Source organism: Diadema antillarum, unplaced genomic scaffold, assembly GCF_040938485.1.
Source record: "Diadema antillarum isolate AM-2024a unplaced genomic scaffold, OU_Dant_1.0 scf00000141, whole genome shotgun sequence".
NCBI classification, from domain to species: domain Eukaryota; kingdom Metazoa; phylum Echinodermata; class Echinoidea; order Diadematoida; family Diadematidae; genus Diadema; species Diadema antillarum.
Window position 1 is genome coordinate 2,791,334 of NW_027271030.1, and position 134,386 is coordinate 2,925,719.

At 38.2% G+C, this 134,386-nt stretch overlaps 2 protein-coding genes across 2 annotated transcripts; one reads left to right on the forward strand and one right to left on the reverse strand.

The window, feature by feature from the left end:
* Positions 1 to 17,966: 17,966 nt before the first annotated feature.
* LOC139721363 (alpha-1D adrenergic receptor-like) lies at positions 17,967 to 73,521 on the reverse strand. Its single transcript, XM_071632680.1, has 2 exons — positions 72,694 to 73,521; positions 17,967 to 19,734 (listed from the first exon to the last, which is right to left on the reverse strand). The coding sequence occupies exons 1-2, from the start codon at positions 73,503 to 73,505 to the stop codon at positions 19,317 to 19,319; spliced, it is 1,230 nt and encodes a 409-aa protein (XP_071488781.1). The 5' UTR covers positions 73,506 to 73,521; the 3' UTR covers positions 17,967 to 19,316.
* Positions 73,522 to 118,781: 45,260 nt separating this feature from the next.
* Positions 118,782 to 126,197, forward strand: LOC139721342 (retinol dehydrogenase 7-like). Its single transcript, XM_071632659.1, has 6 exons — positions 118,782 to 119,006; positions 121,473 to 121,612; positions 121,902 to 122,128; positions 123,478 to 123,736; positions 124,434 to 124,603; positions 125,561 to 126,197. Exons 2-6 carry the CDS (start codon positions 121,494 to 121,496, stop codon positions 125,794 to 125,796), a joined length of 1,011 nt encoding a protein of 336 aa, XP_071488760.1. The 5' UTR covers positions 118,782 to 119,006; positions 121,473 to 121,493; the 3' UTR covers positions 125,797 to 126,197.
* The last annotated feature ends 8,189 nt before the right edge of the window (positions 126,198 to 134,386 follow it).

Here is a 134,386-nt window from a genome sequence, read left to right on the forward strand (position 1 = left end):
AGAGCAATAATTCTGTCGAACATGTATCACGACACTTTGAGCTAGTTCCTCATGTTCTCTTGGTATTAAATATTGCGACCTAAACTAAAACAGACGATGAAATGCTCAGAGTAGGCTTTTAAAAAAAGGAATGTAAGCATGTAAAACGAAGATAACAGCGTCAAATACTCAGTCGTGGAATGATTTTTTTTTCTATTATCATTTCTGAATGTTATCAAATTGCACTAAGGTGAGTTCGAAACACTCTAAGCATTTTATCTCGAGCAATGTTATAATTGACTGATTCATGTGCCGACGTATTCAGATTGAACGAACTGACAGACTTTCTGTTATGTACGCTTTTGAAAGGCGTACCTGGTTGTCTTTTTGTCCTTATTTAATTTTCATTGTCTATTGATAATATTTTTTTTTAATTCTGGCATCATGAACATCTGTGCTGTTTTTTTTTTTAATAAAGGTATTCTTTCCCACGTTTAAACAGTTAAATAAAAGAGGAGGAGAGCAGCTCTGTAATGGGACAATAGCGATGGTGAATCAAAGTATTTTTAAAGCAAAATCTACCGGAATGGCGTTGGGAAGTTCAACTGAAAACTGTTGAGTGTTAACTGTGCAGCGTGATTTTTTAAAGCTAGATATTCATGTTATACAGAGTTACATACTGACGCCTTTTAAGAGTAATCTTCTTGTATTCTATCCGTTTATAATTGTGTGAAGACCTGAAGCCATCTCTGTTAGAATTATGTCATGTCAATGAATCAATTATGAGGGGTGTGTCGCTGAAATCTGTGACTCGTTACTTAAGATCAATGACAGATAAGAATAGAACTTATAAGTAAGTGTCAATCATCACCCTCCGTTGGTAGTATAGACCAAGTGGGGGAAATTTACTTTGTGGTAACGGAAAAGGTAACGAATGACGTTGACTAGTTAATTGCTGACGTCACCAGCTCAAAATGATTTGGAAATGGACAGGAGACAACCATTTGCTGTTGTTGTTGTTGTTCTCGGGCTCCATGTTTCTCCTCCTTATGACTAAAACAAAGTTCTCTGGTTGGTTTTAATGCGCGATTTCTATGCGAGGCGCCGGATATGTCCTTCCGCCGGGCTGCGCTCCCCGGTTCATGAAATTCCTCTCGGTGCCTGACTCGTAAAGCACCGGTATTGATCAGGGTAAGGTGCTACAATTTCCGTATTAAACCAGGGGTCACCGATCTTTCCTGAGGCATCCCCGAAAAAAAAAGAGAGAGAAAAGAAACAAATTTCGCAGATGTGGCGGGAGATTTTCAAATGCCTCTCCCGCTCCCGTGCCCTCCCCTGAAGACGGACGCGACAGCGCCTAAATCTATTTGTGTGTATGAATTGTCGTCACCGGATGTTTCTGGCGTTTTAAAACCCCAATGTCAGGATACATCATCGAGAGCTGACAACATTATTACGTCCGATAGGTAATTTTATTTCACAGGGATGAACTTTATCCATCTATTCTGTGCTTTGACTGGGCGTGTCCACTTCTTTCCAGTTGATTGAGGGTAGAAGTTTGTTCTTGAATCGACTTCTCCCCACATCACTCTCCTAGCTGCCCTTCAACAATCATCAAGGGTAACTGTTGTTGCTATGGCATCTGCGGTTTCGTCATGAACAGGCGAGAATTTTGAAAGGCCGACTTTGAATTTGTAATCGACAGCTGCAGCTCTGGTACGAAAAATTCATGTGAAGTTTTTAGTTATATAATTTTTTTTTTTGTTTTTTTTTTTAATTTCAGTTGACGGCACTCCCGCTGAACACGAACAATTATCTGTTCATTTGCAATGTAGTATTGGGCAGGTATGGCACTTGAAACTAACCGTTTGCTGAGACTTGGAATATACTCCTACAAAATAACTTTTATTTTACGCAAATGTCACAGTGAAACCCAATGATTGGATAGTGCCTCGAAATTTTGACAAATCAATCTTTGACACATACGAACAATATGAGGTTTTATCTTGTTTCTTATAATCAAAGTCTCCTACAAAATAAATTCTTCACGAAATCACTGCGACTTCACAGGAAAAGTACTGATGGTCCTATTCAGTTGTGCCTGAACGAAGAAATCTTGGGGTCAGACTTTTATAGCTTGGTAGTGCACGAAGTGCAGGAACACTTGACCATGGGGACGACAAAAGGGCGGGAAATCGATTCTTATCGAGTGACGAGGAGGAGGAGGAAGACAAGAAATTGGGCGCAAAAGCCACACCTGCACCAATTGTTTGTTGAAAAGAGAAATCAAATGCATGAAGGGAGAAGGACTTCGCTTCTTGCGTGGGCTTCAGTTTGTCTCTCTTAAATGTTTGTTATTTTATTCCCGATTTGTTTGTTTGTATTTATCTTCTTCTTTTTTTGCCCTGGAAAGTTCAACTGAGAACTGCTAAATGTTAACTGTGCTATTTGAGTTAGCTTGCTAAAAAGTGCGCTACTTGCACCATGGACCTAATGCTTGCACTAAAAGTGCGCGCTGCACTGTCGGCACTTTTCCCCGTCACTGCACGGACGTAAATGCCGTCAGGCCTCGTGTGGTGGCGCAGGGCTCTTACTCTTGCCTTTCATCATCATTCTCTTTCGTGCCTCAACTCTGACTAATGAACTTGTTTGAGTAGCGTTAAACCAAGCCCCAAGAGCTGTAAGTAGTAAATTATGCACGCCGCGCACCTTCAAAACAAATCTATTAATCACGTCAACGAAGGGTGAAATTCACTTCTCCATAATACGAGCACGTGTCATGTATACTGTTGCCAGCGTAAATGTCAGCAATTATTATTTTGTTTGTTGGTTTGGATTTCCCTTCGTCACCTCAAAAACTACATCCACTCTCAACAGTGCTCAAGACTGGCATTCAAAATGCAAGTTTCCAGTCGTCAAACCACAATCATAGAGTATTATACAGAGACTTGGCTGAGTTGTTGTCAATCATTATAGGACTTGTGAGCATGTATTCCGAGAGTAACTGGCAAATACCTATCGTGACATTTTGAGTTTGATGATTTCTTCAACCGACACAAGGTGTTGGTGGTCCTTTGATTATCAACTTCATTTACAAGTACATGGATTTGGATATTATTGTGTATTATGGTACAAATACCAGTAGCAGTTGATAAGAAGAATATATCAATGGTTATTACATCTCTCCAAGTTTCTCCAACATTATAATTTGTCTGAAATTTTCTTGTTGTTCAAATGAAATATTCTATTGGGGTTTTACCCCCCCCCCCCCCAAAAAAAAAAAAAATACGACAAATAGGTTGACGATAACAATTACATTTGCCATTTTTTTCTAAAGTTAAATAATCATAACTATTGCCGGTTTAACTCCATAACAATAAGAAAAAAAAGAAGACATCGCCGTTCCAGCCCAACGGCACTCATCTCACATATGTATTTGGTGTTGCTTCGAATCTTAATCTTGTTATATTATAGAACGCATGTTCTCTAGAAAAGTATTATACGAAAATACTTAAAATTCTTATTTTGTCGTGGTTTTTGTGAATGTTAATGTGGGTTTTCTTTTTCAAATAGCAAATCTTGAGGTTTCACCAGATATTGTTCATCTAAAAGACAGAAGAGAACGAAATTTCTATTCATTAATTTACACTCATTCTTGCCTGTACTCTTTCCTCATATGATCCTTTCGTTTGGGTTTGTAGTGCAATTAATGGGATTCTTATTCCTACCGTCTAATTGTTCTTCTCCCTCTCTATATCTCACGTAATCCTGTGTACATCGCAACACCCCCCCCCCACCTCCCTCCATGAATTTGGACTTAGATGTTGCTGTCGTATAGTTTACATTTAAATCACATATACACTTGTATAAGAAAGAGTTAAACATACCTATTTGGGATCAAAATATCATTGGGACGGTCGGCCACACAGTTGGATATATCGCAAAAGCATAATTCAATTCAATTCAATTCAATTCAATTCAATTCAATTCAATTCAATTCAATTCATTTATGTTCATTCTTCTTTTTCCAACAAAACATAACACAGAATAAATCAGGAATTTTATCCAAAAAAAAAAAACATTCTACTTTGCAAAGGATAAATGATACAGATGAAATCTGAAGAACGCATACTGGCAAAAAAAAAGAAAAAAAAGAAGAAGATACCGTCTGACAAGACTTTGGTGATCAGTTCTCGTCAGGCTTCTTTCTGCATTAATTAATCTATTTTTTTTTTATTCATTTATTTATCTATTTATCTGTGTTTCTATTTATTTATTGATTTATTTTTATTTATTTATGTTTTTATGCATGTATTCATGTATTTACTTTTTGTTTATTCACTTATCTACTAGTATTTTATTATTGATTGATTGATTGATTTACTTAAAGTCTCAATCATTGGTAATTAAGGCGAGAGCCTGTGCAGACAATTGGGATCCGAACTGGCAATGTGAGTTTCAGTTGCTGCGTCTGTTATCGTACTGTAATAAACCACCAGCTGCAAAGCTGCGTATTTATAAAGAAAGTGATAATTATTATGAGTATTTTCCAGATATCAACCTATTATGACCGCTTGAGGGCGTGATATTATATCGAAGCAGGGTACTATGGTAACAAGACAAAGATGCATTTCGTCTTCTTCTTCTTCTTCTTCTCTTTGTTTTACTGTGGTGTAGTTTGATTTCTGTTTGAAAGCAGCTCTCTGACGGCGCCGTATAGCGTGGGGAAAATCTAGAGTAATATATTATTTATCTTAATTATGCATGTAATAATAATTTATGTACATTTTTTCAGACTCTAAAGTGACTGGTCATCTCACTGATGCCATACTGTAGATAAAGCCCTTATTGTCTGAGTGTGTATTATACTGCCTGTGAAATAATGATAAAAAAGAATGGCTCATTTTTGTTCCATTAGTTATTAAACGTTCTTACAAAACGACTGCAGTGTTTTAGAACTGGATTTTTTTTCGACGACGTATTCATCAGTCTACGTTTGTGGTCGATGATGATGATGATGATGATGACGATGATGATGTACGTATCGTTTGGTTGTATGCTGCTTTCTGTTCGTGACGACTCCATATTTGTCGTTGATGAGGTGAACATAGCAACAATGGCGAGGATGACGATGACGATTTGAATAGACAGTATGACGGGACGTGATGATGACGATATGATGACGATGACGATGATGACGATGACGACGATGATGATGACGACGATGATGATGACGACGATGATGATGATGACGATGATGATGATGATGATGATGACGATGATGATGATTTGAATGATAATGACCATGATGCAGAGCTCCTAATGCTGATTGGAAAGATGAAGGTGTCGATTCAAAATAATTTCAATTTAATTCAGTTTTTATTTTCCACTCATAGGGTGGAACACCCTTGTCAGCCAAAGGCTAATTTTCAGAGGGGTCCACACAGGTCAAAAATACAAGCATTATACATACAGTATCACAAACATAACATATGCCAAGAACATGAAAAAAAATATAAACACAGTGGTAAGTTTGTTTTTAGACAACGGGGGAAAAATGAAGAAAAAATAACAAGGCTCTGTTATACAACGTAACAAACAAGGGTTTGTGAGAATGAAATTCTAATACGGAAGAAAAATCGGTATTGCTGCTATATAGTATCTTGATGAGTGCAAATGAAAAGGTTTTGATAAACTCTATCGCTCTACCCATCATGCATTCAAAGTTATTTTATATATTTATGTACATCATGACATGTTTTAGGTCTTAATGTCTTATAGTTGCCTTGACAAAAAAAAAGTTACTTTGCGTCATTCTTTTCATGACGAACATTGTATCAAGATTCTTACAATCATGAATTGAATGTTTTAACAATGTTCTTAACGTCTAGTGTTCAGCATAGGGATGGCAGTTCAGAATGCGATGAATTCTTGAATATAGCCACGGTTGCATTGAATACAGTAAGCAGAAATGTGGAATGTTATAACACACGTGCTAATGCACTTCTTAATACCGATATCTAATGATAATTACAAAGATTGTAATATCAAGAATGATGACGATTACAAGGACAAAATAATGTTGGTAACGAGGATAAAGATAGTGCTTTTTGAAGTTGAAGTACGCAAAGAAGAAGAAACACATGAAGAAAGAGGAGAAGAAGAGAAGGAGGAGTTAAGAGTGATCTGATTAACAGAATCTAGGCATACGCAGGAAATGTTTTCTGGATTGACAAAGCTTTCGTCAACATAATATTATAGATTGCTTGTCATAAACATTGATTGGAATAGGATAAACTAGGAACAAATGCAAGGTATTGCAAGATACTGCAAACTGACGACTTAAAGGGCAAGTTCACCTTCATAGACATGTGGGTTGAGTGAATGCAGCAATATTAGTAGAACACATCAGTGAGAGTTTAAGGAAAATCGGACAATCCGTTCAAAAGAATTTTAGAAGTTTCTGCTCAGTCACGGCTGGATGAAAAGACTAAATAAGCTTGTGATGTCACATGAGTACAACGATATAAAGAAAGAATAAAGAAAATTCAACATATTTCCATTTTTCTTGCATAACAAAAGAACACTTGACTTCTCTCTTTCAGAAGGCAGGGGGAATAATATTACCCTTAACATACGTCAGTATCAAGTCGAAGAAATGTGCACTTTATTCAAAAAGTAAAGTTTTGTGAAATTCTCTTTTCATTTTCCTTATATAGTTGTACGCATGTGACATCATACACTGAAGTAGTCTTCTCATCCAGCAGTGACTACGCAGATACTCAAATCATTCATGACTTTTGAACGGATTGTCCGATTTTCCTCAAACTTTCACTGATGTGTTCTACTAATATTGCTGCATTCTCTCAATCCAAATGTATATGAAGGTGGACTTGTCCTTTAAGAGCAACGTGCATGCACACAAAGACACTTTTTACACACACACACACACACACACACGTGCAGATACATTTATGTATATCCGACAATGGAGTGGCAAATACAAATACAACTGTAAGTACATCAGTTTTTACACACTTAGTAGCATACTAGCACCATTGTTTTGTTATCCTATCATAACATGACATGGTGTTAAAATGCATTGCATTGAAAACTACACTAACATTGCACCAAGAATGCAGCTAATGTCATTAAATGACAAGAATCGAAGCAGTCATCGATTTCAAAAAGCTTCTTACTTTCCATACTTGACAGTTTAACGATTATATGATCTAAGCTCCTCTTACTAAAGTCTTATCAAGCTATCAACTAAATTCATACAGTCATGAATACACACACGCAAAAAAAAAAAAGATATTTCGGTGGAATAAGATACATAATAATAATAATGATGATAACAATGCTTAAAAAGTGCAGAAACTATGTACTCCTGCATTTCAAGAGTTCATAATTATAGAAATTTGTAAGACTACATAGATTCACGAATGAACAAATGCACAGTTAACGCACGAGAGGCAAATTAGTTTGTGTGTTTACTAGGCAGATGAAATGAAGTTCGGAATTACAAACCCCAAGAAAGAGTGAAACATACACATGGAAAAGGAGTGTTTAACGTGTAACAATCCAGAGACTAAGACATAATTGGAAAACAAGAGTGAGGAAAAGAATGAAAGATTAAAAGAAGAAAGAAAGAGAGAAATACGTTATGGAAAAAAAAGAGAAACGAAATAGAATGTCTCTGTTGAACTGTGTGATGGCGCTCTTTCTGTTTGTTGCGCTAGAAATCACAGAGAATGGGATTTATCGTGTCTAACCGTGGCGTGTTACTTTGGTGTCAGTTTGCTTTGTTTTGTTGTTTTCCGCTCTTATCTGGCAGTTGATTACGTAAATCTGCGAAATTGATATCAATATGATTAATAACTTGTGTTGGTGGTGGTGGTGGTGGTGGTGGTGGTGGGGGGGGGGGGGGGGGGGGGGGGGGCACAGTATTCTTTTTGACTAATTTCGTTTGTTTGGTGAGCCAGAAGACATTTTTATCAGATGTTCTAGTAGTGTGAACTAACATTCGGAGAGGACAGACCTCCGTGAAGCCGCTTATTTCCACTCATTTTGTAATATTTCCAACCTATTTTATCTTAGTCTTGCAATCATTATCATCTGTACATTAGATTCCTTGATCCCCGGCCTCACTGTCGACCGGCGACACGACATTATTTTGCTCCTGCTATAATAATTGCGCCAAGAACATAGGGTTACGGTCAGGGTTGTGATAGGGTTTTTTGTTTTATGGTTTGATGTGAGGATTAGGATTAGGGTTAGAGTTCTGTTTGTGGGTAGGTTTAATGTTTGTATTTACGTGCAGATATTTCATGGGATCAATCGCCGCAGGAGCAAATGTCATGGAACCCTGTCGATCAGCAGCCGTCGCTGCCTTCGCCGTACGTGCTGGCCAACGCAGAGTGCAACGGCTCTGAGCGTCGAAGAAGCAAGCGCGCCATCTAGCGTTCACGATGAACACGACCAACGATTTTGAAGAAAAAAAAAACCATACACACACACAACAACAACAACAACGACAACGACAACAACAACAAAACCTTCAGGAAACCGAACCTTTACATTTTATCATCTGTTCTTTGTGTCATCAACTTTTTTTTAAAGAGTCATCCAAATCCGTTACTAACTTTATTATCATTATTATCATAATTATGATGATGATGATGATGATGATTATCATTATTATTATTAATATTATTATTGTTATTATTATTTCATTATCATTACATTTCTTATAGTTATGATGGAAACAGACGGACAAATAAACAAACCAACGCCTGCAAAAACACGGGATTTCATGCAACCACGGACTGCATTGACTGAACAATGAATTTCTTTGAACAATATTAGTTCAAACAGATAAAAATAGTAATGCCTTTAAAGAGTGTGTACAGTTCTAGGTGAGGATTTAGCTTTTAACGTTTTGCGAGATATTCAGAAACCACTCTATGAGATGTCAAAGAGCATACAATTCTAAGGGGTATCAAAAGTTTATTTGATGAAAATCGGTTTTGAAATGGCTGAGATATCCCAAAACAAGGTGACACAAAGAGATCCTAATAAAAGGCGTGGCCTGTCACCTTTTGTTATTATCACTTTTTGGGATATCTCAGCCATTTAAAAACCAATTTTCATCAAATCAACGCTGAATCCTTCTTAAAATTACATGCTCTTTCATATTTCGTAAGAGGTTTCTCATTATCTCACCTAGGAATGTTCAAAACATGAATCCCCACCTCAACCAGTACTGTACAGTCCCTTTAAGCCAGGTAAAGGCCCCTCTGGTGTGCATATAACATTTTCTTTTTCACTGAAAGAAATCTTCAAGACGCGTTTTTGTTGTGAATAAATATAATGAATTACGTTGTTCGGGATCATTCGGGATCTGTTTACTGTGCCGGTGAGTTCCTCGCGGTGTAATGTACAAAAGTCAGTCAATGAGTGGAACGCTCCTTGATCAACAGCGCCCCCTTGTGTTTCCAATACACCAGGCACAGTGAGTCTGACACTGACTTACAGAGTTTGATCGTGAAACGAGTTACTGTATTTTTTTTAAATGTGAGACATTTGCTATCAATGCTGCTAAAAAAAAAATTATAATGAAATATCATGGGATATTTTTACTCATAACGTAAACAATGTTCCTTGCGATATAAAAAGTGAGATGGAGTGGAAAAGTTTTTTGTCTATGGATTATGATGATGGATATACTTTGGAATTTGAAATTTGAAAATGAAAATAAATAAATGAAATGTTTAAAAATGGTGCTGAACTCATTTTGCGATCGAACTGTTGTTATTTTTGCTTTTATTTGTTTGTTTTTCCTTTGTTCTTGATTTGTTTTGTTATCATCATTAGCATAATAATGATAATCTTAATATTATCATTACGAATATGGCTACTGTTATTGTCATGACTACTAGTTTTATTACCATTATTTCAATTTTCATCATTATATTCATCATTCAGTTGGCTATTTCTTGGCTGTTCTTTTACTTTTGTTTCTTCACATATTTTTTGTTAAAATTTGAAATTCATTTTCCCTCTTACTTTAAAGGGATCGTACAGTTTTGGTTGAGACCTAATTTCAGGTTTCTGACATTTTTTGTTGAGATAATGAGAAACCTCTTATGAAATATGGAAGAGCATGTAATTCCATGAGGAATTCAACGTTTATTTGGTGAAATATTGGTCTTGAAATGGCTGAGATATCTAAAACATAACGATTCTAATAAAGTGTGGGACCCCCACTTTTTTACGATCGCTTTGTTTTTACTCTTTTTTTTTGGATGTTTCAGCCATTCCAAACCCGATTTTCATCAAATAAACTTTGAATTCCTCTTAGAATGGTATAATTTGTACTATTTCATAAGTGTTTTCTTGGCATCTCGCAAAAAGTCAAAAGCCAAATCTCATCTCCACCAATACTGTACCATCCCTGTAACTTCATTTCAATCTTTTAACTTTGTATATCTGTCATAATGTTAGGCTCGAATCCGACGACATGACAAGCGTAGTAATTGTGATGTCAGTCAATTAGTGTCTGCAAGGATTCCGAGTGGAATTCCACATTCCAGTCGCAGATGTAGAAAAAAAAATGTAGTTTAATCAATATAATAAGTTGAGCTGCATAACGGTCCTCGATTCGATATGTATCTTCATGCTCCCCCTTCGTTCAATTCAGTTTAATTAAATTCAATTCAAATTTAATGAAATTAGGTTCGTATGTATAATGTATGTTTGTTTGAATATTATACGTATACATAGAATATATAGATACATATTACACACACACACACACACACACACACACATATATATATACAGGGGAAACTCGGTATAACGAACACTGCTATAACGAGATATCGGTTATAACGAGGAAATTTTCCCGGTCCCAAATTTCCTTCCACACAAGTCTATGTAAAATGCTACTCTTATAGCGAGATCGGCTATAACGAAATAACTGCTGTAACGAGATAAATTTTGTGACTTCCAAACAAAGAAAAACATAGTCAATCAAACCTGCTATAGCGAGGTAAAGCAAAATGCCTTCGGTAAAGCTTTACTTCGCCTTTGCTATCATCTTCCGAGATTGTAAAGCTTGATGCGCCAAAAACTGTCTTGTACACACATAATCATTTTCTTCAGTGCACTCCAGCTAGCACTGCATGTTGTACATGTATGTGTATGTGTGTGTGTGCGCGCACACTGATACATGCAGAAAATGTGGTGGGACGGCCATATGTATACATGACATCATCATGACGTTTAGTAGGTGTGAGGCAATCTGATGCTGTGATTGGCCTTCTACGTAGGGAATTCCCCATCCTCACACACACACACACACGCAGTCATAATGTACATACAGAATGTGTCACATACACACACAGCATTGTGCAGACCATATTCAAGCTTTCCACACAACACACACCCATACGATAACCACATACCAATCCACAGACGATCTTGATACAATCGCAAGCTATATAAATTTACAAATTCAAACATCTACAATTAATAAGAAACACATTCTTGATATTGGATTTCCTTGGCGAAAAAAAACATTTTCTTACCCATAAAGGTGAGTAATTCCCTCACACACAATATCAAGTTATCGGTATTGATTAAAATATGATGGGTAGTCCCACATGTGTAAATCAATGTCTTTATGTTATGCCTTCTTTTATGCCTACTGATATAACGAGATATCGGCTATAACGAGGGAAATGACTCGGTCCCGACCATCTCGTTATATCGAGTTTCCACTGTATATATATATATATATATATATATATATATTAGATGGCTTAGACAGTTTCTGGTATGTGATTGGTCGAGAGCTCATCACGTGATGCTGTTTGCGAGGATCTCAAATGTTATATTTTCCCAGCTCGTTATATTGACCAACTGGTCAACTGAATATATTTTTCCATGTGTGTCGCCCTCTTACGGTTGAAAAACAAACAATTACACCAATATAAGGGTGTGGGACCACGTCGGTAACTGGGAGGAGCAAACGATTACTATCGATAACTGCAGTCTGGATCGATATAATCTGTTCCCACTCAACCCCCCCCCCCCCCCCCCCCCACACACACACACACGATACGTGAGAGAGTAGACGGCACGGCGCGGCGTGGAGTAGCGTCATGCGCTAGGCCTGCCTTGTACGTGTGGATGGAATTCGGGAAGCTAAACGTTACGTACAGTGTATAAATACATGCTACATTAGGCTACACCACCCAATGTACACGTACCGTTTACGGATGCACGTATCATTCGGCCGGCCCGCGAAGTTTGGATTCACACTTCAAAATGGAGCCCCGTTTTGTCTGTAATAACCGACGACGAGCTCGATAAGATTTTGGAGGATAGTGAAAACATGGCCTAAACCAAGCGAGTTAATAGTCTAGAGACATTTTGTTCAGTTCAGTTCTTAGAACGAGGGCAATTCATGCATCTTTGTATTGACGTAACTTAACGACGAGTTAGACTAACGTTAGATCCAGGCCTAACGTTACATCGAACAAACCACGGTTGTGGAGGACTAACTGTACGACACCGAGAAGTGTTTCTACAATGTTCATCTCTGCAACAGAGGGGTAAAAGACTGATTTTGAAATTGCTGCAGATTCCTGATGACAGAAGGTAACGTTAGGCCTAGGTCCTACGTCTATTGCAGTAATAATAGAGTCTATCTAGTACCGTAGGCCCTATAACATTTAACAAACATGTAACTGTTAGAAGGTTCTATGTGTTTAATAGACTCAGAGCTAATTAGAATATAGACATAGAATCTAGATCTATACTTCTATAACGTTAGGGCCTACCTATAGGCCTAGAAACAAAATGTCAAATGATAAAAATTGCCCAGTGCAGTAGGCCATAATGTTTAAGGCCTAAAGTTAGATTTGTTTTGTGAGTTGACCCTAAAACATCTTTTGGACCTAAGCCTAATTTAACTGTAGGGCCCAAGCGTAGTTTACTTGATTTGAGCCTATTAAACGGTAACGTTAGTAGACCCTAGGGTCTCCTGTCGTTTATAGAGAACATGAGCCTAGCAACTACACAGTCCAGTCGCCGCTTTACAACTACAAAATCGCGACAGCGCGCACACAGCGTCTGGTCGGGCTAACATCAGCGTATAAACGGTTAGGCTATACGACGTTAGTGTAGGCTCTTCTGTAAAGCACAATCGAGGGCAAGGCCATCTAATATAACAGATATCGACTGGTAGGGGGTGGAATGTAACAATCTTTGGACCGCCAGGTAGTTATATTTTCCCTCGTGATCATATTTTCCCTCAGCGCTGCGCGCTTCGGGAAAATATAATCCCTTGGGAAAATATAACTCCCTGGCGGTCCAAAGAATGTTATATTCCACCCCGTACCAGTCAATATCTGTATAATATATATATATATATAACATATATATACCATTGTTATGTGATACAATTCGAACGGAGAGACCCACTTTTGTGAAACTTCACTGATGTGCTATTCTCATATTTCTGCAAAGTGGAACAAACATCATACAAAATATGCACGTTTTTTGTGTTTTTTTTTCAGGTAAATTCCCCTTCAGTTTTTGACTTTTATAGCGTTGTATACTGAACCACGTGACATCTGTCTGTGCAGTGTCTCTATCTCTCCCTCTCTCTCTCTCTCCCTTTTTGCTTTCTCTCCCTTTAGTTAAAGAAACTTACACTTTATACTGAGGAAAATGAAGATGAAAGGCAATAGGGATCATTCATGTGCATGTTATGGTGTTTATTTACACACTTTATTAGACGTGACTGCAAAACTGAACCATCATTACACAAATTTAATTGTTCTGCTGTTGATTATTCAGGCAGCAAGCAAAGCAACAGCGGAACGTTTACATCGAGATCAGAGTAAACAATGACTGTTTATAGTCAAGGTTTATTCCGGGTCTTTTTCTCTAAAACAGAAGACAGACCAGTCAGTCCGCAGGACGTATGCTAATGAGCCGATCCGGCAAGATTTATTCAGCACTCTCGTTGACGATCTTTACGTTCCGAAGGTGTCTCTTGAGTGCGAGATTTGCGAGAGTTTGACAGGGCTTTAGTTTTCACAGTGCAGCGACTTTTACATGCATTCATTATGGTTAGAAGTCACGATAAGTTGTTCCCCAGACTTTGATTTTTATTTTGATACCAAATTTGCGTATAATATCGGTTCTTGTCATGACGTTATAATCAGTTGAATTTACGTAAATTTCACTTGCTTTTCACGGAAGATTTTTTAATCTAAAGTTCGTTTTTGGTTCCTGACCGGATTAAGAAACCGTTACGCTATGATATTTTTCCATTTACAATAATTTGAGTAACATGTGACGATAGCTTACATATTTTCCTTGGATTTGATATTAAATTTGTGAATATAAGGTGTATTTTTGTTGCCGAAAGCCCAAGTACAAAATTCCCTTCCGCAGCTTATTACGTATGCAAGCCTAGAGCGGGCTTGCATACGAGTTGAATAAATACGAGCCAATTATCGGGTGCTGCGGTCTGACTGAGACGACGAATGACATACATTTACCACACGACACAATCAAGCTTTCAAATGAAATGACGCAACATGCAAGGATGGCGGGATTACGAACAAGAGATATTCAAACATCACATTATTTGTTTATAATTATTTTTTCCAAGACAATGACAAGCCTCAAATTGATATGAAGTGATACCGTGTGTACAAGGTATGAGGTAACTCTCGCTTCATTACTTTTAATTCACCTGAAATCAGAGAAAGCTCATGAGGAATGTAACCACAGTTATTAAAACGGATTGTCATTGAGTTGACAATCGTGCGACTATAGAGGGCGCCATTACTATCTCATCTCCGTTGTTCTAGGCATTAAAAAATAGAAAGCACTAAAACCTGAGGGGTTGGGACTAGGTGGCGCCCGTTGCATCCTCTTCGGAAGTTTCGATTCCCTGCTGACATTTAGTACATGACATTGACCAATCCATGCAACCTATGGAAACTGTTTGCTTCGATCTTTATCTGTGTAAGCCGGGCATAAATAGATAATCGTATTCATTGGAAGTGCTTCACCCTGTGTGACATCCATTTACGTTTTAGAAAGAGGCAGCGCATTGCAAGTCCACTGAAAGGATGTGGCCAAAGTTTTTTGTGGAAGGCGATCATTTCAAAAAAAGAAGAATCCACTTTCGAGAGGCAATAAAATACAAGTTCAAGGCGTTAAGCTGTGGCAGCTGCAGTCCGTTTGGACTTTTGTGCAACACTTGTGCCGCTTTGAGCATTTTCTTTTTTTTTTAAATCTTAATAATACTGCTTCTTCATGGATCATCACCACACAAACGCTAACATTACCTATACAGTACTGCAATCGAGAGAGGTCTAACGATGCTCTTACCAATTGCTTACAGCGTATAAACAGGCCAGTTGTTCGATGAGCACTGGAATACGATATACACTTTTCTCATTAAAAAAAAAAAAAAAAACTACCGTGGTCTGGCCTAAGACATCACTACAATAACAAACACACGCACAAATAAAAAGACACGATAAGCTGCATACATATCAAGAGCTCATTCGATCGTCACTATCAAAATGATGTTGCCGTGGCTAACACTCTGCTCATAGAAACAATTTCTGCAGCATCGTGACTTAATTACTAAGCAATCTTCGCATTCATGTTACTTATTAAACTGACAAGTCACATTTCTAATTCACTCCATGTATCTAGTCATTCATTAATTCATTCATATCTCTGTTTATCTACTTACGTATTTATTTGTTCATTTATTCATTCATTTTTGAGACTCGAGTGTTGTAGCTAGTGCCACCAAATCATGCTCAAGCGGCTTGTAAGCGCAAGTCTGGGCTGATGAGACCCAATGCAATGTCACGTTGAAGGCATGGGATGCTTTGTGACACTTTGTGCAAAAAACTATCACATATAAGTTTTGCCGTCCCCATTGTCAGTGGGTCACGTGACTCGGTTCAACGCTCGTTAATCTGGGGGGCATTTCATGAAGCATTTTGTCCGACAACTTGTCGGACAAAATTTGCTTTCAGCCAATCAGAAGCAAGGATTTCAGTAGCTTTTAACATTTTGTCAGACGAAATATCTGACAAAATGCTTCATGAAATGCCCCCCTGGAAGCCCTCGTACAATCAGCAAAGAACACCATAAGACACGTAAATTCGTGGCCGGGTATAATGGAAGTACTGCGTGGGCGCGTTTCCCGTTCCACCCAACATCGGATGTCAACAGTGAATATTATCGGGGGTATACTGTAGTTCAATATTCTACCGGAGTATTTGCATCACACGATTTGAACGCTTGATTACTGAATACAATATAAGTTGTTGTGGTTGTTGTTGTTTGTTCTGTCTATCACTGTAAATCGCATCTGCACTGACATAGGCCCTACCATTATAGTTCAGTCAATAACACCATGATTTCAAAACAAAGTAACACACAATTTACAATCACTTTCATTTTGCAGCGACGAATGACAAATATCCTACGCACAAAAAAGAATTTACTTCACATCAACTTACGTCACCTTAAGTATCGTTGTGCATGTCACTTTTTCAAATTTTGCATCACTTCTACGAATATTAAAAGAAAGGAATAAAAAGACAACAGTAATGCGAATATCAAAAAATTGTACAACGCTTTATACAGACACGCGGGAGAACGAGACACGAATGCTTTGGTCCTCAAATGGAAAATAAATATAATTACTGTACCAATGCTCACGAACAAAACAGAGTTGAGAAAACCACGAACTCACTCCCATACACACCACACATGCTCACGGCGAGATTTACATGACCGTTGGAAAAGACATACGACGAATTTAGACGTTTATACGCATGGAAATTTTGGAGATTTTCCTCATGAGGAGACAAGCAAACATTGGCCTGTTTGAACGCTTAACAAAGTTCACTTTTTGATGCACGTGTATCAATTTAGGCAAGTGTATTACGTGGGCTTGAATCAATTCAATTCACATCAACTCAATTCTAATATCACTATCATTTAACTACGAGATAAACTCAATCAACTAGTGTTTCTATGGCATGTCATATCGTATGGGACTATAAAACTAGGAAGTAGAACTATGTCAGTATGTTGTGTTAATCATTAACTAATCATAACCGTCATACTTATCAGAATGCAGTTGTCATGACGAAGTTCTATCTACCACAGACCATGGAAGATACGCCAAGGAAAGAACAACAGGTAATTAATTTCGCAGTGATGACGACTGGAAGACATTTAAAAACAAAACTTATCAAGGTATAACATTAATGACATATACTATTTCAACAATTTCGATGGCTTTACAACGAGGTAGGATGGGATCATTATTCGTAAGGAAGAATATTAGTCCCCTGATCGGGAGGAGCTCAGTGTCAATTCTTTAATGGCATTTCTAAACGAGACTTGATGACAGGTGTTCTGTGTTTGAAAAATCGAATTTGTGCATACGATGGGATTATTTGCAAAGTTGAGGTGGCAAAGTCGAAGCCGGGATAAACTAAGATGTCAAATTCTAATACATTGTTTTCTTTCTTTTTAAACAAGAATGTATCATTGCACGATTATTTTTCGGGATTCTCAAAAGTAGGACCCTTCCTGATCCTTTTTAGGGATATAAACTTTAAAAACCACCAAAGGGGCTCTTCACAACGTATTGCATTCGGGACCAGGGTATACCATGCATCACATTGGTGTGGAATCAATACATGTTGGAAACACCCGGGCTTTTTTTATGTGAAATGGATGGGAGAATAGAATTGAACTGTAAAACCTTGACTTCGAAATAGGTGTCAGCTGTCAAAATTGAAACACGTTCGGTAAACATCCGCTCCAGTCTAGATCGACATTACCTCACCCCCCCCCCCCATACATACGAGTATACTAAAAGAGTGAGGCGTTCGTCGCATCAAACAGTCACACACACGTACACATACCATCGTACCCAACTCACGCGGGCACACACATTTATACATTACAAAATCCAGACCTCAAGTCGGAATACGAAACAACCAAAAAAGAGATATTTCATTACGATTCTGAAGCATGTATAAATAAAGACAATATTAAAAACACTCGAGTACAAAAAGAGAGGCAAGTTTTGTGGAAGGGAAAGTGAAGATGAATAATGGCGCTCATTTTAAAAAATGACAAAGTTGCATTAAAATCTGGCACTTTTACTATTTAGCCTTTTTACTTTCTCGTCTTAATCTTATACTAGTAGGCCCTATATGAGGAAATATAATTCGTACTCAATTGTCCGTATGTCCGCATTTTCCCGTTATCAAAACATTATTCCGGCTTGTCTGTTGTTGTTCTTGTTGTTGGTGTGGTTTTTCAGAGGTCCCAGTGGTCATAAAGAAGACTCGGAGAGTGTTTTCAAAATACACTTGTACTCTGGTGTTTTTTCTGTGAACAACAGCTCACCACTCTGCCCTCACAAGAACGCGTGAATGTGGTGCCAACAATTTCCTGTAGAGTCAAGCTCTAGAGGACCTCGGCAACCGTTTCTGCGATTTAAGTACACATTGAAAAACGTAGCGAAATTCACATCAAAGTTCACACGAATGTCTGACTCTTTAGTCCATACATCGATCCATGGGCCAATCTTTCCCTGACTGATCGAAAGGCCGACAAATTAAGAGGGTCTTTTAGGAAAGACATCGAAGTTTTCGTTCTTACGTTCTGTTATAACTTGACATTGAGTGATGGTGTAAGTCACTTTGAACGAATTCATCCGGCTGGTGCCTATTCTGGTTTGGTTTAATTTGGTCGTGTAGCCGTTGTAGTCTCTGCATGGCCGAGTCTCGGGCTAGGTCGAGGACAAACATAGCGTTAAACGCCGACCTTCATTTTGTCGATTGCTTCAATCGATGTCGGATTAGAATGATTATGTCGCTGTTCAGATTATTTCGCGCATTGTTCTCATGTTTTTCGGCTCTTCCGTATTTCACTGCTTCTACAGGAGTTGATTATTCAGTACAGCGACTGCCGACTTTGCAGTGTGCTAGGTGCATATTATTGTGGGCTTACTGCAATGCTGACGTTTTAACACCTGCACATTTTCATTGTACGTTTAATACTCGCATTCCCAGCGTCAATCATTGGTCTTTCTGGCCAGCATCCTGTCAAAGAATATTGCTTCTTGCGAGAAAGAGTAGAACACTCGATTTTTAGGACGAGATCTGCTGCTCGCAGCAATTTGGATGATTGATTTTACTGTAACTCCATCCTTTTTTTCTTTAAAAAAAAATGAAGATCAAGGGATGAAGGTGATCTCACACTGCGTAGGACGTCGATCTGCAGGTGTTGCACGGTTTCACTACCTTCTGAGACGCGCGCTTGACGAACTCCGAGGCCTCCGGAATGTCCGCGCACCGGCACGACAGAATGCAGCGGAAGACGCGCTTGAAATATGGGTGCTTGGTGGCGTAGATGATGGGGTTGATACAGGAGTTGCAGAAGACGATGGCCGCCGCGTAGGGAACGAAAGGGTCGCTATCGTCGTAGAGCAAGCAGACACTGTACGGTGTGAGACAGAGCAAGAACGCGCAGACGACGTAGAAGAGATTCTTGGTGATCTCCACCTGCCGCCGGAGCTGGCGCCCTTTCAGTGTTGTCGCCCGACTCGAGCCCACACGCTGCGGATTGTTGTTGCTTCCGTTTCCCTTCGTCGACGGGCTTTTACAGGAGTTTCTGGAAGGGGAGAACCGGAAGAAAATAAAGCGATGTTTAATACTCAAGAGAAAAAATAAACGATGCAGGCATTATATGAGTGCATGGACTAAATTGCACTAATAAAATCACTTCGCTGACCTCCCAGCGACCCAACATACACATTCCTAGGCCAACTTTATAGACCGTGTAACAAAGATCAGTCAGTGTTCGTGGAGAAATTGATATTCGTTATGCGCTCTTTATGGTATACGTATCAGTCAACACGGTGATATTAAAAGAATCGGACAAGTCCCTCTGATTTCCAATAAATCTGCGTCGTGCTCAGCAGACGAGCCAGGGTATTTCTATCATTATTATTATCATCATTGGGAAAACTGAGCCGCTTTTTCTTTATTAGAAAAAAAAAACGAGATCGCAAAATGAAAACCATGAGAGGAACAATCATGTCAGGTCGAATAACTGGACGTGATGTCATCGTGATTCGTCCACTATCTGTGTCCTCGTCAAGTCGTAGCCCCCATCTGGGAGATTTTTCATTGCCTAAACGGCCCCCAAAGCTAAAGAGCATCATGGATCGTTGAGTACATACTGCCTTCCGCATTTCATCACCATTAAATATCAATGAACCCCGAGGCAAAATAATGCCGTACGTTGCAGAGGGAGGAAGGGGGATGCTGCTATTTTGGTGAGGCGCGAAAGAAATGCAGAGTTTGTTCGCAAAAGCGATAAGTCCATATTTGCCAAATGGAGATATTTGCGATTAAAGGTCAAGAAAAATAAAGAGAATGATAAGAAAATGTTTGCTTCTTTTGACCATAACTTCAAAAATATACCTTTTAGTGACCAATATATCATTTATAAGGTATTATTTTGTACTTTATGACAGAGACCGTACTTCAAAATCTTCAAAAATGGACTTATCGGTTTTTGCGAACAAATTCTCTTCAAATAGAAATGGGAAAGTATGGAACAAACACAAGCAAACAAGCAACCCAAATCGGCAAGGTGAAAATAAGCACTGAATGACCGGAAAGATAACCGAGAGCTTTATTACAGCATTTCGATATTTCTTCTTATATAATGCCTTAGCGTTAATATCCACTACACAGCAGGTAAGAAGGTTGCGAAGTTCAAGAAGGGCATTTGCTGAAATGAATTATCTCGGGGCTGAATGTTGACATATTATTATTGTCGCGCGAGGCTGTCTAATTGAATCAAAGATAAGTGAGCACAGAACGCACGCGACGTATTATGTCATCCTTCACAAAGCATCTAGCGCTAAAGCAGAAGGAATAGCGCAATTATCACTTCGAAGGAACACTTGAGATAAGTTGGAGGCGATAACGCGGCAGTGTGACCTATTTTGGGGGCTGCTTCCGGCAATGTTTGACCCTTGGTGTTTCAGCAAAGCTCTTCAGCTCGGAAGTCATTTTACTTTGGCGTCAAATAGTGATTTGAAAGCTCCTCATCCGCCCCTTCCTTTCCATATGGAAGTTGCAAGAGGATGCCTACAAAATGCAAAGAGAAATTAGTATTAAGTAACCTTGAACCAGCATTTGAGAATATTGTTTGTTTCCCCTTCCCCCCCCCCCCCTCCCCAATTGGCCTCCCGCTCCGTTGCATCAAAACTACGGTTATGGTACATTTACTGTTACCACAGAGCTACAACGCGTTATAGCTCCATGATACTACATTATATCTGTATCTACATAACACCGTTATCTACCGATGCCGGCCATATTTACGGTAGAATAGATGGCATCTTATGGCTTCTTGGCATCACACAACCAACGGCTGACTCTCTATCACGCACTATGAATGATTAACTTCAAACGCTCACCACTTGGCACGAGATATGAAAAAAAAAATTATGAAAAAAAAATGGTTTGATTACAGATGTACAAATCCTTAAGCAGGTTGCCAAGTTGTCACCTTCAGGAAAATCACAGACCTGTGTACAGACCCCTTTCCCTGTCTCTCAAAACAAGAGAAAAAAATGTGTCTTTCGGTGGCAGCATTACTGAAAAGAACTTCAAACTGGATTTCCTCCTTTCAAGGATAAAATAATCAGTACTCACATAATAATAATACGCTAAAATACTGTACATCGAAACTAGGGGCACAGCCAACTCGATTTCCAGAACGCTATTTGAGCTCTACGGTTATGAAAGACATTATTAATTGTCAACAAAATGTTTTGTTACTTGCCAAAAGTACAAGGACGGACACACATTGACGGCAAGATGTGGTAGCCTGGTCATTTTGGTACAATCACGACAACACGTACGTGATGTTTAAATTTCACTCAATGCATTACCAAACGCGGATGTAGACATCTGTGGAATATCACGATATCTTGGAAAAGTAGGGGGAACTCTCGAACCACGTCCCAAGTGAAATCGGGTTACGCCACTATATTATTAACACACCAATGTTTCATAATCACAAAAAGAGCGCATTCAATTTTAATACGCACATTTTCTTTCTTTTTTTATAGTGGCGTAGGCTTACAGCGAGAAGCCCCAAGGAGGGGAAAAATGTCGTCGAGTTTACTATAGAAATGGATCATCTCAAGCAAACAACCATTTACATTGGTAAACGACTGGAGGTAAGGCAATGACTAGCGCACGTCGGGGACAGTGAGATGAGCTTAAGCATTTATCTTGTCACATTGTATCGTCAGTCGCATTGTGACGTTGATAATGCGACAAGTCTCACTCAAAGTCGCTCCTGCGGTGTGCCTTCTGGATGTCAAGTTAGTCGCATTACAAGCTAAAGAACCAGAAGGGATCATGAACGAGACAGAGCACAGCCATACACAGACAGGGGAGCAAGACTAGCACCATATTCGCAACAAAGCCGGTGTTGTTCGAGGACTGTTAACACTTAGCCCCTGCGAGGGAAAAGGTTCGAGTTCAGCATAACTTTTTATTCTCCACAACCCCCCCCCCCCAAAAAAAAACAACAACAACAACAAACAAACAAACAAACAACAACAACAACAACAACAACACACACACACACACACACACACGCACGTACATCAGGAGCAATGCACATCATTTCATGTGCACGGTGTTCAATGCTGTTGGCAGACGGTAACTTCGGCATTATACTGGGCGCAATCAGCCATTTACCAATATCCCTGGCAATACACGCCTCCGTAATTTTCGCAATTATTCAGGAGACACACCTTAAAATCACTTCATAAAGGACAAAGAGTTTGGAGCTTGAATAATGAAGTAAAAACAACTGAGACACAGCGGAGAGAAACATTAATAAAGATGAAAGTGACAGGGGAACACAAATATGGAAGAGCGACAGATTGCATTTGAAAAAAAAAACAACAACAATGTGATGAAACTGGAACTAAAAAGCTAACGGCTGTGGGAGGAGCGTATCCATGATAAATCCTCTTTTCGTTGGTATAGTAACCGAAAAAAAAACCCAGACATCTGGAGGAGAGATGAGAAATAAGTGGACATTGTGGATGAAGCGAAAGACAGAGCAGGCGAAACACAAAAGTGATCTGTAAAATAGAACCATACAAAGGGCAGTGAAAGAGAAAGGGAGAGAGAGAGGGAGAGAAGGAGGAGTGAGAAATATATGAGCAAGGAGGTATACCTCCTTGGTATGAGACACTCATGTCCTTCTGACTATACAAGTATTATGACGTGTCTCATCGGATGTGCAAGTGTTGTATATCGTATTCAGGAAGGACTGACTGATAATCCCACGGTACAGTTTCAGCTATTTTCAGCAGTCAAGATTACGGCGATGTCAAGGGCTCCAATCAGGCATGTGGTCTAAATACATTGTGCAATCGCCTCTGAAGCTGAGGTGTTCAGGTTCACATCCTATATATGATAAATTACGCACTGAACATAACAATATAACGAAAATATAAAGAAAATTCCACAAAAAAAAACACTTTTCTAGCATAATGAAAGATCACTTGAATAACCGCTTTCAGAAAGCAGGGGGAATAATTGCCACCCTTAACATTTCTCTCAGTATCAAGTTGATGGAATGTGTAATTTTCATGAAAAATTTTTTTTGGAATTCCCTTTATATTTTCTTTATACACATACGTCATAATCTCTAGTAGTCTCCTCATCCAGTGGTTTCAACAAAAAAGCTTTAAAATTCATAACTTTGTCCGACTTTCCTCAAACTTTCACATATGTTCTCCTAGTCCTAATGTTACGGCTTTCCCTCAATCCACATTTCTCTTTGGGTTTGGGTTTCCTTTAATACTTCAAATCCGAATTCCCCATCTAAACCAAAACCAAATCATCCCTTTCACGTACTTTTACCTCAAGACATGTGCTGTATGTGCATGTTCCAGATGTCGGGTCTCCTATAGGGCTTTTTACACTTGTGTTTCTTTACCCCAGACTTTCTCTGACCCAGGACTATCTTTAGTCCCGTACCAATTTTTTCAGCTTTCTACACTCGCCAATTAGTCCCGTACTATCTCTTGTCCGGGGCTAAGGAGAAAACTGACCTTTTTACACTCGTATTTGTTAGCCCCGGACTTTCCAAACCACATGAATATTCATAATTACGCTGTGTACTGTACACGTACACCCACGCACCGGCAGCACTTGATGACCTCGTTTCTGATTGGTCAGTGAGGGTCGGACTTCGTCTCCGTCGCTTAGCCCAGGATTATTTTTTCGTTCTGTTTACACTCACTTCGTTGGCACCGTAATTGCGGTGCTAGCACCGCAATTGCGGTGCTAACCCCTGCTATTTTGCAGGGCCAGATAGTACCGTACTATCGGTGGGGCTAGCCCACTTTGGCAAAAACGAGTGTAAACAGAAAGTGGGCTAAGGATAGTCCCGTACCAACGGTGGGGCTAAGGCCCCCCCTTAGCCCCACCGTTGGTCCGGGGCTAAGCAAAATTTTACAAGTGTAAAAAGCCCTTATGTCATTCAAGAACAGACTGAGAACATTAACCAGGTGTACTTTTTTCTGGCAGTTTTCCAACACCTTCGATGACCTTTGGTCACTTTTACCTGGACACGAAAGAAACAGGATCTACCTATTCGCGTGACCTTCAATCTTATAATGATTAATTAAGTTATTCAGAACATGCAATACCGCACGTATATGGTACTTGGAACAGCGAATGATACTTGTTTCGACAACTTGGCACTGATTGACTCTCGAATAGTGAAATAGAATGATTGAGTACTTGGAAAGTGGCAACATTGATGGCTCCAACATGGGTTTGATCCTTGTGGTCATGCAACTGCAGGGGAACGATAATGCTGTCTGTTCTTTGCGTGTTCAGTTTTAGTTTCACGCCACTCGAGATGAAAATCAACACATGATAATAGCCTAACTCGGAAACAAACGATCAGCAACAAGTTACAGGTCATCCAAGCTATCTTTTTCTCAGTTCGCAGACACGTTCAGGCTGGACCTGCAGCAGTAATTGCACTACTGTAAACCAGGGAGGTGGGGCAACCAAGCTCCCTGACAGTACTTTTCAAACAGGAAGCCGTTACCCGTAGAAAAAATATCGCAGATATTAATCTCACCATGGAGTTACCGTAATTCTACTTCCAAGGTCCTCAAAGAAAGGTGCTACATAAGCGCTTGCCCGATTGCCCGAGGCAGGTGAAAATCAAGTCAAGCAAGTGTTTAGGGACAATAAGAAAAAAATGATTGCCTGAAGTGGGCAAGCTGAAGCAAAAGGTTATTTCACCCCTCCCCCCCCCCAGCCCACAATGTCAACCATACAAAAGCCAAAACATAACGATTGTTTAGTGATGCAATACACTTTCATTTCATTTTAGCAACTTTCCAACACTTACACGAAGAAGTTCCTAATGCAATGCAACACAAACACTTGATCGAAACAGGGCACCTCCCTGAATGAACCAAGTTTTTTACTTCGTTCAATGTGTTTAAGCGTGGGAATGAGCGTGTGCTGTTTACAAGTGATTTTCTAAATTAATTTCTTATATTTTTGCACTTTCTTTTCAGGCAAGCGTTAAAAGAAAGAAAATTTTATGTAGCACCCTGCAGTATCATAATATAAGCATGGCAAATGACAGAAAATATATCTGATAGTTTGCTGTGTCCAGGTCTGTGTTTCCGATTTTCCTCTCTACGCTGAAAGTCAAGGGCATATAATCCATGGGAAAATATACAGATGCGGTTGATAAGATAATATAGGCGATTATTCTCAGAATGTGTTAGGGCAATTGAAGCCTTGGTTCGTTAAAAATAACGCTGTTAATGAGGTGGTTATGCCATGGTTATGGAGAAGTTACAAACTCACAGCAATAAACTTATCTCCATACATACCAACTTATACCTGTACACAGCTGTAGTTGCTTTGGTCGCGTCCCAATGTCTATAGCCCTTTTCACACTTGTGTTTCTTAACCCCCTTACTTTCTCTGACCCAGGACTATCGTTAGTCCCGTACCAATTTTTTCAGCTTTTTACACTCGCCAATAAATCCCGTACTAAGCTCTTGTCCTGGGCTAAGGAGAAAACTGACCATTTCTTAGCCCCGTACTTTCCAAACCACATGAATATTCACGATTACGCTGTGCACTGTACAAGTACACGCACGAAACGAAAGCACTTGATTACCTCGTTTCTGATTGGTCAGTGGGGGGTCGGACTTCGTCTCCGTCGCTTAGCCCCGGATTATTTTTTCGTTCTGTTTACACTCGCTTGCTTGGCACCGCAATTGCGATGCTAACCCTGCTATTTTGCAGGGCCAGATAGTACGGGATTGTCGGTGGGGCTAGGCCACTTTCGCAAAACAAGTGTAAACAGAAAGTGGGCTAGGGAAAGTCCGGTACCAATGGTGGGGCTAAGCCCCCCCCCCCCCCTCCCCCCCCCCCCCCTTAGCCCCAACGTTGGTACGGGACTAAGCAAAAATTTGCAAGTGTTAAAAGCTCTTATGACTATAACACTATTTCGCCCTCCCCTTCAAATTACTCTATGTGCAGATCATGTGTCACGTTTGTCCTTGCCCAAAGATAATTCCATTTCATAAAAATGTTTCCTTTTAACACAAACAAAAAGTTCAAATTGACAGCCAAGGTTTACATTTCGCACGTAAGAATATGCAAATGTTATATTTATCTTATTGTATTTCATACTTTTGTTTGAAATGAAATAAAATGAAATGAAATGAGAAGGTTCGAGTCTCGGCTAGCATCGTTTACTATACGTCAAAACCTACCTATGAGCCCTGTGGTAATCAGAAAATTACTCATTTGATTATGTTATTTTAAGTCATAAAACAGTTCTGAGAAGATAACAAGTACGAGGCAACAAGATTACTACCCCCCCCCCCCCCCCGTGATTTAGAAAAAAAAAAGTCACACACTTACACACACTTACCCCATTTTAAATCGATAACATGTGGGTAATAAGACACAAATTATTATATATTCACAACACACAAAAAGTCGTTGTTGATGTATCCGGTCTCTTTAATTTCAATTAGTAATATCTGATACGGCCGCTCTATCTTAATATGGAGGAAAATCTGAAATAAAGAGAGAGAAAAAAAAAAGAGGAAATTTCTTATTTTATGTACAGTTCGCCTCCGACAGACTGAAAATCGTAAATCAACATGTCTTGAACAAATAGAACATGAATGGAAAAAGAAAAATATCCCAAATGGATGCCATTTTTTTTCTTCTTAAAGAATACGCTTTTTATACAAAGCATCGGGAAGGAGTCTTTCACAACAAAAATGAAAGGAAGAAAAGAACGGAACTGTGCCGCAATCAGGATAATATGGACGCAACATATTAATTGCCATTGATCAATATTTGATCATAATATTTTTATCATTGCTCGCGGTGTGACGTACAAGCCCCACTACAGACCCGTTCATGGAACAGTGAGTTTACTCTGAGAGAAATTGGAATATTAGCGCCCACTGCCCGACTGATCGTGGGAATTTTGACGACAACTGAGTCGTAAATTTGTGCTGAAAAGGACGGCATAAATTACTAACATTTCTGCAAACATGGCACAGACAATAAGTGCCAAAAGCAAGACTAAACACACACACACACACATACACACACACATACCGACAAAAAATTGGGAAGATGGAGAAGACAGCATATCATTGAAGGGGTTATTTTGAGTAATTCATTCTTCTTCTTTTTTGCGGCGATTTAAAAAAAAACCAAAAACATGTATCGTCGGTTCAGAGAAAATTTAATAATCATCATTATCCAATTTTGAGATATTTCTCGAAAGTTCACTTGGGTCTTAGGTTACTAGGTCAGCCTCACTAGTCATTAGTCTTCCCATAGACAGGGAAACGCTAATCCATATTCAATTAAATAAACAGAATGACAGCGGTTTCATCTTAAGTCGGACATAAGATCTAGAAGTTATGGCAGTTTCCCACGTCATCACGCAACAGCGAAACTGGTTACAACCATTTACAACCGCGTGTGCAATTTAAGATGCCGTAATGATGATATCAACGTTGACAGGGGAAAAAGAAAATGTGTTTCGTCCTAAGATTCTGCAAACATTTCCTTCCCTCTCATTATTTCACCATAATCACTCCGTCGACCTTTAAAGCGATTGCTACAAATCAATTCTTTACCGTTCAAATTGTTTCATGAACAAGAATAAAATCCTAAAGACCTTACAATTAGCATTTTATAAATACGAATGTATAGTTTTGACTGATGCCCTATAAGTTCAAGAAAATAACATGCGAAAAACGTTGATAATCTGTAAATATTTTACTCCATCCATCGTGTTAGATTTCACTGATCCGTTGGTTTCATTTTTACACTTTTGATGAAAGCCAATTTAACGTGTAGTGGAGTAACAGATTTCGCTGGAATATCATGTTTGGTATACATCTTGGTCCCGTTGCATAAAACTTTTTTAGCAACCTTAAAAAATTCAGGTTGGGATTTGCCCAACCTGAATTTTTTAAGGTTGCTAACCTAAGAATGTAAAATCCGTTGCATAAAAACTCTGGTTGAGAGCCTCCAACCGGAATTTTGTGATTTCAACCGGAAAAAAGTCCGGTTGGAGTTTTATGCAACAGGCCCCTGGAGGTGAAAGACCCCGTTCTGTGCCAATGGGTCAAAATGTCCATAGATTTTACTAAAATACCTATACATGCACAAGAAATCGATGTGGCACGCTACGGAGAATTGCTAACGTTTGACAGATCTCGAAGTGAAAGGTTGCTGCAGGTCACTGTTACAATTTGGTCAGACTCTCTACATATCCGGAGGTTTTGCGGAGTCTAAAGGACTTGCAAGGAGATGCAATGCAGCTTCTTACCTCACGTAATTGTTTTTTGTGTGTTTTTTACTTCTCGAAAGGGGGCTTAGTCTTGGCTCTTGTTGATGAACCTCGTCACGGTGCTTTGTTTTTTCGTCATGATGAACTTCAAGGCCCCTTGGCTCATCTCGAGGTGTTACCTTCTTGCAGCACGTACCTGTGTCTGAGGGTTGGTCCGGTCCGCCCACAACGCGGCATCGCCTTCAATAATTCGCATCGGCGAATCCGGATTCGGTCTGCTTTCGTAGCGTGTGAAAACCGCGAAAAGCAAATACGAAACCTCCCTGTTTGCTCCCCGACACGCGGGGATGAGCATGCTCCCGTCATTAATTATCATCTGGGTTTAGCATGGCTAACCTTGCACGTTCACACTTACACCATTCCTCTCCCCCCCCCCCCCCCCCGCCATTCCAATAAAATCCATTTATCTTTATCTCTCACTGTGTCTCTCTGTTCTTCTTTTCTTTCCATCCACTACGCACTACTATGAATCTATGAATCCACCTGTCTAATCTACTCTTCGATCTATCTTTCTGTCTATCCATCAATCCATCTTTCCATCTTTAGCAGTCATCTCCGTCTTTCACCTTTTCTATCCCGTCGTCTCTTTTTTCTTCCATGTTGGTGTATAATAATGATATGTACGGAGTCGATGTATCCAATATATGTCTATCTGCCTACTCTTCAGTTCAACCTATTTATCGAATATTCCCAATGACAGGTAATTTCATAGACTAATACGAAGTACATGATTTTGTATTTAATCTGGCTTCATCAAAAACAGGTACTGTCAATTTAAAGCTCTCATCAAAAAGGCAACAACAACAACGACAACAACAATTGAGTATATGAATATAAGAACGACCCAAGTCCATGGATGACCATTTCAAGTAAACTTAAAAAAACTTCATATTTTTTTTATTTGTCCAAAAATATTCTATTTAACTGTGATGGGAAAGCAACATTGTATATACAATTTAGAACATATATTATTATGACAATTAACATTTACATTAATTGTGGAGAGGCCATTTTGTGTGATGGACTTGGGTCGTTCTTTGATTCATATGGACTTGGGTCGTTCTTTGATTCATACACATGATATTCTGCTATAGAGATGAGAGAAGGACGAGAGAGGGCGCTATAATATGAATGTAAGAACGACCCAAGTCCTTCATGTTTACATTCATATAAGATTTAATTCATTTATTTCAGGCACTTCCGGGGGTAATTAGGATTTATCATTTATACACAACATGAGTCCATGCATAAGCTACAATTTCCCATGTCAAACTAAATTTGGCCAAAAATTGGACTTGGGTCGTTCTAATATTCATATACTCAATTAAATGCTGGTTTCTGATTAGCTGTTAATTACGAAAGTTACATTTGAAATATAATGCGCTAATTCTATTTTCAATTTGCTCGACGTACACTATCGACACACGTTTATATCAGTCCGACATAACCAGTTTTCTTTTTTTGTTTGGCTGGTGGTTTTTTTTTTTTTTCGAATTGTGCAAGTCCGGCTTATAGGAGAGTTTGAATGTAGTAGAGAAGAAAGAATAAATCGCGTAATTCACATCAGAGTTTTGTCAAGATTTAGGAAAGGTCTGCATTGGTGACATTTCTTCTTTTTTTTCATGAGGAAAGGACTTAAATTTGACAAACAGTTAACCAAAATCACGGCTTTCAAACTATTTCAGATAAAGGGATTACATCATATCGCTCCATTTGATTTGCATGTGTGATCGCGACTGATACCATTTTTTGTAACTATGTATTGTGCAACCTATTCAGTATTCTCCAAACATTCTATCCGTTTGGCGGAATTTACCTTTTTAGTCTAATTTCATTTCACGTCGCTTTATAAACATCAACAGAGAAGTTTTTCGAGTTAAGCATTTACCGAAGGAAATCTTTTTTTGGTTGTTTGTTGTCCGTTATAGATTGTCACTTATTTGTTGTTCTTGTTGACTTTTTGCATGAAGATATTTTAATCAAATTTTCCAACGCAATCTGGGATTGAGATTTTATTTCTTTCTCGCTCCTCTTTTTGATGACGAGAGTTGTTTTAAGTTGAGTCAAGAAGGACAACGATTTGTGTCTAGATTAAACTCAAAGACATTGTGCGAACCGAACTGGACTCATTTGTTGCTCCAATTTCACTTATCTAATTTGTTCTCTGAATTTCAAGACTGCATTGACCCTCCATCACAATTCAAACAAGAATGTCATGTAAAAAAAGAAAAAATTGCCATAATAACCTCTTATTACATCATGAATCCGATACGTTTCATAAACGCTGCCGATTACGGCGAATAGTTATACGTCACTGCTAAAATAGCTCTTCATTTCCTGCAAATTGGTGGCCAAAGGTTAAAAAAATAACAAGATTGTTATTGTGACGCATTGGCTTAGAATAACAGAAACCTGGACTTTATTTTAACGTTTTCTTCCTTATTTGACGCGTTTACTGCATTATGGTATATATATTTGGACAATTAGAGACTATTTGGGTAGCAGTTCATTGTTACGTGTGGTTTTGCTGTGTTCCAATTCACAATGCAGTTGATATGTCAGTGGGTAACTAAAGTATCTCTATGAAAATTCGAGACTCAGTTTACAACAAGCTCAACAAGCGAACTTACAAGCTCATATTTCTTACTTCTTCTTTTTTCATAATTGCCGGTCTTCCACAAGTTTATAATGAAACACATTGATTTGTGGGAAACTATTGTTTTCACCTGTAGGCCTACCCTGTTTACTACTGTATCAAACTTTTCTCAAATCGCATTTTATAGCCCACAAGCGTGGCGAAATTAAAATGGGCATTGTACTCCTTCGTTCCAGTCTATGAAATCAAACGGCCGCGCGCGCGCGCACACACACACACACACACACACACGCACACACATTTTAAACACGCTCATGTACATATAAATATTCATCGCATGATCCCTAGCACATGCCTACCCAGTACTCAAAATGGCAGCATACTCAAATGATGGAAGAACTTTGATTCATTTCACAAAACTCGTGAGAGAGATTCAACTAAAGAGCAGGTCTTCGGCTGGTTTTAATTCTCGACAAACATTAAAACCTCGTTACTTGTACCAAATCCTTTGTCCACAATCACTGTCCAGTCTGACCCAGGTTGTTACACATTCACTTTCATTTATCAAGTGAGGTCTTGGAATTCCCGGGGTAATGATATTTACAGAGCTCTGTGGTTTAGTATTATAGTAGCAAGCAAAAGGCTACCCTGGGCAAAGACGGTAATTGCTGGTTCACGGAACTGTATAGAGTTTTCAGAGTTATTTACTTTGATCTTAATATCGAGCGTTGCTTTACGACGTAATATTTACCCTCATTGACGCCTCGTCAACTACAACGATTTGTTCACAATTAGGACTTTAGTCAGATGACAATAGCATATGATAAGAAAATAACAATGATAATGATGATGATAATGATAATAATGTGATCATGATAATGACAACTTTGAACCCTTAGGGGGCATTTCTTTTCAAGAGCTTTGCGCCATCTGAACGACCATTGCCCATCTGGGTCGAGAAGGACATAAATTAGAGCTAGCAACTTCTCTAATGGTGTTTTTGTTTTTGTTTTGTTTTGTTTTTGTTATTGTTTTTTGGTTTGTACAACTTGCCTGAGACTCGACTCCACGGTCTCCTTCCTAAGAGCCCTCATAAACCTACTTCACTCTACCACTTATCATCATTATTTACATTATCACTCATTGCATTAATGATCCAGACGGAATAACAAGATGATCAATATGAAATGTACAGCAGTCAAATCGATTCGCAAGAGTGAATGTAACAAAAACAATTCTCATGAGAGAAAAAAAATAAACTCAGCGAAGAAAGAAGTATTTCAAAAATTCCTGCTATTTACAACAATACGATATATGTAAACAGAACTGAAGCGTGGACTTGTCAATCATTCCGACAATACACGATGTGGGTGTGTGGTGAGATCAATAACCTTCAAAATTGGCACCGAATCATTTTCGACACTTGCCTTAGTTTATTGGCAACAAGACGCACGAACAATAATGAAATGTTAGTCTTGACTATTCAAGATAAAGTACTGCAATATGCCAGCCTTCCAGTACTTAGTAGTTTCGCGTCCAGTCCAGAGTATAAAGGCATATAGAGGAACAAAACGAAAAGTAAAACTGTCAACAATTTCTTCTCATTGATTTGGTTAATAATCGAGAGTAGTGAAATGCATTGAACACATTGAAGAACAATGCACCATTCAACTTTCTCCAGGTATCAATTGTAGTCGTAGGTCGATGTCCTTCATTTATTACTATCATTTTTTTAATATCTTTTTTTTCCAAGATTTCACGACGACATTTAATAGGCATTGCAAACCCTTGTGAATTTGAGCTTTGAATCTTAAGCTGAACGAAATCTTAAGCTGAAGTGAACGTACTCGTAATATACATAGACATACAAGTAGATGAAAGAAAACAACGTATTACTATACGTGTAATCATGTACATAATTATTTCGAGGTAGGCCTGTAAAGTAGAGGAGACCATGAAGACCGTCATCAATATAAAAGCAGTGCGCTTGACTGGGATCACGGCCTCGCAGTATATCCAGAGTGTATATATAAGGAAATTCGAAATTCTAATTGCATCTGTAGCAGCAACGGCAGGGGAAAAAAATATCTATTCAGCTTTTACTTATTAACCTCAATGTTAATGGAGGATCATAATGAGACATGAAATAACACTGCACAGTCTGTAAGTTTCGACAGCAAGTACTCTCACTAATAACTCTATAAAATTAAAAAAAGAAAAGGATGAAGCAATGGCTGTATACTTTTTGTCCCACTAACAACAACAAATGAAATTAAATCTAAACCACATCAAAACTTTGCATGATAAATCACAAAAACAAATTAATCAAACAAACAAAGAAACCAAAACCTGGTCGCTACTATAGGATGCACCTGGACTGCACTTCAGAAAAAGTTGTCAATATAGCAATTCTGGCTGCAATGACCATTTGTCATTGTAATGACACGAATCCAGCTTCCTGACTGGCTGTCGCTACAAAAGAATAGAGAAAACAATATTCACATCTTTTATGAAATGGGACCCAGAAGTACCACTATTGATCGTTTTAAGTTTCGCCATGGTTCTCAAACAGTTGCTGTCATGTTCGCAAACAGTTGCAATCAAGTTCGCAAGCAGTTTTCATTGTCGCAAACAGTTTTTCTTGTCACAACTTTTCACACTTTTCTTGTCGCAACTTGTCGCTATTTATTATAGGCCACACATTTTTGAAGATGTTCAAGAATGTTCTATGAAATCCATACGCGAATATATGATTGCAGTTGTTTACAAATTGAATGGCAACTGTTCGTGAACCCTGACGAGACCAAAAATTCGGTAAAAAATTGCTAGGTTTGCAAACATTCGCAGCTCAGAGGAATATACGCCCTTAAGTGTATAATCCAGACGCAGTTTGACGTGTAGTCATCGTAAGCAATCGTATACTGATGAGACTATGTCACTATAGTGCGATCACTAGTTTAGACTCCCCTCCCATTGATCGGTATGATCGATAATGAGCGCTAACCGACAATCGCGCTCGTCATTATCGTCAGAACAGGTGATGTGAGAGAGTCGTAATAAGGAAGAGCGCGCGCCGAAGAGGTCGAGCAGCTAGAGAAGAAAAGGAAAAAGGTAACAACAACCAACAATCAGAAATAACGGTGTTGGACAGATGTGACGAGAAGTAATTAAGAGCCGGGATCGTTAGGAGGAAGAGGGTCCGAAGACATTTTGGTTCGTCAAAATGTCCATGCAATGTAGTAGATTGAGAAGGAACATCCCGCAATGCATTTCGTCATGTTTATGTTGGCAGTTACTGTAGTTGGTGTCATTTCAATTGCTAAGGGAAAGTCGACGCTAAAGTCTCCTGAAATGTCTTCAGTTGGCCAGGCAGCACAGCGATGGTGTGAGTCTGATAATGTGAGGCACAAGGCATTGCTAAAGGATGGAATCCTTCCTTTCGTCCCCCTGTTCTCACCCCTTCTTCTCCTCCGGACGCAAACTCATATCCTGCCAGGTTTTTTTTTTTTTCGTACCCTTTCGCAGATGACAGAGGAATGTATACCAAATGACGCAGTTGCTGGTAATTTGGAGAACTTTTCATAGTCATTTATACTAAGGAGAGCACTCTCAGAAGAAAGAAAAGGATTTCACACGACTGGAGAGAAATAATACAAAGGAAGTGTAAAAGTGTTAATTTGAATTCGTAAAGCACCGTTAATATGAGCCCCTTCCTGTTCAACAGATCCATGCATTCCCACTAAATTTCAGCCAAACGAAAAACAAAACTTTCGCGATTTTTTTTTCTTATTTTCCCCTGGCGTTGCATTACTGTATTACTTAACTATTGTCACATACCAGAAGAACGGTCGACAAAGGGCAATGTGTTTCCGCCGTTTAATTGAGTGACGTAATTCAATTAAACTAATCTGGACGTTGATGTGTCTTTTTGAGTGGCAGGCAGAGATAGTTGAGCATCTTCCGGTATCACCAGAATAATTATTAGAACGCGCGGAGAGAGGCAGTGCGCACTCAATTCAGAAGAGATTTTGGCGCGAATGGAAGCAGAGGCCTGTAGTTTGGAATTATGGTGTATTGAAACTCTGATGACCCCCGCCCCCCCCCCCCCCAGGAACAAAAACAACAACAACAAACAAACAAACAAACAAACGCTGCTCTCACGCTTTCCTCATGCATTGTCAATATATTTCATTCATGCAATTTTGCCTGTCACAATCTCCTTCGGTATTTAAAACAAATAATTCATGTCTTTTCATAAAGTTGCGTTTTCATTGTTCGTGTAATTATCATACAGAGTATAGTGTGTGTGGTTGTGTGTATAATGTGTATATAGTTTGTGTTTGAGTATTAGCTGATTATGAGTATTTGTGTGACTATGTACGTGTACAAAAAAAAAAAATCCACAATGGCCTCTTCTTTCAATCCCTCTTCAGTGCAATTTACCCAATAATACCTAACAAAACGATAACTATATAGCCGCATAACGTTTGACAAACTCCCTAATTCTCATTAGTTTACTGCCGCCGACATATTCATTATGGCGACGTCTCATGTAGGAGATACTTCTTTCTGCGCTCGAAAATCTCATTTTTAAATGAAAGCACGAGATTATTTAACAGAGGGTGAAGATATGAGTACGAAAGGCAGACAAATTGAAGAAAACTCATACCTCAATTTCATTTTTTTTTCTTTTACGTGAAATGTTATTGTTACTGAGAATACACGCATAAAGCGGGGGGTAGAAATAAAAGATAAACAGGAAGTAGACAGATTTGCCAATTTCAGAAAGTGCACAAGTAAAAAAAAAGTACAAGATAATAATAATGATAACAACATAAGGAGATTCGACGACGGAAGTGACAGTTTGAGGGAAGGACAACATTGACAGTGGCATCTTGGATTGATTACACGGAAATCAAAGATCATGGTCATCTACGATTCCACAGACTGGACCGGATTTAATTCATTCACATGTATTCGCTGTTCTACACAGTGTCCTTATTTATATCACAGACTCAATGAAAAGGGACGAACAGAGAAAAATATGGGGTACCAGCCTTTTTTCGTGAGCGGAGAGTCCGCTGAAGCGACATGAACTTGTAAACATTTTTTATAGTTCCTCAGCGTGTGTTTGGACAGTGGCGATGTAGGGGGTAACGAATATACCATGATCACGAGGACGCGCATTTCATAATGTGTGGGAAGGTATAGTACACGTTAAAAAGGTCATTTATATCCACAGCAAAGTATTGGTCTATTTAATTGAGCGCCTTTCAATATTTGTTGGCAAAAACCTCACAGAAGTGAGCTCACTCATGCTAGCAGGCAAGAAATCGTTGTGGCTATAGGCGAAATATTTATGGACATATAGAAACCCAATCAACGTCCGTTATTTCTCATAGCGAAACCCAGTATTCAGTTTCATCAATGGTTTCCCACGTGTTCTCCAATGTCTATTGCTCTATCGCAATGTCATAGGGTTTGCAGCACATGTGGAAAACAAGGTTGTCATTTAATAAATTCTGTATACGAGTACAGCGTGCGGCTGATGGTCAGAGCAGGCCCACCTCCCTGTGATGGTCAGAGCAGGGAGGTGGAAAACTCTCACACCTCCCTGGTCAGAGCAAGAAGGTACCAGGGGGAACCCACCTCCCTGAAGGTACTATACGAGAACTCGCCTACTGCTACAGAGTACCTCCTAATTGGTCAGAGCAAGAAAGGATTGACGGGGAAAGACCTCATCTCCATGGATACAGAGAGATTGCAGAGGGGACAACATCCATCACCACACTTGGGCAGGGTATGTGACATGCGATATGAATAATTCATGAACTTCCGTCACACAAAAAGGTTCACATTTCAAGGTAACCTTTTTCAAAGTGCTACCGGATGAACGAACAACAAACACTGCCGTATATACCCTCGTTTTATCATCGCATCCGTATACGTACATACACAAACGGGTATCAATGTTAGATCCTTCCTTCAACAAGTAGGCCTATAATACAGCAAATCATAATTATGTGAACAAAAATAAAACGACAATGGTAGAGTGCACCGGAAGAATTACTACCCAATTTTGCTGAGTTTCCGGGGTAACTCTGATGCAGAACGAGGGAGGTGTGAACCGACTCTCAAATCCGCGGGAGGAGATATCCTCGGTGGTACCAAGGAGGTACTAGGCAAGCCTAGTACCTCCTTGGTGGTACCAAGGAGTAACTCCCTGTGGCAAGGGCCTACACACTTCATCTTCGGAACAAGTACATGCGTGGGACTTGGCAGACCGTATTGGCAGACCATGTACATATACTATCTTGACTTTGTGATTGTGTTCTACATGAGAAGATGCCGTACTCTTTAGGTGTAACTCCATTATATCGCCAGATTGTGGTTAACATCCCCCCCCCCCCCCCACGTCGGAAAACATCAATGGTTTTGCACACTTACAATATGCACATTGCAGAAAGATAGGTAATTGATTTGTACACTTCATCGAATACGTATCCTAAATATATAAATAAATTTACATATACCCCAAAAATAATATATAGGCTATATCATAGATGCCAACACTGACTGCGAAAACGAGTTTTAGACCCTATATTATAAAACAATTATCAGAAAAGATATGTGGGCAAGCCAACGAGATAGACATGTCATCGTCCCCACGTCTTTTATTTGCTGAAGTGGTTGTCGGCTGTGATTATTCAAGTATAACAAACACTGTTTAGCGAAAACTTGCAAATAATAATCTTCTTCTTCTTCTTCTTCTTCTTCTTCTTCTTCTTCTTCTTCTTCTTCTTCTTCTTCTTCTTCTTCGGGGGTGGGGGGGGGGGGGGGAGGGGTTATACTGCAAAACCGTTTTAACGGAAACCAAAACCCAAATGTAAATGTGGGTTGAGTGAAAGCAGCAATATTAGTTGAAATCATCAGTGAAAGTTTGAAGAAAAATGGACGTTCCGTTCAAGAGTTGTGAATTTTTAAAGTTTCTGTGCCGTCATCGCTGGACAAGAAGACAGCTATAGTTCATGACGTCGTTATGGACAACAATATATAGAAAATATGAAGAAAATGTAACGTATTTCGACTTTTCCAGCATTATGAAAGAATACTTTGCTTACCTCTTTCAGAAAGTAGAGGGAAAAATATTACCCTTATGTGTCAGTGGCATGTCAATGATATGCGTACTTTCCATGAAAAATGAAATTTTGTGGAATACTCCATTATATTTTCTTTATATTTTTTTCTACTATGAGTGTCAATTTATGTTTTGATTTTGGTTTCCTTTAAATGAAACTGTCGCAGTCACATTCGTTGCTGTCATTCTGTCTATCAAATTCACCTTGAACACAGACCTTCTCACATAGTCATTCCCTCGATGGAGATCATTATGTGTCGAGCGCTAGCAAGCATGCCCCGCTGTGACCTCACAATTCGATTAACCCCCGTCACCTGAACAACATGATCACTATAAATCCGCGGATTCACGGGCGCATCTTCTTTTTTTTCCGGGTTTTTAAGGTAACAGATTCATGACCGAATTGATTCACATTGTACAGGAATTTGAGACTATCCTGCATTGTATAATGCAGAGCACGGTCGCTTCTGACTTCGGAGGCAGGTGCTGCGCGTAAACTTGACACAAACCGTTTTGATTTTCCATCTTGTTTATAAGGAGATTCTATAATTCTGAAAGATGGATTGGCACGCGAATCATTTATGACAATCGGGGGGGGGGGGATGATGCGAGGAAAGCTTCTGTCATCTGGAATAGGTATTTGGCAACATTTTGAAACGGATTTCCAGTAATTGCGCGAGGAAATTGAGACAAACACAGCAGAACGTGAGAAGTGACAATGTGGATGCAACCGTCCAAACGATAAGAGACATATCATCACTGTGTATTGCGGGTAAGCACATACCCCGCTCTCGAACGTAACTGCTAAATTTGCTGTACACATACAAAACAACGTTAGCAATTTAAGACTATGAACTTCTCACAAAATGCACAGAATAAAAGCAACTTGCCACATCATGCAAAATACAGAAAGATGTTTCATCTCATATAGCGTTCTGCTTATATTCATTCCTATAAATATACTATCGTTCTTACTACTTTAACCATGCTTCTCATTTTTGTAGAATCATCACTTTTAATGGTAATGACACTAATATTACATAAATGTTCTAATCAATATCAATGAAACTTCATTTACTGTGATGATCCATGTCCAAGACAAATCAAGAATCCCTCAGATGCAACAACATGAACTTCTTAAAAGTATTTTTTCTTCATTTCGTTATGGATGTTCGGCAGTTTGTGACGACGAACTTAGGGCGTTACCTTCATTTTCGGCAGAGGCGATTATTTCATGCTCACCCACCCATGACCTACCTATGCAAACTTTCCCCCATGGCTGGCAAAACCAGCTGGATTTCCTTCGCTTGAAATGTAAAGCATGCAACTGCAAATTGTATCCCTTTTGAGGTAACCTGTTAAACCATGGAGGTGCAAAAATTCTTTGTACCTCCATGGTTAACGCAAGAGCTTGCTCTTGAGTGCAACTGTCTTTGCATCCAAGAGCGGCCACTTGGTCTCAGAAAGGAAGAAAGAACTAACGACAGAGAGAGGGAAAAGTGGCTAGAATACAATATAATGGCCATTATTCGGCCAGATGAGTTTCACATTGCTTTCTTCCTACCAATAAACACGAGCAAAAATTTGTCGCAGCTCTGGAGGAGAGTGGATCGCAAGTTCTCACGGCTCTCTGGCCCAAAGTTCTATGGGGAGTGAAATTTGAAACGAAGAATTGTGTTCACATGTCTGGGTCGAAAGGGTGCACGCAAACACGCCAGAGGCCTGTTTACCCAAAAAACATAAGGGGAGAAAGCGTTGTTTTTTTTCGCCGTTTACAGCGCCGCTGAATCATGCGCGCCCAACTTCTTCGCTCAGCAACGGCAGAAATAGTTATACGACGGTGGAAAAAAAAGAGTTGTACCCCCTGCAACAAAATACAGTATCAAAAGAGGCATTACAAAGTATACGGAAAAGATTTACAAAACACACACACACACATCTACACATGCATACACACGAGCAAGTCTGCGTGACGTGAAATTTACAGCATTCACGTATTTCATACAACAACTTTGTCAAAAGAAAATTCGTTCTACAAAAATCACCTGTTTTTTTTTTTTCTTACGCGTGCATTGATTAGGGTCTATCACTAACTAATATAGATCAAGTTGTGACGTTGATTGTTTACAGACACAAGTACACACCAAAATGGATGACGGAAATATCAACCTTTTTAATTTATCCGATGTGTTGAGAGACTTTTTTCTTGGTCCCCACTCGTCATAATAGGAGGAGGTGGGGTATCTTGTCCATTTTCTATTAGCTCCCAGGAGGGATGCAAGGCTGGGGATCAAGTGTTACTGCAAAGTAAGACATTTTCGCGGCATGAAATTTTGCAAATTGCTCCTGGCATTCAATGCTTATATAGTGTTAAAAGAACTTTAGCGTGTATCTTAATTTCGCGAATCTAATTGGCTCTCGCGAAATTCGTGAAATCAAAATACACGCGAACATTTTGGGTCTGCAGATTAACGATACACAGCCCTGTCGCTGTATCGCACGGTCGGGCTAGCCTGATGAGAAAGAGTGAAATTGTACAAGCAAAGCAAAGAAAATTTGATCAAAATCGGATAAAAATTAGGACATTTACGAAATTGTGAAGTTTCGTCTTTTTGCACGAGAACAGTTCCCGAACAGTAAATGCTTATGGTAAGTTTGTGATGTCATCGTCTCACAACTTGCCATAATATAGTTTACACATAAAGTCTTGAAATTTTTAGGTTTATTGTTTTGTCTGTTGTTGTTGTTCAAACGCGATTAGGTCACAGTCTCAAATCCTAATGTATGTCTGACTGATCATTATTTTAAAGTTTGATTTTTAGCCAGGAATAACGTAACATTTTACACTTGCATGGCAGAAAAATTTTAGTCACTTTTTTTGTCCACTGTCAATGGAAAATTGTGAGGTGATGACTTCACACGCTCGCTTATTTGCATAATTATTCATATTAACTATTCGAGAACTGTTTTGTAAAAAAACAAGCAAATATTTGAAATTTCGTAACTCATTACTGTTACTCCGATTTTGATTTAATTTTCACGGTTGTGCTTGCAACATTTTACTCTTTCTTCTCAGACTATTACTTGTAAGTGGCCATGAATTCCCCTCCAATGCATGGAGCTACAGCGCCATGGCTGATGCGAAGCAGTGATGCTCGCGTACGTCCGATCACGACCCACTTCTGGCTTAATCATTAACAGCCATCAACGAAATTACGACATTTCATGTACGCGTGCTTCTTTTACCTCTATGCTTCTTATCTATCCAATTCTCACGTTGTCTTGAAAGCCGAGGTCCCGCTCACTCCCACGTTGATGTTTTAATTACAGGAATATATAGAGAGTGGAGTCTTTTATCGCTCCGTTATCGCATCCAAGACGCTCTGCGTCTACTTTGCAAATTAGCTAATGGAATACCTTGTCCGGCTATATCTGCACGCTCGACCACTCGTCAAGAAGGTAAGATGTCTTCTTTTCTTTTTTGATTGCATGCATTTTGCGACCGTCTGCCAGACGCGTGGACCAGCTAGAATAGACAAGAGCTGAGAAGGTTGTCAGATGGTGCAATCATGGAGCTAATACTATAGTAGCAGGCCTATATAGCTCCATGGTACAATTTCGGGGACGCCACTTTTATATACCTGACACGTCATGACCGAACTGGAACGTGACCATTTCAAACGAGTTGTACAAAGCCAAGAACTTGTCTCTTTTTTGTTATTTTTAAACCAGCACCAGTTCCTCTAGTAGTAGAGTGTGCTCGTTACGTTAATTGCAAATGTTTCTTCCAGACGAGCATGCGGGCAATTATTATGTTGCTCTTTAATTACGTTCAATGGCCCATCCCTTGCTGGCGCTTGACTGGAGGTTGGGGGTATTTCATTTTTGTTTCACCCCAGACCAAAACGCATCATAAAAATCATGATAATGGTGATACGAAAGCCATGCCAAGACGAATGAGACATGTGAAAGTCATCAGCCATGATCTTGTGCTAATCTGACGACAAGATAGATGGCTTTAACACGTAACTGTATTTTCTTTGAGAACGAAAAATGTACACGCAGGGAGGTGGTCCACCTCCCTGGTACACGTGCACGTCTCCGCAGCGATGGAAAAAATCTCTTGCTTGTCTCAGTCTTCCACCTCGGAGTATACAATGTATAGTTCATTGTGTTTAGGAGTTGCGTAGCTCCTAGTCTTTTGACAAAGGCCCTCTCAGTTTGTCTGGGCTCTCTTCACCCATGCAGCGAGAGGGCCTTGGCAAAAGGCTATACATAGCTCTCCATGTTGGTACCTGCGTCTATAGGCAAAACTAAACTAAAAAATGTTAAAGCGATGATAAAATTATTTGAAGTAACATATACTAACCGGAAAAAAGTTATGAGCGGTCAGGTTTCTCCGGAAGATCGCGGGTATACGTGCATTTACGCAAGTACAGCAATAAATCATGAAATGGTATCACCCTCACAGTTCTTGAATACCATATCTGAAGCAAATATTTTCAGAGGGTTTTTTTCCTTCTACTTCTCAAAACCCAAAGAGAAATGTGGCTTGAATAAATTAAAGCAGCAACATTAGTAGAACACATCAGTGAAAGTTTGAGGAAAATCGTGCAATCGATGCAAAAGTTATGATTTTTTTACAGTTTTGTTGTTAGGACCACTGTATGAGGAGACTACTAGAGTTCATGACGTCACGTGTGGACAACAATAAAGAAAATGATAATAAAGGGAATTTCACAAAAATTCATTTTTCATGAAAATTACACATTCCATGAACTTGATACTGACACATGTTAAGGGTAGTAATTATTCCCCCTGCTTTCTGAAAGCGGTTAGTGAAGTGCTCTTTTTATTATGCTAGAAAAGTGAAATCATGTTGAATTTTCTTTATATTTTCATTATAATTGTTGTCCACAATTATCTCAGCTGTCTCCTATTTCAGCGGTTCCAACACCAAAACTTTTGCATCAATTGTCCGATTTTCCTCAAATTTTCTCTGATATGTCCTACTAATGTTGCTGCTTTCACTCATCCACATTTCTCTTTGGGTTTTGGTTTCCTTTAAATCTTTTAGAGCTATACTCATTGGCCAGGGAGGTGAGGTTTACTCTGTAGATATCAATAGAAATATGCTCAGCCCATGATCTCTTTAAAAGAATGAAATCAGATTGCAAACGAATCATGTAATTCTGTACTACGTACCGGCCAACCTGAAGCATCTTGGGACAATGGTTACAAGATTTATAACACAGGTACATTTTTGTGAAAGGAAGGAGCATTAAATTTAATATTTCTGGCGTTAGAAATTTGATACCTTGCCGAGAAACTGCGGGTCAAAAATTGTGAAATATCTGAGTCTCTGTTCATCAAAATGTAAAGCTCATGCATCTGTAGCCTTCTCAATTTATTATGTTTATAATTATCATATTTCGATGTAGGCCTATGTGGAATATGTATATTGCTCCATTTGTTATGTTATACTTTGTTTACTGATATTCTTCGTGAAAATGAAAATGAATGAAAGGGGAAAATGAAATGAACTTGAAGTTATATATGAAGAGCTGGCTTCCAAAAGGCGCTATAAATCCATCATTTTTTTCAATGAATTTAGCCTTTTTGAAGCCAGCTCTTCATATATAGGAAAACAAAATGCAAATGCACTTGTAACGATTGATTCAACTATTCGAATATTCGACTATTGTTTGCACTGTACGACTTTGCCAGCATGATACAAAACTATACAGCGTATTGCTAAATGAAAGAAAATGCTTCGGACAATCTCAGAGATATATGAATTCTTACATGGAACATTTATTTCCCATGCGGCAAGATAGTATGATCTCACAAAGGTGGAGAATGACCACTTAGTATTGCAAAAGGACCCAAAAAGACATCAAGGAAATGGAACTGGAAATACAGTGAAGTATAGACAACATAAAGAAGAAAAAATGAACTAACAGAACGTACATGAAATGGAAAGAAATTAAGACATGAATGAAATGAGATACAAAGAAAACAAATAAAATCAAGTCAAAATGAAATACAACAATATCAGCTATGGAAGGCCGAGAAATATCGCTGTATGGATGTGTTAATTGTTTATATGGGAATGAATGTGTGTAGGTGTGTACTAGTATTTGCGTGTGTTCATTTTATTCACTGCTTAGATTTGAAAATGCTTGAAACGTGTACCTGGTATCAATGAATTCATACAGTAATTCTTTTCATTACATTATGATCAAAAAGTTATGTAAATTTGGCTGGGGAAGTCGTATTTTTATTCAAAAGAAATATCATTCTCATTGCTGCACACACTGTATTCTTTGACAAGGGGTTATATGTTTTGTATATTGTTTTGTAAATTCAAACATTAAATGAAATTTGAAATGGGAATGAATAGAAATATCGAAAAAAAAAGTTTGTAGACTATAGGGTTGTATGGCGGCTTGTTTTTCCCTTTCTTCACATGTGAATTTCATTCTTCTCTGTCGCTTTCGATTTTACACAATTATTTCCTGCCATTCTTTCCGCTTCCTTTCTAGAGGTACTCGTTTATCATCTTCCAGTATCATAAATTCGAGTTCTCCCCCCTCTTCCCCTTCTCGTCCAGTGCCCTTAATACAATCACAACTACTCCTTCTATTCATCATCAGCCCATCCCCTTTCCCCTTCGTGTCTTCTACTGCTTCTTCATCATCTTCTTTTTCAATTCCTTCTTATCTTCCTCCCTCCGATTTCGAAACTCCTCATCATTAATAGTCTTCAACATTCCACTACAATATTCGATTTTGTTTACATTAAATTTAATAAGGGAATAAAAGGGAAAGCGTCCACTTCCAACATCCCTCGTCTGGCGTCGGTAAGTGGGAGTATCATCGTATCCCCTTAATTTGCGGTTATATTTAAATGTCTGCACTAACTCTTTTACAACGTTTCATAATTGAGATTGGTACGTAGATGCGGGTATGCTGTTTGTCGAGCAACTGAGAGTAAGTACCGCTAAAGTTTGTCTCTCTCTTACACGTCTTGAAAAAAGATACCCTCGGCATAACGCGTTATGGATCGTTTATTATTGCTTTCGGTATTGTCGGGGTTATTTTTCGGATCATATATACTAGGAATCGACGCCGAAACAAACCGCTCCGCCGTGGGGCGTGGGAACCTCTCCAGCATGCATTCTGTTATGCCCACATTACATTCATATTTGTATTTTTAGGTAAGTAATTGTTGTCATGTACGGCAAGCCTCCGGCAAGCATTTGTTAAAAAGGCGGGCACTAAAATGTGGATGACTATGTCAGTAAATTGTTAATTCAATAAGGTCGGGCGGGTTGTGGGTCACGGAATTTTACGGTTTTATGTCAAGAAAGTAAAAACGAAATGGTTTATAAGTTTGAGTCCATATACCATCACATTTCAGAATCAGACGACGCACCATTCAAGGAGAAAGATACAGAGATAAAAGGTTTCACAAGCACAGGTATCAGGTGGGAGGTGAGGTGAATCAGTCGGTGACTCTACTGCCTCTCCATCGAATGTCTCGGGGTAGGGTGCGGGTTCGAATCCCTTGTGCAGTGAGCCTTCATTGTGTGTTATCATGGCACTGTACTCCCTTCCAGTAGAGGCAAAATACTCTGTCCCTCGAATAGGACATAAAATGGAGGTCCCGTGTATAGAGAGAATCACAATCCACAAACAACGGTCCTGCTTCATTCATCGCAAAGAGCAGGGTGCACAACCCGGTGAATTGGTCCGCAACAAGAACACAGAAATGGATCCCATGGAAAACCCCTGTATAGGTGCAGCTGAATATGAGCTATGCAGTCATCAGATGAAAAAAAAAATGAAAATAACAACAACAAAAAAAGCTTTGTTTCGTACGTGTCAACTGTCCAATTCGACTCTGTTCTTCCTTGCTGGAGACTTGGCTGTTTTATTAGGCGGAGGAGCAGCACGAATATGAGAGATAGTGTGGAGAGAGATTTGCTGGAATTCACGGGATTTTGAAAGCACGAGCACGATTACATTAATACGGTGCTAAATAAATTGCCAAAGTTTGTCAAATTTACTTTATGGACGTCGAGTGCGTGAAAAGACGATGAAAACCCAGAAATTGTCAACATCAAGGCGGCCATGTCCTACTCATCAATCACTTAATCTCTGAATTTATAACGTGGAGGGCTTACGCCATCACTCGTCATTCCACCCCTACATGCGCGTCTCGCCAGCCGCCCAGCAAACAATAAAAAATCAACACCCCGCTGCTGCTGCTAAGCGCGCTCCTATGCTCGCTATCTATTCGTAGTTCCAGGGTTCTCGAAGCTGTTTGATTACTGGTACGCTAGGACTCTTCAAAGCCTTCGATGCTCAAAGGCAAAAAAAAAAAAAAAATGTCAATCGTTTGTGGCGTACAGGCGCGAAATCCGCTTGTGATGGCGACGGGGAAAAGTAAAGATGAGAAGTTATGCCCGCTTGGACACCTAGGGTTAATCGTAGCAATTCAATGAACAGCATGACTTTGGCGAGAAAGGTGGTGCTACCAGCGCGAGCAGCGCGGCGGTGGGAATCCGCGCGTCACGACCACCAACCCGCCTCAACCCTTTGTTCGCGCCTTCGCCGATTTCAGTTGGAAGCATTGAACGAGAGCTCATTAATTTAATACGGATGACTCATAGACCGTTGATAGCTCGCCTGCTCAGATGACGGAGGGTGAAAAATTGTTAGTTTTTAAATGAATATTGATTTAACCAAGGAGTATGCCAATATCGGCGTAAGCTACCAAAATACCCGGTTTAACTGATAGTGTGTGTATGACTGTGTTTGTTTGGGGGGGGGGGGGTGTATAGGGATTAATTTTCAGCCGAAGAACAAAGGAGGTCAGTTTTGATCACGTGATCTTTACCTTTCTGTCTCAAGAACGAAGGCATCTTCAACTCTTGTTCTCTCAATAATGCGCAACGTACCTAGCTTGAAATAACGCCTCAATGAAGTTTGAAATGACGCATTATTACACTGAATAACGCATTTTTATACATGGTGCGTTCAAGTGTTGTCTTTGCCGAAAATGGGTCGTAACGTTGTTTCCTATCATCATTTATTTTGAATACGTTATACACAATCATATTAGCTCATAATATGTAGAAAGCAGTGGCTGCAAAAAATCAGTCAAAGTGTCAAAGTACATAGCTGGTAGCAGGTAGAGAAAAAATAATATCCGGTCTGACAAAAGTTAGTTTCACAAAACGCTTCATCACTACTTCGCATTACCTGAAGAATTCATCGCAATTGCGCCAATATCTATATCGATAAATGATTCATGATAATTAGGAGGCCCTCGAATCAAGAGGGCGCGATGTGGTACTGACAGTGGTAACATCATAAAAAAAGTAATATATATATATATATATATATATATATATATATATATAATTGTGTTATGATAGATGATGTTGACTTAGTACCATACGCTTTAATAATCATCTTGAGAGCGTAATACAAACGTGACGAATGATGACAAGGAATGTCGACCAAAGGATGTCTTCAACTTTTTGCCTGTACACAGACCTTTAAAAATTTATCACAACATTTCTTTTGTATTTACTTATCTATACATATATACATACATATACAAATGTATATTATATGCATTATATGGTGGTACAACGTTTTATCAGTGGGTAGCTTGAACACAAATCTCTAAGCCTCCACTGTACTTTTTTTTAAAATCATTATCTAATTTCTTTTTATGATTCTTGCACTTACTCACTTGACCTTCCAGAGGGCGACTGGAAAGAGCAACCCTCAACCATCCCCCATCCCCTCAAAAAAAAAAAAAGAATAAAAGGATGACTAAAATGAAAAAAAAAACAAAACAAAACAAAGAGCAGGGAGAAATTTGAAATGCAATGTTACGTAAGCACTGACAATTCGCGCTCGCTGTTGACCAGCGCATGACAAAGCAAAGTTCCACAATCCTTGTGAATCCGTCCATTTCCTGTTACTTAATAATCGTTAATCGCCGAGTCATTTGCATGCGGTTCGAATATTTGTCCATCATGGCGAAAATCGACCTTTCTATCATGACAGAGAAAGGGGCCTTGCGTGAGTAATTTTCATTTCCAATCTTTATTGAAACAAGATGCGTCTCTATGTGACATTTTGTAACATGAAATATACAATTATTTTGACGCTTGTAATATTCATGTATATGCTTTGAAAATGAAAATAAAAATGAATGAATGAATGAATGAATGAGTGAGTGAATGAATACCTCAAGGTTTTGGTGAGGACCCTTTACAGTTTTTGGTATGTTTTTCGTCTTCAATCAATTTACAGAGCCTAGGTACTATACTTCTATTTGCTCAATGTAACAGACAAACGGTACTTTGCTTTAAAATCATAGGAACAGTATTACTCATCCCTGCCATTATCCAAAAGTTCTGTAAGTTCGCTTTACGCGAATTATATCATGTTTCTCTTTGGCTTTAATTTCGGAAACAATGAATTGAAACTAAATTGACTCCCTGTTCAGAGTGGCAGTTTGTATCATGATTCCTTGACACCTGCTTATTGGAATGGGAATGTGTGCTACGACTGTCTTTATTGGCAGATGTCTGCTCGCCATGAATGTGTCTCCATGATTGCTGTTGATTTATTCGACCAACATTTGACTCTTACGCAAATCACTTCCCTGAAAGAGTACGGGTTACCTTCCTCACACACGCAATCGACGAATCTTCGTCACTTAAAAACACATTTGTCAAGTTTGCATAGTATAGGAGGAAGCGGTGTTCACCCATTGAGCCCTAGAGATTCTATAACAGAGAAGTCATTTACTAATACTATTCCCCCCGAAGGAAGCGGCTGTAACCTTACCTTTAGTGGTGTCTTCCGTCGCAGTATTCTCTGCTTGACTGATATTGATTGATTGTTCGACTTTATTAATTATTCCTTTACTTTCAAGATTTTCGGGTCTTTGGGGATTTTTTCTCCTTCTGCGCGTCGGAAGGAAGTGCACCTTCGTTAGTGAGGCAGCAGTAACTACTACCATCGGTTTTCTCGCTATCTCATCAAAAATTCTGCACTCATTAAGTACAGTCATGTGCATGAAGTGTAAGGTCCCTCATACACAAACTACTGTATGTATAGAAATGTGAATGGCCGCCCCAGTGTAGTTTTTACGTATCAAGTATACTTTCGAGATTATTGTAAATTTTCGGGGTTTTTTTTCTGATATCAAACAATGATGTTATTTGCTAATAGGAAAATGAAATGAAATAGTTCATTCCAGAAATGTAACATTCAGGCTAGTGTATAACACTCTTATCTAATTGTTGTTGTAGTAAAATAAACCAGTGCGTCATGCGTCATAAGGCACTGCAAGGACGTTTAAGGAGGGAAGTGAGGAGTGGGGAGAAAACACACTTTGGAGTTTTACACTAACATATATCATAATAAGATATATGTTAGTGTAAGACCCAAAAATGTAAGACCCCCAAAATAGGAAGTAAACCAATCAAAACTGATTGATCCAATATGATTTCATCATATCATATTAAGCAGATTTGATTGGTTTTCACTTCCTATTCAGTCTGAATCTATATTTTACCATCCAATTCAAATTTAGTGGTCCCCAAACGTTGCCAAAGTAAAAATCACTGAGTCACAGTAAGATTTCGTTACGAAGAAACTCGTCGAAATGATGCTTTTTGATACTCTTATGTTCCATAGATTCAGTGAAATAGATCAGGCATTTAAAGGTCAGGCGTATTATGTAGGAGCGCCTAAATTGTATATTTGGTTCCACAAACAGCGTCTAGTTTCGGTCAGTCACAACAACATAATTATAACGTTATAGCTTGATGAAATGGTGTTATCAATGCCTTTTCTTCGCTTGGTTTGGTTTTGGTCGATGGCCTTGCATGTAAGCGGCAACTCCCTGTCCTCACCAGATCATAGTTCATTTATTTGCAGTACATAATTACAAATTTGATGCAATAGATTATAATTCATGTGAACACTTATTGTTACATCGTAAATGTAGGCAAGAGTGTAACACTGCTGGGGTAATAACATCGCAAAACCACCAAAAAGTCTTCAAACATGGATTTCTTGTTCAAGGCATATTCTGAAGGAACAAACATTATAAGCTCTGAAATGACATATAATAATTCAAAACAAATGGACTTCCCCAACCCATAGAAAGTACACATTCTGTAAAAGTGTTTATACTGATAAAAGAGACTATGAATTTTAGAGTCTATTCAAGCGCTTAAAGCCACCAGCAGTGCTCTGTGCAGTGAATAGAACAAAGAACGGAATATAAAACTCCCTAGCAACCACTATGGAGGAATTATCAGACTAAACTGACAGTTTACAAAGTCATGACATACATCTATTTAGGACTGATACTAGCTGTTAGTGCAATGGCTAATCCTTTCAAAAATGTATTGGAGTAGAAAGTAAAGGGTTTCTCGCTCTCCGAATCAGTTTAACTTGAGGAAGCTTACGTCAGGCCGGAAAAAAAGAAGAGAAAACATATAAACATGTTCTGGAAAATCGGCAAAAAAGGGACACTTTCTCATTCGTTTTATGATCCCAAGCTTGTGTTAAAAAATGATATAAAAACTAAAAAGAGGTATTGACTATGTATAGGTTGACCCATTTCACCTGTTTTGAGTTCTCAAAATCAGAAAATCAAATCGTACGACTGTCTGTTGTTTTTGTGATGCACGGTCATATATCTAGGTTATAATTATAATCAAACCCGGTCGTATTACTATTCTGTGGAAACCTGTGAAATTTTTAGAGTTTGATTTGGTAACTTAATAGTCTCGGGAATCAGATACTTGGTACTATTTTGGTAGCACGGAATCTTGCAGACTCAAAGCTTTCCAGTGATGCATAAATAGTCCTCCTACATTTCTAAAGTCCTCCTACATTTCTAAGGTCCATTATCGCAACAAAAAATAAATAAATAAATAAACAAACAACAATAACTAACCAACCAACCAATAATCATAATAAAAAAAAGGGTTAGTATCTCAACTGGCTCCCGACCAAACCATCAGAATGAAAAATGGGTTTTACTATTGAGATGCAGTCAAACGTGAATGAGGTCTCGACATTAAAAAAAAAATAAACACCAACAACAAAGTATCATATCATTCAAGGCATCATACAGCTATTTGAATATTTTCTCCAAATCCGTGGAATGCGGAAAGGAGGCAATGAAGATTTGTGAACAAAGATCGAATTTATAGATCTTAGCCCATACTTCACTTTGCATACTGTGCCCCCCCCCCCCGTGGCTTGTGATAACCTTGTACTCACACACAAACTAAAAGAATGTACATGTATAAAGTTTTATTGTTTTCATTTACCTCTTGTCTGTTTTGTTTTGTTTTGTTTTGTTTTATGGTGTTGCATTGTGTGAACTTATTTGCAATATTTCAATATTCTTAACGAAGTGTATTAAGTGTACTTTCTGCTCGTTACCGTATCACTTTGCTTCTTGCTCACTGTTTTGTACATTTTAGTTACGTGATTTATTCGGCCTTGCATTTGATTATTTCTTACTGCTGTTATCTTTTATTCTCATATTTTACATGAATTGCACTGGCTACCAATAAAGGTCCGTGTGCAATACAAAAAAAAATACTGTCGCTGACTTTCCTATGCTTACAGGGTCTGGGTCCCACATATCTCCAAGACCTCATCCAAAGGTATCATCCGACTAGAAATCTTCGCTCAAAATCCAAGTCTCTCTTAGTTTGTCTCCAGACTGTCACCAAATTTTATGGAGCACGAACATTTGCTGTAGCGTCAGCAGAATTATGGAATAGTCTACCTGATAAAATCAAAGATGCTGAAACAATTGATTCATTTAGAAGAATGTTGAAAACATATTTATTTCTGCAATGATAAGGCTCATGGCCATCAGTGTTTCTCAGTGTCAGCTTAATCTTAATTTTCTATTGTTTACTTACCTGTCCATTTTCACCTTACTTCCTTTACTTGTATTGTTTCATTCTTAAAGGGAAGGCTAGTAACTGATCAGTGGGAATCAGTGGAAATGCTGGGAGATGATTGTTCCAATCCGTATGGATTAATTCAAGAGTTCATTGTATATCTATTGTTGTGTGAAAATGATTTGCTTCAGAACGGTCTCATAATTCAAGTAATGTGCAGATTAATGCTCCGTCACTGACCAGGACGCTAACCTGGAAGCATTAAACTGCACTACCCATTTTGAAGAATAGATATACAATGAACTCTTGAATGAATCCCATACGGATTGGAACAATCATCTCCCAGCATTTCCACTGATTCCCACTGATCAGTTACTAGCCTTCCCCTTTAAAGTGCATAGAGACTTCTCCCTGAATGTGATATGCGCTATACAAGCACAGTTTATTATTATTATTATTTCTTATTTTATTTTTGTATCACTTTTTACTGATGGATAGATATCACATCTTGTTCGTTTCTACATGTTCATTTACTTGTTCTTTTGTTGCTGTTGTATTAGTGCTATTTGTAACAAGGCTCACTTGAAAAGCAGGTCCTTGGGCCCCGAACGTGACTATAAACCCTGTTCCCTTTTTCAATAAAACTGAATAAATAAATAAATAAATAAATAAATAAATAAATAAACAAATAAATAAGTAAATAAATAAATAAATAAATAAAATAAGCATCTGAAAGTTTTCTTCAACTTTCCCAAGCTCAAGGTATATCTGCCTCAAGGCGAATGGTTGGTTTGGACAGCTGCGGAGATGATTGTGTTGCATATTGTAAACTAGCATCAAGTGGGTTTACATTATTCTTCTCGTTTCCATGGCATCACATCACGATGATAAATAATGTAACTTGAAACAATGATATGAGGTATGTATTACATCGACAACGATTAACTGAAACTGGCTCATTATATCAGCTTCTTTTGTCCATCACCTGTGTCTACGTGCTGTTGCCATTGGAAAAAAAAAAACACTTTACGAGTACCTGCGAGTGTTGCGTGTAAAAACAAAAACTGGCACGCCGGTATAATGAAGCACGAAACAAGAACACTTAAGAAACATCATTATTCGAAGGTAAACCGCATAGAATCGAAGTATCGAACTTGTTGTTGTTGTGTTTTTTTTTTCGTGGAAAGCAAGAGAAACCATGACTTCTTGAATCTTCTTCATTTTCATCAAGGCCTGAGAAGTGGAAACACTTATCCATCCTCGTATAATTTTTTTCATTGTTAAAATGTAGAGCAAGGTTAAACAAACAAAACGGAGAAAGTTTCACTGAAATCAGACCCAAAAATGAGGAAGCTTGGAACTCCGGACTTTCGCACCTTGTCACGTATTAGCGTGATCAATCGCTCACTGTCACACGCACAGGTCGCACAACTCGAACACCTGGTCAAAACTGGCGTTGATCAATAGAACTTAATTTAACAAACTAGACAACTACATGGCAGAAAATGAGAGCGAGAGATAGAGGGGGGGGGGGGGGGGGGTCACATGAAATCTTAAAATCGAAACAGGGATGTTAGTATCCCCCACACTTACAGATAAGATGTGGTGATGACGTCATAAACCTCTGGCTCTTGTCTCCTCTACTGACCTTAAAAACGAGTCTTCACTGAATTTCATCTTTGCTTTTGATGTACAAAAGAAGATTTTGCAATCCTGGCACCCTGGCACAACTTACAGCAGGCATCGGTACATTTGCAAAAAATAATATACGAAGAACAGACGTTACATTACAAGAAAAACGAACAATGATAACACTTTGTGGGTACATCGCGTGTCATTGTGATGAGCGAAAATTAGAAGCATCTTCATGGCATCATTTACTTCCCACGCAATTTTTTGTTTGTTTTAGGGGGTTTGATTTTCTTCCAGGTATAAGGGAGAGATCGAGATCCAAAGTTAATATTGACACGACTTCTTGCTCACTTTAAAGATGTCATCCCTAACTGAATAAGAGTCATCCTTCATGTATCAAGTACTCCGTTGGTTCACCTGTAGTATCCGCATCAGGTTGCGTTGTTATCTGTAAGAAGTTTGATGTCGAGCGCAATTTGCTCGTTGCTTCATTAGACATGGTTACTCGCGAAAAGAAAATGGTTGATAGAAATTCCATTGTCATGTCAATTTTATACTTGAGGAATTCTGCTAGTGGTAGCATACCTTCCAGGCTTCCACCCTCTTCCTTTCACAAAATGTTATTTAAAAATAACTTGTGGCATTAGATTGACCTGATTTGAAAATCTAGTTCTCATGGACAAAGAAGTGAGAAAGATTCCCCGCTCAAACCATCTCAAAGCTTCGCGCAGAGGGGAATGAAAAAGGTAAGCTCCTTCTGATTATTATTTGTTCTTTCTTTAACTTCTTATGAAGTTTTTCTACATCTTATATTCAAGTCTTCTCGAGTAACATAATCTTTTTCCGTATTTATAATGCTCTGATTCTCTATCTTTTTGCCATTTTATCTCTTTCCGTCATTGTTTATCCTATATAATTTAAATTTCTAGTTGATATTATTCCCTTTAATTCGCACCGGCAAATGTGTCGCAATGACTGTTTCGTGAACACACGAGACATTTCGAAATTCCGAAACATTTTTTTTTTTCGGTCCTGTCATGAATTGTGTCCAATAATGAAACGTTCACTACACTGTCTGAATTTACTCCGTATAATACCCCAATCAATCAAATCGTTGAGTTTCTTCCACAGGATGGGGAAGTTTGTGAGCTTGTACCTTGTAAAAACAAACAGGCAACGAAGCAATGTAGCATAAAAGGATAAATAGGAAGGCAATTTATTTCTGGGGTTATTAACATGAGGATATGGGGCTTACGTGCCTATACGACTGTTTTAAATACACTCCTCCAATAACAGTTGTTTGGCTCAATACTCGTTCATGACCGTGGGAAATAATTCTCGTAGACCTAAACCTATAGGTCTATCTGTCTGTCTTTTTACTTTCTATCTTTACCGCTCCACTCTCCTCTCTCTCTCTCTCTCTCTCTCTCTCTCTTCTTGTTTGTATCAGTTTGCATCCATCATTAGTCTTTCACCCTGCAACTCCGAGGTTTTAGAAGTACAACAACCTATACTCTTATTTTAGATCGACGCACATTCTGCTTTGTTTTATATTCAATATTATTTTGTCATATAGTTTACGATTTATTTTTGCGTTACGTATTTTCTTTTTTTTTTCAAACTGGTCAAATAATGTGATAGTGTAATACCTACTTTGTATTTTGTTGTACCTTTTGGTGGATGTCGGATGGAAAATAAATGAAAGTGAACTGACCTGAACATTATCATTGTGAAAGATTTCAACACCGCGGAGAAAAGAGCTAAAGCTTGTACCCTAATGTCAGAGGACGGAACGTTCTCGATAGATCTGCGCAGAGTCAAATTGTGATAGATGATGAATTTGTGCCTCAACGAATTCAACGCAGAACAAATCGTCATTGTTAACAGCTATGTTTAATAACCACAAGTAGTTTCTAGCATGGACCTACAACGTAGATCCATGAACACACGTACACGTATAGGGCCTACACGCAACAATCGTCAAAGGACTGAAAGAAAGGATTTGCATAATAGGTCTTATCATCATTTTCAGCTTACGAGGAAAAATCACAAAATTCAAGCCGTTCACATGAAATTGATCTCATCATGTCAAACATTACAGACCATTGTCATAGGTATGAAATGCGTTTGATGCATTTTTGCTATATTTTATGTATTTTCCATTTAGAAATACACAAATAAAACTTAAAAGAAATGAAAAGGAATGAAATGAATTGAACTGCTAGAATTATTTCTCAAGAACTTTCCGAACAATCTCTGATTAACAAAATCACTGGAGTGACTAGAATTACTTAATGAGGGCAATTTTATGATGACGACTTAATATCATTCAAACGGAGCTGGTTTTTACTGTAATGGTAAAATGTTGTTATTTTACTCGGTACGTAACTCACGTTTTTCTTCTAAAAAAAAATCGGCACTTTTTTTGTTTTATTTCGATTTGTTTCATTATCAAAAGGAAACAGCCAAAAATGCTACTCTAGGCATACGGTCTAGTGTACTGTAATCATTAAATCATGGAGTTAATCATCAAAGCTTTTATCGCTGGGAAAGCAATTAATTTCGATATTACTCATGATATTATCATTAAAATGGCCGGTGATATTATGCTCCCCAATATATCTCTGCACCTGCCACGAGAACATAAAAAGATGATAGTCTCGCATCAAGACAGCTATGGCATGTATTTCATTTAGCTGAAGTGATTCGACTTATCATCCGTGCTGGGGTCTTCGAGCTGCGTAATGAGCTGTGCGACTAGAGCCTATTTCCACTTGTGCTTTCTAGAGCCTTTTTGCATCATCATTTCATCATTTTTGTCCATCAACTAATACTAGACAGCGCAAAACAGATGGCAAGGACCAGATTTAGTTTGCTTTGTTCTGGCGGGTTTTGGTGCTTTTGAATTGTTGCTGTTGTTTTTTTGTGTGTGTTGGCTTGCTTTTAACATCATACATATTACAGCGAATAGAAACTCGTGCCTTATTTTCTCTTACTGTAAAGCCTGTCGGCCGTTTCATAGGGTTTGGAAATGGAAGAAGGCTAGCGCAGAAATTGACTCACTGTTTAATAGTTGGTATCAAGAGCTTCATGAGGATGATGATTCATTCATACGCACAACATTCGATTAATTAAACTTGAAAATGAGCTGTTCGCACGACATCATTGGATGCAGTCATGTAGGGGGAAGCAAATAATTCAGATCACAGAAGTAATCAGTTACGGATGAGAAGTGCAACAGTGTTTTGCAGTGATCGTTCGCGTGCCCATTTTCTATTTTGTAACCTTTATATACAGCGAAGTGACGGAAATACACCAACCGCTTCACCCGTCGGCTCTACCTCGCGCATCGTTGCAGCTTCCAGCTTTGTATACCCGATCCAGAATGAGACGAAATATACAAAAGGAGTATAATTCCAGTCTGTAGTGACTCACCGCGTCCAAACCAATTGTACAATGCACGATGATTATCACAATCACACACGGAATGTCTAATAGGGGGAACAACAAGCCGCCCCACTTCACATCAGACTTTCGAATACACTCGCGGAACGGCTACATATAAGCAACCTGTCTCCCAAGCCAGGCGAAGGAAGGGGATTGATATAAAAGGAAACACACGACGTGAACGTGTCTAGTATCGAATTCATAATCATTTTCATCGCTGATGAGAGAATACACATATAGGCTACGTGTATTAAACAACTATACCCCCCCCCCCCCTTGGCTGTTTTATTGGTTAAGCTAATTAGAAACCAAAATTAGTTGGTTTAAAAGATGGCATCATATTATTTCAAGGAAAAAAAAATCGAAAACAAAAGAGTAGTTCGGAACTAGGGATGATCGATTGCACAAAACTTTTCAAATATAATCACACATATCGGTCCTTATATATTAGAAAAAGTACGGAAAATTATACCAAAATGAAAAACTTAGGCCTACTTGCTAAACAAGACGGATAATGTATGTAACAGACAGACTGATAGAACAGTCTAATGAGAACTAAGTCTGCCGGTAATTTCGTCCGGGGGAGGGGGGGGGGGGGTGAACAGGGTAGATATTTTCTAATTATGAGCTGGACCGTTATATTTTTCGTAACATTAATTCTCACTTACAGTAGCCACATTATGAGGAAAATTACCAGATACAGTACTAACTAACATCTCTAGCTCTCTCTCACTCTCTCTCTCTATCTCCCTCTCTCTCTCTCTCCCTCTTTCTCTCTGATGATTTAACTATATAAGACGTGAAAGCCTTACAGTCTCATTGTTGTCGCAGTTTTGCTAGGTTTTATTCACCATTTATCTGTGGAGAAATAGGAAGGAGATCTTAAAAAAAACCACGCCAAAAATCGGCAAAATAGTGCTTGCATTTGTTCCCCTCCCGTCGAGCACTTGAATAAATGAATAGGTTTGTGGCCACGGGGGCCGATTTTACGCTTCCCTTATATTCCATCCAGTCCATTTAGCAGCCCACAGTACATGAACTGCGCAACAAAGGGCTGTCTAAAAAGAGAGAAACGGGAGGACGTGAATGTGAGGGGAAGAAAATGTTGAAAAGGCGCGCTTTTGTTAAAATTCCTCGCAGGATTTTCTTTTTTCCCCCATCGAAAAGTGAGCGAGGATTCAAAGCGAGAAGCGATCAATGTAAAAACTTGCGCATTGGCATTAAAGTGTAGCTATTTTCTCTTTCCATTTATTTCTTCTATTAGTGTTTGTCAATGGCAAAATTATGATGTCAACGTCCGATAATTTCACGCGGAACCACTGCGTTCGCTTGGTTTCGTTGTCCGCTTGATACGATTATGTCGCCGGCTATTAATACGCCAGCAACAATTCAATGATGTTAAGTCTCGATTCTCGATTACATTTGAACTGCTGAATCCGTATCGCATTGTCTGTAATTGCGTCTGTCTGAACAACGAAGGAGGTATCACACCTCCTTGGTCTGACAACATGCTGCTTCCACGATAAAGAGGGCTGACTATGGCATGGTAACATTTTTTTTCGGTAAATGACGTCTTCGGATGCTGTGCTTACTGCCAACGGGAATGTGCTTGTTGTATAAAGCCCCCGACGACTTTAGCAGTCTTGAGTTGATTAATAAACAGTGAGTAAAACACTTTCGGGGTTTCGTTCTCATCTTTGTTTTCTACTATTTTTAATGACAATTGCCCAAAATAGAAAACACTATATAGGCCCATCATTTTCCTACTATTGTACACTATAGCAAGCTAAAAGTTGGGAGAAGCGAACGAACGGACAGTAAACCGCACAGGCCGTACACCATTCCATCTAGATCCAAAAGTGACTGTCCAACCTCTCCCCACGCCCCCCCCCCCCCCCCCCCTTGGAAAAATAAATAGATAAATATATATATATATATATAATCTTATCACCTTACCATATTGCGTACAGACTAGAGTATCTAATCAGGGAGGTGAATCTGCTTTGTGACGAGAGGTGCAGTCGAGATGCACTCTTCGTGGTCTGGAGGCCGTATGAATTACAACAAGCACCCCAGCTGTTCATACTGTGAGGGTCCACTTCCGATTTCTTACACACCGGCGGAACCACATCGATGGATTTTAAGCTAGAGGAGCGGGTAGTCGTTGAACTCGAACTCGAGGGTCATCGATATTTCCGAATCCTTTTCATCTTCGCAACCCGATATCCTAGTTGACCTTGCTCGAATCCTATTGAAACCAGTTGTCTACGGGGTACTGGTAATAATCGAAGCTTCGATACATGACACACACAGTTAACGTGAGCAATGGATTAAAATAATACAGAGATAGGCCTACCTGCTCACAAATAAAGTACATCTCAGATCAGCTGTAGAGGAGAGTGCAAGGTACCATAAGATAGCTAGGTTTAAATAAAGGAACTCTCACTTCACGGCCAAGATTGTGTTGAATATCACGGGTGACAACTTAATAGCACAATATTGACAAAAGAGTCGGACAAAATCTAAAGGTAGTGGAGAAAATCAGGACATTTATGATGTAAAGCTGAGTCCAAAGTCGACGGTGTCCCATGATTGTTTCGGTTATGTGCCCGTTACGTCGCTCTTAATCATTTTGGAAAAGAAAATCAAAATAATATAATGAAACGAAATAAAAAGAAAAGAGAGGAAATGAACATCTTCTGATGTGCACGTTCATGGAATGACAAAACATCTGTGATGTTTCTTAATCAAAGATGACAACAACGTATATGCCGAGGTGCTGCTAACTTTGTGAAGAACAATAAGACATAATATATTACAAACAAAAACATGCATGGTCAGGGGAATATATCAAGGGGATAAGCTTCTTCAAAAAATGATGCGAAGAAACACGAGATTCTATAATCCGCTTCACTAGCCCTCGGCCTTTCCCTGGCGATCGTTTCGGCACAAATGTCAGGACAATGGTAGAGAATGTGACATTCCTCCCTTTTTTTTCTGATAATATGTATTATCTCTTTCGAGACTCCGTCGATCTTACCACGCACGCAAGACAGGTACAATTAAGGGAAGATTTCAACTCCAGGAACGTATGTTTAGGAGGTTCTAGAGAAATATGGAAGAAAACTTAAACAAGATTAAAATGAGCTAAATTTGACTTCAAATCTTCGAACACATCTCTCTTTGAAATGGTGTCAGTTTGTCAAACCAGGTCAAAAGGGGGAGGTGGAATTTACTTCCCTGGTAGCACTATACTCGTAATCCTTCGTTCATTGAGTAACCTGTCCCTTCTTTTATGCATTCTTGAAAACAATTAAGCTGTATCGATGGTTGGGTTAATGATGTCTATCATATTAATTAGAAAACATTCTTCAACATTTTGGTCATACTTTTTCAGTGGAGGGGAAATCAATTTTTCTGCACAAGTGCATTACATTTTGGCGGTGGGGGATGTCGTTTTTTTTTAAATATATAATTGATTGGTTTGTCCGCTACAAATGAGGGTTCGCAAAAGATCTTACGGGGAGGGTTAGCGAGTACTTCTTGATCCTATTAGTATTAACATGGAAGTGGCAAAGATAGTAACGATGTAACATCAGATCAAGAATACGTACGGTCGATAACTACTTCCGATGTTGCCAGCTTTTGATACTTAGTATCAGTGTATAACATAGCTAAATATATGCATGTTATATCCCTGTTTAAAAAAAGATAATAAAAAATGAAAAATAAAAATAGACAAGTGACGTTCATAATACACGTCGTCAACTTCAAGGCCACCCTCGAATGTTTAAATGACGTTGCTGGCTTGACACACTGCTACGTCCTACCTATGATAGTTTTGCTATTCAAAATCATGACGATTACTAAAAACGATAACACAGTAGACCCTACATTGTATAATCATGGGGCTGCAGTAGCTGCATGGCATAATATCGGTCTAAATAATCTTGTAGAGAGGGGGAGAGAGGCAGGCGGGGAGGTAGCTCGGTCAGACTGATAACGAACGGACGAGATGTGCCCGACAAAAATCACAAACAATCACTGCTGACTTTTATAGTGCCCATATTTAGTCCTGCTAACGAGAATAATGACCAGTCAATTGTCTACATATGTACATTGTAAATGGCAAAGTGACTGACCATCGGGTGGTCTAGTCATGAGTGTCACCAGGTGCGGTTTCTTCTGGCTAGGAAAAACCTCATTCGATGATGACGTTTGTCTCGAGCAAGAGAAAGTAGGGGACCTATAGGCCTACAATGCAAATACCCTGATCGTCACTTATGTGGCCAAATGCACGGATAAGTGGAATGCAAGGAACAATCTTTAAAAGCAAAGTCTGAAGATAGGAAGATGGCCCTATTTATAGGTAACTAAATAGGAAATACAAGAGTGAAGATATGATGCTCACATTTGTGTGCAATTATAAACCTACTGCATCCAATCTACTGTCTAGAACAACATTGATCTTTGTCTAGAATATCAGCAAATAAAGGTTTACTGCAAATCGTTAAAAGAAAAACAAGAAAAAAAAACACACTTGTAAGAAAACAAGCAAGAAAACCCAAGGATATCTTACATAGGCAAAATGCTTACACATTGGACCTTGAAGGTCATATTTAAAGTCGTAAAGATATATGTTTGGGGTGGTCATTAATGGAACAATATTGGTTCTATTTCTGTCGCAGACCACCCTCGATTCCCCTTGAAATGGAAGGTTGCTGTGGTAGTGAGTGCCAGCTTCACTATTAAAGGATAACGCCATTGCGTCATTTGTAATCATATGGATAAGATAGTAACAAACATGGGGATAAGGCCTATCTGAGTTTATGTTAGATAACGACATTCTCTCGCCGATATGTTCCTACTCACAGGAACGCGACGATTGAGAGCCAGCGGGGAAAAGTACATGAATCGTCTGCCCATTTTGAAGAAAAAGGAGTGGGGGTGGACAAACCTAAAAATTTCGTCTGCTAACCTAAGCAGTCAAGACACAGCCCACCCACATTCTCCCTTCCGCACCCCTAGCTCTGCACCCCTACACATAATATGTCTGTAACTGTGTCCTATGGCATTGATATTGTCATCATTCCCTTTTGTACGTACATCACAATTGACCTTCTTATTTCTTCAAATCAGGTATGCAATCAGTGATACGGCAGTATTGTACTATTCAATGCGGTGAGTTAGTCATCATTTCAGTATGCTATGAGACATAAATCACTTTAGTGATTTAAAGATTACATGATGTAAATTTCGTGCCCAATTTCAGTCCCCATGTCTCCCTCCCTCACTCTCTATCTAATAATCTATCTTAATCTATCTACCTATACCTATCTAATCAACTACCTATCTAATTAACTATCTATCTATCTATCTATCTATCTATCTATCTACCTATCTAATTATCTATCTAATAATCCAACTATCTATCTATATATCTATCTATCTAATTATCTATCTAGCCATTTATCTATCTATATGTCTGTCTGTCTATCTATCTCTGTTCCTCCACCTTTATGTTCATTTGCTATTATAGCAGAAGAAATTTTTTGAGGCAGACGACATGAATTATCATCGTCGGTTTTCCCGTCTCCATTTTAGTTTCGAAATGTTCATCCCATGGCGACTTGGAATTTGTACACAGAACCTACTTCGAATAAATCAAAAAACAATGGCTCCAGACAGTGCAGGAGTTATCAGAATCGCCGCATCACACGCCGAGAGAGCGGGTATTTAAAGCAGCTGGGCGCATTTAACAGCAGATTTCATTGCCCCGTATATCAAGTGAAAGATATAATAAAAACGAAAAGACCGGAAAAGGAAGGGGATTCCGTGAGGATCAATAGCGTTTTCGAGTTACGTAACATGAATAGGTTATTTTGTCCCTACATAATCGTTATGACGAGTGTGACCCGAGATTATTATACACATCCAGGGAGGTTTCGAGGGCAAGTATAAAGGTAAAGTATTTGAGACCAGGGAGGCCTAGCTAGTACATGTGCCTCTACGTTCACTGTCCACTTCGGCCAGGGAGGTGAGACCAGAGGTGGGAGAGGTACAGTGTAGTAAGAAACCTTTCGGTATTAGTTTTGGTTGAGATGGGGCTTCAGGTCTCCAACTTTTTTTGTGAGGTAACGAGAAACCTCATATGAAATATGAAAGAGCATACATTTCCAAGAGGAATTCACAGTCTGTGTGATGAAAATTGATTTTGAAATGGCTGAGAAATCCATAAACAAAGAGATGCTAATAAAAGGTGAGACCCACCTTTTATTAGGCCCACTTTATTTTACTCGGTTTTTGGATATGTCAACTATTTCAAAACTAATTTTCATCAAAGAAACTTTTAGTTACTCTTAGAATTGTACGTTCTTTAATATTTCATAGGCTGTATCTGATTGTCTCGTATATTAAAGCTTCAAATCTGAATTCCCCAACTCGACCAAAACTTTTTACCATCCCTACAGTGAAATGCATTGTGTTTTAGGTGTTGCTCACAAATCTATTCTGCTTATCAAAGCAGTATTTCCGAGGTTTAGACGTGACTTCATGTGCTAAACATCTGTCATGTCACAGACACACAAAAAAGAGAGGAAAAAATCGGAACTTGTTACTCAGCTGGAACTAACATTATGTAGGACCTATGTCAAGTTTAAACGCTATATGAAGTCAATGTCATACGACACCCCTACCCTAGCCCCACCCGACAACAAGAAAAAAAGGCAACTCAATTTGCACTTGCCACTTCTTTGTGGGAGAGGGAAACGCGATAACGAACGAGTGGGGATGCCCTATGTAACTTGGTATGGACGCCTGGAAATTCTACCTACAATGACAGAAAATGTTATCAAAAGATGCGATTCCAGGACCTTTTTTTTTCGCTTTAGACTACGGAATTGAGATCGCATGTCATCGTCTCATCGCGTAACAAAGGGGGTCCTCTTTTCCAGCAGAGCGGTTCGCCTAAAATGGGAATAATGGTCCCAAACGGGCAACCTTGACACTATTGGATAATGACTATAGGGTTACGTTTGTGTGACGGGTATATAAACTTTCTCCCGTTTTACCCATCTGGTTCTGTCAGACAAAGAGATGCCAGGATTTTAAAAAAAAATAGACAGTTATATGTAATGACTGACAGAAGAGACATCAGCTGTCCATGGTCGAATGAAGAAAAGGGGGGGGGGGGTCCAGCAAAGGAATCAAATAGGCCCTACATTGGATTAACCCGATCAGGGGCCAGCAGCAAATCCGGAACGTGGGCAACAGCAGTGGTAACTTGAGACAACAGCATGAACGGGTTAAATGACTCTGTCTGACATTTTCAACGAGTAAGAAAAAAAAAAACATGTAAAATCATAAAGCATTCAAATGGCCAATTTCATGCGAGGTTCTTTCAATTTTAGCAATCCTACTCCACTTGCCCTAAAGTATAAATGGAATGAGATTACTATACAATTCTCACAGAGCTTATCTCGATTAACGAAAATACCGAAACTTCTTTCCGCTGTACTATAAAATAGTAGGACCTCCATGCAGCGCTGTACATCCAAAGTCGTACCAGGAGAAAACGAAATCACGAAGCAAAATTACTGTCATCTATATTCCACGGAGTTACAGAAGAAGAAAAAATAATTATGTAAATCAATCAATTGTACTGTTACACCGTGGACCTACAAGGGTCCATACACCTTCAAGAGTCTCGGTAAAATGATGATAATCTTTTACAGGACAACTGATTCGTATGGCTTTTCATAATGGTAATGCAGACATGCACAATCACCTAACGGCTTGGACTGGAAATTCATCGACTCTAAGATGTCGGTTTGCCATACTCATTTATGAAATGATTTAAATATGCATGTAAAAAAAAAATGATGTCTCGGTGCAACACAGGCACATTTTGTGTTAGTCATTGTGACTGCGGTAAAAGACGAATGCAAATGTGATTCGTAAGACAAGGATTACACAAACGATCCCCACCCATCTCCCTCCCTCCCTCGAAAGGGGTTTCGAGGTCCCCCCCCCCCCCCGTGGGGGGGGGGGGGGGGGGGACTTCGAAACCCCTTCTCGCTATCCCGAAGCCACTCCTTTGCGTTCAGCTGTTGCGCAACGAAAGTTTGATAGCTGGCTTCAGAAAGAAAAAGCAGGTGTTGCTCATCAGCATACACATACAAGGTACATGTACATAACATTGTGTGTCTGTCTGTCTGTCCGTGTGTGTGTGTGTGTGTGTGTGCGTGCGTGTGTGTATGCTCTCAAAAAAATTGCTTAAATTTAACAGTGATAATTCAATTCTTCTAGCATTAATCTTAATAATCATCCAAATGAATTATGCAGCAAAATTATACAGTAATAAATAATGGAACCATATTATTTATCAACCAATACCCGCCCACCTACTAACTCATATTCCTTACTGAGTCCCTATGACCACCCCCACCAGTTCCCTCCCTTCCTGTTTCCTCCCCCACCCCTATCTGTACACATGCAACACACAAACACACACAAACACACCCATACACACACACATACACATGCACCTAATTTGGTTAACTGCTCTTGCCTACACATCACAATATAGTAAATATAGTTATATAATCAGCCCGCCAACAGGCTGACAGGAACGCATGGGAAAGGAGGGGGAGAAAATACAAAACAACACAAGAGAAAAAAAAAAAAGAAGAAGAAGAAGAAGAGGAGGAGGAATGAAGGAAAGGGAAAAAAATGAAGAAAAGAAAGAGTGGAATACTATGGAAACATTACTATTTTCTTAAAAGTCACAGACGTTGCACGTAGCTTCAGACTGGTTTATTCAACGAAGTCTCAAAATGTTCCCATTTTTGTAAATGTACATGTAGCTTCCCAGCCTTGGTCGCAAGGATTTTTTCCTCATTTATTAATTCAACAATAATCTTTTGCATCTTTTCTCCAGTGGGTAACTTATTTCCCGTTCTAGATTTAAAAATGATGTATTTTGTTAAGATAATCAAAGTATTTACACATTTTGATCTATTTGAATAACCAGAAATTCCCCCAAATATATCTCTCCAATTCATATTCCTTAACTCATTTATATCAAAATAATTAATTATGAATTCCCATAACGGTTTCACTTTAACACAGTGTAAAAATAAATGCAGATAAGTTTCAGGCTCATGTTGGCAGAAGGAACAAAGGCTGTCTGTTACAAAACCAAACTTCATTAAACGCTCCTTAGTGTAAACTACGCCATGTAACATCATAAATTGAAATTCTCTATATTTTCTTATCAATGTACACTTACTCGGTTTAATAAAAAGATCTTTTATTTCTTTGTTTGTATAATCATAGCTACTGTGGTCATCTTTGATTTGTAAAACATAAGATGACTGTAAATCTTCCACCATAGCCTCATATATTTTTCTCGATTTTAAAACTTGCAAATTTACTCTCTGACCAGAAAAAATCAATTTTAAGTCAAAGTTTGTGGAATCAACTTGCTGAAGTGTACCTGCTCTCATAGAATCCTTCCATTTCTGGGGTATAGCATTAAATATATCATTCAGTTTAAGCAATTCTTCTACCTTAAAACCAAGACCCAAGCTTTGAAAATGTGACTGAGATCTCAAATGACCGTTATCTAATATATCTTGTATTGTAATTATTCCTGCATCAAATAAATCTCTATGAAAAAACATCCTACCTGCTATGCGTACACTCCTATTATTAAATATTATTGGATTTACAACCTCATTTTCCAATTGTCTATATTTATAGATATCGAGCCAAACCTTCAATATTTCCGAATAAAAAGGTGGTACATTATCTGTCATAATAGATGAATCAAAGTCACACATAAACAGGAATCTACCTCCTACAGTACTAAAACAGAAGTCAAAAAATAATTTCCACCCAACTTCTTTTTCTCCATATAGAAGGCGTTTTAGCCACATAATACGTTGTGCCTTAACAAATAACCGAAAGTTCGTCATTCTTAAACCCCCAAACTCATAATCTTGATACATAATATTTCTCTTTATACGGTCTTTGCCATGCCATAAGAAATCAAAGGTAATTTTTTCGACTTCTGAAAATACCCACTGAGGAACAACAATAAGTGATGCTACATAATTCAATTTTGACAAGGCGAATGTTTTCATAAGATGTATTTTTCCCATAAGTGTTAAATCTCTTTCTTTCCACCATCCTAAAAAACTTTTTATCTTACTTAATATTTCTTTAAAATTTAAATTCTCTTTTGCCTTAACATCTAAGGAAAAATAAATTCCTAATATTTTGATTTCTTGAACAAAATTCCAATCGTTCAAAGTCGTTTAGACTATTGGTTTTTTTCCTCTAATGCACTTAATTTGGTTAATAAGTGCGATATCATTACGTCAATTACACCTGATCATTCTTGTATTTTGTTACAACTTAAGAATCTAGCAGATAAATTTTCATTTGGTAAATCTTATTGGAAATTTAATAATAGTTTATGTGCAGATCTTGAGTTTGTTAATATGTTGAATGAGAAAATTTATCAATTAAGGGAACAATTGATTCCAGAAATCCAGGATAAATTACTTTTTTGGGATTTTTTAAAGATGAAAATGAGAAATACTATAATCAGTTATTCGAAGGAGAAGGCAAAACGAAGGAGAAAGGAAATAGAAAAGTTAGAATCAGAAATAAGTCATTTACAAACTCAATTATTGACTTTACCTGTAAAATTTATAACGGATGAAATTGAAGAGAAAAAAACAGCACTAAACAATTTGTATGATTATTCTCGCCAAGGTCTGAGAATCAGGTCAAGAGCAGAGTGGTATGAAGAGGGAGAACAGAAAACACAGTATTTTGAACAGTTGTTGAAATCTAAGAAAAGGAAAAGTGTTATTAAAGAAGTATACAATGAAAAGAAAGAAATAGTGTCAGATAAAAATGAGATTTTGAAAATTATTAGAACATTTTATGAAAAATTGTATTCTGCTTGTGATATCCTTGAAGATGAAAAGTTGATGTTTTTATCTGGTATTCCCAAATTAAATGAAGAAAGTAGAAATTTATGTGAAGGTGAAGTAACTAAAAATGAATGTTATGAAGTTTTGAAGGAAATGAAAGTTAATAAGTCTCCGGGAAATGATGGATTTACTGTGGAGTTTTATAATACTTTTTGGCCAGTTTTAGGAGATATTTTAGTTGAAACGCTAAATGAGGCATATAATAGGGGGGAACTGTCTACATCTCAAAAGCAAGGAGTAATTACACTTATAGAGAAGGAAGGTAAAGATGGTATGTATGTTCAAAACTATAGACCTATTACTCTGTTAAATGTTGACTATAAGATTTTATCAAAAATATTAGCTAAAAGGATTCAAAAGGTGTTACCGGAAATTATTCATCATGATCAAGTAGGCTATATGAAAAACAGAAATATCGGAGAAGCTGTAAGAATAATAGATGACATTCTTTTTCATGCATTGGAACATCCTTGCGGTTATCTAGTTGCGGTGGACTTTGAGAAAGCATTTGATTCGGTAGCGCATATCTTTTTATTTAAAATTCTGCAATTATTTGGTTTCGGGAATTCATTTCAATTTTGGGTTAAAGTCTTGTACACGGATATCAGTAGCTGTGTTATGAACGGTGGAAACTCAACGGGGTACTTTAATATCAAACGGGGTGTGAGGCAGGGTGATCCTCTGTCTCCATATATATTTTTATTAGCTATGGAAACTTTAGCTGGAGCTATTAGAAAAGATAAGGATATTAATGGAATTAAATTTGGTCAAAATGAAATAAAACAAATTTTATACGCGGATGATATTTCTTTGTTTGTGAAAGATGAGGGTTCAATTAAAAGGTTACAATTTTTATTTGATGAATTTGGGAAAATAAGTGGTCTCAAAATAAATAAAGGGAAGACTAATTTCTTATGGCTTGGGGAGGAAAAAGATAGGCCAAATATTCATTTGTTTGGGAATTTTGTTCAAGAAATCAAAATATTAGGAATTTATTTTTCCTTAGATGTTAAGGCAAAAGAGAATTTAAATTTTAAAGAAATATTAAGTAAGATAAAAAGTCTTTTAGGATGGTGGAAAGAAAGAGATTTAACACTTATGGGAAAAATACATCTTATGAAAACATTCGCCTTGTCAAAATTGAATTATGTAGCATCACTTATTGTTGTTCCTCAGTGGGTATTTTCAGAAGTCGAAAAAATTACCTTTGATTTCTTATGGCATGGCAAAGACCGTATAAAGAGAAATATTATGTATCAAGATTATGAGTTTGGGGGTTTAAGAATGACGAACTTTCGGTTATTTGTTAAGGCACAACGTATTATGTGGCTAAAACGCCTTCTATATGGAGAAAAAGAAGTTGGGTGGAAATTATTTTTTGACTTCTGTCTTAGTACTGTAGGAGGTAGATTCCTGTTTATGTGTGACTTTGATTCATCTATTATGACAGATAATGTACCACCTTTTTATTCGGAAATATTGAAGGTTTGGCTCGATATCTATAAATATAGACAATTGGAAAATGAGGTTGTAAATCCAATAATATTTAATAATAGGAGTGTACGCATAGCAGGTAGGATGTTTTTTCATAGAGATTTATTTGATGCAGGAATAATTACAATACAAGATATATTAGATAACGGTCATTTGAGATCTCAGTCACATTTTCAAAGCTTGGGTCTTGGTTTTAAGGTAGAAGAATTGCTTAAACTGAATGATATATTTAATGTTATACCCCAGAAATGGAATGATTCTATGAGAGCAGGTACACTTCAGCAAGTTGATTCCACAAACTTTGACTTAAAATTGATTTTTTCTGGTCAGAGAGTAAATTTGCAAGTTTTAAAATCGAGAAAAATATATGAGGCTATGGTGGAAGATTTACAGTCATCTTATGTTTTACAAATCAAAGATGACCACAGTAGCTATGATTATACAAACAAAGAAATAAAAGATCTTTTTATTAAACCGAGTAAGTGTACATTGATAAGAAAATATAGAGAATTTCAATTTATGATGTTACATGGCGTAGTTTACACTAAGGAGCGTTTAATGAAGTTTGGTTTTGTAACAGACAGCCTTTGTTCCTTCTGCCAACATGAGCCTGAAACTTATCTGCATTTATTTTTACACTGTGTTAAAGTGAAACCGTTATGGGAATTCATAATTAATTATTTTGATATAAATGAGTTAAGGAATATGAATTGGAGAGATATATTTGGGGGAATTTCTGGTTATTCAAATAGATCAAAATGTGTAAATATTTTGATTATCTTAACAAAATACATCATTTTTAAATCTAGAACGGGAAATAAGTTACCCACTGGAGAAAAGATGCAAAAGATTATTGTTGAATTAATAAATGAGGAAAAAATCCTTGCGACCAAGGCTGGGAAGCTACATGTACATTTACAAAAATGGGAACATTTTGAGACTTCGTTGAATAAACCAGTCTGAAGCTACGTGCAACGTCTGTGACTTTTAAGAAAATAGTAATGTTTCCATAGTATTCCACTCTTTCTTTTCTTCATTTTTTTCCCTTTCCTTCATTCCTCCTCCTCTTCTTCTTCTTCTTCTTTTTTTTTTTCTCTTGTGTTGTTTTGTATTTTCTCCCCCTCCTTTCCCATGCGTTCCTGTCAGCCTGTTGGCGGGCTGATTATATAACTATATTTACTATATTGTGATGTGTAGGCAAGAGCAGTTAACCAAATTAGGTGCATGTGTATGTGTGTGTGTATGGGTGTGTTTGTGTGTGTTTGTGTGTTGCATGTGTACAGATAGGGGTGGGGGAGGAAACAGGAAGGGAGGGAACTGGTGGGGGTGGTCATAGGGACTCAGTAAGGAATATGAGTTAGTAGGTGGGCGGGTATTGGTTGATAAATAATATGGTTCCATTATTTATTACTGTATAATTTTGCTGCATAATTCATTTGGATGATTATTAAGATTAATGCTAGAAGAATTGAATTATCACTGTTAAATTTAAGCAATTTTTTTGAGAGCATAGGGGAAGTGACTGTATGTAAATTGATAATTGTTCATGAAAATGTAATTTTTGTTATGTCATGTACAGCAATAGCAAATTTGCTATTATGATCACAAATGTATATTTTCGTCATTTCAATTGTAGCAAATGAAAATTGTTATTTTTTTTCTATTACTTTGAATGGAACAGAATAAACATCGTTGAAAAACAAAAAAAAAGTGTGCGTGTGTGTGTTTGGGTGTGGGTGTGGATGTGTGCGTGTGTATATGCGTGTGCTGTGTGTGTTCGATCTGCTACGAGTAAAGCTGGACGTTTTCGAAAATTACTACATGTAGTTCTTGTTAAATCTATGTGCTGCCCTCTACAGTTCCGAGCGCTACACTTTTTTGAGATGTCACAATTGTGCGGTTTAATAAAAACAATATATTTTTTTCTTCAATAGGTAACAGAAAGAACATTAGATCAGACTCTTTCTCAGAACCTAGGGAGAATAGCATTTGCCTGGATGTATTTCAGCAACAAGTCAAAGGAATGATTACCTTTTATATACAGAATTTATGTCATTTTCTTCTAACATTTTACTCATACTGTGCAATTCAGAGATTTCCTACCTGTAAAGAGGACAGAACAGTGAATCAACCCAAGTGGGAAGATTTCCTGATCTGCGTTTGAAACACAGTATTATCTGTTCATTTTCCTCTTAATTCCCGAGTGTACATTTTTCACTCATCCCCCTCTCACAAATCGAGTATTTCCTTTGAAATAGGACTACTTGATATTTGCAGTTCCAGTTGTGTTGGTGGTATGATGGTGATGACTGATGATAATGAGGTATATAATCAGTAGCATACGGCACACTTTGGTACTCACTTTTGGAAGTTGGGGACTGAGGTATCGATGACCGATGACGACAGCTCACCGTCCATGCTGCTGGGGCTCGATACCGACGATGATAACATAGACTTGAGATGGTGCCTGAGGTGGAGGAAGATCTTGATGTAGCAGACGATGATGATGACCAGGGGAATTGGGTAGCAACCGAGCGCCTGCAGGATGTCGTAGTAGTTCGACAGGGGGTGGTTGGACTTCTGACTGCAGGTGCTGTACTTGGCATTGTAACCGAGTTCGCCGAGGCCGGCGAGGGCGGGGATGACGCAGAGCGAGAAGGGGATCAACCAGCTGAGCGCGATCCAGATCGCCATATTCTGCACGGTGAATATCGCCTGGTAGCTCTGCAACCGCTTGGTGATGAGGATCCAGCGGTTGAGAGCGATTGAGGCCAGGGTGTACATGCTGCACCCCACACAGGTGAAGAGGATCCCAGCGGCCGCACTGCACACCCACTCGGGCAGCGGCCAGCCGTCCTTCGCGAGGAGAGCCACGGCGTTCCACGCGAGCACGAGGGATGTTAGGAGATCGGCCACGGCGAGGTTCACCACAAACACGTTCGTGATCGTCCGCAGTTTCCGCGAGAACATGACAGCCATAATTACCAGGGAGTTACCCACCGTCCCCAAGATGCAGGCGAGGATAAACATCGAAGCCACGATCGCCCGCTGTGTGTAATCCGTGAAACGGAACGTGTCTTCATCGTTCTCTTCGCCCGATGGCGAGGCGAATATTGTCGGTCCCTCCGACATCGATGCACTTAATGGGACTGCTGTAGCACTAAAATTTTCCATAATTTTCCCCTTCACAAACACGAAAATTTTGACTTAAAAAATAACAAGTTGATTGACGTATACAACGTGTAACGTTTATGAATCCTTCATATCATCCATAAAAGAGGTTAGTATACATCAATAGGACGACACACGACTCGTTACGATGAAATGCGGTCAACACACCAAATCTGTTGTGAGGATATTAAGCGAGTGAACCTGTCAGATGAGCCAGCGCCCGCCCCTTGTCAATTTAGAACTCGTTAGGTCAAAACAACACGAGACAGACTTTGGTGACAAAATTAATGACAAACGAGTGACAAACTCGGATGTTTCACCTTTGACCTTGACCCCGCCGATTTCAGGAAGAGAGCGCCTCGTCTGACAGACACCTCTCTTCAGACTCCTCCTCCTCTTCCTCCTCCCAAAAGAAGTACGACGATACAACAAGATGACAGGGCCAGGAAGGGGTGAAAAAAAAAGATGAAGTCACACGAGCGTTCAATATTCCAACAGTCCAATTTCAATCCGAATTCCGACGGGAATATTCCTCTACTGCCGAGTTAAGTTATTTCCCCTTCTTGTTGATCCGAGTTTCAAACTTCCGTCCATTCCAAAGAGTCGAGTCATACAATAAATAAGTCAACCTTCATGGGCATCGATTCTCGACGTACTTTCACTTGTATTTATTCCTTGCTTCTCGAATGCGAGAGCGAATACGAGGAAAACCAATTGCCGGTCGTCGGGGTTGAAGAAGTTTGACAAAACAATCGTGCTATGTCTTGAGTTACGACTCCCACCTGGTCTCTTTTGGGGATCAGTTTACGCATATTATGATAACAATGATGCCACGTTGAAACTATTCCAAACGATTTCCTTTGGCGACGATTCTCTCCCAGGGTACTTTCGCATCATCTCTCCTCCAATTGACTGCCAAGTGTTTATTCCAGTGATATCCAAGTCTTTACGCACTTGAAGAGAGCAATTATAACACGGAGTCTCTCATTCGCTGAGACTGTACCATTACCATTGGTAGTGCGGGCGGAGCTCTGTTTTCACGTGTGCGGAGCTTTCGCGTCCGATTTCACTGTGCGCGTTTGATAAAGTGAGAAGTATGAGCAAATAATTGTGCGCGTGTGTTCTTGGCGTACACTCACATCTGTGCTTCCAGTACTGTCTCACGGCACGTGAGCGCACGTACGTACGGTGTCAGACAAAGGGTGGTGCTCTCGAGTGCTGCCATCAACGTGCATTCACAAACACGGTGACGGTGAAACCATATATCTACTTCTTTAAAAAAAATCACCTCAGCTCTTGCACTGTCTTGGGAGCAGCAATACCAGGAAACGTGTCTTGAGAATCTTAAACTAAAGTTTTTAATATGGTTTCTCCGAACATCGAGCTCGTGATTCATCTCAAAATATTTGAGGACATCATGTTCCTGGCAAAATAGAGACAATCGAATAAAATATGCGACAGAAGGTATAGTGCTACGTTCAAGCACTTCTTTCGCCAGAAATATGGGAGCATATGTGGCAGAAATTGGATTTTTCCGTCTCGAGAGATGTCATCTGCCGTGTGTTGAATAATAATCAATCCCTTGTTCCAATGTTGTCTGCATTCGAATAGATCGTGTTAAGGGGCCATGGGAGGAGTTTCGTCGTCAAGCACCTGTTAAAATGGATAATGAATATGGTGACCTACAACATATTATTTCCTTGACAATGGCCCCACAATCTTTCAAAGGGTGTATTCTATCGTAGAGGTCACACTTGTCGCTTTGTGATTGTGAAAATAGACTGCTTTGCTAGAATGGCTACGTCTATGTCTAAAGGGTCTTTCCTCCTTCTATATCCATCTTTTTTTATATTGTTTCACGCGGGAGGAGGGACAATTGTGCAAATAATGACATGAATTAAGCGCATGATATTATTTTGCCGTTGGCAGACTTTCATGATTTGTTTTGTTTTGTTTTGTTTCTAATGATGGCAATTCCTATCTAGAATAGTCGAGATCACTTTCACCGATTAATCTGCAAATTCTCTTTCCCTCCCGCGATAACCAGTGGATAATGTAATCATTGTCTTGACGCTGCTGCTGTGGTTATTGATTTTATTTTTAACAGTACATTACTATCATGATGATTATCATCATTGCCTTATAAACCATGACCTTGATTATAACTATCACTTATATCATAATCATTCGGCATTTCCAAAATAAATAGCTTATACAACAAAATTATGTGAAAGCAAATTACTTGCCCAGCATCCTCAACTTTAATACTATAAGATGCTGATTTAAAGGTATTGTCAACATTGGGAGCAGTGATTTTAAAAATGTTCAAGATATCACATTTGATGGATATGTGTAGGTCAAACATCCTACAATATAAAAATTGCGCAATAAAGCTTAAAATAATAAAAAGGGGTATCACTATTTTTCTCAATAAACCATAACTGTCGACGGTTCATTCTAGACACAATTTTACCATAACTATTGTTCATATTTTGTATATTCATCAATACTTAACATTGACTATGCTCATTAACATTTTGACATTGGTTGTGTCTATCCCTAACTGACATTTTAGAATTATTTTGGAAGCTCTTAAAGCTGGGATTACGTTTCATCTGCAAATGGTGAATAATACAATTTATCATCCTGAACTTGCTGAATATGATGATACTGGAATTTTTGTTAATCACATTCTTCCCTCATTCTTTGCTGACGTCAACACCAATGAATAGTTAAAGAGGAACTATATATGCGGGAGGCAAAAAGTTTCGGGTAACAATTAACAGCATAATGTTAAGTACATTTAGTCTTGTTGACCCATGTTGTTATTAAATCAGAGTGCATTGTACAAGGTTTATGGGGCAAGGGGAGTTTGAGGACAATACCAGAGCAAGTGAGTGGATAATAAAAAGTAACGAGGCTGCTTTTCAAGTTAAAGAGAAAAGGAAGTTATGTGGCGAGAAGTGCCCACAAGGGATTCTTCGTTGAGGAGAATTGAAACGAAAAATCTTTCGTTTGTGGGAAGTCGAATCAGCCTCCTTTTTAGCAGGCTGAATATCTACAATCCTTACAATTGAGGGGTATTTGTTGGAATGGAGAACTCCATAAGTTGAACAAACAAAGAATTTTTGGAGGAAAAAAAATCATCGAACAAATAAACGCCTTGTGAGAAAAACCAACAGTGTGTCACGCTCCAGCAAACCTATCGTAGCCATAAAGCATCATTCTTTTTTTTTCTGCGTGGTTCCTGCGAACTCTCTTTTAGGCCCTCTCTCACGTTGCGTTGTAATTGTGGAAACTATGCTATTAGTTTTGACTTTGGAACCATTGCACAATTGAAGAAAGGAGGAAGCAAATTACTGCGTCAGTCGAAGCAAGATTTATGGAGTTTGGGTCAGGGTTGGCTAGCAAGAAAAAGAAAGCAACAGCATTGCCAGGAGAAAGAAAGGAAAACATTTTTCATCCTTCCTGAAGAATATTTTAGGTATGTTGGTTCTACATTGTTTTCATTGAGTTAAGGGAGGATTTACTGTAAGAAAGAAAAAAACATACGTGGCTACAGTCAACGCATAAATATTTGTATAATATATCCAGTGAGGTTTGAGGAAAATCGGGCTATTCATTCAAAAGTAATGAAACGTATTAGTTTCCGTCGATTTGTTGCTTTAAGAGAAAGCTGCAATGGTTTGTGAAGGCACAGTCTCTCGGAATGATTATCAAGATAAGTGAATTCCTTATGATAGCTCCTTTCTCTTTAGTAGTAAAAAGCATTAAAGGAAACCAAAACCCAAAGAGAAATGTGGATTGAGTGAAAGCAGCAACATTAGTAGAACACATCAGTGAAAGTTTGAGGAAAATCGAACAATCGATGCAAAAGTTATGAATTTTTTAAGTTTTGGTGTTGTAATGACTAGATAAGGAGACTACTAGAGTTCATGGCGTCATGTGTGGACAGAAATATATAGAAAACGTAAAGAAAATTCCACCAAAAAAAAATAAATCATGAAAATTACACATTCCATCAACTTGATACTGACATATGTTAAGGGTATATTTATTCCCCTTGCTTTCTAAAAGCGGTTAGTCAAGTGCTCTTTCATTCCGCTACAGAAAAGTGAAAGCATGTTGAATTTTCTTTATTATTTTCTTTATATTGTTGTCCACGCATGATGTCATAAACTCAAATAGTCTCCTTATCCGGTGGTTCCAACACGAAAACTTGTAAAATTCATAACTTTTGCATCGATTGTCCGATTTTCCTCAAACTTTCACTGATGTGCTCTACTAATAGTGCTGCTTTAACTCAATCCACATTTCTCTTTGAATTTTGGTTTCCTTTAATTTGATTTAGCTCCTCCAGGATGAAGTGATACTATTTGAATGCCTAACATCAAACGTTAGCACTGAGACAGTGTGTACTTTCATGAATTAAATTCGTTGGGAATTTTCTGTGTGTTTCCTTTAAATCTCCTCACTGCTGTGACATCATGAATTATTTCCGCCTTCTTATCAAACGATATACAACGCATGGATTTTACCAAAACATTCATAATTCATATATTTTGAACAGATCACCCTATTTTCTTGAAATATTACTGACGTGTTCTACTGATATTTTTTTCATTCATTGAATCGACGTATATTATGTTCGGGGAAAATTCCTCTTTCAGGAAAAAAACAAAACAATGTTCTTTTCTGGATTGCTTGTATATTTGCCTATTTGACAGCATTATAACTGTATAGTCCATCTCTAGCGCTATCTCTTTATCTCACTGTCTCCCTGCACATACTTGCACAAACATAAACACAAACAAACACACACACACACACACACACACACACACACACACACGCCCTCACACACATACACATATACACATTCACTAGTGAGAGAAAGAGAAAGAGAAAGAGATAGGGAGATTCACGCGTTGAAATATATCGTCATGTTTCCCTTCCTCTTCCATTTAGCACCCACATAGCAGATGTAGATGAATCAGTATCATATTTGGATGATGTGATTGTGACCAAAAGTGTCCTGACGTCCAATATTGCGTCTCAAAAATGGAATTAAAAAAAAAAAAAACTTCATTTGACTGTAAAATGATCGTGACAGGAATTTTGTAAAGCATTCTATTCGGTAAACGAACAACACGAAAAGAAGAAAAGAAGAAGGAGGAGAAGGAGGAGGTGGAGGAGAAGAAGAAGAAGGAAAGACGAAGAAAAAAACAAAAAGCAATGAAAATCTACCATGATGAATAAATTAGGAGCCCATTATATACAACAGCCCACAAGCCCTCAACTAGTCTTTGCCAAGGCTGTACGATGATGTAAGGGTAACAAATGAGTCACGAGCAATTTCTCTCGACGCCTGCCTGACTGTCCCGCGAGAAAGTTGCCGAATTGTGTTTCGCTCACTCCAACCACGAAATTGAAGTGACCTTTTCGACAAATATTTGTGCTTTCCAGTGGATTTACTGTTGCTGCTTTCCAAAAGATCTGCGGTACGCCGAGTCCTCAGCCATGACCATGGCCAATTACGACTGGTTTTGTTTGCTCGGTTACTAGTAACCGTTGCAGGTGGATCAAAAACAGGGAGAGAGAGACTCGACAAATCGGCTAAAATTTTGGCATGAAGCAAAAGACCATGATTCAGTCTTTCGTAGTGATCATTCAAATGTAACATTTGGTGGACTATACTTTCTTTTTGCATTTTTTTCCCGCTGCAATATTTCGGTTGAATTCAATTCAAATTTATTTTTATGCCTTTTTTTCGATAAAAAAGAGCATTTATACTTCACTTTCCTTTGTTACAGGGAGTAATTTAAATAAGACAACGTAAAATGAAGAGAGTATACAACAAATATGAAATATCAAAGTAGTGAGATATTGTAATGAATAATCAAAGCGAGGTGAACAATATGTAATGTACGAAACATGGCATGCGTCATATAGCCGCAGAGTATCTCAACATGAAAATTGTCCATTTGTTACAGATGTACAGTTAAAGAGCAGTAATAATTTGCACATTAAAGGCATCATCTAATAGTCTAAAGTCGTTTGCTTTGCTGCTGATTCTATTCTATCCATTGTTCGTGTTAAACAGTAGCCAAGAGTAGCATGAAAGGTGGCGTATAGTAAACGATTATTCAATTAGGATATAATGCAAACAAGCGATCGGGGGACGGGGTGCCTACTTCCTGTAAGCCTAAGCGCCTGTCAGAATTGAGCGGTAAACTATTTTCTTTTCCAACCAACAATCCGTGAATCTTTATTTGGCATTTATAACGAGGGGCTCATTAGCGCCTTAATTTACGCGGAAACTTTCCACATTCGACACTTTCTCGCCGATCGCACGCCTGGCAGTGCCTGGGCGTGGAAGAGGCCTGTCGTCTGCTCATCAACACGGGAAACGATACGGAATTGACCAATCAAGGAGTCGATTGAGATGCACCTCCTTGGTGATGAGATCACCCATAATAAACTTTTTTATTTCTTTTTTGATTGAGGGAAGAAGTTAAAGTGGGCGGCCGAAACAAACTCAAAATAGCAGGGTGATTGACAACGGTTACCTGTCTAGCAAATTCTGATCGATGCCACTTTGTCATTGTTTCCTATTATAAACGTTTAATCTGCTTGTGTTTTGTCTGTATATTGTTGATATCATTTTCTTCATTTATCTTTCTCTTTTTTAATGTGTTTCGTTTGTCTCATTTCAGTGCCGTAACTCTTAAACGAGACCTTCGTTTCGAAACCCAGCCTTGTAGTTGTAGTTTGGAACAACTGCTGTGTAGTGTTTTGTTGTTGCGTGCAGGTACGTGCACGAACCAATACGAGGGAAAGTCGCCGAAGGGGAAAATATCGTTTTCAAAAGCTTCGATAAGATCATGCAAAAATCAATTGGTCATATTCGTTCAATTATTAATCTAATGGCAATTCTGCACGGGTTCAAATTTGAATACCGCTCATTTAAAGTACCAGTCATTGAGCATGAGGGTATAATAGTGGGTACATAAATCAAACATAATCAATGTCTTAACAGTTTATGAAATCACTGATGTTTACATACAGGATAAAGAAAAAGAAAGAATATTAGGCAGTCAGCAATATACCTTTGGAGTCCCTTGGACTTAAAACCTCTATAAAACGTGATGTTAGACCAGTTTAAGGACAAATAAACAATAATACCGTATCATATCCAAGCTGGCTTTGATACAATAGAGTAAAGTCTACGTGTAGTAAAAATGGGCCTCCTAGTGAAATAGAAAGGAGTTGACTGCTATACTTGTTTTCACAAATCAGTGATGTCAGTATAATACAGCAACGACATATATGTGCAAATTGCATCCAGTGATAATTGATAAGCCACCAAATATCACTATTCAGTGAAACATAAGGCGAACTCCAAATGCCACTGGCTCTTTTATTTTACGTTTAATTTTGTTGGGCCGATTTTGTCGAAAGTTCTACAATCCTATATGTGATGGTATTATACTATTTTGTTGATTAACAAATTTTACTCTGTGCAATGAAGTCAACTTGAATAATCTTATAGTGTAAATTATTGTATTGTAAACTTGCGGATTGTAATTACTTGAACTTTGACCATCCATGCACCGCTGTTTATCAAATCCACAAATAAAATCTCCATTCCTCCTGTCACAAGTTACCACGGTATAGTCTTGTGACGTGTAAGAAATACAGTGATAAAACACAGAGAACCTACAACTAATTTGTTGCTATCAGATGGTATGCACTTCCATTATTTCGTATTCAGGTAAGGAACGATTTCGAAGTTCTGTTCCTATATAGTCACTGTAAAGGGACACTTAAAGATGCAAACTTCAAACTGAGTCTCGCAGCAGGGGTTTTTGGTGATACTTTTGTCAATTTTCTATTTAGTGAGCCTTTCCCCGACTGTCTGTTCAATACTTGGTTCCGTGGCCATTGTCCGAATATCCCCGAGAAGTATGTGAATTTGGATTAGGATTCCTGCAGGCACTGAGTAAATAGATCAAGGTTTACGATTTCTGTGATTCTTCGCATTGCATTCAACACTAATACTTTTTCCTCTCCATATATGAACTAGATTTTCTTTTTCTTGTTCTTCTTTCTCGTCTTCTTGTTCTTGCTGTTGTTCTTCTTCTTCTACATGTACTTCTACAAATCCTTCTTGCTCCTTTTCCTTAGCGATTTCCATTTTCTTCTTTTGTTTCTTCTTCATCTAGTACATTTTTCCTTCCTCCTCATACCTGTCATAATGATTTTCTTTTCTCCTCCTTCTTCTTCTTCTCCTTCTTCTTCTTCTTCGTCTTTTCTTCCTTTTCTTTTTCATCTTCTCATTGCTCTTTTAGTTCTTCTTCTTTCCCTTTTCTATCCTTAGTCGTATTGTGAAAAAAAATCCTTGTCAAAGTTTATTGACCCCTTCACGTTTGTGTCTTCCACTTTCATAAAGTTTCAAGAAGTTCGCCTTCAGACTAAAAAATATCTTATGCTTTGCTATTGACATAAATATAATTATCATGAAACGCCTCTTTTGACTCCGGACAGAAACACTTGAGAAATTGCACGAAGATGTAGTCGCCACACTAAACCTGTAGATGAATACCCGAGTTCTTTTCTGCTCAAGCCCTGTTCACTTATTCTCTTTTACGTAATGATGGTATAATTTTGTAAAACATCATACAAGTGATGAGCGTTCGTGTGTTGACACTAAATGTTACATATATAACGGGATTGAAATGCTTTTGACGGCGGTAAACCCCGTACGCTCGATGCTCACGTTGCATTGAATAATATTATGGATATTTATGAGTAGGGTCTAGATCAAAATAGTTTTTTTGTTTATTATTTTGCACCGTTTTTCATTTGCGTATCAGTAGACAGGCTACTTGGTCACTAATAGAACTGCATTGTGTAGTTTCCATACGCGGGAATACGACGGAAATTGGACAGTAACACCTTGAACTACACATAGGTCGTCTGTATGCCACTAAACTATTCAATATACAGTGCTCATTCGATAACCGAAAACAGCTTTTAGCGGGAACCCCGTCTCCAAATCTACTAATGCGCAACAAATCTTTTTTCGTTCTATTTTCAAGAGAACTGGATGGATAATAACTGTACTCGTATAGTCGATTCATTCTCTCTTGTTAATTGAAGAGTGCTTAGAAACATTTTCGTCTTTAAGCTACATGAATTTTCCATATTATCATTGTTATCAAGAGATTACAATCTGCCTAAATTGAATCGTAATTTTCTTAATTACCACTGTTCCTCGTTTTCACTGATCACTGATATTTTGTGTTCCTCAATGTATCAGTTATTTCCTAACCTTTCCCGGTTAGATTATTTGACTGCCGATTGCACAATCTCAATACAATGTATCTACTATTCATATAACTGTCTCATGCGTGCATGTGAAAGCTCGTCTTCTTACCTGTTGCCGTGGTTGTCGTGTGTTTGGCGTTATGGCTTGTTATTGCTATAAACGTATACTGAGTACACTATAGTTGGTTTGCACCGGTCAATAGTGCGGGCATTATTTCACCGCAAAAAGTGCTAGTCTCTCAACTGCTCCCGATTAAGCGGAGACCACTGTGCATGTTAATCGCACAGTCAGTGTGAAGCTGCTCTTGATACGTAGATGTGGGTATGTCAGTTTGCAATTGCATGCCTCCGCCACGAAGGATATCGGATGTCGAGGCATCGTCATCATGTTTTTGAGTTGTCCGTCCGACCATTCGTCCTACATCCCATTCTTGAGATATATCAAAAAACCTTTCTAAGATATTTTCTTTTCAAATTTCTTGGTACAGTACCTGGTTCAGGTATACTGTATGCTACATGACTGTCGAATTCCCCCAAGGTCAAAAGTCAAAGGTCATTTAGGTTGGTAACACACCGTCCGTTGCACAGACACACTAACACACAAATGCACAGTCGCACAAATGTCATCTACAGCGGTATCTGTCTCCAGTTGAGAACGTGGTGACGTGTACACTTAGCGGAGAGGGTAGAAATAAATTGATAGTTATTTTCATTAGCATGGTAGTGACGATTGGTCAAGATTAAAGGTTATTGTAAGGTGGCTGAAACTATGCTGTTTTCTGCTAAAACTTCATTTTCAAAAGTCTGATTCTAATGTCACCCGGTGATAAGGATAGTTCCACGAACAAATAGTTGAAGAAATGAAAGGTCAAATATCAAGGTCAAGTATCTAGGTCTAAGGTCACCAAATTAAGCTTTATTGTCATTTTCCTGCCACAAAATTACTCTCTGTAATCCCAACAGTTATGATACTAGTACTTGGCATTGGAAAGCATGAATGTCTTTGTGCAAAGAGTAACAACGCTTTTTACACACAGACTTGTGATTTCATGTATAGGCCTATGTATTTCATGCAGGAATTTTCTGAGCTGTAGGACACAATGGAAAAGGGAAAAAAGATCGTATCGATGCTATATATGGACAGAGATGGAAAAAAAGATGAATATTCTTTGCCAAAAATAACGAAATTAATCTGTGCAATATAGGGAGCGCACAATCGAGGAAAGGAAATCTCCAAGGCACGTGATAATAATGTTCTAGCACTTCAAGAGATATCGGCTTCGCTTCCGCGTATCTAATAGATACGATAACAGAAAGAATACCCACCGAAGGCTTGGGGTGAAAGAGAAACAGTGTAATTGTAGAAAACGTTTACTTTTTCAAAATGGATAGGCAAGAGGAAGCTGGCTGTAGTGTTCGTAATGTCCTTGCATGCTATGTTCAGTGGTCCAATTCATACACAATTCAAAGAGAATAGTGGAGGATTTCAGCGCAACATAATGGGGGTGTTTTGGATCAGCAACGCTGAAATTAAAGGGGTTAATTGAGCATGGAGGGTATTGGAGCTACAACATTCACGATTTGAGTAAGTGACGACACGGTTAGGAGCAAGGATATGAGGGTCTGTCGGATTTTCGCCTCCTTTTCTCCTACAGCGGAGCAAGGGTAAATACACCCCTATCTGCCTATCAAGTCGTGTTCCCTGTTTTGTTGGGCACGATGAAGTGGTAGAAGGAATGTGAACAAAACAGATGGAATCTTTTCTCGCCGTGTCCTGACATATGTCTGACCTTTTGTAGCAGCCATGAAAAGGAGTAGAGAAAGAGAATATAAAGAGATGAAGAGGAGAGAAACATCGAGGCAAAGAGAGAGAGAGAGGGGGGGGGGGAGAGTAAGAACAGAAATGAAATCCTGCAAAAACAAAGTCCTGAAGTTCAAAGCATATGTAGTACACTCTTCCCACCGACTTTTCCCACCAAGAATACAACTGCGATATACACATCGATAACAGATCCCCGCGGTCACCAACCGGTGGGAGATGAAGATTCCGACGTCTCCATGGCAACGTGTACCAAGTGGAACCATCACCTGGTGTTTTCGTGTGACTGCAGCCAACGATGGAACTTACACAGGTAGTCCATCTTCCAGGCTTTTTGCTGCTTCACGCAGAAATAGTGCCACCATCGACACTTGTCGACGTTTAAGAGATAGTTCGCTAAATTATTATGCTATACGCACAAGGACAATATAAGACATGACAGTGTTATTCGTTCGTTCCCGTTAAAAAACAAGCAACTCCTCTTTGAAAATAAAAGGAACACTCATCATAGTTCAGTTCAGGCCAGCATAATCTGTTTGTCAGCTTTTTCCTTTTGCATTGTATCCCAATGACTAGATCGAGTGCATAGATTTTGGCGCCTGAACAAAGTCTGCATATTTCCCCGAGTAAGCCATGGAACAATAGTTGATCCCTTTTCAGGGAACAGTTTTGTTCTCTAATCGCTCCTCAAGCCTTCAAAGCAACCTGAAGAGCACTTAAACGGTACTTGTGATTAAATCACGGGGTATTTTGAAATCGGATTAAACCCATACATGTGTATGTGTGGCTGTGTGACTATCTGGGTGGATCACGCCTCAGTCGGGAGAAAGTGAAACTACAACGATTTCTTTTTGTCATTGATATCTGTTCAAACTTTTCTCGGCTTATTCTTTTTTTTCTGGCATTTTTGGAAGAAGATCGAATGACGATGGTATTTCCTCAAAGTGAAAAGCCACTCCTTGTCCAAGTTGATTCAAATAGAGTGAAATTCAACCTTATAGTCAGACCTTATATCTACTGAAAATAGGACTAAGAAAAGTATGCATTGTGACGTCATTGTTCAAATTCAAAGATGCAAATCAGATGAGGTAATGTGGAGTCTTAGTTCTCATTGACATATAGGTTTAAAGCCTACACAGAAGTGATCACTATAGGTTTACATTTGCGAAAGGAAACAAAAACCAAATCAGAACATAGCCTTCGCATCAAAGTTTCAAATGTAGCACCACTATCCCAGACATAAGTTTGATATTTGAGGTCGATTTGATTGCAGTGACGAACTTACCAACAGAAGACATGATGGGAGACCTGAGAGGCGATACTACGTGGTCATCCCGAGAGACCGGACACCCCATGAGTCATACGGCCCACGAGTTCAACATTGAAAAAAAAAAAGGTCTATGAGTCATACAACTCAAGAGTCATACAATGATACAACCCTCGAGATACAGCCCGACACTATAATCATAGAGGCAAAGAAGGCCCATAAGTCCGACAGTAGGCAAAGAAGGCCCACGAGTCCGACACTAGGCATAAAGGTCCGTGAGATTGACAATACACCACGGGGTTTCTGTGTCTGTCTCATGGCCCTTGTTTGTCGACCTCGTGGGCCTTGTTTGCCCAGTGTCGGACCCATGCGAGAATGGGCCTTATTTGCCTATACATAGTGTCGGGCTGTATACAATTGACTCGTAGGCTGTATGACTCATGTGTGTCGAACTCATTTAATCGTGCACAAATTTTGGAGTATACACGGATAGCATTGTTTCGTGAAAAAAAAAAATCGAAACTTGAACATGTTTGAGATTTCAGGGCTCTCTTACATCATTAGGATCCATTTCAGTGGCATTTACAGTATCTATGACGGTTGGTAAGGACAAAATTGCTCTTTGGAAATGTGGAACTTCAAGATCCCAGAGCTCTGTTATTTTAGGAGCCATTTTGATGGCATTTCTAGTTTTTATTCGATATGCTTGTACAAAAGTCAGGGTGAATAATCAAATTATGGAGGGTGTTTCATTTGGGATAAAAATGTCATCGTAACGCGTCATTAGATAGCATTAAGTTTGGTAAAGACGTGTGACTATTTTCCTTCCGATCTCTTTCCAATACAGGGTCTGTACTCCAATTGCTTTCCTTATGGTAAGACATCCAGTCGTGTCTGGTTATAAAAGCGTATCTCCTTCGTGAATTGTCCTGATTGCGCAGGACACCGAATCGATTGTCTGCAATTGAAAACATCAATGACAGTCGCAACGCATCGCTGTTTTCATTTGGGTCTCCCCATGTGATTTGCCACGGCATGGCCTAAAATACCTGAAAAAAGAATTAATGAATTACCTGATATGTGTCAAATACTACTCTACACAAAATTTTTCAATACGGTGAATTTTCATCCATGATTTTTCCATAGACCCTATAGCCCTATCTATATGAGGGCCTGTGATTCTCCGGTTAGACTATAATCGATTTTTGCCGATAGTTTACCTAGTTTCGATACACTTTTTTTAAAATCTGTTTTGTTTTCTCCTTTTTCTCTTTTTACTTTCGACACCGATTTAAATTCCCTCTTTTCATCTATACCTTTTCCCCTGACAAGAGTTGCCTTAAAGGGAAAATCCAGTCCAAATATAAGTTAGTGTGATAAGAAGAGGTAAAATATTACGAGTTCAACGGTAAAATTTTGACAGAAATCGGATGAAAAATAAAGGAAGTTATATCTAACTGATCACTATTCTGAAGTTATTCAACCAGGAATAACATCATGTTTCAGACTTCAGTGACAGAAACATTGAATTTTCGTCATTTTTGTACATGATCAATGGAAAATTGTGAGGTTATGACATGGTCAGCTCACTCATTTGAATATCCATATCCACTGCATACAAGAACTGTTTTGCAGAAATTAGCAAAACTTCAAAATTTCATAACGTCTTTATTTATCGTCCGATTTCAGGCAACATTTTACCATTAAACTGATAAGATTTTACTCTTTCTCATCAGACTAACGTAATTTTGGACTGGATTTCCCCTTTAAACCATGGTCCATGGTTCATGCCTATACCCCCCCCCCCCCCCCCCAATTTACGGGCTCTTCTTGATGGCGTGCAAATGAGCCTCCGCTACCTCTTCACGCACCTATGATCTTTAGATCCGATGATAGGGTAATCGTCGGGACCAAGAAAGGAAAGAACGTGACAAGGAAGGTAGCATGCGTGTCCCCATCGTACCGTGAGCATTCCACTTTCCTTTAAGTAACCCTCCAGATCCCCCCCCCCCCGCACCCCTTTCTCTTCCAGAAGCGTGAAGAAAGTGGTTTTAGCAGAAGAGGTCGGGCTATTTGTGGAGCTGACGACTGATGCCAATGTGAGATTTGCGTTTTGAGATACCCTTATTCTGAGATTAGTCACGCCCTGATCGCATCCGAGGAAGGCGGTTGCCTTTTCATGCAATCTTTCTTTCTCTCTTTCTTTCTTTCTTTCTTTCTTTCTTTCTCTCTTTTTCTCTCTTTAGCATCTCTCCCCGTCCCGTATTTCGCACAAAATTTTGCTACAGGGCAGCACTCTAAATTCCTTAGATTGAAATAGATTGTAGTCAGGGACCAATCCAAACATTGGATTGAAGTTTTCAATCTAATAGAGTTAGAATTCAATCTTATTCGATTGAAACTTTCAATCCAATTTTCGATTGGTCCGTGACTACAATCTTAGTCTAAGATTGACTTTCAATCCACGGAATTTAGAGAGAGCGTCTTTTGAATTGTAATACTGAGTAGTACGAGCGTTTGATTTCAAGCATTGTTAAATGTTATGAAGTATATTGTCAATGTCTTCCAGGTTAGTTATAACAAAAATGACAGAGTGAAAGATACATATCCACTGTTTGCACAATAGTTAATACCGATGAATGTGTCAATCACGGAGTATAATTTATACAGGGCTCAACACTAACTGTTCTCTCTGGTGGCCTGTTCGGGTCACTGAAGTCATTAAATTTGAAATTTTGGTAACCTGAAAAAAAAAAATATTTCGGCCCCGATGTAAAAGGAAACATGACAATCCATTTTGAATCTTAGTTGCGAAATCGGGCCACGAAAAGATATCCTTTTCGAAAATTTCGGGTGGCCCGACATCAATTTCTAATGGCCCCGGCCATCTGGCCAATGCTAATGTCAAACCCGGATTATTCGAACTTGTAATTGATTTGCATGTTTGTTTCATTTGTTAATTGTCAATGTTCATGCGGTATTATCATCTGTAAAGCTCTTAAAAACATTTTGCAATGGGCTCTTTACAAATCTTTCATGTAATTGTGATAATAATTATTTTTGTTATTATTATTTTTTCTTGTTATTATTATTGTTATTGTTATTATTATTAATATTATTATTATTATTATTATTATCATCATCATCATCATCATTATTATTTTAACTATTGTCATCATCATTATCAGAGAAATATGTTTTCTTTCATTACCACCACGATATAAGTTGGTCGAATTCAGCAATGTAGAAAGTTCTAGCAATGTTGTTAATTGAACAATAGCCATGTTAACAGCTGCCGGAGTTTTTATGCAGAATTGTCAAGTCACGTGACAAGTACGAAGGTTCTTCCTCGGGTATTGACCCTCGCCTCTCTTCGACCCTAATTAAGAAGTTACCTTCGAATATGAGGGGCATGGTTCGTCGTTCCAGATTGAGCCTCCTGACAAGCCTGTTGCTTCCACATCTGAATGCAGCTGATAGAATGCTTTGCCAACCTCTCCGCCCCCCTCGGAAACACTTGTAATTACTCAACAGCCATTTCGTCCTAAGATACGTCGTTACAACACCTGACCCCGAAACGATACTTAAATAATCATATCCTTTCTTTCTTTTTCGGTCACAAAGTCCATACTGAATTGGGAAGACCTGGATGCGATTCAACCTCGAAACAGTTCAAGTACATCTGTCGACAAAACGGATAAACGCTAATTCCATTTCCTTTTGGATTTTTCGAATTCGATTCAGCGATTCCAGGGATGGACACATGGAGGTGAGAAGACGTCGATGGCAATTACATCGATCCTGACAGGGACAAAGGAACTAATGGTGACAAGATAATGTTGTCGACGCCGTCTACTCCTATTTGTCTTTTAGCCTTTGTCTATCGCATAACGTCACTTTTCCTCCTTTTCTCCTCCTCGAGAATGTATGATGGACAGGATCCCCTCTTTGTCCGGCTGCCAGGGGACAGTGTGAGACCACTCAGATGGTGGTCTTTCTAATCATTGTCATTATAATCATTATCATTATAGTCATTATCATTATCATCAATATTATTGTAATTATTATTATTATCAGTATCATTTTTATTATGAATAATATCATTACTGTTATTATTGTTATCATTATCATTATTATCATTATCATTATTATCATTATCATTATTGTTATTATTATCATTATTATTATTATTATTATTATTATCATCATCATCATCATCATTATCACTATCATTATTACTTTAGATAATATTTTTGCTGTTATTATTGTTATCATTATCAGCATTTCTTTAGTCTTATTTTGGAATGATGTTTGTTTACTTGCTTGCTTTGCTTTAGCGTCATTCCCCCCTTTTTTCTACTCTAATATAAGGAGGGCAGCGAAATTATTCACTGAAATCAAGTCCAAGTGAAATGAGCATAAACTGGGTACCACCAGTGTCCAAAGAAGACCTTCACTCCATCACGTGAAGGTTGACTCTGACAAACCGAGTGAAATATTACAGTATTACATCATTACAATCTAACGAAATACAGCTTGGCCGCCAACAATATATTTCTGAAATATATATTACGATGACTTGGCAACTATACTGTATTATCATCCCTTGTGAAATCTCATCATTCCTAGATCAGCGTACCTCCATAGTTACTTTGTTACTTATGACGCGACTTGATATAAAATATTGATTCACTTCTGAACCAAATGACTTTTAGAATGAAATGTAAACCTGCGTAAGCCTGTGTGTATGTGCAAAACAAAAATTAAAAAAAGTGGGAGAGTCATTGAGCGATGACACTACCATCTAATATAAAATGATATGTGTAACACTGTGTGCACGTTACCGCTCCTTAAAGGGATGGTACAGTATTGGTGGTGATGAAAATTGGGCTTTAACTGTTTTGCGAGATATCAAGAAAACACATGAAATAGTACAGAGCATACCATTTTAAGAGGAATTCAAATTTATTTGATGAAATTCGGGTTTGGAATAGCTGAAACATCCAAAAAACAAAGTAAAATAAAACGATCCTAATAAAAATGTGGGTCCCACACTTTATTATGATCACTCTGTTTTGGATATCTCAGCCATTTCCAAATCAATTTTCATCAAATAAACGTTGAAATCCTCATGGAGTTACATGCTCTTTCATATTTTATAAGAGGTTTCTCACTATCTCACCAAAAAAATGATAAAAAGCTGAAGTTAAGTCTCAACCAAAACTAAACGATCCCTTTAAGGGTGAGACATCGGAAAATGTTTCTCCGATTGCACTTTCACTGCTCGGTTTGTTCATCCTTTCAGGGGTATCCCCTTTGAATGAATTGTAGTAACGCTCTCAGTTTTAAGTTGTTCAAGAAGACTGACTGTGACGCTGTTCAATAAGGTGATTTTCAGATTGATACGGTATAATATAGCAAAGAAAAACAGGTGGGTTAATTTCTTAATTATAATCGGACATACAACAGGAGAGTAACCTAATTTCGAAATATCAAAGAATTTTACAAAATACTAATACTATCACTATTTAAGTGAAGTGATGTCATGACCTAAACAAAAGTGTAAAAAATCACTAATTCTGTTTGAGAGATTGAATCACACATGTAAATATCTCATAATTATGCACTATTGTATTCTAGAGTTGCAATTGCTTCAGCTATCATGACTGATCTTACGTTGCATGCTCATAATAGTTGATTAAACATCAACCAAGACATCGTTGAAAATATTTCTCAAAGCTAATTGATCATCTACTTTCCACTTATAATAGCGAAATTAGTGTGACGGAGATATGCTTCACGACATTTTACAACGCAAAGTTCATTAACTGCAAACAGAGATGAATATGACTATATATTTATATATAGTCATGGTAGGCCTACAAATGATAAATTATAACTCGAAACAAAAACATGATTATAAATAGACTTAAATTAATCTTGCATTTAGAATATAAGGGAACTTATAAGTAAAACACCTACAGAAAGTGCAGGTGGCTGCCATATTAAGCATAACTTCAAGGAATTAAGACAAATTCACCTTCATATACATGAGGAATGATTGAATGCAGAACTATAATATTATTAGAACACATCACTGTCATCAGTGAAATTTGGGGGGAAATCGGGCAATCCATTCACAAGTTATGAATTTTTAAAGTGTCTGCTCAGTCACTTCTGGATGAGAAGACTACAGTGTATACTATTTAAGTGAAATGATGTTAATTTCTTAATCATAATCGGACATACAACAGGAGAGTAACCTAAGTTCGAAATATCGAAGAATTTTACAAAATACTGATTCTATCACTATTTAAGTGAAGTGATGTCACGACATAAAAAAAAAATCACTAATTCTGTTTGAGAGATTGAATCAAGCATGTAAATATCTCAAATGCACTATTGTATTCTGGAGTTGCAATTGCTTCAGCTATCATGACTGATCTTACATACGTTGCATGCTCATAATAGTTGATTAAACATCAACCAAGACATCGTTGAAAATATTTCTCAAAGCTAATTGATCATCTACTTTCCACTTACAATAGCGAAATGAATGTGGCGGAGATATATTTCACGACATTTTACGACGCAAAGTTCATTAACTGCAAAAAGAGATGAATTAATTATAATTATATATTTATAGTCAGGTAGGCCTACAAAATGATAAACTATAACTCGAAACAAAAACATGATTATAAATAGACTTGCATTTATAAAGTGAACATATAGATATCAGTAAAACACCTACAGAAAGTGCAGGTGGCTGCAATATTAAGCATAACTTCAAGGAATAAAGTACAAGGGGGTTGTATGATTAATAAATGCTGCTTGCGGTTCCAAAATTGTATAATTTTGCCATGTTGTTGAAAATATATCTTGAAACTATAGGTTCAACTTTGAAAATTTATCATGGAACTTGTACTATTCTGTTTAATTCATGTCTACTCTCTTGAAGATTGAAGATTGGAACAAAGTTGTCCTGTTAGTTGCCATGACTCCTGAGTGCAAAGGTAAACGCAACAGGTATCAAAATTAATTCACCTCATCGGTTTAAGAAGTCCCCGATGAAGACAACAGAACCAAACGGAAAAGGAGATATCGTCTGATTACAGAGCTACAAACTTGGGCTGCCCCGATTTCTCTGGTAGAGCGATTTTAGATGACATCGAATGATGATGGATCGTTAGCCTCAATGCAACTTGTCACGATCTCATTTGTATGTCCGGTGGTACGGACAGACAAGCGGGTCATAATCTATCCGCCATGTCGTGAGGGTTTTGTGAAGGTAGTGGGAGAGAGAAAAAGGAAAGTGAAACGTGTGTCTGTACGGGAGAGACAGACAGATATAGAAAGAGAGGGAGAGAGGGAGAGGAGAGACAAAGAGAGGGACGGAAAGAAGAAAATGTGGTGGTGTGAGACGAAAATCGTAAAATTCTGGTTTTACTTCCTGTACACAAGGCAATTTTCAGTATACAGTAACTGAGGAGGTGTCGTATACCTCCATGCTATACGACCAAGACAGGATCACACACTACAATACCTCCTTGATACAATTATGATCAAAGCCTTTTCTACATAAATATTATGGAATTCTCAAGTCTTTTCTTCAATCCAAGTCGTCCTTACCAGTCTGTTCTAGCGTTGATTTAATGGTTATTGTTTTCAGCCTTTGTTTCTTCGAACTATTTCGGTGAATGACAACGACCCACTGTGACTTCTTTGGTGCACAACCGAGGCACACCGAAAAATGATGTTATAAACCGATGAACTAAAATTTCTAAAATGACACATATATAGCACAGGTGTTGGTTACGTGTGACGTGGGAATTAAAGGGCCGTCAAGACAATTTTCATAATTTCACATCATGTAGTACATAAATCAACAGCTCTATGTATAGACTTGTGGAATCTATTGCGGCCCCTGAGCAGAGAAACCAATAATCTGAAAATCTTGAAGGAGACCTCCGGATGATTTTCAGATTTTTACATTTGAACAACTTTAAATTAGTTATACCGAGTACAGAGTTTTAGAATTTATAGTGATTGGGTTGAGGAATAAGAATGTTTTCAAAATTTACAACAAATGTTTAAGATTTTTCAGAGTATTGTTTCTCTGCTCAAGGACCACAATAAATTCAATAAATCTATACATGGAGCAGTCGATTTATGTACTACATAAATAATGTGAAATTATGAAAATCGTCTGGAATGTCCCTTTAAATAAATTACACTGAAGAGTATTAATGACATAGGAACCTCACATATTTCAGAAATGTAGCAGTGTAACTTCATTACAATACCGCTTGCTTGACATGTTCACATTGTTGAATCTATGCCTGCCTTCTTCTTTTGTTCTGCTTCCTTGAGCCCCAACTCATGCATTCCCATGGTGAGGCTGCCATGTCATCATCCTTGTTCATTGCAATTTGTTACAAATTGTGAAGACATTATTATTCCTCATCCCAGTCACTAAAAACTCTGAACCTCTGTACTCGGTATAACTTATTAATGGTTGTTCAAATGTGAAAGTCTGAAAATGTTCCGGAGGTACCCTTTAACGTCAAGAGCTAGACCTGTGTAAACATCATAGCGATGGTTTAGGAAGTGGGATGTTCGTCTCACGTGTGACTTGATATCAGGGAGGTGGAGGAGTGAGCGAGTTTCTTTTCCACCTCCCTGTTGGTTGATATAGTTTTGGGTGAGGTCATAGCGTAGACGGATATCAATCAGATTTTGACATCATTCGATGACTTGTCTTGGTGCGTCGTAACGCCGTAGATATGATAAACTATTTATAAACAATGAGCAAGCATTTACAGAAGACACCGCGCAAGATAAGTCAATTTCACTGTTCCACTGATGTCATCCTGTTTGCTGTCTAACATAAGATCAGCCATGGATTGTGACTAATACAGGGCGATGTGCGTATATATAGCTTCATCCAATCAAGAATGTATGTACCAAAATGATATTATTTTATATTACGTTATTTGAATTATTTGATATCATTTCCTTGTTATTTGATCAGATTGTGTTGATTACGTTTGTATCAAAGCTTTTGTGGCTTTTCAGCCGAGCCCACATCCTGCTTCATCTTTTTTTTTATTCAACGTTTCTTATTCCCCTACAGATATTGGATATAGGTATATATATGAAATAAATGGAATATACATATGGAACAGATAAGATGTTTTACAATGGAAGGCACTTTGGAAGAAGCAGATAAGAATTATCAGGAAAACAATAGAAAAAAATGATTGATCCTGAAAAATTTCCGACGCTACGTCATTGCAATCTTTGACACTGCGAAGACGCTGTTGCTGTTTTATTTTTGTTCTGCTTTAAGAAGACAAGTGATTGTCTGAAATGCTACTATTGTTAACATAGTGAGAGTGATGGTGTTAGACGACCACGTTGCTAGGGGCAACAAGCATCTAACTTCATATTATTGTCTGCCTATGCACAGATGCGTCATCCTGATGATAATTCCCAGTCCGGAGTTATCTAGCGCACCTGCTGTCTTCTGTTTAAATCCATTGAATTGATTGATCAGTGCTTGCTGGGTGAAGCCTGGACGCATAGGAGCCGTTGTGGATAGCATTTGATACTTTTTTGAGATGTGAAAACGTCTTTACGATGGTCTAGACGAGAAGATTGTCCTATTATTACGAGGAAAACCGAGTATATACTTCGGACAACACAAAATCAACTCAGCAAACACAAAATTCCTTGTCCTGTTGCTGTCTACCCTCACCGCGGAAAACCCTTCCGCCCTGCTGCGTGCGCCCGATTAATGTCAATGCATGCTGTCTTCACTGCAGCGGACGTGAACTCAGCACTTGGCGGTCAAAGGTCATGCCTTCGGGGAGCCCTTGACCCCTTGTAACTAAGGAGAACACAGAGTGCGAGCTGGAACGGCACATGAACAAACCTGATCGTTGTTCCCATCATTTGCTACATGATGAGCGCCGAGGGAGCAAACGAATCATTCCATATCAGACGTCGCGTCCGAACTTTTTATCGATGAATATGTTTGTTCACACATCGTTTTCTTTCGGTTTACGGCGCAGCTCATATCGACGAGAGAACCGAATCCTTGATTCATGATTGAGCAGTTTACTGTTGTACTGGATTTAGTAGTAGCTCCTATGTAGCTCTGCGTCTACCAATGTTTACGGTGATTTGTTGCCATTGGCTAAAAGTGTTTTTTGTTATTGTTACTGAGTACCAAGCGTAATAGTGGTGGTGGCAGTGGTAGCTTTGATATCAGTCTTGATTGCGGTATGGTAAAGAAATAAAGATGATAGTCATAATAATAGTAATGATAATGATAATGATAATAATAATACTTCAAATAAAACTAGGTCGTTGTCACTCATATCTTCGATAATAAATTTTCATAGTTATTTCCACTAATATCATTTCTCTTTCAACATCTTAATAACTTGGCAAGAGTTGTCACACATTATTTTCAGTCGGCACTTCTCGATACGTAGCAAAGTTTTTGTGAAGGGTTTGAAGTATAAGAAAGACGATTTCCTGAATGCCAAAAGTGCTTTATAGCAAATTGAAAGGAGGTGTCCTCGATGTTTCCCCCCCCCCCCCCCGTCCTTGCTTCAACGCCAAACTCTCCATGTGGCATGCTCTTTGTTAGGCTTCCAACACGTGCCTCACGAGGAAAGAAAAGACGTTTTACGCAGACAAGATGGTGGTTGGTGGTGGACGCGGACGAGGTATGCACTGTTGTACATCAGAACTGCCAGTTCTCCATAATGTGCTTGAATTATCAAGATTTGTACGAACATTGTGTATAAAAAAAAAGCAAACTCAAATGGTATGGGCTCACAGTGAGATCAACAGGACTGGTCAAAACAATTTTACAAGGCACAGTGAGAGGAAAGAGGGCAAGAGGAAGACCAAAGAAGAGATGGGAAGACGACATACTAGACTGGACAAGGTTGAGAGAGGCAGAAAGAGAGGCAGAGGAGAGGGAAGGGTGGACGAAACGGTTACAGCTCGTTATTCCGAAGGTTCGTTATTCCGAAGGCTCTTCAGTCCGAAGATTCATTATTCCGAAGGTTCGTTATTCAAAATTTCATTTTCGGATTAACAAATCTCCGGAATAACGATCCTTCGGAATAGCGAACCTTCGGAATAACGAACAGCACCCGACGAGGTTGGCTGCGAAGTCTTCTGTGGCGCCCCAACGGTCTTCTCGATTCCAGGATATGTATATAAAGATGTAATGTGTATGATGATTAATAAGTTACTAAATAATTATGAGGTGATGACATCATCAGCTTATTAATTTGCATATTCATATTGACTGTGAAGGATTTGTTTGTGAATAATCGCGAAACTGCACCATAAAACTGCCCTAATATTCATTCGATTTGGATGATATTTTAACTCTCGTTGTGTGTTTATTAATTTCCTTTCAGAATTTCATACTAACTTTAAGTGGTACGGAAATGCCCTTTCAGCGTTTGGCGTCAATTCTAGACTGGATTCCGTTTTTCGTTTCTTTTTCGCACAAAACATTTGTATCAGATTCGCTGGTACAACATCGCGTAACAATAATACTTCAGAAAGATGCACTGATATTTTTACCTTTTTAATGACGTTCAACATAGTAAAAGAGTTATTTTACGACATGATTTTTTACTATAATACAGCTACGCTAGGTCATTGCCCTTCAACAAACAAGCTTCTTACGAAAACAAAAAGCTTTCCATGCACATCAGTGTGCAATCCACAGACGGCGGTCCTGCTGGTCGCATTTTTTACCCGGTGGAGTTTTTTTTTTTTTCTTCGGTGGTCCATCGCTCTCATGTCAGGAATGTGATCGGAAGTGACATATTAATGACTTTTCAGATGTCTGCTACGAACCCATTTGCCATAAAGCTGTTACGTAACCTTGTCCCCCACCCCCTTTCCCGTCCCAGCCCCACTCTCGACCCCATCACATGAGCTGCAGCCAGCGCTCAAATAGGGGGGGGGGGGGGGGGGGTCCCTCTCCCACGTCTCTGCCGGAAGCAAGGTTTGCTTTTTACATTTGCGTTACTCATATTTGGCAAAAATCCTTACTTAGATTAGTCTCTGCACCAGTCGCTGCGACGAGAGATGCTTAGAGTTATTATCATAGTACACGTCTACGAAGAGAGTCCACGTTTCTTCATACACATTCCGCTCTCTCGCAAGAAGGAGAAAAAAAAACAACAACATCTGAGCCCATTACAGCAGACACTTTTGACCCGTAAGGTTTTTGATTGATTGATTGATTTTATTTCTGCCTTTTTCCAAATCACACATAACAAAAGAATACACATATTTGGAAATTAACGTTACACGACATTTAAGCAAGCATATAGGCCTACTGTCTTGCAAATTAATTCAAGGTACGTATACACACACACACACACACACACACACACACACACACACTATGAACATGACAGTATTCGATTTATAAGACGTGTAGCATATCATTCACAAAAAAAAAAGTTCGGAGGCGAATCGTTAAATCAACACTGTAAATTATGTAAATAATAATTAATTATTCATTCAGAGTATATCACGGCGTTTCATTAAACGCATTTTAGAAAAAAAGAATATAACAGAGGGGATTTAAATAAATTGATATTTGAAATTAAACATTTTTGGTTATTTTAATAACAGAAAAGCAGGAGACCGCGATCATAAGCAGCAGCTTGACATGGATCGAGGCCTTGGGGTAAAATTCGAGGCATAAAGTCGATTTACATATCTGTATAACGGACGTATCTACAAAAACAGAATCAATAGTCAAATCCAAAATATTGTAATAATTAATGAAATCAAAAGCAAAGGGGGAATTCAAAATAGTTTTCGTTTATTTGTCATCAATAGGCATTTTTTACCATATTTTGCTGAGGTGAGTGCTGTGCTGTGCTGTGCTGTGCTGTGCTGTGCTGTGCTGTGCTGTGCGGAGTTGTGCATGTGATGAAATACCCTTGTTAATGTAATGTTTGGGTATATATACCTGATTAGATTGATTCTGGTTTATTCTTTGTGTCACGTGTATGTCTCTACATACTTCTGTATACAATATCAACAATTTTGATGCGCAGTAAAGTACTAACACTAATACTATATCAATATTGACTGTTTATGAGTGAACGTAGAAACCCCAAAACTTCTTATCACTCATACATCATTATATTTCGATAAAAGATATTTTTTCATAAGTGCCTTAAAAGAATATAATTTGGTGGTTGTCTTGATTTGCTCAAGGAGATTATTCCAAACGTCAGATCCATGATGTCTATTGACTTGTGAGCTATCATTATCTTAGGATTGTGGAGTTAATAGTCTTTAGAATGTCGAGTTGGGTAAGCGTGGACGCTGGAGTTCACAGTGAATAGGTTGTGGAACGAGGAAGGGAGGGTGTTGCATTTGTATTTGTACATGAATATTGCGCTTTGTAATGTATGAATATCGCGGATTTTCAAAGTTTTCAATTTAGAAAATAATGGTTCAGAATTTGCAAGGTAATGTGAACTGGTACAAGTGCGGAGTGCTCTTTTTTGGAGAAGATGAACTGATTGAATTTTTGTCTTGTTAGAATTTGCCCATACCATATTGCAGTATGTGATGTATGGTAAAATCAGTGCATTATATAAAATAAAAAGAGACTTTTCTATCAAAAAATCTTTCAGTTTGAACAATATAACTATGTTTCTTGATACAATATTACTTATATTATTTACACTATGTTCATTCCAGGTAAGATTAGCGTCAATAGTTACACCAAGAAATTTAGTAGACTTTTTTTCTACAAGGTGTAACCCATCAATATATAAATTACATTCAATATCAGAAGAATGAACATCTTTAAAATGTATAAAAATAGTTTTATCTATATTTAAAGATAATTTATTGCTTTTGAACCAGGAAGAAACTTTACCTAATTCAAAATTAAGTGTGTGGATAAGTATCTGTGGATCTTTATGTGAATAAAATATATTTGTATCATCTGCAAACAAAATGTAAGTTAATATTGGTGAAACATTAATTATATCATCAACATCACCTAATAAGAAATAACAGAGGGCCTAAGATAGACCCTTGTGGTACTCCACAATTGATTTTTAACCTCCTGGAGGAACATGAATCAAATTCAACATATTGCTCACGGTTAGATAAATAATCGGTGAACCATAGAAGAGGTATTCCTCGAACTCCATAATGTTTTAATTTGCAAATAAGGATTTTATGAGCAATAGTATCAAATGCCTTACTCAGGTCCATAAAAACTCCACCAATATGTTCCTTATTAATAAAAGCTTCAATTATCTTATCACAAAGTTGAGTAATAGCGTAATCTGTAGGTTAAGCAAGGATACTTCCTTGGACCTCAGTCTTGGGATAAGACAAAGCAAAATGCCGACGATGCCGTTTTGATGACTGTCATGAGGAAACTATAAATGTATTTTTTTATAGATGTATCCGACCTTCGCCGAATATCGACTTCCATATTCGTTATGTTAGATTATCAAGATTATCGGTTTTTGCAATGGCAATTGAAACTTTGGAAACAAAGGAAAACAACTTTCATATGACGGGGGATGGGCGACTGTGAAGTTTTCATGCGGAGATTAGGCCACAAATAGCCTATAGCTCAATTCCAAACGTGAACTCTGGATGTTAAAAAAATCGAAGTTAAATTTAAAAAAATTTCAGTCATACATATTACTTTGAAATGCGGAAATATAGCGAAGTTATCAAACACCTTTTTACGTCAATATCTTGTTGTTTTTCAGTCAAATCGCCCTGACATGTAATGCTCTCAACTTCAATCCAGGCGTCTTTTAGAGTACTGCCAACTTGGTTTGCCAAATCAAGAATATTGATAGCATAGTTCCCCTACTTTGAATGTCATATTTCTTTGTCTGCATGATGTGTATGAATAAGCAAAAGATGGCTTTCCTCTTTTAAAAAAAAAAGGCAAGTTCTGTGTGGTTCCTTATTGCTCTGAAGAACTAACGCGGGACCTTTCTAAAATATATTTATCAAGAGTTCTTTTTGAATGAATTCCAGTTTGAAACACCAGTTTTGTATCTTGCACTCGCTCCATGACTACAATCCACTGGAATATTTCAAATCCTCTTCTTCATCATCATCTTCTTCCTCCTCCTACCCGTCTTCTCCTTTTACTTGTCTGCTACAGTCCGCCGCTGTCGCAGTGTATAACGTACCTCGCAAGATGTCTACGAGGTAAGTTCGATTTGGAAAACTTGAAATGTTTTGACAATGACTGCGTGGAATTTGAAGAATGATTAGCAACATGTAAAAGGTGGTCGACCTCGTTTAAACGACATCGTACTTCTCCTTCCCTCCCCTTCCCCCCCCCCCCCTCCCCCATCCCACGCTTCAGTTCTTAACTGGACATAGCTGGTTAAAGAGGCCTGCTTTGTATCTTTTAAACCCCAAGGTTAAAGCAACTCACTTACGAGGCGGCAGGTTTCCGATCAAAACTCGTCAAAATAAACCGATGTTTCGAGAATGTTTAGATAAGGTCAAGTGACAGGAGAATGTGGCGTTTTGTCCGAGATTTTTTTCGAGAGCTTTCGTCCATCGATGCTCTCCTCAAGGTAAAAAGAAAATAAATAAGATTATATATAATGAAATTAAAAAATGTAATGTTATCTTTAGTCCTTCATTGACCTCCTATTCAGGGTAAGCTAGAATAATGTCCTTCCTTGAGTTAGTTTTATTACGACGTGACAAGCACAGACCATCTATTATATTCTGTACTACCCACCTTAACGAAGAGGAGGAGAAGGAGGAGGAGTCGGCAGGATGGGTTTATCATTCATTATCTATCATAAGAAGATAGAAAGCCATCAATCTTTCTGACTTGAAATTCCATCACAATGCGTTAACAATGCACCCCCTCTCTAACTCTACTGCCTTAATATGTGACATGAAAAACCTGGCTTCTTTCTTCAAACTGGTGACAAAATCATTTCACTAGAGATAGAAGTAGGCATAATATTCTCTTGCGCCTTTGTTTTTAATTTTTCTCTCTGTTGTTTTGTTGTTGTTGTTGTTGTTGTTCTTGTTGCGTTGTTGTACTATTTTCGATGTAGGTGTCACTCTTGTATCTTTTATTGTTGTTCCATTGTATATTTACCATGCATTATGTACGTTTTCACTAATCTTTTTAGCTTCCCTGCTCACTCCACCCCCACTCCTAATCTCTTGGTAGGAGTACTAGGACCTACATGTACAAAGTATCGGTACTGCATGTACCATCACTGCATCAGTGAGGTTTCGTCTCACGTTCGGCTGGTAACCCCTTGGTCTCACCTCCCTGCTATTATCTATTTGCATGTATTTGACACATTATCGTGTCCGTGTTCACCCCTTTGGAGTTTTGGAGGGATCGTTAATAAAATTGAAACTTGCATCTGAAGGCGGTAATGACGGCGTTTGAGAATAGTGCTTGTTTTTAACAGTGAGATCAGCTGACTTGATGTATCGTAATGACAGACAGACAGACAGACAGCCAGAAGCAGACAGACAGACTGACAAAGAGACGGAAAGAATGTGAAAGAGTGGGAGAGAAATGAAGCACTTGAGAAGAATCTGATGTCATTTCGATATTAGCCTTTGTCAAAGGCTCTCTCGCTGTGGTGATTGCAAGAGAAACGAGCAGAAACGCTCCCAGCAAGAGAGACGGACGCGCTCGACTTCGACTCGCTTGTCATTGCTTGTTGGCTCCATGTGTGTACTTTGAATGTGGTTTGATGCAGAAAACCCCAACGCGTTGCACGCACTGTCCAAAGTCCCTGGCACAGAAAGGCTTAAAAATGTGTGGGCATTTGAAAGATTTTTTTATGCGCATGGCATGAAAATAGTGCAACCCAACTCAAGACGAGAATTATTGTTCAGCAGCTCAGCCACGCCGCGTTCACCTTGAAGATGAATAATGTGTGGATTCAAACCACTGAAATGACAAGGATTACAGGAGCGACGAATTCGAGCAATGAAATCAGACAATAATAGTGATAAAAAGGATTTTGGCCGCCTTAATCATTCATTGGAACCTTCAGTTCTTTGTGGTCACGTGGCGTGACATCATAATCCTGTGTCCAGATCCTCATAGAGTTTTGTCGTATTCTAAAAAGTCTGCATGAGTCTGGCTGATTTAAAAGAATTGACTTTTTCAGCCTGATGTCTAAAGATTGAAATTGTCCTTTATTAGTTGGTCTGACCCAAAGAAAAAAAGTGTCATATCTGACACCGTTTTACATGATGGTGTCCTCACACCTCATGATCATGTCTTTGTCTTGATCATGATCATGTCTTTGTCTATATGATATATAAATATATGTATATATATATATATATATATATATATATATATATATATGTGTGTGTGTGTGTGTGTGTGTGTGTGTGTGTGTGTGTGTGTGCTTTATGGTCTTTAGGATGGTTTCCTTTTTTTCAAAAAAAAATTCATTCCAGTGCAAGTCATTCTATCCTGTCATTTCCTTTCAAGTACACGAATAGGTAGCCTATATACGTACATGTGTATAGAAAGCATATCAATAAATATGTACAAATAGAGGCATATTATGTAGATGTGTAGGCCTACATAAAACTTTCAATACCAACGAAAGTAAAACTGTCTTTTATTCAAGCTATCATGACAAGGAATTCCACTTCGCCTCAAGATAAAAAATGATAATAAAATAAAATAAAAAATACTAGTAGTCGCAAAGTTCCACTACAGATTCGCGTGCATGCTTCCACTCGAAGAAAACATTGATGTATACCTAGAAAAAAATGGTTATACCACTTCGTGAGAATGAAACATGATGCCTATACGTAAACCTTAAACAGATGTTTTTCTCGAGCAGCAAAAGTAAACAGTGAAAGCAAAGCGAAGGAGTAGATAGTAACAAGTGCAACGACCTCATCGACCTATTGGTATACATGCACTGTATCTTAAGTTCTTTCTCTCAGTTTTCTCTGGCCAGCAAAACACTTACGGTTATTTCTTTTTTTTTCCAAGGGAAGCGGTCACGTTCCAATAATATTCATAAGATACAGTAGTACTTTATAACAGCATGACCAAAGCTCATAGAAAAGGCTGTGAGAACCTATATTCGCGGAGGTAAAAATAAAGAAAGTAAGAGGCGAGTTTCTTATTCACGATCTTGTGTCGAAAACAAATCAGATGCTGTTATGGTTGCGATAAAAATGCTCATTTCAGGAACAAAAAAAAACACAAAACAAAACAAAACAAAAACAAACAAGCTAAAGAAAACAAACAGATAAGAATGTGGGTTTTAGTTCAAAAATAGTTTCACCCATCTTATCTGGTTACATCCGAGCTGGTTAGATTAAAGAATAAATCTGACTAGATATTCAAAGCTGTCATCTGAGGCTCATTCGACACAAGATCGTCAATAAATCATATAAATTTGTCTGCTTGGGAAGTATTGATGACAATCTAGATTTTCCTGCTCAAATAATATTGTCTTGTTTGAATCAAACTTCAGCTCCTGTATTTAACTGCATATCTTAAATAATTGGAGAAAACACACAGAACTATAAATGTAGTACCTACAGAAACCTCAGAAAGAGACTTGCAAGAAAATGGCCATTTTGAAAGAGAAAGAGGAACTTCAATCTACTTATACTTGCCAAGAATAGAATCAACTTCAATTTCAGGAGTTATATGATGCTTTTGAAATACTGCATCTGAAACAGAGAGTTACATGTATACAAAAATGGATTTAATTGGAAGAACGTTTAATGTATTCTATGAATAGCTCATAATCAATAGCATGAATCACAGTAAAATATACAACACAATTTTAAAAAGAAAAATCAAGAATGTGGTTTCTGAGATTATAGATACGTAAAGTGATATATAATGGGATGATTCATCAGTTGAGAAATATTTTTGATCAGTGAAGCTAAATTGATCTAAAAGATGAGTTGTCACATTTGCAGAATATGTTACATAGCTCACGATATGATTCGAAAGGGGCACCAGCCCTGCCATTGCGGGGATTAACTATGAAATTGGTTTTGCAGTACGTAAATGAATAGATTAATTCCCTCTAGCTTTAATGCCTGTGATCTTGGATAAGAATCATTTTCATGACTCAATAGGTATGATTATATTACATCAATCAATGCTAACAGCATGAACAAGAATCAAAGAAAAAATAAACGGAATTTAGACATTACTCTGCCGACTTCTTGATTTGATAATTAGGAGAAAAGGAAGAAGATAACAGCAGACGTGTGTATGCAGAATATTATGATGAAGACGTTGCTGTTTTATTGTGGTCATAATCAACTAATCGAAAGTACAGTGACATTGTAGCAGTTGGCCTATAAAGTACAGTGGCGGTAATAGCGTAGCGCGCATAGTAACCGGATATCTTCTGAATCGTCGCACGCTATGAAGAGAACATTCAGTATGAAACTATTCCTTTCTATTCCACTTGCTTTTATGTTCAAGTCATTCAAAATGGACATCTATACTGAATCTTAACTAGTCCCCTTGGATGCTCCAAGATCCTCGTAGAGTTTTTTAAGCAGGATCCGGTAGGATTTCTTAGGCAATATGTGTTGATTATGAGCCTGAGGAATGTGATAGAGGATATTTACATAGTAAACAAATTCATTTCGAGTGTCTCCTTTCAAAATCTCCATGGTAACCGAGAAAGTGGGATTCCAGCCAACTCATGGATGCGAAGAAGATTAGATATCCGAGCTTCAGTAATCAACTCATTCCGTCGAGAGCTTCAAATTCGTCCTTGATGCATTAGATGAAAGCTGGGGGCGCTGGAATATCAAAGGAATTTTGTCGCCATTGGCCCGTTCTTGATATGTAAATCTGCACAATCATTGATGTGAAAGTACATTCAGTCGTTAACCTGATGAAATCAATGGAGAAAGTTTATATGTGATTATGATATACATGGAATCTGAAAAAAAGCGCAAATCATAGAGAATAACAACATGCTGATCCTATGATGAATTTAGTTATGTTGTGTATCCCTCCTCTTCTGTTTCTAAACATGAAATTAAAGACGGTATTCCATCAATACACACACAAAAAAGAGAGATATCATTTATACACTACACTTCCGCTATATCTTTATGAAAATAAATGTAAGACGTGTCCGTGTAACATTACAGTACAATTCATGCAATATTCCTCCACCAAATGTAGACTGTAGACTTGGTGGCTAAAACCAAATCGAAGGGCTCATTAGCCCCAAATGAGCGTATGTACTAACAACAGTTGTACATTCTTGTTATTCGTTGACAGACACCGCTTTGCAAAACAATTGTAAGGTACTATAGTATACCGGAAAAGCTATAGTTCAGAAGGTGTAAATGCTGAAATAAATCAGGGAAATTATTATTTTTTTTTTTAAAGAGAAGATAATACCATCTTAACACGAGATCATCACTTGTGGGTATTGAGGAACGATTCCTCAATAAAATACAAGTCATCGGAACGCTAGATACACTCTAATTTGACTTTGATTTACGTAGGACTATCTTTGTGTCGGTGAAGATTCCCTTTTGAGTATTGAAACATGAATCTTGGTCGTTTGATTATCTGCAGATCCGATACGCGCAGAACACTCTACTAGCGAATTTTTCAGTTAAACACTCATGTAACACAAGTGGTTTATGGTTTACTTCAAAGCAATACATGAATGACACTGAATCTTTCGTTTGTATCACAAGGTTTGTGTTTGTTTTTAATCGCTTAGAGTTTATTCTCGACGCATGAACTTGTGGAATTTTACAGATACGAAATCTTGAAGAGCGTAGCCCTATATCAAGGCCCTCTCGCTGTAATGGGCAAGCGAAGCGAGCCCATTCAGCTGGGCTCTATTCACCATACAGCGAGAGGGCCTTGACAAAAGGCTATGAAGAGCGATGACCGAAAGAGCTGTTAAGAGGGCGCTGTTAAGCTTCATTCGTAATATTTAGTCAGAAGAAGACCGTCACACATCTCATCGCTCATGAGGGGCGGGGAAGGGGACAATAGTTGTATCTACAACTGTATGAGCATTTGCACAGTGACTTTATAATTCATTATATAGTCTCCCCCACAATCGTTCATTAAAAATGGAGCTTTCTGTAGAAATTGGCAAAGCCATGTCAACTTTCCATATATATAGGGCCAACATACGTCATTTTCATCTTTGATATTCGCATTTGATACTACAGGTAATTGGAGTTGTGATTCTTGTAATCCAAACAACTTCATGCTTGTACACAGTGGCTGTGATACCCATACTGCATTGATAGCATAAAAGGAACTTAAAGAGTTTATACATAGGTTTCCTTTCTCGTTGCTACAATACAATCGAATTTTTTATAATAGTATCGCTCTTACACAGTCAATGACCGGTTTCACAGAACTTTACAACATAATTCAGTCACAGATTGGCATTAAAAAGGAAAGTCTTCAAATTCTTCTTAAAGACATCAAGGGATGTGGAATCGTTCATTCTTTCTCTTATTAAAAAAACAACAACTGCGGACTGATTATTCCAGGCTGATCTGAATGTCTTACTCTAATCAGATATCAGAACCTAATTACTGTACTGCAGTGATCAAAGCAACGACATCTTTACTATCACAGATCGTAAAATTCGAGAACTTTGTGAATAGGTGTTTATATTCATTCTTTTTTATCACAGGTAACTTGATCTTTGAGTGAATTGATAATGTGCAGAATTGATTATAAAATCCCCCAACCGATTTTGAGAGAGGGAAAAAGTTATCTTATGTATCGTTTTTTCCTGAGCGTTTTTTTTTCTATTGATCAGCTGGACGTTTAGATGGATTAACATATACAAAATAGGAGAAAGTTGTCATGTTTATTAATAAGATACCAACAATGATAATGTTAATGATGATGTTACTTCTTATGATAATGATAATCGTCATAATGTGTAATAGCATTGTCAGTTTTTCCTGTCTTTTCAATCATTAATATATTCATAGATTATTCTGTCATTATCACCATCCTAACATATTATCATTGTCATGATTATGATTTACTTTTCTCACCCGTACAAGCACTATCATTTCAAAAACTCTGCCATCGTCAGATTTATCCTGGCGTTTGTCAAAAATCTTTGGATTTCTGCGCCTAGTCATCTTGCCCGCGGACTTGAGGTGTATCGAGTAGAAACTGATCATCTGATCTTCTGTCTCAGGGCGTTCCACTACCAAACCTCAACATGAATGTCCTCTCTACGCCACATATTCTCTTTGTAATCGTACCCCTTGTCCTCGACGGCAAGTTATGATATTCAAAGGGGCACTCTTAGGCGACTTTCACAATTTCACGTCATAATAGTATACATAGTGCCATGGATGCATTTTTGTGAATTCATTGTGGCCCAATTGAACAGACGATCCAATACTCTCAAAAACCCAACACAAATTACACTGAACGAGGATGATGGCGTAGGAGGCTCACATATTCCAGTTATGTAGCCATATGCCATTACCATGCCACTTACTTTAACAACAACTTCACCTACAGGTGTAAAGTTAATATGCATGTTTTCTTCCTTTGTTCTGCTTCCTTGAACATCCGACCTTGCATAAATTATGTGAAGCTGCCATGTCATCATCCTCGTTCATTGTGATTTTTTTTTTTGCGAATTCTGAAACCATTCTTATTCCTCATCGCAGTCTCTATATTTATCTATATCATCTTTATAATTCTGAAACTCTATACGCAATATAGCCGATTTATAGATGTTAAAAAACTTTAGGCTGGCCAAAGTCTGAAAGTCATTCGGAAGTCCCCTTTTTAGGGTATGGGCTTGATATAGGCTTGATCCATGAAGGGACGTACAATTGTATGAGTCTGTGTGTGTAAATATCAGTTGCTGGCGGGATTTAACACATACACGTGCAAGAAATTACCCTCTTGAAATAATAATCATACTTTTGGTTAAAGATCATTCCAGCCACCCCCCCCCCCCTTTCAACTACCAATACACAACCACTTTGTAAATTGTTTCTTTGCAAGTGCTCTACAAAGTGCCTTTAATCACCCACCGCATTACAAAGGTGCAAGGTGATGAATATAATGAATGACGCCTTGAGCTTAACACGTCATAAATATGTATTACTTACGGCAAGTAAGAGGCTGTTCTATAGAGGCATATTATGACTTCTCCCTTCATAACAGACATACACTCACGAACACGTGCACGTACGTGATTCATAAACTGACAGACTGGTACATTTTACGACAAATAAAATAGATAAACCTGTAAAACTTCATTGAGGGACTTTACAACCACTCTTTCGGGAACGAGAATGATATGTGATCTAAACTTAATATTTTTGATTCTACATAGGCCTACATCATCCACTATAATAGGTTTGTGGCAAGGGGATAATAACGAAAATTCACTGCTGCCATAACATTTTGATATCGGTGATGAACTGAATCTGATGTCAAACCGTTCGTGCCAAGATTGATATATAGCGTGACTGTCAATTCCATCATGTGTAGCATGCATTGCTGAAGAATAATCCCGTAGGAAAGAACACAGTGTCCCACAGTGTGTTCACAATGTATTCACATAGTCGACTATACTACATGTAGTATGTGAACACGGATAACAGTGTGACGATGATTTCACACTATGGTGTGGTTTTTCACAGAGGGTTCTCATAGTGAGGTTCTGTTTCACACTGTGAATTGATGATACCCAGATGTTCATATGACACGATTTCACACTGTGCTTCACATTGTGTTTCACACAGCAGGGGAAGTGTATCAATGTTAAGGCTTCCCCCCTTTTTATGTGGCAGCAATTAATACAATCTGAGAGAAAGAAATGGCAATCATTTTCGTTGGCTCCGTGTATATATTGCCTTATACAGTGGTTTCAATTCAAAATATTGAATATAATTTTCTTGAGTAGGTGCCAATATATGTTGATACAACGATCATGGACTGAAGAATGGATAGATACTTTTGCGGGTTTAGATATTACATTTACAACGGAATACAAATAATTTGGTTTCACTGGTGTCGGCAATTCGGCATTGAATTGTATTGTTATACTTGTAATAAAAGCAATTAATGACTCTCAATAAAAAAAATATAATAATACCTCGTTTTATTTATGTAAAGAGATGAATTAAGGAATGATATAACAATGTAAAAAATTGTTGCAAGAAATAATCATATTCTATAAGTGTTTCAGAAAAACAAAAGGTGTTTGCTTTGACACCTTGTTCCTTGATGAGTAATGTTTTGATATTCTGAGTCACGGCAGCTCGTAGCCTATTTTTCAAAGTATTTTGCTGGAAGTATTAAGATGTATTTTGTGTCTCGACTATTATTATACGTGTGATATATAGTAGATTAATAGATTAATAGATATCCCAGTACGTGTATAAACAAAGGGAATCACGCAACAGATGGTAATACAAGATCAACAAAACTTTTAAAAGGGGGAAAAGTGTAGTATCACATGCAGTTTCATTGATTAGACACTATGATTATTTGTTTGCTTGTCTAATTGTTTGCTTGTTTGTTTGTTCCATTTTCCATCAGAGAAGATGATCAGATAGCCCTATTCAGCTTTGCTTAAAGGGGAAATCCAGTCCAAATATAAGTTAGTTTGATGAGAAAGAGTAAAATATTACGAGTTCAACGGCATAAATTTGATCGAAATCAGATGAAAAATAAGGAAGTTATGACATTTGAAGTTTCGCTATTCATTTTTTTTTTGAGGGGGGGGGGACAATTCTTGAACAATCAATATGAATATGCAAATGATAAAGTGAGCATGTCATTCCCTCTCAAGTTACCATATAGTTTGTACATACATTTTTGAAATTTCTTGTTTTTCATTCAAACGCAATTATGCCCGAGGCTCAAATCTTCGTATATCCAACTGATCACTATGCTGAAATTATTCAACCAGGAATAATGTCATGTTTCAGACTTCAATGACAGAAACATTGAATTTTCGTCATTTTTTTTTTTGCCATTTTTTTTTTTTGTACACGATCAATGGAAAATTGTGAGGGTATGACATGATTAGCTCACTCATTTGCATATTCATATCCACTGTACAAGAACTGTTTTGGAGAAATTATCAAAACTTCAAAATGGCATATAACTTCCTTATTTTTCATCCGATTTGAGTCAAATTTTTACCGTTGAACTCTTTTTTATCAAACTAACTTATATTTGGACTGGATTTCCTCTTTAACTAGCAGGTATTCCATCGGGTCCAGATGTGAGCCAGACCATTACATCTCAATGTCTTATCCGAGGGACATAGTGCTTTGCATTTTACAAGGGACGGTATGATTACGCACAACTACATTGCTCAGCTATGAACGCGGGCATCGAACCTGGGTCGTATGGTTTGGGAGGCTGATATATGCGCTACCGATTGAGACAAATTACTGCCTTTCATAATTTTTGATTTGATTTGGTTTATTTTCTACATTTTCATACATTTCAAATTCAAACATTTCAGAGTTTGCAAATTTATTATCAACGATGACTAAACAATGTCAGATAAAAGGAATATCCATGAAGGGAAAATGCAACACACTGAACATCGTAAGCCTATACATGCAAATGATGGTGGCCTGAGAATGTGGTATAGTAAAAAGATGGGAAACGAAGGAATTAGTGGAAAATATTGTGCTTGGAAGAATGCAAGCAATGGTAAGACGCGAATATGCATAGACCTCATAATTACACTTAAAAAATTATTATTATGCTTTTTACCAAATCTGATTTAACAAAATAATAAAAGATAATGATTAATAATCATCAACACAGTTCAGCCACGATTGTATAAAAACCCAAGACAAATAAAATATTTCCAAAACAATTTCTAATGTCAGATTAGCATTAATTCAATGTGTATATTTAGACAATAATTTTTTTAAGTTTGTTTCTTTGATTGATTAATTTATTTTCTTTAACGTGATTTCATACATGAATCAAAATATTTTAAGTAATACCTTAAAAAATCGATGTATAGATTACATTGTACATGATTAAAAGGAAAAAAGATAAATGTGTACTTTAAGACCATTACAAAAATACATTGTATTACCAAATTTGCAAATAATTACCCAAGATATTGTGCAGAAGAAGGACTGCCATTATAAACGGATGCCTGAATGGTAGCCCAGGAAACCTATATACATAATTTAGTTTAGTAGAATGCAGAAAAAAAAAAACCAAACATATATAATGCATTAAGTTTTCATATTCTAGTACATGGATATTGATAAAGTAGTTACCTTAAAAGAATAAAGTGTTGCTCGTGACTTTAGTGTGACGGGTAATGAGTTCCATATATCAGGACTATGATGTCTGATTAAATTGTGTGCTAACAAAGATCTCAATAATCTCAAAGAGTCATCAGTTATGCAGATACGTCTCCAAAGATTATATTTTCAAACTCGTGCTTGGTTTATAATCTGTCGAATTTGATTAATAAATCATTGTCAATGGACATAAGGGGGGGGGGAGAGTTTTGTCGAAGTGCAGCTGAACACGCGGAAGGATCTGTGACTGTAAACATTGGGATTTATCAACAACGTTCATCTTGTATTTCCGCGTTTGATTTGCAAACGAATGACATACTTCTTCGACACATAAATTCTGGTTTGACGACTACTAATGCCAGCGCAGAGATTCTCATTATAATGATCACGAGACCTTGATGACGCGAGGATCGTGCAATAGCTGAAAATAAGGCCCCCTCAGGGACGCCATTCTCCTATTATATTTTACTGGTATATTTATTGAAGTCCAACATTCTCGTTAACTATTGTAACCTCAGGCCAATCGTAACCCCCTTCTCTCTCCCTCTCTCCCTCTCTCTCTCTCCCTCCCTCTCTCTCTCTCTCTCTAATATATATATATATATATATATATATATATATATATATATACAATAGCCCTATATACATATTGACGTATGAGTGTGTATATGTCTGTATATATAATGGATTATAATTCTCCATTGTGCTCGGGATATGGCTAAACGTTTCGTATTTTCTTGTTCATGCTATTATTCCAGAGCTGAGTTCACTGCGCGAGATTTTTGCGATCATGTTTCAGCGTCATTAATCCATGACACCTGTCAGTCATTGAGGTCTCATCTGTAACAAAACACAAATGACAAGTTAGCAAAATGTTTTCTCCCATACCCCTTTATATATGGCTGTTTGATATATATAGTTTGAATATCATACAACCTTATGATATTCCTCTTCGATTGAGAGATTCGAAGGCTCTTGTGAGCTGTTTTCTTTCATCCAAAGCAGGAAGGAAGATAGTTGTAGTATCTGTTTGTTTACAAAACACAGTGGGTATAAACACTCCAAAGCACTAACACCATCAGAGCTTCGTGAGGAGATTAATGTTGTCATGTCACAAAGTATATGATATAAAAAGAGGAAAACGAAAAAAAAAAAAAGGATATCAAAAGACCTGGAGCTACATGCACAAAAGGACGCTGTCCCTTGAAGAGGAATCGAACCCTTCACCCGAGTTATTTGTTCTAATAACAGTCGATAAAGAATTAGAGTAACAACGCGATGGAAACCAACAATATGATTTAGTAGTAATTCAGTGAAAGTTTCGATCGGTTGTATGTCATTATGATTATTTCAAATGGAGTGCCCCGGGGTCATTGTGCTTGGATTTTTTGATTGACAGACTGATAGACAGAAGTGTTTCTTGGCGCATCCTCTTCATAACACTGGTTAGTTTAGTTGAGAATGTTTTATATAGAATCATAGTGTTTTTTTTTTCACGCTCAGTGAAGGGTTGAGACATCCATAAAATATGAGCAAAAATTTATTTGAGGCAGACGTAAACACGCGAGAACTTGCGAGAGCAGGGAGATCATTATCACTAGTTTGAGATGTATGATGATTATTTTTTTTTATTGTCATCCAATAGTTGCCACTGCCATCATTTCCAATTGCATTCATTCACAGTTACAAGTAGTATAGTATGGTGGCAGTATATATTCATCAGTAAACCGTAATTTCAATACGGCATCGCAATGATTTCATGGATCCATTTCTTTTTTCTCTCAGATGTTTATTTCAACGAGAGAACATATGCGCCAGAAAGCAGTATAATACATGTACGTTACCTCGAGCCTAGAATTCGTGCTTTGTTTTCTTTGTTTGTGTATGATAGTGTATTCTAGTGATGAATTTAGCAGGGATAATAATTATTTGTACATTTCCAGCTTGCCCTTAAAAAGCCAAAGTTTATATATATATATATATATATATATATATATATGTATATATATATATATATATATATATATATATATATATATATATAATATATATATACATTTATATAAGGTCTACTATTGTCAGTTACAACTCACACAATTTTCTCTCTCTTTTTCAAGGAAAAAAGTCGGAGGGCTACAAACAAGAAAAAAAAATTGACAAAAATAAACACCCATCCTGTTAGATCTCTTTCTTAGAGAAGCCGCCCAATCCACAAATCAAATTATACACCCAAATCATATTCGGTCAGCAGCTGTGAGAGGAAATGAATGGCACTAAAATCACGTGATATTAGTGTCACATGACCCAACTGCGGCTCTCCTTCATATAGAAGCCAGCTTATTAACAGCGTAAGGATATACTATTTTTTTGAAAAATGACAACACATTTCTTCATCATCCTATTTGTCGCAAGCTCTTGAATATTATGTAGCGTTATTCTGACTCATTGCCTTTCTATAGTATTATGAGTATCTGTCTGTCTGTATCTGTGGAGTCTATAATGAGGGCGAGCAGATCAAACAATTTATCTCTGTTGGACAAAGGGGAGTATAATAGATAGATAGATAGATAGATACATACATACATACATACATACATACATACATACATAGAGAGAGAGAGAGAGAGAGAGATAAGGAGGAGGGAAGGGCGCCCCTTACTGCCAATCTTTGTTTACTTTTGTCTGATTCTGTCTTGATTTGTCTTGATTTTGCTCTGTATTTCTGCGCCTTGATCAACACTCTACAGAGTGGATTTGGCACATTATAAGTTATATATTATATTTTCTTCTTTTTCATCATCATCATCATCTTCATCTTCTTCTTCTTTTTGTTATCATTATTATTATTATTATTATTATTATTATTATTAGTATTATTATCATCATCATCATCATCATTATTATTATCATTATTACTCTTTTATCATCATTACCATCATTATCATCAACAAGTCTGTATTGTAGTATACTCTGGTCATCTCACAATGTATCATCAACATTATTCTTCGTTACAATAAAACAAAAGTGACGTTCAAGTTACTAAATATTTTCTGTAGAAAAAAATGGATATAAATCTAAATTGAATTAAACCAGTCTTACTCCATCTACTCAATGTTGTTTTTGCTATTTCGTACTGGACAGCGGTTGTTTATTTCTTTGCTGAAGTTATTGTTGTTTTTTATAAAATTGCCTATTCTGGATGTGGTATGAAACTTACTGAGCAAAGTAATTTACTTTTTTTTTTCTTCAGATTTTATATATTCTTTTTTTTAATTCCTGTTGTTAGCTTTGGTTTCCTATTCTGTCTGGTCAGTGTTATCTGGCAAAAGACAAAGAGCGGATGTCGCCACCTCGGTTTACTTTAACGATGCCTTCATCTCTCATTCCGTGACCAAAATTAACTTCTTTCCACCTAATAAAGATCATCGACTCTCCCCTGTCCTCCATTATACTACACCACATCTTAACACGTTAGATGTAAACAGGATGCGCTGCCAGTTTTAACCATTTGCTATCTGACGTTACAGTGTTAGTGAGCTTAAATAATAAAATATTGGAGGAAGTGTATATACTGAAGCCTTATCGGGCAAAGACACCGTGGATGTATTATTGTTGACTGTTCTGTAAGGTTGTCGAACTGAGTCCACTTTGGCGACGAAGTTATTCACTCTACCCCTGAACTATTTAGCGCTTAACTTCCGATGACATTTCCTACCTGGACTAAACGACTAAATGAAGGGGTCGGTGCAATATAGTGCTAACCCACACCTTTGTCAAAATTGAGTTACATGCATTTTCATAATCCTTACCCTTCACTCTAACCCCCGTGAAAATATCATATTTGAATTCAACCAATAAGATGGTAAAAAATTCATGCATTCATGTTTAATTAATGTACAATGTATGGACTTTCTAAACATTCAACAGCGATTATCTCAAAATGACTATTGTGTGGGTTAGCACTATATTGCACCGACCCCTTCAAATATAAGCTCCTGTATTAAAGGGATGGTATAGTATTGGTTGAGGTGGGGAATAAGCTTAAAACTTTTTGCGAGATACTTAAAAATCACTTTATGAAATGTTAAAGAGCATGCAATTCTCAGAAGAATTCAAACTTTATGTGATGAAAATCAGTTTTGAAATGGCTGAAATATTTAAAAGTAAAGTAAAACAAAGCGATCCGAATGAATAGTGGATGCCGTATCTTATTCAATTTGTTTGTGATATCTCAGCCATTTCAAAATCAATTTTCATCATAAAAAACAACAACTTTGAATTCCCTTTCGAATTATGTGGTGTTTTTTTTTTCATATTTCATAATGGGTTTTTCATCACCTCAAAAATTAATCATCATAAAACGTTGGAAATCTGAAGCCCAACTTAACCGAAAACGGTACCACTCCTTTAAGTACATAACAGCGGAGCAGATGAAGAAACAAAATGATATCATCAATAGCATGGTGTAAGTAACGATGAGTACATTCTGCAATGTTTGAGCACGCGATGGCGCACTGCCACTTGAGGTCTTCGAACAGGGACTTGCTTCGCAAACAACATGAACAACACAGAGTGTTATACTGTACTTCGCAACTCGGTCTCCTGATCCATCCTTGCCATTATCTGAGGCTCTCATCAGAAAACGAAATTGACGGATATTAACTGGAAATGATTTGGGAAGTGGTTCGACTTCGAGCAGGCTCCATTTGATTTTTGTTTCCCATCATTAGCACTTTTTAACATCATGTATTTATATATACTTGGTGATTCTATCCTTCACTATCAAAGGAAGAGCTTTAGACAGAAGTTGAATGAAAAAACTCCGAGTAGTACGGATACCTGATACCCATGTATCTGTATATATATATATATATATATATATATATATATATATATATATACATATATATATATATATATACATATATATATACATATATATATATATATATAATTATAATTATAGGCCTATCTATAACTATATATATATATATATATATAATTATAATTATAATCTTCCTGCCACCAGGGCCCCGTTTCATAAAAAGTTGACATGATAGCAACTCCTGCTAGAATGACAATTGTCATGGTAACTACAAGAATCCGGCTTCCTGATTGGCTGTTGCTATTGGAAGTTGTCATTCCAGCAAGAGTTGCTATCCTATTATATGGGGCCCAGGTTTACGCAATTGAGAGAAAGTTCTTGCTCGTACTTTGGTGTAACAACATTACAAACTTTGGGGAAATAAAAGGGAAATGATTAGGGGGTATTATGAGGAGGTCGGTACGATTTTCTATTTTTATTATCAATGTTTGATCTTCTTTTTTCAAATATTTGACCTTTCTTGCTACAAGATTCACACAGTTGTAAGAAAGTCGATATATCATATACATAACAATAGTGATGTCACTATAGAAGAATGCCTTCAATGCCAATTAGTTTTTATTCAAAATCCAAAATTTCGGGGACCTCCCCCTTCGTCCGTGATGAAAGTGCTTATGAATCTTCAAAGTGATATTAACAGTACACTATAATATATAAGCGCCATGAGCACTGAAAGGTAGACCTGTGGGTTATACAAGTGGCCACTATTGTTATTATTATTATCATCATCATTATTGTTATCATTGATATTATCATTGTAATCATTATTCTTATTATTAATATTATCATAATTATTATTATTATTAATATTATTATTATCATTATTATTATTATGCATACACAATGATGTTACATATATGCTTTATTTATATATATATATATATATATATATATATATATATAATGTAGCTTAAATATTTAGATGAACGGCAATTGTTTTGATTACTTGTCACATTGAGGAAATAGGTCTACATTTCGTAGCAATTTTCCCAGCCCCAATGCTTGCGACAGTCACTCATCTCAGCCATATTATTTCATATCACGTGAGCCCTCTAGAGTTCAAGATAATATAGGCCTACCTCTCTGCACTTTGCTCTCGGCCAGCCTAGAGTTCATGATTTAACCTCAGGTTAACTTTGATGATTATTATGCATGTAGTCTAACGACAAACTGAATTGGTACCTTGCTACTAACTTGACAAATTGTCCAGCGTCGATTCAAATATACTTAATTAATAAGTGTTTTAGCAGTGCCATGTTGAAAAAACAACAACAACACTAGCATACATAGAATAAACTTTAGGACCCTTCATTATTCCTACTAGTAATCAAAGGATTGGTGGAGACAGCATTATAGCGGAAAGCAGTACAAGTGCATAAGGCTCGTGAGAAATCTAGACAATAGTCGTTATTGTAGACCACACGCGTCCCACTTCGCGAGGCGTGGTCTGCTGGTATTTTATATTTGAAGACAAAGTTAATATTTAACTTTACAACACAAAATACAGCCTTGCAGTGACACGGATCATAAAGATGACCTCAACACCGCTCGCACACAACGTACCTGTTCAGCGACGTGCACAAGTTGTGTATACCCCGTGTTTTTGGTTCATACGACAGTACGTGCCCTCCGGCGCATGAATTTGAATGTTGATCTGAATACATTACTTGAATGTGTTCTATAAGAGTCCTGTAATATGTCACTGCAAATCTGTTGAAAGAACACAGTAGACTGGCATGTGCGACCTCTCAAACAGATACATATCACCTTTTATGCTTCCAAGGTAACACTTTCTCCGTCGACTAAGCGCCTAACGGTCATTGGAAGGTAAGTGTTCATCAGTGTAAGCAGGGAGGTTAGTCTCACCTCCCTGGTGTAAGCGATCATTACTAGTTGTACAATTAATGTATACTCAAAAGATCGCCAAACTGTGTACCATAAACACCAGTCCAATCGAGTGGCCCGGCTGTCAGTGTATATATATTGGGCTCCTACAGCATACGATAATACTTTGTGATAAATCCTCTGTACATTACTGGTTAGTTGCAATTTGGAGCATGAATTCATAGCTTGCATTCCATTGTTAAGTACCTCACACTACCCGGCACTGCGTCAGAACCACCCCAGAGCATCGAAATAGCTCTCTTTTTGTTCGCAGCGGTACGTATTTTGTAGGCCTTCTGTAAACCCAACTGTAAATACCTGGCTCTCATACACTACTCTCCGCGAGATCAGCGATTCTAAAGCGCTTGACCCAGGTTGTCCTTACTGTACGTGATGGCAATGCAAAACGTCTATGGGAGAGGGGAAGACCGTAGTTAAAGGCGTCCGTACTGTTCAACAGAATAAGCTCTGTTCTGAAAAGCACAAAATGGTGAAACCGCTTCTATCGCATTCGTGAATAAAGCTTCAATGGTCGCCAAAATCGATGGTTTGGGCCTGGTGATGCCTTCTCAGTTTAGCTCATGCCCGCATACTCATTTCCCCCTGAAAATCTGCTTGAAATCCAATGAGAAAAGTTGTCCCTCCACGTAGTGCAATTGAATGTCAGCGTGGTATAATAACCCAATCATGCAGCTTTACGTATCAGATAATGTCACTGCCTATATAGTTGCCACAGACTACAGGATTGACATTTTGGTCAAAGGTTTCCCCACAACATTATATATATTATTATGATTGTAACTTCAAACGTGTAGGTATATAAATGTAGTGCAATGTTCCCTCATGTATATTTCATTTTGAAGTAATGCAGCAATGAGTAGTTGACATTACTGATTATGTAAAGCGATATCTGTTCGTGGCTCTGATTAGAGAAGTGGAATTCTGTGGCGTACAAATTGTGCATACGTGATTAGAATTAGAATAAGAGGAATTAGATTTTATTCGACTCTTCCGACCCATTCCGGGGTATGAGAGCACAACACATAAATACAAGATATGGTCATTACAATATCAAAGGATAAATGTCTGTGATATATTACAATGATGTATATAAAATAGTCTATACCTACTAAACATTATATACAGTGATATAAAAATTGGCAAGCAAGGTTACGACCAAACAATCGTGACATACAACTACTAGAGATCGAGTATCACTGGATGCTTAATTTTTCTGCCACTGCGAGTTACAATTATTTTCTTTTTTGACTAAAGTACGCTCAACTTGTTCAGGCTTCTGCAAATTTGAAAAATATGACATAATCAGCCTCACAAATAATACTAATCTTTTAAGCTGTCCTAAATGCGAACATAAAAATAATCTGGACATGTGTACTGAGCAAGGACGTTTAACCAAATAATGATTGCTTGAATATAACTGTCTTTCCTTTTCAAAGAAGGGGCATACGAAAACATAGTGAAATTCATCACCTGTTTCATGTCTATCATAACAAGGGCATTGAACATCTCTTTCATCAAATGACTGTACAAATCTTCTATTATTAACTGGCAACTGATTTGACCTACATCTAAAACGGCTCAGTGAAATTCTATCCCTCTTACTCAACTGGACTAAATAACTTTCAAAGAGACTATTCGTCTAAAAACCCTATAATTTAAACATACTCTTTTGACCAAACATTTGCCATCAATTCCTGTTCAGACATATCACTTATTCTCAGCTTCAAGGTGCTCAATATCCAGTTATTACTAGACCCTTCCCCTTTTCTTAGCCATACAACACTAAGACCAGCATGGTTTAAAATTTCCTCAATATGGGATATCCACTTAAATACAAAGGTCGTGTCCTGTTGACTTATTAATCTTTGGAGTGTATAACACCTAAATGAATATTTAGCAGAAGAACCCTTTACGATCCTCAGCCAGAAGCTGACCATACGATATTTAACAGCATTAGCCAGTCGTGTTCTCCCGGTTTCTGCATATACCATACAATCTGGTGTAAATTTATTTACACATAACAACGATTTCAAGAATTTCCTATGAAAAATTTCGATTTGACTCAAAGCCTCAAAACCCCAAACTTCACACCCATAGATAACGATTCTCTCTTTTATTTTATTTTACTTTACTATTATTATTATTTTTTTTTTGGGGGGGGGGGATAAATGCTCTATCTTTTCGTGAAGGAATCGACTTGCATTACCCACTGAACATACTCTTATTCAGTGGATCATTATTATTGCACAAGGGTATTATTCATTATTCTATCAATTCGTTAGAATACAACTTAAGTAGCTATATATGCGTATACTTGGACGTATTCAATATGAATAAATATATTCTATTAAATTATTACTTGTACTTTCCATTTTGATTTCTCTGCAGTTTACGCAATACGACCAAACTATGGAAGTCACTATGTGGGGTGTGATCATCGCTGCCGCCTTCACGGCCGCAGCGATTTTCATCTTTCGTCTGCTCGAGAGCCTGCTCCGGTCTCGTCTCGTGACGAGAATCACGGACAAGTAAGTTTTGAATGATTAATTCCATGCCACATTGTGTAGCATGGTACATTGAAAAGAATCCCCCCCCCAAAAAAAAAGAAAAAGAAAAAGAAGAAAGAAGAAGAAATAAGAATAAGAAAAAAGAAATATAATTTATAAAAAAAGAGCGAAAGAGGATGAAGAATACAAAGCTCAGAAACTTCATTTACTATTAAAAGTAATAAAAGAAGCGGGTTGAGTGACAAGCATGACGCTAATGTTCCACTTATTTTTACCTTTGTATATTCCATGTAAATTTTGCCCATCACAGGTACGTCCTCGTTACCGGCTGCGACAGCGGGTTCGGCAATCTTGTGACCAGGCAGCTCGACAGCCGCGGCGTCCACGTCTTCGCCGCCTGCCTGACATCGAAAGGTCAGAAGGAGCTCGAGGAGAAGACGTCGGAGAGGGTGATCACCCTTCGCCTCGACGTCACCGATCACGAGAGTGTCGAGGCCGCCTTGCGATTCGTAAAGGAGAAGCTTCCCAAAGGCAAAGGTGGGCATCCGGCAAGACAGGACTCGTAATCTATTGAACCGAGGGGAAAAAAAGGACATCAAACACGCACACACACACACACACACACACACGCACACACACACACACACACGCACACTCACACACACACATACACACAAAACAATAAACAAAGAAATACAAAGAATCCCATGTTAAAAGGATCGTATAGTTTTGGCTGAGACCTAATTTCAGGTTTCTAACCTTTTTTGGTGAGATAGTGAGAAACCTCTCCTGTAAGTGAAAGAGCATGTAATTCCATGAGGAATTCAACGTTTATTTAATGAAAATTAGTTTTGAAATGGCTGCGATATCCAAAACACAGCGATTCTAATACAAAGTGGGACCCACCTTTTTTTACAATCGCTTTGTTTTACTTTGTTTTTGGATGTTTCAGTCATTCCACACCCGATTTTCAACAAATAAACGATGAGTTCCTCTCAAAATGGTATGATCTGTACTATTTCATAAATGTTTTCTTGGTATCTCGCTAAAAGTTAAAAGCCCAAGTCTCATCTCAACCAATACTGTACCATCCCTTTAACCTCATTAGAATTAACTAGGATTATGAGGAGCAGTAGGAGGAAGAAAGGAAGAGTGAGGAGGAGCAGAGAAGCAGAAGGTGGAAAAGAATTTAAAAAATAATTCAATATAGGTAGTACTGAATATTGTAAGACTGAAAGATGATAGAAGATAAATGACAGGAAGAAAATTATATGAGATAGAAGAAGGGCAAATTAAGAGAAGACTTTAAAAGGATTGAACATGAATAATGGTAGAGCGATGAAATGTGAAACTGAACTTTATCATTAAATGTATTCAGAGGTCTTTTCCAGTTCTTGATATGGAGAGGCCCCACCTATTATCATACTCACTTTGATTTTGTTACAAACTCCATATCTATGGTTCTACTAATTACATTGTACTTACACATTATTGTGATCACTCAGTTTTCTCAAGAGAGATTAATTGCCGAGAGAAAAGGGATGGGGAAAGAGCGTTGACGAACAAAAATCATTATTGTTGTCATTGTTGTTATTATCATTATTGTTATTATTATTATCGTTATCATTATTATTATTGTTAGTATTAGTATTAGTATTAGTATTAGTATTAGTATTAGTATTAGTATTAGTATTAGTATTAGTATTAGTATTAGTATTTATATTATTATTATCATCATTATCATTATTGTTAATATTATTATCGTTATCATTATCATTATTGTTACTATTATTATTATCATCATCATCATTATCATCTTATCATTGTCATCATCATAATCATTACAACAACGAAGGAAAGGGACTCAAACGACTTTCTTTCCGCAGGTCTGTGGGGACTTGTGAACAATGCCGGTATTGCTCACACCCCTGGCCTCATCGGATGGTGCTCGAAGGAAGACTACGAGCGCACCCTCGGGGTCAATCTCACCGGTGTCATCGATGTCACCATCGCTTTCCTGCCGCTGCTAAGGAAAGCTCGAGGTCGAGTCGTCAACATAGCTAGCGCCCTCTCTCGAGTGGCTTTGGGTGCGGGCGGGTACGCCGAATCAAAGTACGGCATACAGGCCTTTTCCGACACACTGAGGTACGCCATGGATGTTGATTTGTTTTGTTTGGTTTTGATTTACTCTATTTTGTTTTGTTTTGTTTAGTTTAGTTTTAAGAATTTATGATTATAATAGCGATAATAACAATAAAACAGATGAATGAAATTACAATGACTACAACAAAAACGCGTACGAAACAAAGATGTTACTATTCTTTATTCACTTGGAGGAACTATTCAATTTAAATAGTTGTGTGTTTCCAACATCAAGTCAATCTGTGATAGATATGACTCCTGTACAGTTCACGTTTATTTCTAAAACTACGCATTAAACCATTTTCGAGTATAGTCACTGCTTGAGTGGAAAGGTGGTTCTTGAATTTACCAATGTTGGCCGATGGTATAGATTGAAGACGAGATATGGATCTTCTGTAAAAGCAAGTCTAGCTAGGATTTCGATTGAGGAATGAAGGGAGGGATAAAGTAATAGAAATAATTGCATTGACAGTCCATAATAATGCACAATGTTTCCCACTAGCAGAAGATTTACTAGCAACATCAGTCTTCTTGTAGATGTACTAGCAACATCAGTTTCTTTGTTCACCGTCAAACTCACTGCGAGACAGTTTTGTATTCATCATTCATACAGTTTTAATGCGTAACACGTAAACGACGAAGTGCAGAAATTTATCAGAGGTCGTCCTTACACTGTGTCTTTGTTCATCTTTACCCGAAGGAGAGAAAGTCGGATGCTGGACTACGGCATTAAAGTGAGCATTTTGGAGCCGGGTTTTTTTAGGACCAATCTAACGGACGGCGATCGGTACAAGGCAGAGATGAAGGCGACATGGGAGCGACTGCCCGCCGAGAAGAAGGCCGAGTATGATTCAAACCTTTACGAAGAGAGTGAGTCTAATTTTTCTTCTTCATATGAATGATTGCGTTCTGATGTTTTTTTTTAAAATCTATTTACACTTCACTGGTCCAATTCTACTTTTGTCTGTTGCATTCGTTCTCCCCTTTTATCTTCTATCCCTTTTCCTTCCTTCATTTCATCAGTAAAAGTGTGCTTCATTGCAACTGATTGACAAATTGCCCTACATCGATGTAAATAAGCACTGAATTGATTGGTGTTTTAGTAGTAGCCATGATCTCGACGTAAATAAGCACTGAATTGGTCAGTGTTTTATAGTGTAGTAGCCATGATCATGGATACGAATACAACACTGATCAATTCAGTGCTTATTTACGTCGATGTAGGGCAATTTCTCAATCAGTTGCAATGAAAACATCTCGACGGAAGAATTTCATGAATTTGAATTATCATGATAATTTCGCAGTATCCGCTGCGTGCTGTAAATGATTAGAACCAACACTTGCTGTCGGGCGGAAGCTCGATGGTCTAGTGGAGATGACGCCTGTCCGGAGATTAGGAGGTTGTAGGTTCGAATCCTGCTCGAGTACGTACCTACATGTATTTTTGTCGTGGCTTCTACCAAAACACTGATCAATTCAATGCTTATTTAGGTCGATGAAGGGCAATTTGTCAATCAGTTGCAATGAAAACATCTCAACGGAAGATTTTCATGAATTTGATAAAGTGTGTTCGTTTGTGTGTGTGTGTGTGTGTGTGTGTGTTAGTTTGTTTTGGTAAATCAAAGGCATAAACAAACTTCTATTTTGCTTTTTCATATTGTTCAAATGCGTGTCCAATGTCAGCAACCATGATGTACATGTATCATTCTGTTGACAAAAAAACAACAACAAACAAACCCGAAGTTGGGATTGAATTGAATTCTGAAAAAGAATTTATGGATATTGTGTTAATACAGTTTATCGTTTTTATGACTTTTTTGTTTTTAGTCGGCCACGCCACAGTGAACTTTATGAGCTTTGTCACATCGCCCAATCTCACACTCGTGACCAATGCGATGATCCATGCACTGCTCTCCCGCTGGCCTAGGACCCGCTACTCATGCGGACTGGACATGAAAATCATATTTCTCCCGCTTTCCTATGCACCGACGTGGCTCACCGATTTCATCTTCCTCCGAGCGGGCAAGGACAACCAGCCCCGACAACCCCCCGTGCATCAGTGAGAATGGCTCGGTCCCACTTACATGACTACCGGTGACCTGTTTTTCTTTGCTGTTGCTGATTTCGTTTTTGTCCTTATTTCAAGCCGTCACATTGTTAAGCGACATTGCCATAAATACTAAGAAAAAGAGGCAAATGAAATAGTTTCTATACGCCATTTGTTTCAGTGTGTAATGTGTCATGCACGTACAGATTCTGCATGGTAACTGAAGGAACTGCACGTCAGAAATCAAAAACCTCTTTCATATTTTTTTGCTTGTTTGTCTGTATGTTGTTGCGCGAGGAGAATTAAAGGGGAAGGCTAGTAACTGATCAGTGGGAATCAGTGGAAATGCTGGGAGATGATTGTTCCAATCCTTATGGGATTCATTCAAGAGTTCACGGTATATCTATTGTTGTGTGAAAATGATTTGCTTCAGAACAGTCTCATATTCAAGTAATGTGCAGATTAATGCTCCGTCACTGACCAGGGACGCTCACCTGGAAGCATTAAACTGCACATTACTTGAATACGAGACCATTCTGAAGCAAATCATTTTCACACAACAATATTGTTCCCACTGATCAGTTACTAGCCTTCCCCTTTAAGGGCTTTTTACACTTGCAAATTTTTGCTTAGTCCCGTACCAACGGTGGGGCTAGGGGGGGGGGGGGGGGAGGCCTTAGCCCCACCGTTGGTACCGGACTTTCCTTAGCCCACTTTCTGTTTATACACTTGTTTTTGCCAAAGTGGGCTAGCCCCACCGATAGTCCGGTACTATCTGGCCCTACAAAATAGCAGGGTTAGCACCACAATTGCGGTGCCTTAAGCAAGCGAGTGTAAACAGAACGAAAAAAAAAAAAAAAAACCGGGACTAAGCGACGGAGACGAAGTCCGACCCCCACTGACCAATCAGAAACGAGGTAATCAAGTGTTGCCGGTGCGTGCGTGTACGTGTACAGTGCACAGCGTAATCATGAATATTCATGTGGTTTTGAATGTACCGGACTAAGAAATACGAGTGTAAAAAGGTCAGTTTTCTCCTTAGCCCCGGACAAGAGCTTAGTACGGGACTAATCGGCGTGTGTAAAAAGCTGAAAAAAAAATGGTACGGGGCTAACGATAGTCCTGGGTCAGAGAAAGTACGGGGTTAAGAAATACAAGTGAAAAAAGGGCTTTATATACGTGAATTTGTTTGCAAAATCAACGGTTAGCACTGGCCTGCTTGCCAACTTTCAATATTGACTGTGTTTTTCCATTTTTCCAGTTTCTGAAGGTGAGATTGAGGATTTGTTTTTTGTTTGTTTGTTATGTTGTTGTTGTTGTTGTTTTTGTGTCGAATTTATTACCACGGATGACATTAGTACCGTAACTGTGCCAAGGATTAGAGACTTTTTTTTTCAAGTGGTAAAACCACTGATCTCTTTTCCTATAGTAAGAGATCAGTGGTTATCACCAATAGCCAATACTGTACCAATGTCGGTGGACCGTTTTATGCCGCCCTCCTGTGGCAAATGGAAGTACTGTAAGTAAAGAATATTGTACAACCGAAAAAAAAAAAACATTAAGTCGAGCTATCATGCAAAGATGACACTCATTCCAGTGAATACTTCAAATATGTATACAATTTGCCTATTGGACCGAAATAGCATTTGTGTCACTTGCTTCCTTTTGCCAAATTAGCTTAAATTCATATATGTTTAATGAGCGTCCGTGGCTTCATCAATGTCTTTTACATTGTTTTAGATGGACATAATCTATTTTAGGTAAAGATGTGATTTATTTTGACTATAAAGAGAATACTGACTCTTTGATTTTTTGACTCATGAGTTTTTTTTACTTCATTGTCATCACATAGAGGACTCATCACAAAATTGTCCAATAGACGTTACATAATTGTGTCTATATTTTCGTCAGCCTAAACGGAATATATTTATGAAGTGAAATACAAGTGAAATAAACGTATTTGGACAAAATACCGTGTTGTAAATAAATGTGCGCTGCCCCGATTGGACTATGATCTTTGATCTGGTATCTGTTATCATGTCGTTAACCATCTACAGCAGTATGTTGTTAATACGTAGACCTGTGCTGTGCTGGAGAATGCATTTGTTAAAGGTTGCGGCTGCATAGACTTTTTTTTTTTGTTAATTTTTACGCCAGATACTGCCTTCTTTAGAGTAATGCCTACACTGTAAAAACATCGGTGTTAGATTTAACACCACGGGTGTTAAATCTAACACCGATCAAACTTCAATAAAGGACCACACCCACAGGTGTTAAAAATGCACTGTGATGGTGTTGAATAGTGTTCACTTGACACTTCGTGGTGTTAATTTGACACTGTACCTGGTGTTATTTTGACACTGTACTGGTGTTAAATTCAAAAATGACACCACATGGTGTTGATTTGATATTTGTTGGTGTTAATATCAATGGTTTAACACCCGTGCAGCTTCAATAAGAGACCACACCAGCTGGTGTTACTTTGGTGTAAATTTATTTTCACATTTTTTCAATTTTTTTCTTGATCGTCTTGTTTAAATTAAAAATCAACAAGAAGTGCAGTTACTAAGAAACTCTTCAAAAAACAGTTTAAAATTTGGAAATGACACCCGGAGGTGTTAATTTAACACAATAAATGAGCACCGAAAATTTAACACCAGCTCGGTGTTCACTATTTAACACCGGACTTTTTGCAGTGTATAATCATGTGTAATATGTATTTGCCACTATGGAAGTAAACATCGTATTGCTTTGTATGTGTATGTTGTTGCAATACACATGTACATGTATTTTGTTTCTTTGTCTTCTTTTTCATGATTTTCTTTATATTACGATTGCCAACTGAGTTCACTGTATCGCAATCTTTTTGCATATACCTTGTTAAATTTATATTCAATTTGTGTTCTGCAGAAAAATGAAATAAATTTGATATGGACCTAACTGAATTGAATTGAATATCAATCTTGCAGTTTTTCTGGCATATTGCTTGATCTCTTAGATTTAGAAGTCGTACCTTATTTATCGTGACAAAGATGTACGCTGATGACACTTTTTTTTCTATTTCACATCTGCAACGTGTCGAAATGATCCAGAATTTTGAAGGATGGTGGTGGATAGAAATAAATGGAAAAATTGATTGGAAGGAGAGAGATATGCGATGAGTGTGGTTCTTTCCCTTTTGTTTTTTCTGTTTTTGATACAATTGTATAATATAACTTTTCCAATGGATTGATATTATAGAAATGTAGACCTATACACTATATACGGAGCAAGACCATCCCAGCCAATGGGATGAATGTTATACGTTGTGTCCATTACGCGAAATTAACACCTGACTAGTCAATTCCTCTTTACAATAAAACCAGCACTAATTCAGTATCGAGTTTCAAAGCCTTCTGCTCAACGCTATTAAACTGAGAACCAATATGATAAATTGGTCCGAATTCACGAAGGTGGTACAAAATGAAACCATGGTTTAAACCATGGACAAAAACCATGGAGCGCCTAGTGTCGCATGGAGTATTTCGTTACTAAATCAGTCATTTCGTCGATGAAATGATTTTGTAACGAAATGACAACATTTTGCAAACTAAATGAACATTTCGTCCATGAAATGATAATTTCATTAACGAAACGGTCATTTTGTCGACGAAATGACCAATATTCCGTGCGACACTTGGCGCTCCTTAGTTTTTGTCCATGGTTTAAACCATGGTTTCATTTGTACTCATCACCTTCGTGAATTCGGGCCAACGTGTTTAAACTTTCAGCCCTGGATAAACTTGATTTAAATCCGGAGCACGTTGTTTTAGGATATACTCCGTGAACTTATATCTCTTGGAGAACGTGCAGGAGAGAGAAGCAGCGATCATGGCAATTGTATTAACTTTAGCCTTTCATTCACTGTTACAACCCCTGCATGGTTACAGCAAGCATAATCACAGTCTTTTGGAGAGAATTATACATTGTACTGAAATGAACAATTGATTATACTGTGTCGCTTGTATACCTATCATATTACAGAGCACATTACATTAATGTTGTTTTAAGAATGAATTCACATTCACTTGTTACTTTAGCTTTACGTTTCCTTGTGTAGGTTGGGATGAAGAAAATTGTACAACATAATCGGAATCGATGACAGTAATGCTGCTCCAGGAACTCTGTTTTTCGTATTTAATATACACATTAGATTCATGGCTGTTCTCGAGCTGTGTAAAGTATTATTATGTGACTAAACATTCTTCGAAATATGCATATTCTTGAAAACAAAACAGTCAGCATGTATCACATTACACATTATTCAACTATAGTGTGTTCGTGTGACACACTCACAATGGTAATGGTTACACAAAATCAAACTAAAATGATTAATGTCGTCACTATAAACATCTATATGTCACAAAGAATAGCAAATACAAAAACGATCATATCGATTGCCATCAGTAGTGCGGTTACGCTATGTGAGTGAGTGTGTGTATGTGTGTGTGTGTGTGTGTGTGTGTGTGTGTGTGTGTGTGTGTGTGTGTGTGTGTGTGTGTATCAACGGCGTAAATCCGTGCTGAGGAGTGGGGGGGGGGGGGGTGATCGGCGATAGTCACCATCACCACGATTACAAGCCCATAACCGGACGGGTGCAGCCAGTGGCGTACCGTGGCGGGTTGGGTCAAGACATGGGGGGGGGGGGGGGCACCTCGTGGAAAAGTAATTTTGAGGGTGTGTATGCATGCATGCTTGTGCGTGCGTGCGTGTGTATGTGTGTGTGCGCGTATGTGCGTGTGCTGTCAGTCTGGAAACTGTAATGGGGACTGCAATACATAACGGAATGTGATACATTCCACTGCGCAGTCATTTTTTCCTTATGGATTATGGAATGACGGTGTGAAACGACAAATTACTGGCAGCAACATCAGGAGAACTGCATAACAATTAAATGCGAGCGAGCTTGAAAATTTTGACACATTACAGTCCCCAAACTGCCGTTTGTAGCCATATTTTTTGCTTTGGAAATTAAGGGGGCGCACCGGGCGCACCTGCTGGCAATTGCTGGCAGCAACATCCCAGAATGGCATAACGATTAAATGCGAGCGAGCGAGCTTGAAAATTTTGACGTTTTACAATTCCAAAACTGCCGTTTGTGGCTATATTTTTTCGCTTTGGAAATGAAGGGGGGAGGGGGACGCACCGGGCGCAACTGCTGCTGACAATTACTGGCAGCAACATTAGGAGAATGGCATAACGATTAAATGCGAGCGAGCTTCAAAATTTTGATATTTTACAGTCCAAAAACTGCCTTTTGTAGATATATTTTTTTTTTTCGCTTTGGAAATTAAGGGGGCGCACCGGGCGCAACTGCTGGCAATTACTGGCAGCAACATCAGAAGAATGGCATCACGATTAATGCGAGCGAGCGAAGCGAGCGAGCATGAAAATTTTGACATTTTACTGTCCCAAAATTGCCGTTTGTGTAGCTAAATTGTTTCGCTTTGGGAATTAGGGGGGGGGCGCACCGGACGCAACTGCTGGCAATTACAGGTGGCGCCATCAGGAGAATGACATAACGATTGAATGCGAGCGAGCGAAGCGAGCAAGCAAAATTTTGACATTTTACAGTCCAAAAACTGCCGGTTGTAGCTTTGTTTTTTCGCTTTGAAAATTAAGGGTGGGGTGGCGCACCGGGTGCAACTGCTGGCAATTACTGGCAGCAACATTAGGAGAATGACATAACGATTAAATGCGAGCGAGCGCAGCGAGTGAACTTGAAAATTTTGACATTTTACAGTCGAAAAATTGCCGTTTGTGTAGCTGTATTTTTTTCACTTTGGAAATTAAGGGGGGGGGGGGCGCACCGGGCGCACCTGCTGGCAATTACTGGCACCAACATAAGGAGAATGGCATAGCAATTGAATGCAAGTGAGCTTGGAAATTTTGACATTGTACAGTCCCAAAACTGTCTTTTGTGGCTATACTTTTTTGGCTTTAGAAATTAAGGGGGGTGCAACGGGCGCAACTGCTGTCAATTACTGGCAGTGACATCAGGAGAATGGGGGGGGGGGGGGGGAGCTTGGCCCCCCTCCCCCCCCCCCCACACACACACTTAACAGGGATCGAATGTACCACTCTTTTTCATGAAATATAAAGTATGAGTTAAGTGGCAGCAAAAATATGAAGACTTTTTGTTTTTGTTTTTGTTTATGTTGTTTTTTTTTCTTTTGCTTGTCAGCCGACTTTTGAAATTCAGACTTTGAAAAAACGAAGAATTTTTGTTGTTGTTTCTCTTATCTTTTGATTTTCTTTCTTCTTGACTGACAGGTGATTTTGACCCCCCCCCCCCTCCCCCTTTAAAAGCGTAGCATAGCCCTGAATAATGCCCAAATATATTCAATAAAAATTAATGGTAATATGGATCCCCATTTCTTTGTATGTAATAACGTACCGGTATTATCTTCCTGTAAGTATTGTATTTTTCTATTTTCTTGATTTAAGTCAATAAAGCAATCATCCCAGGGGCACCGTTCTGTTTTAATGATGGTGGGTGGAGGAGGGACTTGGAGTTGGAATATAGTATGTGCGAGGGAGCGGAGCGACCGAGTGGGGGAGGGGGGGGGGATACCCCCCTCTCAGACGAGGAAGATTTTGCATTTTCAGACCTGAAATTAAGCGATCTGGTGAACACTTGGTGAAATTTTGGATTTACATGTTTGCATGTAGGTCTATACTATTTGACGTTGTCAACGTCTGGGCCATACCTTATGTCGATATTACTGTCTTTGCGAGAGAGCGAAGCGAGAGAGCGCTTGAGAAAATTATGTATTCATTATCCTACAAGACTGTTCAGCTCTGTTACCTGTCTGGAGGCGGGCGTACGAACGTCATGCAATATGCCAAAATTGATACAATCACATTTCTGCTTCCTCCATTTCCCCCCTCAAATTTCGGGGGGGGGGGGATGATTGTACAGGTCATCCTCCCCCCTCCTCCATTTCAGGGGGGATATATCCCCCCATCCCCCCCCCCCCCCCGGGATTTACCCCCATGGACACACGTTTGTCTGTCTGTTTACTGGTATTCGAGTTTAGTCATATTATACTGATGAGTTGCTCTTTGACAATCATTTTCTGTACTAAATCACACTGAGAATCCATGAGCCTGGTTTTGTGCTTGGTTTCAGTGTTTTCCTTGCTTGCATGGTTAATAGGAACACATACGAACAAACATAGAAACAAACAAGTATTAACAGATTAATGTGGTTATTAAGCGACAGGCATTCAAGGGGGTTACCGTTTTAATCTGGTAGCCGTTAAAGGTATAGTTCACTTTTGGGAGCAGTTATTTTAAACATTTTTTTAGTTATCACATTAATTGATGCGTTATAGGTCGGTTGTATCACAAAACATCCTATCTACTGGTATTTATTTGAAAACAAATTAATATTTAACTTTACAACACACAGTACGGCCGTGCAGTGACAAGGATCAAAAAGATGACCCCAACACCGCTCGCACACAACGTAAGTACAGCGACGTGCAAGCACAACTTATGCATCTCGCGTTTTGGTTCATACAACAGTACATGCCTACCGGCGGATGAGTTTGAATGTTGATCTGAATACATTACGGGAATGTGTTCTATAGGAGTCCTGTAATACATTTTATGTCACTGCAATTCTGCTGAAAGAACACAGTGGACTGGCATGTGCGACCTCTCCAACAGAAACATATTACCTTTTATGCTTCCAAGGTAACACATTCTCCATCGACTAAGCGCTTAACGGTCATTGGAAGGTAAGTGTTCATCAGTGTATTTAACAGATCATTATATTCAAAAGATCGTCAAACTGTGTACCATAAACACCAGTCCAACCGAGTGGCCCGGCTGTCAGTGTATGTATATTGGGCTCCTACAGCATACGATATTTTTTGATAAATCCTCAGATTCTGTACATTACTAGTTAGTTGCAATTTGGAGCATGAATTCATAGCTTGCATTCCATTGTAAAGTACCTCACACTACCCGGCACTGCTTCAGAACCACCCCAGAGCATCGAAATAGCTTTCTTTTTGTTCGCAGCGGTACGTACTTTGTTAGCCCTGGAGACCTGGCGGCTACCCCGCATCTGAGCTGAAGCTGAAATCACGAACAACTCCCTATTGCCACATGCGGCGACTTCACAAATAAAGCATGGCTACATTTCTATCATAAACCCAGTGACAATAAAAGATGAAATATATATTACCCAATTGACTTGGTTCTTCTCAACAATTTATCTGGAAACTAAAATTTTCCACATTTTTTTTTTGGAGTTAGCGGCCTGCCCTAGCGGAGAGTCTTGCTTTTTGAATGTGAATATCCATTAGTACGCATCTACGCATGCGTGAACAATGACGTCAACGTTACGGATGCTCAAGGATATGAATAATGCGTCATCGCACGGTGCATATAAGGTGAAATGAATATGCATCATGTAGCGAGCAATACAGCTGTCAATGCACTGCACTGCATGCATGCTGTGCGCATGAGCAAGTGATTGTGAGTTTTAGTGAGCATCTTCGGTGAGCTGAAGATATTCGCCTTATAAGACAACATTTTCTGCATCATAAACAATG

Excerpts from the sequence above, each read along its gene's own strand:
- LOC139721363 (XM_071632680.1), bottom strand. The coding sequence starts at position 73,505 with ATGGAAAATTTTAGTGCTACAGCAGTCCCATTAAGTGCATCGATGTCG. Across the intron at positions 19,735-72,693 it reads TCAGTCCCCAACTTCCAAAA|AAACTCCTGTAAAAGCCCGT; the intron begins GTGAGTACCAAA and ends CTCCCCTTCCAG.
- LOC139721342 (XM_071632659.1), top strand. The coding sequence starts at position 121,494 with ATGGAAGTCACTATGTGGGGTGTGATCATCGCTGCCGCCTTCACGGCC. Across the intron at positions 121,613-121,901 it reads GTGACGAGAATCACGGACAA|GTACGTCCTCGTTACCGGCT; the intron begins GTAAGTTTTGAA and ends TGCCCATCACAG. Across the intron at positions 123,737-124,433 it reads GCCTTTTCCGACACACTGAG|GAGAGAAAGTCGGATGCTGG; the intron begins GTACGCCATGGA and ends CTTTACCCGAAG.